General features: G+C 46.9%; 8 protein-coding genes and 1 long non-coding RNA gene across 15 annotated transcripts; 3 read left to right on the plus strand and 6 right to left on the minus strand.

Annotated features, from left to right (window-relative positions):
• Positions 1-21344: 21344 nt before the first annotated feature.
• SPINK8 (serine peptidase inhibitor Kazal type 8 (putative)) lies at positions 21345-37307 on the plus strand. The gene is made up of 5 exons (XM_081528283.1): positions 21345-21411; positions 24546-24592; positions 25350-25471; positions 30151-30193; positions 37296-37307. Exons 1-5 carry the CDS (start codon positions 21345-21347, stop codon positions 37305-37307), a joined length of 291 nt encoding a protein of 96 aa, XP_081384409.1.
• Positions 37308-41887: 4580 nt separating this feature from the next.
• Positions 41888-48618, plus strand: NME6 (NME/NM23 nucleoside diphosphate kinase 6). Of its 7 annotated transcripts, none has more exons than XM_081525752.1 (7): positions 41888-41992; positions 43669-43841; positions 44415-44511; positions 46183-46285; positions 47246-47285; positions 47663-47823; positions 48086-48618. In XM_081525752.1, exons 2-7 carry the CDS (start codon positions 43783-43785, stop codon positions 48250-48252), a joined length of 627 nt encoding a protein of 208 aa, XP_081381878.1. In that variant the 5' UTR covers positions 41888-41992; positions 43669-43782; the 3' UTR covers positions 48253-48618. The 7 variants fall into 7 exon arrangements, with proteins under 7 accessions (XP_081381878.1, XP_081381879.1, XP_081381883.1 ...); XM_081525753.1 differs by having other exon boundaries at positions 41888-41924; positions 43673-43841; XM_081525757.1 differs by lacking the exon at positions 43669-43841 and having other exon boundaries at positions 41888-42595.
• A 12025-nt stretch (positions 48619-60643) lies between these two features.
• On the minus strand, positions 60644-62603 carry LOC145520106 (cathelicidin-7-like). Its single transcript, XM_081525760.1, has 4 exons — positions 62391-62603; positions 61658-61765; positions 61436-61507; positions 60644-60834 (listed from the first exon to the last, which is right to left on the minus strand). The coding sequence occupies exons 1-4, from the start codon at positions 62589-62591 to the stop codon at positions 60718-60720; spliced, it is 498 nt and encodes a 165-aa protein (XP_081381886.1). The 5' UTR covers positions 62592-62603; the 3' UTR covers positions 60644-60717.
• A 2863-nt stretch (positions 62604-65466) lies between these two features.
• On the minus strand, positions 65467-66885 carry LOC145520420 (cathelicidin-1). Its single transcript, XM_081526704.1, has 4 exons — positions 66682-66885; positions 66461-66568; positions 66240-66311; positions 65467-65659 (listed from the first exon to the last, which is right to left on the minus strand). Exons 1-4 carry the CDS (start codon positions 66877-66879, stop codon positions 65570-65572), a joined length of 468 nt encoding a protein of 155 aa, XP_081382830.1. The 5' UTR covers positions 66880-66885; the 3' UTR covers positions 65467-65569.
• Positions 66886-69865: 2980 nt separating this feature from the next.
• On the minus strand, positions 69866-71178 carry LOC145520107 (cathelicidin-1). Its single transcript, XM_081525761.1, has 4 exons — positions 70981-71178; positions 70761-70868; positions 70540-70611; positions 69866-69955 (listed from the first exon to the last, which is right to left on the minus strand). The coding sequence occupies exons 1-4, from the start codon at positions 71176-71178 to the stop codon at positions 69866-69868; spliced, it is 468 nt and encodes a 155-aa protein (XP_081381887.1).
• Positions 71179-80337: 9159 nt separating this feature from the next.
• LOC145520108 (uncharacterized) lies at positions 80338-85897 on the plus strand. Its single transcript, XR_014064216.1, has 3 exons — positions 80338-81249; positions 81348-81898; positions 85380-85897. It is a non-coding gene; the product is annotated as an uncharacterized LOC145520108 (long non-coding RNA).
• On the minus strand, positions 85251-87400 carry LOC145520104 (cathelicidin-3-like). The gene is made up of 4 exons (XM_081525759.1): positions 87203-87400; positions 86466-86573; positions 86225-86296; positions 85251-85629 (listed from the first exon to the last, which is right to left on the minus strand). Exons 1-4 carry the CDS (start codon positions 87398-87400, stop codon positions 85477-85479), a joined length of 531 nt encoding a protein of 176 aa, XP_081381885.1. The 3' UTR covers positions 85251-85476.
• Positions 87401-95383: 7983 nt separating this feature from the next.
• LOC145521860 (cathelicidin-2-like) lies at positions 95384-96726 on the minus strand. The gene is made up of 4 exons (XM_081530864.1): positions 96529-96726; positions 96308-96415; positions 96093-96164; positions 95384-95500 (listed from the first exon to the last, which is right to left on the minus strand). The coding sequence occupies exons 1-4, from the start codon at positions 96724-96726 to the stop codon at positions 95384-95386; spliced, it is 495 nt and encodes a 164-aa protein (XP_081386990.1).
• Positions 96727-105131: 8405 nt separating this feature from the next.
• On the minus strand, positions 105132-106998 carry LOC145521861 (cathelicidin-4-like). Its single transcript, XM_081530865.1, has 5 exons — positions 106801-106998; positions 106580-106687; positions 106365-106436; positions 105604-105773; positions 105132-105141 (listed from the first exon to the last, which is right to left on the minus strand). Exons 1-5 carry the CDS (start codon positions 106996-106998, stop codon positions 105132-105134), a joined length of 558 nt encoding a protein of 185 aa, XP_081386991.1.
• Positions 106999-116100: the final 9102 nt, after the last annotated feature.

Raw genomic sequence — 116100 nt, forward strand, 5'->3', positions numbered from 1 at the left:
CACTCACCAAAACTAGAGAAAAGCTGTGCAGCAACTAGGACCCAGCACAGCCAAAAATAAATATTTTTAAAAAACTGAATGAAAATGAATATATCTGTGGTAGGCTGATACTCCCCCACCCCCCACAAAGACAGCCATGTCCTAATCCCTAGAACCTCTAGTGTTGCCTTATTTGGAAAAAGGGATCTTTGTACATGTGATTAATTAAGAATTTTGAGATAAGTATAGTATCCTGGATCATGCAGATGGGCCCTTGTATTAGTTTCTTGGGCTGCTGTAACAAATTACCACAAGTTGCATAGCTTAAACAACAAAAATTTGCCTCACAGTTCTAGAGGCTAGACATCTTAAATAAATCAGTTGTGTTTTTTGCATGAATAATGAACAATCTGAAAAGGAAATAAAACAACTCAATTTACTAAAGGCCTATTTATAGCAGTGCCTTTACCCAGGATATCATGTCTAGCTACTAAGAAAAAAATTACAAGACATACCAAAACGCAAACCCCCACAATTTGGAGAGAGAGAGCAGGCATCAGAACCACTGTCAGATATGGCAGGGATGTTGGAATTATCAGACCAGGAATTCAATACAACTATGATTAATATGCTAACGGCACCAACAGACAAAGTAGATTACATGCAAGAACACATAGGCAATGTAAGCAAAGAGGTGGATATTCCGAGAAAGAAATGAAGATAAATGATAGAGATCAAAAATACTGTAACATAAATGAAGACTACCTCAGTAGATTTGACCTGGCAGAGGAAAGACTCTCTGAGCTTGAAGATATCTCAATAGAAACCTCCAAAACTGAAAAGCAAGCAGAAAAGAGATTAGGGGAGGAAAAAAAAAAGAATAGAATATCCAAGAACTGCGGGACAACTACAAAGGGTGCATTATATGTGCAACGTGAATAACAGAAGGAGAAAAAAGAAAGAAACAGAAGAAATATTTGAAGCAATAATGACTGAGAATTTCTCCCAAGTTAATCTCAGACACCAAATCACAGATTCAGGAAACTCAGAGAACACCAACCAGGATGAATGGCAAACAAGAAAAAAAAAAAAAAAAACTAAATGTAGGCATATCATTTCAAGCTACAGAAAAGTCAAAGATTAAAAAATATCCTGAAGAAGTAAGGAAAAAAAGCTTACCTACTGCAGAGCAACGATAAGAATTATATCCAGTTTCTCAGAAATCACACAAATAAAAAGAAAATGGAGTGAAATATTTTAAATGCTGAGAGAAAAAAAAACCCACTAACCTGGAATTTTGCATCCTCCAAAACTGTTCTTCAAAAATGAACAAATACACATTTTTCTTAGACAAAAATGAGGGAATTTGTTGCCAGTAGACTTGTCTTGCCAGAAATGTCAAAATAAGTTCTTCGGAGAGAAAGAAAATGATATAAGTCAGAATCTACATAAAGAAAGGAAGAAATCAGAGAAGGAATAAGTGAAATTTGATTTTCCTCGTTCTTAATTCATGTAACAGATAACAGCCTGTCCAAACTAACAGTAGCAACAGTGCATCTAATTATTGTAACTTATGTATAAGTGAAATGAATGACAGCAATGATACTAGGGAGGGGGAGGAATTGGGAACATTAGGTTACTACATGTACTTGTAGTACCCATGGAGTAATATACTGTTATTTGAAAGTAGTTGTAAATGTATACTGCAAACACTAGGATGACCAATAAAAGAAAAAGAAATATAATTGATGGTGGAGACCTTTGACAAAACGTGGCCCAGTGGAGAAGGGAATGGCAAACCACTTCAGTATTCTTGCCTTGAGAACCCCATGAACAGTATGAAAAGGCAAAAAGATAGGACACTGAAAGATGAACTCCCCAGGCTGGTAGGTGCCCAATATGCTACTGGAGATCAGTGGAGAAATAACTCCAGCAAGAATGAAGAGACGGAGCCAAAGCAAAACAACACCCAGTTGTGGATGTGACTGGTGATGGAAGTAAAGTCCGATGCTGTAAAGAGCAATATTGCATAGGAACCTGGAATGTTAGGTCCATGAATCAAGGCAAATTGGAAGTGGCCAAACAGGAGATGGCAAGAGTGAACACTGACATTTTAGGAATCAGTGAAATAAAATAAACTGGAATGCGTGAATTTAACTCAAATGACCATTATATCTACTACTGTGGGCAGGAATCCCTTAGAAGAAATGGAGTAGCCCTCATAGTCAACAAAAGAGTCCGAAATGCAGCACTTGGATGCAATCTCAAAAACGACAGAATGATCTCTGTTCATTTCCAAGGCAAACCATTCAATATCACAGTAATCCAAGTCTACGCCCCAACCAGTAATGCTGAAGAAGCTGAAGTTGAACGGTTCTATGAAGACCTACGAGAACTTCTAGAACTAACACCCAAAAAAGATGCCCTTTTCATTATAGGGGACTGGAATGCAAAAGTAGGAAGTCAAGAGATACCTGGAGTAACATGCCAGTTTGGCCTTGGAGTACAAAATGAAGCAGGGCAAAGGCCAACAGAGTTTTGCTAAGAGAATGCACTGGTATAGCAAATACACCCTCCAACAACATAAGAGAAGACTACACGTGGACATCACCAGATGGCCCACACCGAAATCAGATTGATTATATTCTTTGCAGCCAAAGATGGAGAAGCTCTATACAGTCAGCAAAAACAAGACCAGGAGCTGACTGTGGCTCAGATCATAAACTCCTTATTGCCAAATTCAGACTTAAATTGAAGAAAGTAGGGAAAACCATAGACCGTACAGGTATGACCTAAATCAAATCCCTTATGATTATACAGTGGAAGTGACAAATACACGCAAGGCATTAGATCTGACAGAGTGCCTGAAGAACTATGGACGGAGGTTTGTGACATTGTACAGGAGGCAGTGATCAAGATCATCCCCAAGAAAAAGAAATGCAAAAAGGCAAAATGGTTGTCTGAGGAGGCCCTACAAATAGCTGAGAAAAGAAGAGAAGCTAAAGGCAAGGGAGAAAAGGAACGATATACCCATCTGAATGCAGAGTTCCAAAGAATAGCAAGGAGAGATAAGAAAGCCCTCCTCAGTGATCAATGCAAAGAAATAGAGGGAAATAATGGAATGGGAAAGACTAGAGATCTCTTCAAGAAAATCAGAGATACCAAGGAACATTTCATGCAAAGATGGGTACAATAAAGGACAGAATTGGTATGGACCTAACAGAAGCAGAAGATATTCAGAAGAGGTGGAAAGAATACACAGAAGAACTATACAAAAAAGACCTTCATTACCCAGATAACCAGGATGGTGTGATCACTCACTTAGAGCCAGACATCTTAGAATGCGAAGTCAAGTGGGCTTTAGGAAGCATCACTGCGAGCAAAGCTAGTGGAGCTGATGCAATTCCAGTTGAGCTATCTCAAATCCTAGAAGATGATGTTGTGAAAGTGCTGCACTCAATATACCAGCACATTTGGAAAACTCAGCAGTGGCCACAGGACTGGAAAAGGTCAGTTTTCATTCCAATCTCAAAGAAAGGCAATGCCAAATAATGTTCAAACTACTACACAATTGCACTCATCTCACACACTTCCAAAGTAATGCTCAAAATTCTCCAAGCCAGGCTTCAACAGTACGTCAACTGTGAACTTCCAGATGTTCAAGCTGGTTTTAGAAAAGGCAGAGGAACCAGAGATCAAATTGCCAACATCTGTTGGATCATTGAAAAAGCAAGAGAGTTCCAGAAAAACATCTATTTCTGCTTTATTGACTATGCCAAAGCCTTTGACTGTGTGGATCACAACAAACTGTGGAAAATTCTAAAAGAGATGGGAATACCAGACCACCTTACCTGCCTCCTGAGAAACCTGTATGCAGGTCAAGAAGAAACAGTTAGAACTGGACATGGAGCAACAGTTTAGTTCCAAATCGGGAAAGGAGTCCATCAAAGCTGTATATTGTCACCCTGCTTATATGCAGATTACATTATGCAAAATGCCAGGCTGGATGAAGCACAAGCTGGAATCCAGATTGCCGGGAGAAATATCAATAACCTCAGATATGCAGATGACACCACCCTTATGGCAGAAAGCAAAGAAGAACTAAAGAGCCTCTTGATGAAAGTGAAAGAGGAGAGTGAAAAAGCTGGCTTCAAACTCAACATTCAGAAAACTAAGATCATGGCATCTAGTCTCATCACTTCATTGCAAATAGATGGGGAAACAATGGAAACAGTGAGAGACTTTATTTTGGGGGGCTCCCAAATCACTGCAGATGGTGACTGCAGCCATGAAATTAGAAGACGCTTGCTCCTTGGAAGAAAAGCTATGACCAACCTAGAGAGCATATTAAAAAGCAGAGAGATTACTTTGCCAACAAAGGTCCATCAAGTCAAAGCTATGCTTTTTCCAGTAGTCATGTATGGATGTGAGAGTTGGACCACAAAGAAAGCTGAGCGCTGAAGAATTGATGCTTTTGAACTGTGGTGTTGGAGAAGACTCTTAAGAGTCCCTTGGACTGCAAGGAGATCCAACCTGTCCATCCTAAAGGAAATCAGTCCTGAATATTCATTGGAAGGACTGATGCTGAAGCTGAAACTCCAATACTTTGGCCACCTGATGCGAAGAACTGACTCATTTGCAAAGACCCTGATGCTGAGAAAGATTTAAGGCAGGAGGAAATGGGGATGACAGAGGATGAGATGGTTGGATGGCATTACCCATTTGATGGACATGAGTTTGAGTAAACTCCAGGAGTTGGTGATGGAGAGGGAAGCCTGGTATGCTGCAGTCCATGGGGTTGCAAAGGGTAAGAAAGAAAACAGAATTATATATAGTGCCCACTTAAAACCACAAAAAGCCAAAAAAGGGTGAAAGACAAAAATAAGAATAAACAAGAGCAACAAATAATAAGTAAAAACACAGGAGATATTAATCTAACTATTCCAAAAATCACTTTAAACATCAACCATCTACTGTACTTCAGAAAAAAGTATAAGACATTGATAAAAGAAATCAAAGATGACACCAACAGATGGAAAGCCATACCATGTTCTTGGATTGGAAGAATCAGCATCGTCAAAATGACTATCCCATGCAAGGCAATCAACAGATTCAATGCAATTCCTATCAAATTACCAATGGCATTTTTCACAGAACTAGAATGAAAAATCTTAAAATCTGTGTGGAGACACAAAATACCCCATATAGCCAAAGCAATCTTGAGAAAGAAAAAAGGAGTTGGAGGAACCTATGGTCAATTAATCTATGATGAAGGAGCCAAGACTATACAATGGAAGAAAGACAACCTCTTCAGTTAAAAGTGTTGGCATAAATGGACAGCTACATATTAAGAAATGATATTAGAACATCTTTAACACCATACACAAAATAAACTCAAAATAGATTAAAGAAGTAAAAGTAAAACTTGATATTATAAAAATCTTAAGTTTAGAAGAAAACATAGGCAGAACCCTCTCTGACATAAATCACAGCAAGATCTTTTTCAATTCATCTCTCAGAGTAATGGAAATAAAAACAAAGATAAACAAATTGGACCTAATTAAACTCAAAAGCTTTTGCACAAAAAAGGAAACTACAAACAAAACAAAAAGACAACCTGAAGAATCAGAGAAAATATTTGCAAATGATGAGACCAACAAGAGATTAGTCTCCAAAATTTACAAACAGCTCATGTGGACTAATATCATCATAACAAAAAACCCAATCAAAAAATGGGCAGAAGACCTAAATAGACATTTCTCAAAAAAAAAAAAAAAAAGACATACAAATGGCCAAAAGGCACATGAAAAGATGTCCAACATCACTAATTATTAGAGAAATACAAATCAAAACTACAGTGAGATATCACCTCACTCCAGTCAGAATGGCCATCATCAAAAAATCCACAGACAATAAATGGTGGAGAGGGTGTGGAGAGAAGGGAACCTTCCTACACTATTGGTGGGAATGTAAATTGGTACAACCACTGTGGAGAACAGTATGGAGGTTCCTTAAACTAAAAACAGAGCTATCATATGATCGTACAATCCCACTCTTGGGCATATATCCAGAGAAAAACATGGTCCAGAAGGATATATGCACTCCAATGTTTACAGCAGCTCTGTTTACAGTAGCCATGGCATGGAAGCAACTTAAGTGTCCACTGACAGAGGAATGAATAAAGAAGAGGTGGTACATATATACCATGGAATTTTACTCAATCATTAAAAAGAATAAAATACTTCCATTTGCAGAAACATGGATGGACCTAGAGATTGTCACACTGAGTGAAGTCAGTGAGACAAAGACAAATATTGTGTGATATCACTTATATGTAGAATCTAAAAAATGATACAAATGAACTTATTTACAAAGTAGAAACAGACTTACAGACTTAGAGAATGAATTTATGGTTGCCAGGGCAAAGTGTCGGGGGAAGGACAGTTAGGGAGTTTGGGACTGACATGTTATGTCAATTCCAAACACTGCTATGTTTAAAATGGATAAACAACAAGGACCTATTGTATAGCACATGGAACCCTACTCAATGTTATGTGCCAGCCTGAATGGGAGAGGGGCTTGTGAGAGAATGGATACGTGTATGTGTATAGCTGAGTCCCTTTGCTGCTCACCTGAAACTACCACAACATTATTAACCTGCTATACCCCAACACAAAATAAAAAGTTTAAAGTTTGAAAAATAAACCAAAATGGACAACCAACAAAGGACCTACTGTATAGCACAGGGAACTCTGGTCGATATCATGTAACAACCTAGGTAGGAAAAGAATTTTAAAAAGAATGGATACATGTATGTGTATAACTGAGTCTCTTTGCTGTATACCTAAAACTAACAGAACATCGTCAATTAACTATCAGTTCAGTTCAGTCGCTCAGTCATGTCCAACTATTTGCGACCCCATGAATCGCAGCGCGCCAGGCCTCCCTGTCCATCACCAACTACCAGAGTCTACCCAAACCCACGTCCATCGAGTCGGTGATGCCATCCAGCCATCTCATCCTCTATTGCTCCCTTCTCCTCCTGCCCCCAATCTTACCCAGCATTAGGGTCTTTTCCAATGAGTCAACTCTTTGCATCAGGTGGCCAAAGTATTGGAGTTTCAGCTTCAACATCAGTCCTTCCAATGAACACCCAGGACTGATCTCTTTTAGGATGGATTGATTGGATCTCCTTGCAGTCCAAGGGACTCTCAAGAGTCTTCTCCAACACCACAGTTCAAAAGCATCAATTCTTCGGCACTCAGTTTTCTTCACCGTCCAACTCTCACATCCATATATGACTACTGGAAAAACCATAGCTTTGACTAGACAGACTTTTGTTGGCAGAGTAACGTCTCTGCTTTTCAATATGCTATCTAGGTTGGTCATAACCTTCCTTCCAAGGAGTAAGCGTCTTTTAATTTTATGGCTGCAATCACCATCAGCAGTGGTTTTGGAGCCCCCCAAAATAAAGTCTGACACTGTTTCCACTGTTTCCCCATCTATTTCCCATGAAGTGATGGAACCAGATGCCATGATCTTAGTTTTCTGAACGTTGAGCTTTAAGCCAACTTTTTCACTCTCCTCTTTCACTTTCATCAAGAGGCTCTTTAGTTCTTCTTCACTTTCTGCCATAAGGGTGGTGTCATCTGCATATCTGAGGTTATTGATATTTCTCCCAGCAATCTTGATTCCAGCTTGTGTTTCTTCCAGCCCAGCGTTTCTCATGATGTACTCTGCATATAAGTTAAATAAGCAGGGTGACGATATACAGCCTTGACATACGCCTTTTCCTATTTGGAACGAGTCTGTTGTTCCATGTCCAGTTCTAACTGTTGCTTCCTGACCTGCATACAGGTTTCTCAACAGACAGGTCAGATGGTCTGGTATTCCCATCTCTTGAAGAATTTTCCAGTTTATTGTGATCCACACGGTCAAAGGCTTTGGCATAGTCAATAAAGCAGAAATAGATGTTTTTCTGGAACTCTCTTGCTTTTTCCATGATCCATTGGATGTTGGCAATTTGATCTCTGGTTCCTCTGCCTTTTCTAAAACCAGCTTGAACACCTGGAAGTTCACAGTTCATGTATTGTTGAAGCCTGGCTTGGAGAATTTTGAGCATTACTTTACTAGCGTGTGAGATGAGTGCAATTGTGCAGTAGTTTGAGCATTCTTTGGCATTGCCTTTCTTTGGGAGTGGAATGAAAACTGACCTTTTCCAGTCCTGTGGCCACTGCTGAGTTTTCCAGATTTGCTGACATATTGAGTGCAGCACTTTCATAGCATCATCAATTAACTATACTCCAATATAAAATAAAAAGTTTAAAAAAATCAATCTAAATGTGCCAATTAAAGAGAGAGATTGTCAGAGTGGGTCAAAAACAAGATCCAACTAAATGTTGTCTATAAGAAATCACTTTAAATATAAAGACACATATAGGTTAAAAATAAATGGATAGAGAAAGATGTGCCATATTAACACTAATTGAAAGACAGCAAGAAGCACTATATTAATTTCAGACAGAGCAGACTTCAGAGTAGGGAAAGTTATCAGGGATAAAGGGGAATATGATAAGAAAAAGGGTCAATTCACCAGAAAGACATAACGACCCCTAATGTGTTTGCACCTAACAGAGCTTCACTTTTGCTGAGTGTCTACAGTGCTCAAATTGCTCTAAAATTAAAATTAAAAATAGGAAAGAATCACAGTGAGGTATCACTATACACCCACAAAAATGGCTAAAATGAATATGACTGAGAACATCAAATATTGAGGAGCAGTTCCCAGGTGGCGCTAGTGATAAACAACCCACCTGCCAATGCAGGTGACATAAGAGATGTGGGTTTGATCCCTGGTTCGGTAAGATCCCCTGGAGGTGGGCATAATAACATACTCCAGAATTCTTGCCTGGAGAATCCCATGGACAGAGGAGTCTGGCAGGTTACAGTCCATAGGGTCGTACAGAGTCAGACACGACTGAAGCAACTTAGCATGCATGAGAACATCAAATATTGAGGTGCAGTTTGAATATCCAGCTATGTAGTACACAGCAGCATTGGTAGACAACATCTTGCTTCTAAGGGATCAATTTAGAGTTTTTCCTATGGATTCTAAGCATTAGCACATGGATGTACAAGAATAGATGTTTCTTAATTGCTTATGTATGTGAGACTCTGAAGTGTGGCCATCACGGCCCTGAGTCCTTACCTGGAAGACCACACCACAGGAAAACAAGTAAATAAGAATATTTACTATGGGGAGAACAAGATGGCGGAGGAGTAAGTGGACGTGGAGTACCTCTCTCTCCACGGATACATCAGGAATATACCTTCAGACACAGAAGTGCATGCAGAACACCAGCTGAGAGCAGACAGGAGTACCTGACCAGTAGAAAAGAATATATAGAACCATGCAAAACTCAAGATCAAGCCCCGAGCCTTTGGAGTGGGAGCATTGACTCCAAGACCCTAGACTACCAGAGAACTAACCCTAGGGAGTATCAAATAGTGAGAACTCACACAAACGAAACCATCTGAATACAAGACCCAGCATCACCCAACCAACAGTAGCACCCTGTGCAGGATGCCTCATGTAAACAACAAACAAAACAAAAATACAAACCCAATCATCAGCAGACAGGAGTACCACCTCACTCGGCCTTGCTCATCAGAGGAAAAACAAACAAACAAACAAACAAACAAAAACTCAGCACAAATCTCACCTTATACAAAGCTTACACAAACCACTGGACCAACCTTAGGAGGGCAGAAACCGAAAGGAAGAAAGAATTCAACTTTCTTCAAGGAAAGAATTCAACTTTCCTTGAAGCCTGGGAAAAGGAGACCTCAAACACAATAAGTTAAAAAAAATAATGAAAAGGCAGAGTAATACTACACAAATGAAGGAACAAACTAGAAACACGAAAGTCCAAATAAATGAAGAGGAAATAGGCAAACTACCTGAAAAGGAATTCAGAATAATGATAGTAAAGATGATCAAAAACCTTGAAAAAAAATGGAGAAAATGCAAGAATCAATTAACAAAGACCTAGAAGAATTAAAGAATAAACATGCAGAGACAAACAACACATTTACTGAAATTAAAAATACTCTAGAAGGAATCAATAGCAGAATATCTGAAGCAGAAGAACGAATCAATCAGCTGGAATATAAAATGGTGGAAATAACTTCTGAAGAGCAGAATAAAGTAAAAAGAATGAAAAGAACTGAGGACAGTCTCAGAGACCTCTGGGACAATATCAAATGCACCAACATTCGAATTATAGGCGTCCTAGAAGAAGAAGATAAAAAGAAAGGGTATGAGAAAATTTTTGAAGAGATTATAGTTGAAAATTTCCCCAACATGGAAAAGGAAACAGTCAATCAAGTCCAAGAGGCACAAAGAGTCCCATACAGGATAAACCCAAGGAGAAACACACCAAGAAACATACTAATCAAACTAACAAAGACTAAACACAAAGAAAGAATATTAAAGGCAGCAAGGGAGAAGCAACAAGTAACATACAAGGGAAACCCCATACACTTAACAGCTGATCTTTCAGCAGAAACTCTGCAGGCCAGAAGAGAATGGCAGGACATATTTAAAGTATTGAAAGGAAAAAACCTACAACCAAGATTACTGTACCCGGCAAGGATCTCATTCAAAATTGATGGAGAAATAAAAAGCTTTTCAGACAAGCAAAAGTTAGGAGAATTAGTACCATCACCAGCTTTACAACAAATGTTAAAAGGACTTATATAGTCAAGAAATACAAGAGAAGAAAAAAGATCTACAAAATCAACCCCAAACAATTAAGAAAATGGCAATAGGAACATATATATCAATAATTACTTTAAATGTAAATGGGTTAAATGCTCTAACCAAAAGACACAGACTGGCTGAATGGATACAAAAACAAGACCCATGTATATGCTGTCTACAAGAAACCCACTTCAGACCTAAAGACACATAATAGACTGAAAGTGAGAGGATGGAAAAATATATTCCATGCAAATGGGAAGCAAAAGAAAGCTGGAGTAGCAATCCTCATATCAAACAAAATAGACCCTAAAATAAATATTACAAGAGATAATGATCAAAGGATCAATCCAAGAGGAAGACATAACAACTGTAAATATCTATGCACTCAACATAGGAGCACCTCAATACATAAGACAAACACTAACAGACATAAAAGCAGAAACTGACAGTAACACAATAATAGTAGGAGACTTTAACACCCCACTCACACCAATGGACAGATCATCAAAACAAAAAATTAATAAAGAAACACAAGTGTTTAATGATACATTAGATGAGATGGATCTCATTGATATCTTCAAGACATTCCACCCAAATGCAGAAGAATACACCTTCTTCTCAAGTGCACATGGAACATTCTCCAGGATAAACCACATCTTGGGTCACAAATCAAGTCTCAGTAAATTGAAGAAAATTGAAATCGTATCAAGCATCTTCTCTGACAACAATGCTATGAGACTAGATATCAATTACAAGAAAAAAACTAAGAAACACAAACACATGTAGATTAAACAACATGTTTCTAAATAATCAACAGGTTACTGAATAAATAAAAAGGGAAATAAAAAAATTTCTAGAAACAAATGACAATGAAAACACGACAACTCAAAACCTATGGAATGAAGCAAAAGCAGTTCTAAGAGGGAAGTTTATGCAATACAATCCTACCTCAAGAAACAAGAAAAACATTGAATAGACAACCTAACATTACACCTAAAACAACGGGAAAAATAACAACAAAATAAAAACCCAAAATTAGTAGAAGGAAAGAAATCATAAGGATCTGAGCAGAAATAAATGAAAAAGAAATGAAAGAAACAATAGTAAAGATTAATAAAACTAAAAGCTGGTTCTTTGAGAAGATAAACAAAATTGACAAACCTTTAGCCAGACTCATCAATAAAAAATGAGAGAAGAATCAAATCAACAAAATTAGAAATTAAAAAGAAGAGGTTACAACAGAAAATGCAGAAATACAAAGGATTATAAGAGACTATTATGAACAACTATATGGCAATAAAATAGATAACCTGGAAGAAATGGACAGATTCTTAGAAAAGTTCAATCTTCCAAGACTGAACCAGGAAGAAATAGAAATTATGAACAACCCAACTATAAGCACTGAAATTGAAGCTGTGATCAAAAATCTCCCCAAAAAACAAAAGCCCAGGACCAAATGGCTTCACAGGAGAATTCTATCAAACATTTAGAGAAGAACTAATGTCTATCCTTCTAAAATTCTTTCAAAAAATTGCAGAGGAAGGAACACTTCCAAACTCATTCTACAAGGCCACCATCAATCACCCTGATACCAAAACCAGACAAAGACAACACAAAAAAAGAAAACTACAGGCCAATATCACTGATGAACATAGATGCAAAAATCCTCAACAAAATTTTAGCAAACAGAATTCAGCAACACATCAAAAAGCTCATACACCATGATCAAGTTGGATTTATTCCAGGGATGCAAGGATTCTTCAATATATGCAAATCAATCAATGTCATACATCATATTAACAAATTGAAAGGTAAAAACCATATGATAATCTGAATAGATGCAGAAAAAGCCTTTGACAAAATTCAGCACCCATTTATGATTCAAAATGATCAAAAAATGGGTACAGAAGGAACCTACTTCAACACAGTAAAGGCCATATATGATAAGCCTACAGCAAAAATTATTCTCAATGGTGAAAAACTGAAAGCACTCCCCCTAAGATCAGGAACAAGACAAGGGTGTCCACTTTCACCACTATTATTCAACATAGTTCTGGAAGTCCAAGCTACAGTAATCAGAGAAGAAAAAGAAATAAAAGGAATCCAGATCGGAAAAGAAGTAAAGCTCTCACTGTTTGCAGATGACATGATACTGTACATAGAAAACCCTAAAGATAGTATCAGAAAATTACTAGAGCTAATCAACGAATTAAGCAAAGTTGCAGGATATAAAATCAATACACAGAAATCACTTGCATTTCTATATACTAACAATGAAAAATTAGAGAAATTAAGGAATCAATCCTATTCACCACTGCAACAAAAAGAATTAAATATCTAGGAATAAACCTACCTAAGAAGACAAAAGAACTGTACACAGAAAACTATAAGACATAAATGAAAGAAATCAAAGATGACATAAACAGATGGAGAGATATTCCATGTTCCTGGGTAGGAAGAATCAATATTTTAAAAATGATTATACTACCAAATGCAATCTACAGATTCAATGCAATCCCTATCAAATTACCAATGGCATTTTTCACAGAACTAGAACAAAAAATTTCACAATTCATATGGACACACGAAAGACCCCAAATAGCCAAAGCAGTCCTGAGAAAGAAGAATGGAGCTGGAGGATTCAATCTTCCTAACTTCAGATTATACTACAAAGCTACAGCCATCAAGACAGTATGGTACTGGCACAAAAACAGAAATATAGACCAATGGAACAAGACAGAAAGCCCAGAAATAAACCCATCCACTTATGGGTAACTTATTTTTGACAAAGGAGGCAAGCATATACAATAGGGCAAAGATAGCCTCTTCAATAAATGGTGCTGGGAAAACTGGACAGCTACATGTAAAAGAATGAAGTTAGAACACTTCCTAACGCCATACACAAAGATAAACTCAAAGTGGACTAAAGACTTTAATGTAGGATCAGAAACTATAAAACTCTCAGAGGAAAACATAGGCAGAACACTCGATGACATAAATCAAAGCAAGATCCTCTATGACCCATCTCTGAGAGTAACAGAAATAAAAACAAAGTAAACAAGTGGGACCTGATTAAAATTAAAAGCTTTTGCACAGCAAAGGAAACTATAAGCAAGCTGAAAAGGCAACCTTCAGAATGGGAGAAAATAATAGCAAATGAAACAACTGACAAAGGATTACTTTTCAAAATATACAAGTAGCTCATACAACTCAGTGCCAGAAAAACCAACAATCCAATCAAAAAGTGGGAAAAAGACCTAAACAGACATCTCTCTGAAGTAGACATATATATGGCTGACAAACACATGAAAAGATGTTCAACATCACTCATTATTAGAGAAATGCAAATCAAAATCCAATGAGATATCACCTCACACCAGTCAGAATGGTCATCATCAAAAAGTCTACGAACAATAAATGCTGGAGAGGGTGTGGAGAAAAGGGAACGCTCTTGAACTGTTGGTGGGAATGTCAATTGACACAGCCACTATGGAAGATGGTATGGAGATACCTTTAAAAAATAGGAATAAAACCACCATATGACCCAGCAATCCCACTCCTAGGCATATACCCTGAGGAAACCAAAACTGAAAAAGACACATGTATCCCATTGTTCATTGCAGCACTATTTACAATAGCTAGAACATGGAAGCAACCTAGATGTCCATTGACAGATGAATGGATAAAGAAGTTGTGGTACATATACACAATGGAATATTACTCAGTCATAAAAAGGAACACAGTTGAGTCAGTTCTGATGAGGTGGATGAACCTACAACCTATTACACACAGTGAAGTGAGTCAGAAAGAGAAAGATAAATATCATATTCTAATGCACATATACAGAATCTAGAAAAACAGTACTGAAGAATTTATTTACAGGGCAGCAGTGGAGAAACAGACATAGAGAATAGACTTACGGACATGGGGAGAGGGGAGGAGAGGGTGAGATGTACGGAAAGAGTAACATGGAAACTTATATTATCATATGTAAAATAGGTAGCCAAAGGGAATTTGTCATATGGCTCAGGAAACTCAAACAGGGGCTCTGTATCAACCTAGAGGGGTGGGGTGGGGAGGGAGATGGGAGGGAGCTTCAAAAGGGAGGGGATATATGTATACCTATGGCTGACTCATGTTGAGGTTTGACAGAAAACAACAAAATTCTGTAAAGCAGTTATCCTTCAATAAAAAATAAATTTTTGATTTGCATTTCTCTGATAATGAGTGATGTTGAGCATCTTTTCATGTGTTTGTTAGCCATCTGTATGTCTTCTTTGGAGAAATGTCTGTTTAGTTCTTTGGCCCATTTTTTGATTTATTTTTCTGGAATTGAGCTGTAGGAGCTGCTTGTATCAATTTTTGAGATTAATTGTCAGTTGCTTCATTTGCTATTATTTTTTCCCATTCAGAAGACTGTCTTTTCATCTTGCTTATAGTTTCCTTCGTTGTGCAAAAGCTTTTAAGTTTAATTAGATCCCGTTTGTTTATTTTTGCTTTTATTTTCATTACTCTGGGAGGTGGGTCATAGAGGATCTTGCTGTGATTTATGTCAGAGAGTATTTTGCCTATGTTTTCCTGTAGGAGTTTTATAGGTTTTATAGTTTTCTGGTCCTACATTCAGATCTTTAATCCATTTTGAGTTTATTTTTGTGTATGGTGTTAGAAAGTGTTCTAGTTTCATTCTTTTGCCAGTTTTCCCAGCACCACTTGTTAAAGAGATTGTCTTTTCTTCATTGTATATTCTTGCCTCCTTTGTCAAAGATAAGGTGTACACAGGTGCGTGGATTTATCTCTGGGCTTTCTATTTTGTTCCATTGATCTATATTTCCGTCTTTGTGCCAGTACCATACTGTCTTGATGACTGTAGCTTTGTAGTATAGTCTGAAGTCAGGCAGGTTGAGTCCTCCAGTTCCAGTCTTCTTTCTCAAGATTGCTTTGGCTATTCGAGATTTTTTGTATTTCCATACAAATTGTGGAATTATTTGTTCTAGTTCTCTGAAAAATACTGTTGGTAGCTTGATGGGGATTGCATTGAATCTATAGATTGCTTTGGTTAGTATACTCATTTTCACTATGTCAATTCTTCTGACCCATGAACATGGCATATTTCTCCATCTATTTGTGTCATCTTTGATTTCTTTCATCAGTGTTTTATAGTTTCCTATATATAGGTCTTTCATTTCTTTAGGTAGATTTATTCCTAAGTATTTTATTCTTTTTGTTGCAATGTTGAATGGAATTGTTTCCTTAATTTCTCTGTTTTCTCATTGTAAGTGTATAGGAATGTAAGGGATTCCTGTGTGTTAATTTTATATCCTGCAACTTTACTATATTCATTGATTAGAAACAACAACAACAAAAGGAATATTTACTATGATTCACTGAAACCTGGACACCTGGGAGGGAAAATGAGTTTTCATATCTCATGACCTGTGTTTTTCTCATTGGAGTCTCAGTTTTTTCTTGTGTCAAATGAATGGCTTGCATTAGGTAACACTTCAGCCCTTCTTAAGGGTCTGACATTCTTGATTTGCAGTGATCAATATTAGGGAATTTCATGTGGTTGTTTAATTAAAACATTAAATTTTGGTAATAATTTCATGCGTCATGTGAAACTTTATTTTAAAAAATATTTTGTATTTATATACATACCAGCATTTGTTATAACATGCTCATACTACAGTAAGCATTCAAGAATAAAATGTGTGGGAGGTGGGAGGGAGGCTCAAGAGGAAGGGCACATATATATATATCTATGGCCGATGCAATTATCCTTCAATTAAAAATAAATTTTAAAAAAAGTTTCCTTAAGCTCTCTTTACTCTGTCCTTTTTACTTTTTGTTTTTTTGCAATTTAATAAGTTAAGTAATTCTTGACTCATCATTCATATGAAAAACCAGCCATGCAGCACTGATAAAACTGTCTGAAAACTGAGCCCCAGGCAAGTACTGTCCATCCTTACTGGCTTCTACCTACTTGCTTGCTTAATTGGGTGAGAAATACAAGGAATCTGTGATTAGAACCCATCTTAAAAGCTTGGTTTTGAAGAATACACAAGTATTCAATTAGCATAAGTAAAATATGCGGGGATTAGGGTAAGTCTGGAGGAAAATTTAAACACGTTTCAGAAAGATAAGAACTAGGACATATCTCATCCACTATTATCATGATTTGCCTATAGGTCACTAAAATTCTGGTGTTCCAATTTCAAACCTCAGAAAAGGTGCCTAGAATGGTAGTAAAATAGTATCAACTCCTTTAAGGAGCTTACCATCTGACCCAGTGGTGGGAATAAACACTAAACAAATCAATGAATGCATTCCCAATCAAATTTTCAGTGGATGTCACTGAAATAAAGATAAATAAAGTGAGACAAGGGATTGAAATAATGGAAGATACCATGTGATGAGGCAGGAAGGGTTGCACCAAAGAGGTTATCTCAGCAGAAGGGACTTCTTATTTCCTAAGGCGATAGTGCTAGATATAGGAGCCAAGAGCTATTGTGAGGACCTTTCTGGCTGTCAAGGCTGACTTCCTCACTATGCACCTCCTAGACTTTAAGAAGCAATTTTTCTCTTCCCTCCACTTCTTCTAGACTATTGGGAAGTGGACTTTGAATCCCGATTTCTAGCAAGAGCTGACTGCCACCCTTCATTCATTTATGTTAGACTCGGAGGGTACTGTAAAACAAACAAACAAAAAAATGCTGCCCTCTCTTGTAGTTTTACACTGATTAAGTCATTAGCCAGGGCAGTTGCTAACCTACAGTATATCCTGAAAGGAATTCAGGATGAAGCATTCTGTGTTTTAGATATAAGGGCCCCTAAATAGTTAAGCACATTAAAAAGGAGAGACATTACTTTGCCAACAAAGGTCCATCTAGTCAAAGCTATGGTTTTCCCAGTAGTCATAAATGGATGTGAGAGTAGGACCATAAAGAAAGGTGAGCACCGAAGAATTGATGCTTTTGAACTGTGATGTTGGAGAAGTCTCTTGAGAGTCCCTTGGACAGCAAGGAGATCCAACCAGTCCATCCTAAAGGAAATCAGTCCTGAACATTCATTGGAAGGACTGATGTTGAGGCTGAAACTCCAATACTTTGGCCACCTGATGTGAAGAAATAACTCATTGGAAAAAACCCTGATGCTGGGAAAGACTGAAGGCAGGAGGAAAAGGGGATGACAGAGGAGCAGATGGTTGGATGGCATCACCGCCTCAATGGACATGAGTTTGAGCAGGCTCCAGGAGCTGGTGAGGGACAGGGAAGCCTGGTGTGCTGCAGTCCATGGGGCTGCAGAGTTGGACATGACTGAGCAGCTGAACTGAACTGAAATAGTTAAGATGCATCTAAGGAAGAATTCAATGACCCTAGATTCTAGAAAAGTACTGAAATCATTAACTTGAGATATGTTACGTGATTAGCAGTAAACTTTTTATGATTGACTGCATGCATTTCTCAGCCCTGAAATTCATACATACAACTGGCCCCTCTTCTATCACTTCAGGGGAGTTCTTCTGAGCTATCTGAGAGACTGTCTCCCAGGCTTAGTCCTCATTTAGGTTCCAGCATAAAACTAAAACATTCTAAATTAAATGTTTTGATAAAGTGAATACATAGATTTGACTATTGATAAAATAATCAACAGTATGTGCAGATGTAGCAATTTATATTATTGTGCAAATATGTGAAGCTGTCCTAAATATAACTGCAATACAGATAAATGTGTGAGAATTCAAAAATTGGATTTGACATACCTCTAAAACAGTTTGGCAGAAACAGCTATATTTTAGAGTGCAGTGGATAGTACACACCACCCTCAGGAAACTGAGACAACAACTCAAGAGATTTAGGTATATAGAATTTGGAGCTGGAAGAAATAGATTTGAATTGTGTCTACACTTCCTAACTTTAAAGTTTTGTCAACCTAAAGAAAAATGCACAACCTAACAGCTGTGAGTTTACGTTTTATTCATGGACCTTACTGAGGACTAGAGCCTGGGAGACAGCCTCTCTAGCTCTGAGTGGACTGCTCTGAAGAAACAGAGAAAGAAGTTAACTTATATATGATTTTTAAGCAATTATTTATTTATATATTTTTTTGTGGCTTTGCTGGGTCTTTATTGTTGCATGGACTTTCTCTACTTGTAGAGAGCTGGTGCTACATTCTAGTTGCAGTGCTCAGGCTTCTCACTGTGGTGACTTCTCTTGTTGCAGCACAGGGGCTCTAGGGTACGTGGGCTTCAGTAATGGAGGCAGGTGGACTCAGTAGTTGTGGCTCCCAGACTCTAGAGCACAGGCTCAATACCTGATGCATGGATTTAGTTGCTCCACAGCATGTGGGACCTTCCCGGAACAGGGATCGAACCCATGTTCCCTGCATTGGCAGGTGGATTCTTTACCACTGAGCCACCAGGGAAGTCCCTACATATGAATTTTGGCTAGAAAATATATGCAGTCCAGCATACATCTTGGTTATAGATTACTTCTATTCACAAACAATAAATAACTCAAGCTAATTATTTTTTTAGTGCTTTTCTATGTATGGAAAGAGACAAGACTGTGGGTTCACTAAAATTCTTCTTAAGATCTATATCTAACTATCTAAGGGGTCTGCTTGTCCAAAGCACAGAGTTCCTCATCCTTTTTCATCCTGAATTCCTCAGAGTGCACTGTTGTCAGTGGCTAACTTCATACTTGTAGAACTGGATGGTGAGCAACATTCATTGTTTCACAGATCACTCTTTTCTGCTGCTAGGCACTGCAACCTTAAAAAGACATTTATACCCCTCCAGCCAACACACACACACACATACACACGCACCCACACACGTACCCTTATTTCATTATCAACGGGCTTGAAATAAAGAACATTTTGTCCAGCAAGTTTCTTTGAGCAACTGTGGAAGTACAGCAGGTAAGGTGGACTTAATAATTTGCAAACTTTTGAGTAGGAAAAGAGTTACATTATTTACTATTTGTTTTTATTCAGGGAAGGCCTTGGGCAGAAGCTACCTAGATATATAATTCCATGGAAAATGTATAAAAACCTATAGATAAAGTCAACTGGCTTGTACTGTAGTATTTTCAATAATGCCAGTAAGCTGCTGCTAAATATGCTATGGTTTTCACTTCAATAACGTTATAGGTTACTAAGTATTAACACTAAAGTCATCATATAATGGAAGATTAAGGATATGAGAGTGAGTATTCAGTGTTTTGAACCTTCCCATTTCTTACTATCTGTTGACACACATGTCACTGCACTTTCCAGTGACTGCCATTCTTACCCCAGAAATAAATCTCAACTTTAAAACAAGTCATTGAGAAAGTCTTGGTGCTCATGCTTTACCAAAGGATCCCCTGCAGATATTCTTTACTACCTATTTTTCTGGCATCTTTTTTAAGATTTTTTCCCATTTGTGTGTGTGTGTGTGTGTGTGTGTGTGTGTGTGTGTGTGTGTGTGTGGCTCAGCAGTTGCAGCTCACAGGCTCTAGATCTCGGGCTCAGTAGTTGTGGCGCATGGGCTTTAGTTGCTCTGTGGCATGTGTGATCTTCCCAGACCAGGGATCAAACCAGTGCCGTTAGCATTGCAAGGTGGACTCTCATGCACTGTGCCACCAGGGAAGTCCTGACATATTCTAAAATTCTATGTTTTTAAGGTAGCCAGGTGACACATTTATTCTGAATCTTCGAATCCAAACCCTTGTACACATAAATCTACTACATTATTGTTTTAGGTAAAAAGGTAAAAATAAAGAAATACAAAGTTGGAGGACTTATATACAAAAGAGTGTTGTCTGCCATCTGCTTGATCTACAAGGACTGACTCATTAGCCACTGCAGTCATTGATCTTCACACACCCTGAAAGCAGTTCAGGGTGAAGATCAGAAATGAGGCACTCTGTGTTCTGAGGAAACTGGCAGGACAGGCTTTCAGATAGGTGGATATTTTCAGGAGAAAATTTTATGAACTCAATGTCTGGCACCTTCCCATACTTAGAAAAGCACTAAAATCATTAAGTGAGACATCTCCTCATGGCTAGCACCAACTTCTACCAAGATGTGTGCTGGATTGCACATACTCCTTTGCCAAAATCACATGCATGCTGACTTACCCCCTTACCACTTCAGACAGTTCTTCAGAGCTATTGGAGAGGCTCTCTGCCAGATTATAGTCCTCAGTAAGCCCACAAATAAAACTGAAACTCACACTTTTATGTTATGTGTTTTTATTTCAGTTGACATTATCATAGAGCCATAATAATTAAAATAGTATGGTTTGAGCTCTTGTATAGACAAATAGATAAATGGAACAGAAGAGAGTCCAGGAATAGACCCACACATATATATATTCCCTTCTAAAATTCTATTTTTGAGATCATTCTTTTTCTCATGACCAATTACTCTACGGAAATGAACTAGCCCATGTAATTGCATCAGACACAATTCATTCCAAATAACCCAAGGAAAGAAAAAACATTAAATATTTAGACTTCATTTCCTGGTTAATAATGGATCTCTGAGAATTTGTACGTTGTGTGAAATTTTTTCTGTCTTACTGTCAAAATCTCCTTATTTCCACAGTTCTTCTGCCACCATGAAGGGGGTCTTCTCCAGTGCCATTCTTGTCCTGGTCATCTCCACGTGGGCTGCCTTCGCAGTTGGTGAGTTCCGCATCCTTACTTTGCCCACATTTTCTGCTGTATACTCAAGATCATGGCAAAGTTAGAAGTAAAGTAGAAATGCTGTCCTGTTTTATTTAAGTCTAATTCTTCAGAGTCACGCAGACGCTGAACCCCCAGAAAGGATTCACACAGTGCTATTGGTATCAAAACTGGTGGTTGAAAACAAAGCTGTATTGGTATAAGGAAATGACACTAGACAGCAAATCCACGGGAACAAAGGAAGAGAACCAGAAATGGTGAATAAAACATTAATACTACAAACTCACTAAATATATACTCACTGTCCTTTCTTCTCTAAGCTTATTTAAAAGACATGAAACTGCATAAAAAAATAATTATAGCCATTTATTGTTGGGCTTGTGACAAATATAAATGTAATGTGTATAACAACAATGTAATAAAAGGAAGGACAGAGCTATATAGGAGTAACATTTCTATATATCACTTGAATTAAAACAGTATAAATCTGAAGTATATTCTGATAAGATAAATACAGTAAGCCACAGTGCAACTACTGAAAAAAAAAAAAAAAGAAAATTCAGGGATTTCCTTGGTGGTCCAATGGCTAAGACTCCACGGTCCCAATGTAGGGAAATGGGTTTCAATCCTTGGTCAGGAAACTAGATCGCATATATCACTACACAACTAAAGATTGTACATGTGGGGAGGGAGGTGGGTGGGGGGTCCAGGAGGGGGAACACATGTAAACCCATGGCTGATTCATGTCAATGTATGGCAAAAACTATTACAATATTGTAAAGTAATTATCCCCCAACTAAAATAAATAAATTTATTAAAAAAAAAAAAAAGATTGTACATGCTGCAACAAAGATTGAAGATCCTGCATGCCACAAGTAAGACCCGTACAGCCAAAAATAAATTAAAATTTATTAATTAAAAAAAGCCTGCATTATAAATAAAAAAGGAACAAAAGAATAGATCAAGGGTTTCCCCGGTGGTCCAGTAGTTAAGACTCCACATTCCCAACGCAGGGGCATGGGTTCAATCCCTGGTCAGGGAACTAAGATCCTGCATGCCGCACAGGGTGGCAAAAAATAAAATCAGTTGGATTTCATCAAATTAAACATTTTAGTGATGTAAAGGATACCAACAAAGATGTCAGTAAAGTGGAAGACTGCCTAGAGAACGGGAGAAATTATTTGTAAAGCATCTATCAAAAAGAGAGATAATAACAAACATTAACAAAGATGTGAAGAAAAGGGAACTCTCATATAATGCTGGTGGGAATGTAAAATGGTGTGGCTACTTTAGAAAATAATCCAGAAGTTCCTCCAATGGTCGCCATATAACCCAGCAACTCCACTCTTAGGTATAGATCTAAGGGAAATAAAAACACACGACCACAAAAAAACAGGCACATAGGAATTCCCTGGCAGTCTGGTTAGGTGAGGACTCCAAGCTTCCACTGCCAGGGGGCCTGGGTTTGATTTCTAGTCAGGGAACTAAGATCTCATGTGGTGCATGAAAAAAAAAAAAAGAATATTCATAGCAGCATATCAAGTTTCCATACTGTTGTGATTATCACATTTGCCTCACTGCAGCCTTATTCACAACAGCCAAAGAGTGAAAACAATTCAAATGTTCATTAACTGATTAATGGATAAACAAAATATGGTATATACATACAACAGAATATTATTTAATTATAAAAAGGAATGAAGTATTGCTGCATGAGATAACATGGATACACCTTTAAAACACTAAGTGAAAGAGATAGAAAGGAAAGACTACATATTGTATGATTCCATTTGTATGAAGTGTCCAGAACAGACAGAAAGTAGATTAGAGTTGTCTGGGTTGGGGGAAGGGAGTAATGAGAAGAGCCTGCTGATGGGTACAGAGTTTCTTTTGAAGGTGATGAAAATGTTCTAAAAGTGACTGTGTTGATGGTTGCACACCTCTGTGAATATACTAAAAACCACTGAACTGTATACTTTAAATTTTTATTTATTTTTGATTGTGCTGGGTCTTTGTTGCTGCATACAAGCTTTCTCTAGTTGCAGAGAGCCAGCATGCAGGCTTCTCAACGTGGTGGCTTCTCTTGTCACAGAGCACAGGCTCTAGGTACGCCACCTTCAGTAGTTGCAACTCATGGGCTCTAGAGTGCGGGCTCAGTAGTTGTGGCACACGGGCTTTGTTCCTCTGCAGCATGTGGAATCTTCGCAGGCCAGGGATGGAACCCATGTCCACTCCTTTGGCAGGCAGATTGTTAACCACTGGACCACCAGGGAAGTGCCCAACTATACACTTTAAATAGGTGAATTCTATGGTATATGACTGACATCTAATAAAGATACATATATTGTAGATAGAGTTGACAATATATTACACATATTTTATATTATCAGATCACTATAATTATATAACTACATAAAATTAATATAATTATATAAAACTATATAAGTATTATATAATGTGTATGTGTGTGTAATTGCAAAGACCGTTTTGGATCAAGAATATGTAACCCAGCATCTTTTAAGGTATCTTAATATAACTACCAGAGAAGGCAATGGCACCCTACTCCAGTACTCTTGCCTGGAAAATCCCACGGACAGAGGGGCCTGGTGGGCTGCAGTCCAGGGGGTTGCTAAAAGTTGGACACAACTGAGCGACTTCACTTTCACTTTTCCCTTTCATGCATTGGAAAAGGAAATGGCAACCCACTCCAGTGTTCTTGCCTGGAGAATCCCAGGGACGGGGGAGCCTGGTGGGCTGCCATCTATGGGGTCGCACAGAGTCGGACACGACTGAAGCGACTTAGTAGCAGCAGCAGCAGCAGCAGCAGCAATATAACTACTTCATGTAACTTAGAGTGTGTTTTCTAAAAAGAACAGAGAAGGATTGTAGAAGTTGTTATTTACCTGTGAAGGGGAAAGAATTAAGATCTCTACAAAGAGGGGACAGAAGTTTCCTGATTCTTCACTCCCTTGAAGCCCCCTTTAGAGGGCAGCATGCAACAAAAAGGAACCTCTGCCTCTCCTGATGGGATCTGATGCTTCCTGGGTGCCAACCAGGTCTCCTTCATCCTCACTTTTACCCCTAAGGGCAGAAGACAGAGTGGCAACTCTTTTGAATATGCTTTTGTCTTCCAGACTTTCCTCTTCCTATGGACAGAGGGAATGACCTAGTAAAGACAACGGTAAGCTCTGCTTCCTTGCTTCCCAAGCTCAGGAATGAAGAGTAAAAACAGTTTCCCTGATGGTCTCAGCTCATTTTTCTGAGAGGCAGGGGCCAGAGAGAACGTGTGTGGGGATAATCCCACAACAACAGCTAAGTCAGTAACTATATGTAGTGCCTTTTATATGTTCCTGGGTATAAACCCCAATCAGTTCATACAACTCTCTTGTGGGACAGAAGGCAAGTATTTTGCACCATTAAATAAATGAGAAAGTTGTGGCTCAAATTCAGGTCCGTCCTATGCTGAGGTCGACATTCTTTCAACTGAGATATGCTAATACATACATCTTGCCTCCCACAGGTCAAGTGAGGTTCTCCTTCTCTCTGTCCCCTTCCTCCTAAATCGTAACTCTCCTGTAATAAGTCTGAGCCTACTGCTCTCTGAAGCACTATATACAAGTCAACCAGAAATGTTCATAAGCATATTCTAATCTCTGAAACCTAACAATCACATTTTGTAATTAGTGAGGCAGGGAATTTCATCCTAAAAAGGAATTTATAGCCCAGACTGGGGAGTCTACAGATTACATGGGTTATGTTATGTTATATACATACTGTTGGTGGTGAGCACCAGGGGTCAAATACTGAGATTTCTGAAGCCTGCTCTCCAAACTCCTGGTCTATTGCTCCGTATTCCATCCTTCTCCCCTGCTCCTAGCGATCAAGGCTAGAGGACCCAGAGAAAGGGCTCTGATGAAGTGTCTGTATCTCACCTTCAGGCTGAGTGCACTAAGAATATAAAGAAGTGCTGGATTTTAGCCTACTTCAGGCCAACAGACTCCATATGTGGCAGTGACCACATTACCTACAGCGGGGAATGCCACCTCTGCTACAGAATTCTGTAAGTCTTAATTTGTTTTTACTCTCCTTTCTCTCAAGAGGCTAAAAGTGGCCAGGGTAGGAATGGCCTCCTTGGAACACTTCCAACTGACTAGATCTTCCTTCCAGAGACTGCTCCACTATTGCTCCTCCATTTCTTCTATCCCTCCCTATGCTCCCCAGTGTGATCCCATTCAGACAGAAACAAACCCCACTGAAGTGACTGTGCTATGTCTGGCCTGGACAAAGATCAAGTGGAACAAACTCAGTAGCACAAGTAGCCACAGCAGTCAGGTCTTGTGACCACAGATGAACATTATCCTTAAGCTCCCTCAGGCCAAAGAACAAAAGCCTGATGAAGAAGAGGAGGTAGCTGGGCAAAGTAAGGCAAGTATTTTGCACCATTAAATAAATGAGGAAGTTGTGGCTCAAATTCAGGTCGGTCCTATGCTGAGGTGGACATTCTTTCAACTGAGATATGCTAATACATACATCTTGCCTCTCACAGATCAAGTGAGGTTCTCCTTCTCTCTGTCCCCTTCCTTCTAAATCTCTGTCTTCTAAGTCCAACATATGACCTTTCTGAGTCCTTGACTGCTTTTTAATCCTGTGTATGTGCTGTACTTCCTTGGTTCTTTGTGTCGTCATTTTTTGTTGTTGTTGAAAACTGGAGGAGTATAATATCGCAACCCTGGAAATCAGATTCTCTCCTCTCTCCAAGGTTTGTTACTATTGTTGTTTGTTAGTTTAATGACTTCTGGAATAATTCTATGAAGCTTGCATGTTTTGGTCATGTATAGTCACTACACAGGTCCCATTTAATTGTCTTAGGGGTCTCCTAAAGATTGAACAGAAATTGTCTTAAATGGCTAAAACTGATAAATATACCACTTTTTTCTTTTTAAAAATTATTTACTTATTTATTTATTTTTGGCTGTGCTGGGTCTTCGTTGCTGTGCAGGCTTGTCTCTAGTTGCGGCAAGTCGCGGCTCCTCTCTAGTTGTGGTGCGCAGGCTTTTCATTTCGGTGGCTTCTCTAGTTGCAGAGCACAGGCTCTAGGGTGCACAGGCTTCAGCAGTTGCAGTTCTTGGGCTCTAGAGCACAGGATTATTAGTTGTGGCACACAGGCTTAGTTGCTCTGTGACATAATGAGATCTTCCCCGACCAAGGATCAAACCTGTATCTCCTACATTGACAGGTGCATTCTTTGCCACTGAGCCACCAGGGAAGACTTCTTCCAGTCTCTGCCAACAAAAATTTTATGTGTGAGACAGGGGTTCACCTCATTCTTTTGTATACAATTATCTAGTTGCCCCAGCACCATTTTTTGAAGAGACTATTCTTTTCCCATTGAATAGTCTTGGCACTCTTGCTAAAAATCAGTTGGCCATAGATGTTGGGTTTATTTCTGGATTCTCATTTCTATTCCATTATTCTATGTCTAACCTAATGCTGGTACCACAACACTGATTATCTTTGTAGTCAGTTTTGAGATCAGGAATGTGGGGTCCTCCCAACTTTTTTTCCCCCTCAAAATGGTTCTGGTTACTCAGGTCTTTTGCAATTCCATATAAATTTGAAGGTAGTCTTCTCCACTTCTGAAAAAACAGATGTCACTGGGATTTTGATAAGGATTACACTGAACCTGTCAGTTGCTTTGGGTAGTATAAACATTTTAACAATATTAATTTTTCGAATCCATGAGGATAGGAGAGCTTTCCATTTATTTAGGCCTTCTTTCATTTCTTTCAGCAATGTTTTGTAGCATCCAGTGTACAGTTTTTAACCTTATGGGTTAAATTTATTTTCAGGTATTTTATTTTTTGAATGATATTGTAAATGCAACATCTAAATTAATTTTATTTTCAGATTATTCTTTGTTGGTTTATAGAAACACAGTTGATTTTCCTGTGTTCTTATATTCTGAAATACTGCTCAATTTATTACCTTTAATAATTTTTACAGGAATTCTTTTGAGATTTTCTATACATACAACCATGTCATCTTCAAATAGAAAGTTTTACTTCTTCCTTTTCAGTTTGGATGGCTTTTTCCCCCAGCTTTATTGAAGTATAATTGAAAATAATATAAAATTTTGGATTTCTCTTTTTTTTCCTTTCCTAATGCTCTGGTTCAAACTTTCACTATTGAGTACAATGTTAGATGTTGGATTTTCATAAAATGTTCTTTGTTATATTGAGGAGTTTCTCTTTAATTCCTAGTTTTCTGAGTAATTTTATTATGAAAGGGTGTTGGATTTTGTCAGAGGTTGTGGGTTTTTTCAGATTTTTGGTTTTATAATTAAATATAATTTTCATTGAATGAGTCTTTAAATTCTATAGTGTGTAACAGGCTTTAAGCTTCACACACATGATTTCATATCCTCCCATAACAGTTTTTTCCCCTCCTTACCCCTACATTGCCCTTCACCCCTTCCCTCTACCCACTGATAACCACTAGTTTGTTCTATCTGTGACAGTTTTTTTGTTTGTTTGTTTCATTCACTAGTTTGTTGTAATTTTTTAGATTCCACATATAAGTGATACCATACAGTATTTGTCTTTCTCTCTCTGACTTATTTCACTTGGCATAATGCTCTCCAAGTCCATCCATGGTGTTGCAAATGGCAAAATTTCATTCTTTTTTTTTTTTTTTTGTGGCTGAGTAGCTTTTCATTGTATATGTATACCACAGCTTCTTTATCCATTCATCTGCTGATAAAACTCTTAGGTTGCTTCCATGTCTTAGCAATTGTAGATAATGCTGCTATGAACACTGGGGTACATGTATCCTTTCAAATTATTGTTTTTTGTTTTTTTTTAATTACACTGAGGAATGGAAATGCTGGGTCATATGGTTCTGTTTTCAATTTTTTTAAGAGACCCCCATACTATTTTAAACAGTGGCTGCACCAATTTACATTCCCAGCAACAGTGCCCAAGGGTTCCCTTTTCTCCCCATCCTTGTCAATATCTGTTATTTGGATTCTTTTTGATGATAGCCATTCTGACAGATGTCAGGTGATATCTCACCATGGTTTTGAACTGCATATCCATGTTAATTACTGATGCTGAAATGATGTGTTTTTTTTTTTAACATGAATGTGATGAGCATGTGACTCTTTTGCTTCATTCTTTTAATATGGTTTTAGTATACTGGCTTATATTTTTAGGTTGAACCACCCTGCATTCGTGGGATAAACCCAACTTGGTCATGATGTATAGACTTTTTAATATGCTATTATATTCAGTTTGCCAGTATTTCAGTTCAGTTCAGTTGCTCAGTCATGTCTGACTCTTTGTGACCCCAGGGATTGCAGCACGCCAGGCTTCCCTGTACATCATCAACTCCCAGAGCTTACTCAAACTCATGTCCATCAGGTCGGTAATGCCATCCAACCATCTCATCCTCTGTCATCCCCTTCTCCTCTTGCCTTCAATATTTCCCAGCATCAGGGTCTTTTCTAATGAGTCAGTTCCTCACATCCGGTGGCCAAAGTGTTGGAGTTTCAGCTTCCGTTCTTCCAACAAATATTCAGGACTGATTTCCTTTAGGATGGACTGGTTTGATCTCCTTGCAGTTCAAGGGACTCTCAATAGTTTTCTCCAATACCATAGTTCAAAAGCATCAATTCTTCGGTGCTCAGCTTTCTTTATAGTCCAACTCTCACATCCATACAAGACTACTGGAAAAACCATAGCTTTGACTAGACGGGCCTTTGTGGGCAAAGTAATGCCTCTGCTTTTTAGTATGCTGTCTAGGCTGGTCATAGCTTTTCTTCCAAGGAGCAAGCGTCTTTTAATTTCATAGCTGCAGTCACCGTCTGCAGTGATTCTGGAGCGCCCCAAAATAAAGTCTGTCACTGTTTTGTTTCCCCATCTATTTGCCATGAAGGGATGGGACCAGATGCCATGATCTTAGTTTTCTGAATTTTGAGTCTTAAGCCAGCTAAATAATGTTGCTAGTATATAGCTGACAGTTTCTGCATCTATATTCAGACGGGATATTAGTCTGTAGTTTTCTTTTTTTGTGATGTCTGTCTTTGCTATTAAGGTAATTCTAGCTTCACAGAATCAATCACGAATCTTCTTCTACTATTTGGAAGAGTTTGAAAAGAAATGATATCAAATCTTTAAATATTTGATAGAATTCTCTAAAGAAGCCATTTGGTCCTGAGTTTCTCTTTTTTAGGAGGCTTTTAATAACTGATTCAGTCTCTTCACTTGATATATATCCTGTTGATATTTTCTATTTCTTCTTGAGTCAGTTTAGGTAATGTGTGTTTATAGGAATTTGTCCATTTCATCTAGGTTTTCTAATCAGCTGATGTACAGCTGTTCATAGCCTTCCCTTGTAACCATTTTTATTTCTCTAAGGTCAGTAGTAATGTCTTTACCTTTCATCAAATGGATAACTTAACTTTACTGCACATTTGCTTCCTAATACTCTTCATTTCTACTTAAATATTCAAGATTACTTTGAATTTTCTATATTTGATTTCAGACTGAATATGTTTTATACACTCAACCTCTTTGACAAATAAACATATAGTAGATTATTTAAAATCACTTATTAAATAAGAAATCACTATTAGCTAAATGTCTCCTTGAACTTAGCTAAAGATTATCACATCAAATTTAGACATAATTTGTGATATACCATAGAGTAAAAGTAATCATTTTGAAATATAATTTCTTACAGATATGAAAAACATAACATAATTAAACTGCATGATGGACCATGTGTAAGTAAAATCACTTTTATTTTTCATTTTGGGGAGTGAACCAGATAGAGTTAAGAGTTCCTTGTTCTAGAGACTTTAAAGATTTGTTATGAAAAATTTCAAACATACATAAAATTAGAAATAATAATACCACGAACCCTGCATGCTTATCTTGTAGTGCAGTGTTTGTCACATTTCATTCCTCTATTCTTTTTTTTCTTTGCTGAAGTATTAACACAAGTCTGACATCATGTAATTTCACTCTTACATACTCCACAGTGCATCTCTGAGAAGTGTTACATTTCCTTACACACCCACAATGCCATTATTCAGTTCAGTTCAGTCGCTCAGTCGTGTCCAGCTCTTTGCGACCCCATGAATTGCAGCACTCCTGGCCTCTCTGTCCATCACCAACTCCCGGAGTCTATCCAAACCCACATCCATCAAGTCAGTGATGCCATCCAACCATCTCATCCTCTGTCTCCCCTTCTCCTCCTGCCCCCAATCCTTCCCAGCATTAGGGTCTTTTCCAATGAGTCAACTCTTCGCACGAGGTGGCCAAAGTATTGGAGTTTCAGCTTCAACATCAGTCCTTCCAATGAACACCCAGGATTGATCTCTTTTAGGATGGAGTGATTGGATCTCCTTGCAGTCCAAGGGACTCTCAAGAGTCTTCTCCAACACCACAGTTCAAAAGCATCAATTCTGCAGCGCTCAGCTTTCTTCACCGTCCAACTCTCACAGCCATACATGACCACTGGAAAAACCATAGCCTTGACTAGACAGACCTTTGTTGGCAAAGTAATGTTTCTGCTTTTAAATATGCTATCTAGGTTGGCCATAACCTTCCTTCCAAGGAGTAAGCGTCTTTTAATTTCACGGCTGCAATCACCATCTGCAGTGCTTTTGAAGCCCCCCAAAATAAAGTCTGACACTGTTTCCCCTGTTTCCCCATCTATTTCCCATGAAGTGATGGGACCAGATGCCATGATATTAGTTTTCTGAACATTGAGCTTTAAGCCAACTTTTTCACTCTCCTCTTTCACCTTCATCAAGAGGCTCTTTAGTTCTTCTTCACTTTCTGCCAGAAGGGTGGTGTCATCTGCATATCTGAGGTTATTGATATTTCTCCCGGCAATCTTGATTCCAGCTTGTGTTTCTTCCAGCCCAGCGTTTCTCATGATGTACTCTGCATATAAGTTAAATAAGCAGGGTGACAATATACAGCCTTGACGTACTCCTTTTCCTATTTGGAACTGGTCTGTTGTTCCATGTCCAGTTCTAACTGTTGCTTCCTGACCTGCATACAGGTTTCTCAAGAGACAGGTCAGATGGTCTGGTATTCCCATCTCTTTCAGAATTTTCCACAGTTGATTGTGATCCACACAGTCAAAGGCTTTGGCATAGTTAATAAAGAAGAAATAGGTGTTTTTCTGGAACTCTCTTGCTTTTTCGATGATCCATCGGATGTTGGCAATTTGATCTCTGGTTCCTCTGCCTTTTCTAAAACCAGCTTGAACATCTGGAAGATCATAGTTCATGTATTGCTGAAGCCTGGCTTGGAGAATTTTGAGCACTACTTTACTAGCATGTGCTGCTACTGCTAAGTCGCTTCAGTCGTGTCCGACTCTGTGCGACCCCATAGACGGCAGCCCACCAGGCTCTGCCATCCCTAGGATTCTCCAGGCAAGAATACTGGAGTGGGTTGCCATTTCCTTCTCCAGTGCATGAAAGGGAAAAGTGAAAGTAAAGTCGCTCAGTCATGTCCGACTCTTAGCGACCCCATGGACCGTAGCCTACCAGGCTCCTCCATCCATGGGATTTTCCAGGCAAGAGTACTGGAGTGGGGTGCCATTGCCTTCTCCGACTAGCATGTGAGATGAGTGCAATTGTGCGGTAGTTTGAGCATTCTTTGGCATTGCCTTTCTTTGGGATTGGAACGAAAACTGACCTTTTCCAGTGCTGTGGCCACTGCTGAGTTTTCCAAATTTGCTGGCATATTGAGTGCAGCACTTTCACAGCATCACCTTTGAGGATTTGAAATAGCTCAACTGGAATTCCATCACCTCCACTAGCTTTGTTCGCAGTGATGCTTCCTAAGGCCCACCTGACTTCACATTCCAGGATGTCTGGCTCTAGGTGAGTGATCACACCATCGTGAGTATCTGGGTCATGAAGATCTTTTTTGTACAGTTCTTCTGTGTATTCTTGCCACCTCTTCTTAATATCTTCTGCTTCTGTTAGGTCCATACCATTTCTGTCCTTTATTGAGCCTATGTTTGCATGAAATGTTCCTTTGGTATCTTTAATTTTCTTGAAGAGATCTCTAGTCTTTCCCAATCTGTTGTTTTCCTCTATTTCTTTGCACTGATCACTGAGGAAGGCTTTCTTATCTCTCCTTGCTATTCTTTGGAACACTGCATTCAGATGGGAATATCTTTCCTTTTCTCCTTTGCTTTTCGCTTCTCGTCTCTTCCCAGCTATCTGTAAGGCCTCCTCAGACAGCCATTTTGCTTTTTTGCATTTCTTTTCCATGGGGGTGGTCTTGATCCCTGTCTCCTGTACAATGTCACGAACCTCTGTCCATAGTTCATCAGGTACTCTGTCTATCAGATCTAGTCCCTTAAATCTATTTGTCACTTCTACTGTTTACTCTTAAGGGATTTGATCTAGGTCATACCTGAATGGACCAGTGGTTTTCCCTACTTTCTTCAATTTAAGTCTGATTTTGGCAATAAGGAGTTCATGATCTGAGCCACAGTCTGCTCCCGGTCTTGTTTTTGCTGACTGTATAGAGCTTCTCCATCTTTGGCTGCAAAGAATATAATCAATCTGATTTCGGTGTTGACCATCTGGTGATGTCCACGTGTAAAGTCTTCTCTTGTGTTGTTGGAAGAGGGTGTTTGCTATGACCAGTGCATTCTCTTGGCAAAACTCTATTAGCCTTTGCCCTGCTTCATTCTGTACTCCAAGGCCAAATTTGCCTGTTACGCCAGGTGTTTTCTGACTTCCTACTTTTGCATTCCTGCTACTGCTGCTAAGTCACCTCAGTCGTGTCTGACTCTGTGTGACCCCATAGACGGCAGCCCACCAGGCTCCCTCGTCCCTGGGATTCTCCAGGCAGGAACACTGGAGTGGGTTGCCATTTCCTTCTCCAATGCGTGAAAGTGAAAAGTGAAAGTGAAGTCACTCAGTCGTGTCCGACTCTTAGCTACCCCATGGACTGCAGCCTACCAGGCTCCTCCATCCATGGGATTTTCCAGGCAAGAGTACTGGAGTGGGATGCCATTGCCTTCTCCACTTTTGCATTCCAGTCCCCTATAATGAAAAGGACATCTTTTTGGGGTGTTAGTTCTAGAAGGTCTTGTAGGTCTTCATAGAACCGTTCAACTTCAGCTTCTTTGGCGTTACTGGTCGGGGCATAGACTTGGATTACTGTGATATTGAATGGTTTGCCTTGGAAATGAACAGAGATCATTTTGTCGTTTTTGAGATTGCATCCAAGTACTGCCTTTCGGACTCTTTTGTTGACCATGATGGCTACTCCATTTCTTCTAAGGGATTCTTGCTCACAGTAGTAGATATAATGCTCACTTGAGTTAAATTCACCCATTCCAGTCCATCTTAGTTCACTGATTCCTAGAATATCGACGTTCACTCTTGCCATCTCCTGTTTGACCACTTTCAACTTGTCTTGATTCATGGACCTAACATTCCAGGTTCCTATGCAATATTGCTCTTTACAGCATCGGACTTTGCTTCTATCACCAGTCACATCCACAGCTGGGTATCGTTTTTGCTTTGGCTCCATCCCATCATTCTTTCTGGAGTTATTTCTCCACTGATCTCCAGTAGCATATTGGGCACTTACTGACCTGGGGAGTTCATCACCTAAGTATTTCCTTGTCATCTTCCTTTGAACATACTTCCTGTTCAAAATTCCCCAGCCATCTCTCAGAATAACACCTTCTTAGGGAAGAAATGTATTTTGGGCTGATAATTCGGCAGCAAAGAACATTTATTCCATCCTTTCTCTTCTCTGCCACGCCCAACTTTGGGGATATTGACAAAAAGTACTAATTGGAACATAAAAGGTTATTCTGAGAGTAAACAGATAAAAGGTACTAATTGGAACATAAAAGTTTATTCTAAGAGTAAACAGATCAGGCTTTGATATTGTGTCTTTGACTCTGGGCTCATACAGTACAAGCAAGAACTCAGCTAATGCCACAGAGATTATTATAGCTTTATGAGGCATGGCAACAGGACTGGAACAAATTATCTTAGAAGAGAATATGAAGGACTTCTCTGGTGGTCCAGTAGTTAAGGATCCGCCCACCAATGCAGTGGACACAGGTTTGATCTCTGGTTTGGGAAGATTCCACATGCTGTAAGAAAGCCCTTGTGCTACAACTACTGAGCCCATGCACCACAACTACTGAAGCCCCAGAACCCTAGAACCAATGCCCTGCAACGAGAAGCCATGGCAATGAGAAGACCACGCACTGCAACTAGAGTAGCCCCAACATGCTACAACTAGAGAATGTGCAATGAAGACCCAGTGCAGTCAAAATAATAATTAATTAATTAATTAATAAAAGAGAAAATGAAGAGTGTGGAAGGGAATGCAGGTTAAAAAGACATAATTTTGTACTACTTTAATGACAGCCTCTTCTGACAAGCTCAATTCACAAGGCTCATCTGATTTACAGATCAGCATACATATTATTTGGCAAGGACCTAGCAGAAGAGATTAAGAAGAGGTGGCAAGAATACACAGAAGAACTGTACAAAACAGGTCTTCACGACCCAGATAACCAGGATGGTGTGGTCACTCACCTAGAGCCAGACATCATTGAGTGTGAAGTCAAGTGGGCCTTAGGAAGCACTACTGTGAACAAAGCTAGTGGAGGGATGGAATTCCAGCTGAGCTATTGCAAATCCTAAAAGATGATGCTGTGAAAGGGCTGCACTCAATATGCCAGCAAATTTGGAAAACTCAGCAATGGCCACAGGACTGGAAAAGATCAGTTTTCATTCAAATACCAAAGAAAGGCAATGCCAAAGAATGTTCAGACTACCATACAATTGTGCTCACTTCACATGCTAGCAAGGTAACACTCAAAACTGAACTGGTTCAAAAAAAGATTGGACTAGTTCAAAACTGGGAAAGGAGTATGTCAAGGCTCTATATTGTCATCCTGCTTATTTAACTTATATGCAGAGTACATCATGCGAAATGCCAGGCTGGAATCAAGACTGCTGGGAGAAATATGCAGAAGTACCACCCTAATGGCAGAGAGCAAAGAGGAACAAAAAAGTCTCTTAAAGAAGGTGAAAGAGGAGTGTGAAAAAGCTGGCTTAAAATTCAACATTCAAAAAACTAAGATCATGGCATCTGGTCCCATCACTTCATTGCAAATAGATGAGGAAAAACTGAAGACAGTGACAGACTTTATTTCCTTGGGCTCCAAAATTACTGTGGATGGTGATTGCAGCCATGAAATTAAAAGAAGCTTGTTCCTTGGAAGAAGAGCTATGACAAACCTAGACAGCGTATTAAAAAGCAGAGACATCACTTTTCCGACAAATGTCGTATAGTCAAAGCTATGGTTTTTGCAGTAGTCATGTACAGATGTGAGAGTTGGACCACAAAGAAGGCTGAGCATTGAAGAATTGATGCTTTCAAAGTGTGGTGCTGGAGAAGACTCTTGAGAGTCCCCTGGATAGCAAGGAGATCAAACCAGTCAATTCTAAAGGAAATCAACCCTGAATATTCACTGGAATGACTGATGCTGAAGCAGAAGCTCCAATCCTTTGGCCACCTGATGCGAAGAGCCGACTCACTGAAAAAAATCCTGATGCTGGGAAACACAGGGGCAGGAGAAGGGGATGACAGAGGATGAGATGGTTGGATGGCATCACTGACTCAATAGACATGAGTATGAGCAAATTCCAGGAGATGGTGAAGGACAGGGAAGACTAACATGCTGCAGTTCATGGGGTCACAAAGAATCAGATACGAGTTAGCGACTGAACAACAATAATACATATTATTCACCAGGAAAGATCTAGTGGACCTAAATGTTCTCTAGTTCCACTAAAGAAAAATCCTAAAGATTCTCAGGCATTTCCATTATTTGGGGTAACTACAGAGATGTCACATGTTCTCTACTCTCTCAGATTGCTTTTGACCTAGGCCAATTCAAAGATCATCCTGCTGAATCCCCTCCCCTTGTATCTGGACCACAGCCCTTGTTAGGGGCTTCCCAGGTGGTGCAATGGTAAAGAATCCACCTGCCAATACAGGAGCCCCAGTTTTGATCTCTGGGTAAGGAAAATCCCTTGGAGAAGGAAATCGCAGCCCATCCTAGGGTTCTTGCCCAGAAAATCCCAGGGACAGAGGAGCCTGGCAGGCTACAGTCCATGGGGTCACATGAGTCGGACACAACTTAGTGACTAAACAATACTTAGCAATATGATGGATCTCAAAACACTACACCAAGAGAAAAAGCAAGGGACAGAAAAATACAATTAACATATCACTATGTAAGTTAAAAATAAACAAACACAATTATATATTTTGCACAAAGACATGTAAACAAAATGATACATATCGAATGCATTAAAATAGCTTGCTATGCTATAAGGAGAAAGGGAATGAATGAATGAATAGTGGCCCCTCCCCACAGTCTTTCAACAAAGCAAAACAGAAACCGTTTTCTTTTTCCCAGTTTGTCTTTATTTACTTTTAAATTTTGATTGGAGTATAGTTGATTTACAATGCTGTTAGTGTTTGTTGTACAGCAAGGTGAATCAGTTAAATCTAGATATATATCCACTCCTTTTTTAGACTATTCTCCCATTCAGGCCATTACACAGTATTGAGCAGAGTTCTCTGTGCTATAGAGTAGGTCTTTATTAGTTATCAATTTTATATACAGTAGTGTTATATGTCAATCCCAAACTCCCAATTTATCCCTCTCCCCCTCAAACTTTGTTCTTGACAAGATCATAAAGAATATGGTAGCTACCACAGCAGGACTAACAGTTATCACTGTCAACCATGTGTCCTGCACCGTCATATGCTTTGCCTATACCCCCTCTCTTGTGCTCCCCACAGCCCCCACCATGAGGAAGATGTTGCTATTAGCTGCATTTCATATTCAAAGATGCATAAGTTGACAGAGGGATGTAACTTACCCAAGGCAACAGAGCTAGGAACTGGCAGGGCTAAGTCTTGAACCCCTGGAGGGTCAGTTCTAGACTCTATTCTTTCTATGCCTCAAATAACCATCTATATACCTCTGACCAGACTCTGATTCACATCAACTCCATTGTATCTACCCTCCACCTTTTCTGCCCCATGGAATTTCCTATAGGCTCTTCTGGGGTCCGAAGACTTATATAAGAATTCATATCCATAGCTCTCCTCTTCTTCAGCCACTTCCACTCTGTACTTTTGTTCTTCCTCAAGGAAATTAGAATGTCTCTGCTGCTGCTGCTTAGTTGCCCAGTCATGTTCAACTCTTTGCGGCTCCATGGACTGTAGCCCACTAGGCTCCTCTGTCCATGGGGATTCTCCAGGCAAGAATACTGGAGTGTGTTGCCATGCCCTCCCCCAGATCTTCCCAATCCAGGTCTCCCACATGGCAGATGGATTCTTTACCATCTGAGCCACTTTGGTCTGCCTTAATTCATAGGGTAATTGCTCTACATTCCTCTTGCTAGACTATGTGTATAGTAAACAGTATGGTAGTTTTTCTCTTAATTTTCCCAAATTTGAATTTCTCTAAGCATATATTTCTCTTGCAGGAAAACTCCTGAACTTACCATTACAGAACTTACTGAATTCCCAGATGATCAAGTGAATCACAATGACTGCCTTTATATACCCTTTAGAGGAATATGCTGGTGCTTGAGGAAACCAATAGCTACAATTAAACTCATTGATCTTCAGTAAATGATTATTTTTTTCTGTGCATTTGTTGTGTTTGGTTTTTAGATCTCACATGTGAAATCATGCAGTATTTGTCTTTCTCTGACTTATTTAGTGTAATGTCCTCAAGTTCCATCCATGTTGTTGCAAATTGCAGGATTCCCTTCTATTTTCATGGCTGATTTATTCATATATGTGTGTGTGTATAATCTCAAAACCTTTTTATTCATTCATTCATCAGTGGACACTCAGGTTGTTTCCATGTCTTGGCTATTGTAACTAACGCTCCATGAACATGGGGATGCAGGTACCTCTTCAATATAGTGTTTTTATTTCCTTTGCATATATTCCCAGAAGAATTGCTAGATCATATGATAGTTGTAGTAATTATCTGAGGAATCTTTACAGTTTTCTACAGTGGCTATAACCAATTCACAATCCCACGAACAGCGCACAAAGGTTCCCTTTTCTCTACAACCTTGCCAGTGTTTATCATCTCTTATCTTTTCAATAATAGCTATTCTTAACAGGTGTGACACAATATCTCATTGTTTTGGTTTACATTTCCCTATGATTAGCGATGTACCTGTTGACCATTCAAACATTTTCTTTGGGAAAATGTCTGTTTGGGTCCTCTGTCCATTTTACAATTGGATTGTTTCATTTTCACTAATGAGTTGGGGGGGGGAGCTGAGTTCACACAGGGTTTCTCTTCTGTTCAGCTCGGTTGTTAGCTGGTCTGCTAGGGCTTCTCTTGGAGTCCAGATAATTGTGAGAGGGAGACAATGGTAGCAGTGATGGCTAACTTATCTCCTGGTCATGATGGTTATTGTGTTGCTAAGGTTTCTCTTGCTGTGTTCTTGGGAAAGGGCCACCCATCTCGTGTCTGAGAGTTTTGCAACTAAGGACTATTGTTCTCCATCTTGGGAAGGTTGGGATGATGTGCTGAGTGAGGCTGCTGTGTTGGGACATAGAGGTAGGTGTGGTCACAGTGACTGGGACTTTCATCGCCCATCTTCTGAGACTTGGAGGTTTGTTCAGGTTTGCTGTCATCCATCATATCCAGTATTTAGGGAAGCTTTCCTGGATTACTAGGGTTCCTCCTGTCTCATGTTCAGTGTCTGGTGGATTAATTTACTGGCATTCACTCACGGTGCCCTCTGACTTGTGCATAGTTTGAGCTGCTCCCACTCTGCTTGTCTGTGGCTCATAATTGGATGAAGTACTGGCTTGTCATTCATGGAGTCAGGGTTGGGAGTTGAGGGTTCCAGAATCAGAGGTTAGAATTTACGGGTTGGTATTGAAGGATTAGAGGTTGGAATTAGGAGATAAGAAGATAAATGTAGTGGCTCAGAATCTAGAAACGAAGTCTAGGATGAAAGGGTTACGAGTTTAGCAGCGAGGGCTTGGGCTGGTGTTGCAAATTAGTATCAGAAGTATAAAGGTTAGAATGGTGGTCAGAGATCAAAAGTGTTCAAGTCAAGGGTAAGATATTTGAACGGTGGTTAGGGACTGGGGCGGGGTTAGATGTTAGGGCTGCACCATGGGCCTAAGAAACCTAAGTGTAAGGATCAAGAGTCAGAGTTACAAGGTCAGCTTCAGAAGAGGAGGAGTCAGGACCGGGAGAGCTAGGGTTACATTACAAGTCCAAAAAGTTAGATCACTGTCACCGATACGGTTAAGAGTTTAGGAAGTAGAACTGAGGGTAACAAGTTAGGGACTAGGGTTGGGATTTGTTACAGTCAGGGAGGCAGGGTGAGGGTAACTCCCTCTTTTTCCTTGCTGTGAGCAGATTCTCCAAGCAGAGAGAAGACATCAGGTTCTACAGTCACATAAGCGCCAAATTCCAGGAGAGAACATGTCAAGGTTTCATGCCAACTCTTTCACTGCACACCCCTTTTGACCAGGGCAACACCAGGCCCTGAGTTTCAGTGAATCAGCAAGGGAGGAATATGCCAGTCTCCCTCTCCTGCAGGCACTACCCTGTATCTGCAAGTCCTGCTCTTAGGGTCCCCTTCACTTGGCTCAGAGAAATCACCTTTCCACCTCAGAAGCATTCTGCACTCTTACTAATTTTGTTCAGTAGATTTCTAGTCATACACACACACACACACACACACACACACACACACACATCCACACATACAGAGAGGAAGGAAGTGATATGGCTGCTAGCTAGATTCTGATCTCTTCTTTAGTAAGGCCAGAAGAAAGGGTGGGCTAAAGCAACAAAGAAAGGGGCAAATACTCAGAAGAAAAATAGAGAAGGGTAATGGGAAAGAGAATGATGAGAAAGGGTGTTGCTTTAGATAGTAAGTCTGGCCAGGCCTCTCTGAGGAGGTGACACGAGGCCAAGGAATGAATCAAGTAAATACTGGGGAGACAAGCTTTCAGGCAGCGAGAACCTCCTGTGGAGGCTTTGAGGTGGGAACAGGTGGTGGAATGGTAGGAGTGATGGTAGGAGTGAGGGGACAGTGGTCTGGAAATGCACGCAGGTCGGCAAAGGCCAAGTCACATAGTTCTTTAAGGTCCATGGTGAAGAGTTTGGATTTTTTTTCTTAGTAGAGCAGGAAAACACGGCAGTGATTTAGGCAAAGGAGTGATGTGAATACCTTGTACATTAAAAGGATGATTCCACGTGCCACGGAGCAGCCACAGCTACTGAGCCTGTACTCAGTGGCTCAGTGTATTCAGTGGCTCAAGAGATACAGGTTTGATCCCTGGGTCAGGAACATCTCCTGAAGAATGAAATGGCAATCCACGCCAGTATTTTTGCCTGGGAAATCCCATAGACATAGAACACCTCAAAAAAGACTTGGCAGGGGCTGCCACTACTACTGTATATTAACAATGCAAGAAGGCAGTATCTTAAATACCACTATCTAGACACAAGGCTAGACAAAGGTAGATGTCCTTCTGGATAGAATGAACATTAAGTCATAATTAACCTCTTGGGACTTCCCTGGTGGCACAGTGGATGGGAGTCTGCCTGCCAATGCAGGAGACATGGGTTCAATCCCTGGCCCAGGAGGATTCCACGTGCCACGGAGCAACCACAACTACTGAGCCCGCTTGCCTAGAGCCTATGCTCTGCAACAAGAGATGCCACTGCAATGAGAAGCCTGCACAACACAACGAAGAGTAGCCCTTGCCTGCTACAACTAGAGAAAACCTGCACAAAGCAAAAAAAATAAAGATAAATAAAAAATTAGCCTCATAATGGGTGATTCACCCAACTGAATTCAGACTCACAACTGGTATAGAACTACTTCAATCCCACCAAAGCCGAATCAAGACACAAGTTCTTTGTCTCCCGCGTCCCTCCGACAGACAAATACTGGGCACCAACGAAGTGCCAGGAGCTACCCTAGACGAAGAATAAAAGAGAGGGAGCCGGGCAAAGCCCACTCCGGCTGCCCCACTGGCGGCCCCGCTCACTGCCTGGCTGCCACCCTGAAACGCCCATTCTGTCCTCTCCGAGGTCCTCTCTGAGCCACTTGCCCTCGCGGCGCCACCGGCCTGGTCCGCCCTCCCACCTGACGGCGCCCGAGCCCAGCCCACCTCCTGTCCAAGACGGCTACGTCATCTCTTCCTTCCCGGAGCAAGCGCTAGAAAGACACCTGGTCCACCGGGAGGCGGGACCTTCTGTTGCAGGACATTCCGGATTGGTTGGCACAGCACCTCACCCGCTTCCGGCTGCCCGGCAAGGACCCCGAAGAGGGCTGCCCGGTCGATTGCCTAAAGGACCCCGCTTGGACCGAAAGGCTAGCTATCGCAGTGCCTGCTGGCCGGGCCCCGCGGCGTGAGGACCAGGTGACTCGTATCCGAACTTCACCCGGGGCTTCCAAATAGCCCAGACTCTGGAGTGGGTTTAGGCCTCGGTACAAAGGGCCGAACCCGGAGGGCTGCAGGGCGGGAGAAATGGAAGAGCAGGGTGGGGATGAGGGCGGCGTCTAGAACTGAGGCTGTGAGCTTGGGGGACTGGAGGGCGGGGCTTCAGGTTTTGGAGGCAGAAAGCCGAGGTGATGACCAGCGTGGGAGGACGGAGAGCGTGGCTGGCACCCTCCACGAAGCGGAGAAATAGGAGCCTCTGTTATGGAGGCAAAGGCCCAGGGAACTAATAAAACTTATAAGTCTCTAAAGGAGCGACTTTTATGTTGAGCAAGTTTCCCGACCTGTTCCTCAGTTGCAAACCAGTATCCAAGACAAGCATGACTTGGCTGGCATTAGAAAAGGAACCATGCCCTCCCCTGGATAGCCCCTAGCATTCTGGCCTTGGAATAGCTGAATCACTCATTCACTGACTGATTCAACAAATACTGTTGAGCGCCATGTGTGTGCTAGGCACTCTGCAGTACAGAGGATACAGTGGTGAGCCAAACAGATTTGTGCTTTCATGGAGCTGACCTTCTAGTGGGGAAGAGATAAGTGAAGAAGACGTGTAAGGAGCCGTGAGAGTGGGGAAGCAAACTAAGATCTAGTGGGTGAGTAGGAGGTAACCAGAGGGAACACGTTCTGGACTATGAAAACTCTGGCTGTCAGGCCAGAAAGTCTTGGAGCTGCAAGGCCCATGAGGATGGAGCAAAAGCAAGTTAAGGTGTATGGAGTTCTAGATGAGGGATCAGATCACGCAAAGCCTAGTAGGACGTGATAAGGCTTTCAGGTTTTATTATAAAAGCAGTGTACACTTTGAAGGGTTAAGGAGGGAAATGGAATGATCAGATTTACATTTTTAGTTCAATAGCTATTGTGTGGAGAACAGATTATAGAGGGTAGCAAGAGAAGAAACTGGAAGATGATTAAAGAGGCTGTTGCATAAGTCCAGGGAGGGTTGATGATGTTTTAGACATCATTTGGCTAGGGTGGTGGCAGCTGAGAAGGAGAGAATTGTATGGATTGAAAGGGCACTGGTGAGGCAAAATTGCCAGAACTTAGTGATATCATGGATATGGAGGAGGAGGAAGGTGAGGTGGCAAAGATATCTCTCCCTAAATATATGGCAAGATTCTGCTCACTTTTGGGTTACTCACCACCTGGGATGTTAGGGAAACTGGGTTGGCTGATCTTGTACTGGCTAGGCTGCGGTTAGCTTTGTGGATCGACTGGAGCATCAGCCTGAATGCTATAGAAAGGGCATGAGTAGGAAAGACCTTGGCAGTGTTTCTCTGTTTGGGCCAGACCCTAGCACTGCCTTTAATGTGCCACTTTCGGGCTAAGAGAAATAACATGGGTGTCCAGACTCTGTCTCTGTGTGTGTTCATGCAAACCTTCTCTATTGACTGGCAAATTCAGAGGTTCCACCCAGATAATCTTTGAGAACTAGTCCTTAGACCTGCAGAGATGATCAGTTTCTTACATGTAAATATAAGTTCAAAGTTGGAACAGATCTCAAGTTTTCTTAGTCCAGTTTAAAATACTTTTATGTTTTTTATAGCATTTCCACAATTATTTATTGAGCTCATACACCATGATTAGACTGTAGATATACAAAGATAAATAGACTAAGACTATATAGGTTCATTTAGTCAATAAAATTGATTAAGCATCTTTGTGCCAGGCAGTTTCAGCTACTTCAGATATAAAATGAGTACAACTTGTCTTTGACCTTCGAGTTGCATATCTGCAAGCCTTGCCATGGTGAAGGACAGGGAAGCCTGGCGTGCTGCAGTCCATGGGGTCACAAAGAGTCAGACACAGCTTAACAACGGAACAACAAGCCTTTCCATTGAGGTCAGCAAGTGTATTGAAGGGTTTGATTTGGCCAGGATAGATCCTGACTTATCTGTAACATTAGATAAGAAATCGTATGTATCCAACAGACTTTAGGCAGGGGGGTTGGGGAGTGGATGAGAGGGGGATGGTATCCTGGCAACATTCCAATTCTTATCCAACCAGTCTTGCAATTCTAGAATTGATGGGAGAGTGCTGTGTGCTTGTGGCTAGACTCTATAGGAATGTAAATTGTAAATCCTCTGTAAAACACAAAAGATAGGAAGGGAAGGGAGTACTGGCAGAGACAGGTAATATTTAAACTTGAACTTCTCCTGAATGGGTCACTCCTTTGCAGGGTTACAGTTGCATTAACAAGATTATGTCCCCCAGTGGGCAACTTGAAGGCCCCTGTACTATTCCTTTCCCTCAATCCCATGATCCCAATGGGCAGTTAAATACTAAGTAAATGTCACGTGCTTTATTAATGTCAGAAGTGAGAGCCTTAGTTGACTTAAAAGAGTGCGTGGCTCCAGAGTAAGAAGGGTGGGGACTGCAATACTGATGAGTCTCTAATCTGGCTCTCTGGTGCAGGAGGGAGATGACCTCGATCTTGCGGAGCCCGCAGGCTCTCCAGCTCACTCTGGCCCTAATCAAGCCTGATGCAGTTGCTCACCCCCTGATTCTGGAGGTAAGAACACGTCCTAAGCCTCTACTGTATGCCCTGGGCATTGCTTCTGTTTCAGGTGCCACAGGGCCATTTGTGAAGACTGACAACACAGTCCTGTGCTAAATGGTGTGGAGGCAAAGCTAGACGTTGTGGACTCTGACCCCAAGGAGACTAAAAATCTCTTGGAGAACTGAGGCAGATATAAAATATAAGAGGGACTTCCCTGGTAGTCCAGTGGTTAAGAATCTGCCTTGAAATGCGGGAGACATAGGTTTGATCCCTGATCAGAGGACTAAGATCCCACTAAGATTGGGGAACTAAGATGGGGCAGCTAAGCCTACGTGCCACAACTACTGAAGGCCACGGGCCACAACAAATGATTCTGCATGAAGCAATGAAGATCCTGCAACTTAGACCCCAGGCTGTGTGCTGTGCTCAGTCACTCAGTCGTGTCTGACTCTTTGCAGCGCCATGGACTGTAACCCTCCAGGCTCCTCTGTCCATGGGAATTCTCCAGACAAGAATACTGGAATGGGTTTCTATGCCCTCATCCAGGGGATCTTCCCAACCCAGGAATGGAATCCAAGTCTCCCACCTTGCAGACAGATTCTTTAAACCCATGCAGCCAAAGAAACAAATAAATAAAATATTTAAAAAAAATTAAAGAAAGGATCTAATACAGTAAGAAGAACCAAACCTGAAGACAGTGTATGTATACTAATTGTCTATTGTGTATGTGCTCAGTCGTGTCCGGCTCTTTGCAACTCCATGGATTATACTGTGCCAGGCTCCTCTGTCCATGGAATTTTCCAGGCAAGAATACTAGAGTGGGTTGCCGTTTCATCCTCCAGGGGATCTTCCTGACCCAGGGATCAAACCCTCATCTCCTGTGTCTCCTGCAGTGCAGGCAAATTCTGTACCACAGTGCCACCTGGGAAGCCCTAGTTCTCTATTGCTGCATAACAAATTACCACACACTTAGCAGCAATGGCACCCCACTCCAGTACTCTTGCCTGGAAAATCCCATGGACAGAGGAGCCTGGTAGGCTGCAGTTCATGGGGTTGCTGAGAGTCGGACATGACTGAGCGACTTCACTTTCACTTTTCCCTTTCATGCATTGGAGAAGGAAATGGCAACCCACTCCAGTGTTCTTGCCTGGAGAATCCCAGGGACGGGGGAGCCTGGTGGGCTGCCGTCTATGGGGTCACACAGGGTCGGACACGACTGAAGCGACTTAGCAGCAGTAGCAGTAGTAGCAGCTTAAAACAGCTTTCATTACCTGACAGTTCTAGAATGTAGAGGTCCAGTAGCTTTGGCTGAGGGCTAGGTTCTCTCTTAGGGTTTTACAAAGCCGAAGTCCAGGTATCAACTGACTGGGCCCTTATCTCAAGGGTGTGGGGAAGAATCCATTTTGAAGCCCATTCGGAATGGCAGAATTTTATTTCTGTGACTATAGGACTGAGGTCCCCATGTCCTTGCTGGCCTTCAGGTGGGGACTACCATTTTTAGCGACTACTCAACATTCCTCGTTACATGACTCACTCCCATCTTCAAGATAGCAACAGGGTGTCTCTTTTCTTCAAGTCTTAGGCTCTAAAGGGTCCCCAGGGTTCTTTTGGTTAGCCTGGGTCTCCTATTCACACAAATGCTCCCTTTCACTGATTTTTATCTTTGGGGTGGCGTTTGTCCAGGCTGTTCATCAGCAGATTCTGAGCAACAAGTTCCTTATTGTGCGAATGAGAGAACTTCTGTGGAGAAAGGAAGACTGCCAGAAGTTTTACCGAGAGCATGAAGGTAGGAGCCAACAGTCCTCTGAGTGGGAGGCTTCTCTGTCCCTTGAAAGATTTTATTTGGACACCTAAGTCAGGTTCTCACTGACTTCAGTTCAGTCATTCAGTGTGTCTAACTCTTTGTGACCCCGTGGACTGCAGCATGCCAGGCTTCCCTGTCCATCACCAACTCCCGGAGCTTGCTCAAACTCGTGTCCATCGAGTCGGTGATGCCATCCAACCATCTCATCCTCTGTCGTCCCCTTCTCCTGCCTTCAGTCCTGGCATCAGGGTCTTTTCCAATGAGTCAGTTCTTCGCATCAGGTGGCCAAAGTATTGGAGTTTCAGCATCAGTCCTTCCAATGAATATTCAGGAATGATTTCCTTTAGGATTGACTGGTCTGATCTCCTTGCAGTCCAAGGGACTTTCAGGAGTCTTCTCCCAACACCACAGTTCAAAAGCATCAATTCTTCGGCGCTCAGCTTTCTTTATAGTCCAACTCTCACATCCATACATGACTACTGTATTTACAAACTGTAAAATTCAGCCAGTCTTCTAAAGAGTGGATTGATAACACAAACTTGTCATGATTATCAGTGTTTTGAAAATATTTTCTAGGAGGGTCCTACCTCATGGTATCAACAAGAAATTTAGTTTTATATCCTGATAATATCACCAGCGAACAATTTACTCTGTCAAGTACTCTTACGAGTCCAAAGGCTCATGATTTCATTTAATTTCCCAGCAACCCCATGAGGTAGGTATTATGTCCCCAGCACACAGATTAGGAAACTAAGTTAGGGAAGTTATTGATTTACCCGAAACTATACAGGTGGTAAGTTGGAGAGCCTGGGTTCAGACCCAGATAAGTCAGACTCCCTGTTCCTTTCTCTAAACCAGTGATTATTCCCTCCAATAGGGAGGCAGGAGTATAAAAAGTTCTCTTGGCACCGGTGTCTTAATGGAGGTCCTCTCTCCTTGCAGGGCGCTTTTTCTATCAGCGGCTGGTGGAGTTCATGGCCAGGTATTTCTCATTTTGGTTCCAACGTCTTCATCCGCTGAGACTTATTTCCCCTGGCCCCCAAGTAGATTTGTTCATTTTATTTGCCACTCTTTAAAGTTGTAAGCAATGTCGAGGTTCTGAAGAAGCATGGGCTTGGGCCGAGACTGACCCTGTGGCCACCTGTTCTGAGGTGCTTGCTGACCCAGGGGCTGTAGAAGAGTATTATTGATGCTTCCTAACAACTCTGCTGTCTCGGTGGCCTTTCTTCTTCATCCGCGGCCTTCTGTCACCTCTTTGAAGCGGTACTCAGCTAGAAAGGCAAGGAGACTCTCAGGATGGCCAGTGTGCACTCCTGAACCCAAAGCCAGACTCCTGACACGTGCTCCCTTGGTTCACAGTGGGCCGATCCGAGCCTACATCCTCGCCCACAAGGACGCCATCCAGCTCTGGAGGACCGTGATGGGACCCACCAGAGTGTTCCGAGCACGCTACGTGGCCCCAGATTCAATTCGTGGGAGTTTCGGTCTCACTGACACCCGTAACACAACCCACGGCTCAGGTGAGGCTGCCTCCTGTGTCCACAGTATTAATAAGGGAATTTGGTTCAGGACGGTGGGCAGGCTGGATGGTGGGCTTGAAAGGCAGGTCCCCAGTGAGCTTTCCTCCCAGTTGGCCCTTTGTGGTGACCTCGGCAGATGTGGCCCAGGACTTAGGGGCGGGAGAAGTACAGGCTCTGGTTTCTGAACCCAATTATGACTGCTGCTTGCCTCTACCCTGCACTTCCTGTGAGAACCCCTGCTTTTTTTTTCCTCCCCTTACAGACTCTGTGGTTTCAGCCAGTAGAGAGATTGCAGCCTTCTTCCCCGATTTCAGTGAACAGCGCTGGTACGAAGAGGAGGAGCCCCAGTTGCGCTGTGGCCCTGTACACTACAGTCCTGAGGGTGGCATCCACTTTGCTGCTCCTACAGGAGGCCCAGGGCCAGCCTGACACAGGCCTGTCAGTTTGTGAAGACTGGCGGCATTGCCCAACCTTCTTTCACAGACCTCCGGTCCCAGAGCATTCTTCTAGGACCAGAGAGGCCTGGGGCTCCTTGCGCCATCTCTGCTGGACACCGCCACCTGCGTGAGGGCCTAAGCTCCTCACTGCCACCTCTCCTAGAATCTCACTGTCTACCTCTTCTCTGGAATGTTCATGGGTGGTTCAGAGGAATGATGGCTCCTCTTTTTTCTGAGAACTGTTCATCATTTTCAAGGAGAAGCTTGCCCAGCTGACTTGCCTGAAAAATGCAGTGACTCTGTATTAGCCACGTTTGGTCTGTTTTCCTTAATAAAAGTCAGTATGCTACTGAATAAAGGCTGGGAACACTACTTGAGATGCTATCTCTCTCTCCTTAACTGGAGTAATCAAACCTGTCCTAAGTCAAGTTTCTGGGCTATGCTAAGTGAAGAGAGAATTGTGTCAAAATCTCCCAGGAGGTTCATGCAGCGTGCAGCTTCTGTAGGGCACGAAGGCACCTGGCATAGGCCTGCATCCTGGAAGAAGAGGCATCTTTGGTTTGAGCAAAAGTATGTCTGCCCAGTAGTGGCATATTATGACTCACTTTTTTTTTCCCTGATTTGCACAGAGCCACTAAAGGTAGCCATGTCTCTGCTGTAGCTGAGGATGACAGTTCCCTACTGCTATGACAAACGACCTCAAGATTCCATGGCTTAAAACAATAATGACTTGAACTTGTTTATATGTTTGTGGATCGGCTGGGTGATTCTGCTGGGCTCAGCTGGACTCACATGGCTACGTTCAGCAGTTGGGTCCAGCGTGGTGTTTCCTCCTGAGCTGCTGCTTTGCATGGTTATTTCAGGGTTCCAAGAAAGCAGGCTTCCATTCGTGAGCTTATCGAGCTTCCGCTTGGGTCATGTTTGCTGATACCCCACTGACAAAGGCAAGTCACGTGGCCAAACCCAGAGTCCATGTGGGAAGCAACTGCACAGGGCACAGATTTAGGGAGGTGTGAATCATGAGGGAGCATTACCATGACAAGCTACAAACTGAAAGTGAAGTGGCTTGAATTTATATATAGAACTTATGAAAACAAATATTTGCACAAGCCAAGAAAAGAGAAAAAAGCCAGAGAAGGAAGGCTGAAGCCTTGCCGACATACTTGCACTCATCAGGCTCCTCTCCTGAGTGTGTCCTCTGGTGTGTGTTGAGGATTGTCTTGTGACTAGGACCCCACCCACACTCCCTGTGAACAAAAGGCTTCTCACCTGAATGTGTCCTGAGGTGTAATTTCACCCTGAAGTCTTGGCCACAGTTCCTGCATATGTAAGGTTTATGCCCTCTGTGAATCCTCTGGTGCTTAATGAGGTCTGATTTTCACTAATACCTCACCCACACAGCATGCACACAAAGGGCTTCTCCCTTGTGTGTGTCCTCTGATGCAGTGTGACTTGAGGCTAAAAGCACACATAAACCTTCTCCCCTGAGTGTGTACACTGGTGGTTGTAAGGGGTGACTTATCTAAAAAGCCTGACCCACACTCCCTACGTATATAAGGCTTTCCTCCGTGTGTCCTTTGATGTCTGATGAATGTGACTTCCGACTAAAGCTTCACCTACACTCTGCACACAGAAGATCTTCCCTCCCCGTGACAGCCTGCATCTGAAGAGGTTTGACTTCTGGCTAAAATCCAGTCCATACTCTCCAAACCTGACTGCTCCAGATCCTGAGATTTCTACCCTCCCAGGAACGTTGTCTGTTTCCCCAGAGCTTACCCTCTGGGTTAGACTGAGCTGCACCTTCAACACTTAGTTGCCTCCCTGAGAGTTTACTGGTGGTCCTGGGGTGGGCTAGAGAAAACCACTGAAGTCCTGCTCTCATTGGAACTTTAAAACAAAGGGGTAGAGACCCTCACTCTCTGATGTTCTGCTTTGCCCACCACCACCCTTCCCCCCAGTGTTTTTTATCAGAATGTTGCTGCTGCTGCTGCTGCTGCTCAACTGGGCAAGGATCTCCTGGTTGGTGTTGATTTCCTGCACATGAATCTGGAAATAGGATGACTGCAGAGATCACGCTGGCTGAGAATCTGCTGACTGCCAGAGAGAGAGAGGCCAGGGATGGATTTCTGGCTTTGAAACTGAAGAAAGAGTTTTCAGTCAAAGTAGTCACAGGAAGGGTTAGCTAGGCTTTTCCTCCTTGTCTTATAATGTCTTATAGCCCATTCATCATTGATAGCCATTAATGTCTGTCTCTCCAAGATAAGTTTCACCAGACCTATATTTCCATTCAACCCCTTTTAACTTTTTATTTGGAAATAATTTCAAACATACAGAAAAGTTACAAGAATAAGGACAGTACACAGAATAGCTCTGTACCCTTTACCCAAACTACCTATTGCTAAAATTTGTATGTTATTTATGTGTGTGTACATATATATGTAAATGTATTTTTTTCTTTGAATCAATGCATACATCAATGCTCTTTACCTATAAATACTTCAGTGTGTGTCTGACAAAAATACGGATATTCTTTTTCATAACCACAATACAGTTATCAACTCCTGTAAATTTAACATTTATATAATACTTTAACAACTATCAGGGCTTTCATGATAGCTCAGTTGGTAAAGAATCCACCTGCAATGCAAGAGACCCTGGTTCAATTCCTGGGTCAGGAAGATCCCCTGGAGAAGGGATAGGCTACCCACGCCAGTATTCTTGGGCTTCCCTTGTGGCCCAGTTGGTAAAGAATCCACCTGCAATGTGGGAGACCTGGGTTCAATCCCTGGGTTGGGAAGATCCCCTGAAGAAGGGAAAGGTTATCCACTCCAGTATTCTGGCCTAGAGAATTCCATGGACTATATAGTCCATGGGGTCACAAAGAGTCAGACATGACTGAGTGACTTTCACTTAACTATGGTATGCCAATTTTGTCAGCTGATCCAATAATGTCCTTTATAACATTTTCCCTACAGTACAGGATTGTCTACAATCATATAATTAGTTATGTTTCCTTAGTTTCCGTTAGTGTCTCTTTCTTGAGATTGGCATTTCTGAAGAACAGAGTTCTTTTTTCAGAGAATCTTTCTTATGTTTAGAATATGTAAGGAATGTTCCTGACATTTTCCTATGATTAGATTCAGATTATATACCACAGTCAATTTTTTAAAAAAGATTTATGTATTTTATTTTTAGGCTGTGGTGGGTCTTTGTTGCTGCACACGGGCTTTCTCTAGTGGTCGCAAGCAGGGGCAACTCTTCATTACAGTGTGGTGGGCTTCTCACTGTGGTGGCTTCTCTTGTTGCAGACCATGGCCTCTAGCCATTCAGGCTTCAGTAGTTGCAGTGCATGGGCTCCGCAGTTGCAGCTTGCGGGCTCTAGAACACAGGCTCAGTAGGTATGACACACAGGCTTAGCTGCTCTGCCACATGTGGGATCTTCCTGGACCCGGGATTGAACCAGTGTCCCTTGCATTACAAGGCAGATTCTTAATCACTGGACCACCCTTTAGTCAATTTTTACTTATTACATCTTTTATTTGAATCAAGCCAAAAAAAAAAAAAACCCACAGTAGAACCTATTATTCTCTATATTATCCCAATAAGGAATCTTCCAAGTAAACATCAGAGGCATCATCAGCTTTGTAAGAATCTGCACTTATACTAAAATTATCTTCTAGGCCATAACCAGTTACACTGACACATAAGCTACAACGATTTGTTTCCAAGAGAGAACAATCTTCATGACCATTATGGGAAAGTTCTTTGTGACTTTTTCTATGAAAAGAAAGGGTGGATTGACATAAGAGTCAGTCTGGATGTCTCTAATACAGAAGACAGTGGAGAATAGTGGCTAACCAGAGCACATGTGAAACCGCATTTGAACTTCCCCAGTCATTATCTGTCCAACTTCACTGACTCTCTTAGGACAAAATGAAGGATGGCTAAGACATGTTGCTCTAGAGGGTCTACTGAGCCCAATCAAGTCAGGACCCGCACTGATCCAAAGGAAGTACTCTCTGGAGCCATGAGAGTTCTGTTCTGGGATCATGACTAGAAGAATGGGTTGGGAACAGGTGACTAAAGCTAATTCCAATCTCTTCCTTCTTTATTGCACATTTCTAAGAAATAGAACTGTTCTCTTTATTAAAGAATGTAAACGTATCCAGGACTTCCCTTGTGGTCCAGTGGTAAAGAATGCACTTGACAATGCAGGGGACACGGGTCTGATCCTTGGTGGGAAGATTCCACATGCTGTGAGGCAACTAAGCCCATGTGCCACAACCACTGAGCTCGTACTCCAGAGCCTGGGAGCTACAACTACTGAAGCCCTAACCCTAACCCGTGTGCCTGTGCTCCACAATAAGAAAAACCACCTCGATGAGAAGTCCGTGCACCACAACTAGAGAGTAGCCCCCGCTCACTGCAACTAGAGAAAGCCCATGCAGCAATGAAGGCCTAGTGCAACCAAAAATAAATAAATAAATATATATCCATAATGTTCAGAGTAAAAGCCAACCCCTGAGAGTGGCCCCCCAGGTTCTACATTCTTTCATAACCTATTGGCTTTCTGACTCCATCTGTACTCTACCATTTGTTCACTCCAGTCTGAGCTACATTGACCTCTGTCCTGATGCTGTGTACTCAGTGGTTCCTATGTCTGGAACACCCTTCTCCCAGATATACTACTGGTATATCCCAAGAACACAGAACTGGACTTAACACTTAATAGTTAAATACTTTTGAGTGAATGAGTGATAGAAGCAGTGTTAATTAAGAAAGAACTTGAAAGGTTAGACAAAAGACAAACACATGTCATGTTCTCAACAGTGTTAGAATCAAAGGCTCCTTCTCATAGTCTGTTTTATAACATCTCATTTACTGTCTTGAAATGAGATTCATATTGAATAAAATGTCCCCATACACAGAATTTTTTAAAAATAGTGCCCTAACCCAAAATATAAAAGAGAAATAAAGGAAAGTAATTCACAATAAAATATTATGCTTTTCAATATGAATTTCTTGGAACACTACATTAGGAGACACAGTGAAATAATCAGATGCTATAGCTATAGGCAGATCACAGTTACAAACAGAGACAGACATGGACATGCCTTATTGATGACATGTGTACATTCTATTGATGACAGACCTGTACAGGTGTGCTATATGGGTGGTAACTCAAATACTACAGCCAGCAATGCCACTGGTGATGTAATTTTTTCTTTTTCTTTTTTTCCAGCTATGCCAAGCAGTGTGGGAGATCTTAGTTCCCAATCAGGGACTGAGTAAAGGCCATGGCAGTAAAAGTACTGAGCCCTAAGCACTGGACCACCAGGGAATTTCCATGCCTTTCATATTGATGAATACTTCTTGATAAAGTTCAAAACTATTTTCCCCTTGATTTACAATCTACTATGTGAAAACTACTTTACAGTATTATCTAAAGTAGATTTATATTCTAGATTCAGAGCATTATAAATAGATCCATGGCCTGGAGAGAAAAAATAGAAGAGGGATGAAGAATTGATACAGGCTTAAGAAACATTTTTTAAAAAAGGAATGTGTGGATCTTGTCGAGATCCTGATTCAAATTCGCAAAAGACTTTGAGATGATCAGGTAAATTTGAACACAGACCAAGTATTAGATAATACTGAGGCACTACTGATAACGTTAGTTCTAAAATGTCTTGTAGGTCTTTATAGAACCGTTCAACTTCAGCTTCTTCAGCATTACTGGTTGGGGCATAGACTTGGATTACCATGATATTGAATGGTTTGCCTTGGAAACGAACAGAGATCATTCTGTCATTTTTGAGATTGCATCCAAGTGCTGCATTTCAGACTCTTCTGTTGACCATGATGGCTACTCCATTTCTTCTAAGGGATTCCTGCCCACAGTAGTAGATATAATGGTCATCTGAGTTAAATTCACCCATTCCAGTCCATCTCAGTTCGCTGATTCCTAGAATGTCGACGTTCACTCTTGCCATCTCCTGTTTGACCACTTCCAATTTGCCTTGATTCATGGATCTAACATTTCAGGTTCCTATGCAATATTGCTCTTTACAGCATCGGACCTTGGTTCTATCAACAGTCACATCCACAACTGGGTGGTGTTTTTGCTTTGGCTCCATCCCTTCATTCTTTCTGGAGTTATTTCTCCACTGATCTCCAGTAGCATATTGGGCACCTACCGACCTGGGGAGTTCATCTTTCAGTGTCCTATCTTTTTGCCTTTTCATACTGTTCACGGGGTTCTCAAGGCAAGAATACTGAAGTGGCTTGCCATTCCCTTCTCCAGTGGACCACATTCTGTCAGACCTCTCCACCATGACCCGTCCGTCTTGGGTGGCCCCATATGGCATGACTTACTTTCATTGAGTTAGACAAGCTGTGGTCCATGTGATCAGATTGGCTAGTTGTCTGTGATTGTGGTTTCAGTCTGTCTGCCCTCTGATGCCCTCTCTCAGCGCCTATCATCTTACTTGGGTTTCTCTTACCTTGGACGTGGGGTATCTCTTCACTAGTAAAGTAATGCTCAAAATTCTCCAAGCCAGGCTTAAGCAATAAGTGAACTGTGAACTTCCAGATGTTCAAGCTGGTTTCAGAAAAGGCAGAGGAACCAGAGATCAAATTGCCAACATTCGCTGGATCATCAAAAAAGCAAGAGAGTTCTAGAAAAACATCTATTTCTGCTTTATTGACTATGCCAAAGCCTTTGACTGTGTGGATCACAATAAACTGTGGAAAATTCTGAAAGAGATGGGAATACCAGACCACCTGACCTGCCTCTTGAGAAACCTGTATGCAGGTCAGGAAGCAACAGTTAGAACTGGACATAGAAGAACAGACTGGTTCCAAATAGGAAAAGGAGTACGTCAACGCTGTATATTATCACCCTGCTTATTTAACTTATATGCAGAGTACATCATGAGAAACGCTGGGCTGGATGAAGCACAAGCTGGAATCCAGATTGCTGGGAGAAATATCAATAACCTCAGATATGCAGATGACACCACCCTTATTTCCAGTAGTCATGTATGGATGTGAGAGTTGGACTGTGAAGAAAGCTGAGCGCCGAAGAATTGATGCTTTTGAACTGTGGTGTTGGAGAAGACTCTTGAGAGTCCCTTGGACTGCAAGGAGATCTAACCAGTCCATCCTAAAGGAGATCAGTCCTGGGTGTTCATTGGAAGGACTGATGTTGAAGCTGAAACTCCAACACTTTGGCCACCTCATGTGAAGAGTTGACTCATTGGAAAAGACCATGATGCTGGGAAGGATTGGGGGCAGGAGGAGAAGGGGACGACAGAGAATGAGATGGCTGGATGGTAACACCGACTCAATGGACATGAGCTTGGGTAAACTCCGGGTGTTGGTGATGGACAGGGAGGCATGGTGTGCTGCGATTCATGGGGTCGCAAAGAGTCAGACATGGCTGAGTGACTGAACTGACTGAAGAAGAACTAAAGAGACTCTTGATGAAAGTGAAAGAGGAGAATGAAAAAGTTGGCTTAAAGCTCAACATTCAGAAAACTAAGATCATGGCATCCGGTCCCATCACTTCATGACAAATAGATGGGGAAACAGTGGAAACAGTGGCTGACTTTATTTTGGGGGGCTCCAAAATCACTGCCGATGGTGATTGCAGCCATGAAATTAAAAGACGCTTACTCCTTGGAAGGAAAGTTATGACCAACCTAGACAGCATATTAAAAAGCAGAAACATTACTTCGTCAACAAAGGTCCGTCTAGTCAAGGCTATGGTTTTTCCAGTAGTCATGTATGGATGTGAGAGTTGGAGTATAAAAAAAGCTGAGCGCCGAAGAATTGATGCTTTTGAATTGTGGTGTTGGAGAAGACTCTTGAGAGTCCCTTGGACTGCAAGGAGATCCAACCAGTCCATCCTAAAGGAAATCAGTCCTGGGTGTTCATTGAAAGGACTGATGTTGAAGCTGAAGCTCCAACATTTTGGCCACCTGATGCAAAGAGATGACTCATTTGAAAAGACCCTGATGTTGGGAAGGATTGAAGGCAGGAGGAGAAGGGGACGACAGAGGATGAAATGGTTAGATGGCATCACCGACTCAATGGACGTGAGTCTGGGTAAACTCTGGGAGTTGGTGATGGACAGGGAGGCCTGGCGTGCTGCAGTTCATGGGGTCACAAAGAGTCGGACACAACTGAGCTACTGAACTGACTGACTGACTGATAATGTGGTTATATATATATATTTAAAGTCCTTATTTGTTAGTTACATTATGATATATTTAGGAGTATTATGTCACATTATTTGGGATTTAAGTAATTCAGCAATAAAAGAAAAAACATATAGAGAAAAGGAAGGATGAATTAAGTGTAGCAAAACAGTATGAAGTCTGAAATGGATCCAATATGATCCAAAGTTTCCATCTAAAAGATTAATTTATTAATAATTTGAGGGAATGTACTTCTCAGAATCAATGAAATGTGTGAGCATAGTGACAGAGAAGACCACCAGGTGAAACAAGATAACAACAAGACCAAATTGGACTGGCTAGCTGAAAGCAAATTTAAACGGGTGAGTCTTCACTGAGACAGATGGAGAAACTAGGTGAAAAGCCAAATGGAGTGAAGTGGGGACAATTCTAACTGATGAAAGCAGTTCAAAACAAATACAAGCAGAAAAAAATAGAAGAAATCAGAATTACTTAATTCATAGCTATGCCAAATAGAGAAAAACCTTGAAGAAGCTTTTTACAGAAATTGACGTGCAACTCCAAAAATAGCAGTCTTAAGAACTCAGGAATATCCAGAATAATTCTGTATCTACCAATGGAGGCAAACAATCAGTTTCAAGTTTTCAATAAATAAACAAAAATATGATTTATGACATCAAATAAATTTGTTGTTGTTTAGTCGCTAAGTCCGACTCTTTTGTGACCCTGTAGACTGTAGAACTTATAAACCACAAAGCTGGTGACTTCCCTGGTGGTCCAGTGGTTAAGAGTCTGCCTTGCAATGCTGGGGACTTGGGTTCAATCCCTGGTCAGGGAGCTAAGATCTCACCTCCCATGGAGCAACTAAGCCCGCGTGCCCCAGCAAAAACCCAGTGCAGCCAAAGTAAAATAATAATAGTAAAAAGAATCAGTTAAAAAATACACAGAACTGACAGATTTAATTACACTTTAAGATTTTTTAACTTGTAGGACTCAGAGGGGCCTCTTTTAATATTTTGCTCTCCTCCTTGCTCTCTGCACTCCAATCACACTGGCCTCCTTACTTTCCTATCTCGGGGTCTCAGCACTGGTTGTTTCCCTGCCCGGAAGAGTCTCCCACCACACCCACATATATACCTTCCTTACCTCTTTCAAGCTTCTGCTCACACACAGGTCTTCACAGAAGTCTACCTTGATCGCCCAACTCTGACTCTACACTCTGGCACTCTGGATCCCCCTTATTCTGCTCTACTTATATATTTGTACATATTATACTTAGTATAATTTCCCCCCTCCCTCATGACCCAGGTCAATCATAGGTTGGTCATATCTACAATTTTTACTGCAGAGGAAGAAGGATGAATGGCTGGCTGGATGGGTGGGTGGAATGAAGGACAACCTAATTGTAGTATGTGGCATATATGGCATTTCAAGTCAATGAGGAAACAATGCCTCTTTAATAATTGGTGGGCACAAACTACTAACTACATGGCAGTTCAGCATATAGTAAAATTGCAAACGTGGCTTCTAAAACCATTAGAATCTTCACCTTGGTAGAAAAGAAAACGTGAGTCCCAGCAGGCATTTGGTTGTGACAGATGCATCCTCCTGCAATCTCACATTCTCAAGTCACCATCAGGTCCTTAGTTTTCTCTCTACAGCACAACCCAACCCAGGAAGACTCCTGGTGGCTAGGGAAAAGCGGCTGAAAAAGCCATTCTGCAGGAACCTCCAACAGAAACATTAAATGTGGCAGATACAGACCCCTCAGACAAGACAGGGTAAGAATGCCCTCCAGACACATCAGCTTCTCTAGGAAGTGTCCCCAAGAGCCCAGGAAGGCTCTGTCTGATGCAGAAATATCCCTTCTCCTAGGGCAGCGCTATCCAAGAGCAGTATAGGAGCTACAGTGCCAACCATATATGTAATTTAAAATTTCCTGGACTTCCCTGGTGGTCCCAGGTGTAAGACTCCGTGCTTCCACTGCAGGGGACATGGGTTCCATCCCTGGTCGGGGAACTAAGATTCCGGACTCACGCATGCCACACGGCACCATCAGGGGAAAAAAAAAATTCCATAGCAGCCATCTCAAATAGTTTTTTAAGAGGTGAAATGAATTTTATGGGCTTCCCCGGTAGCTCAGACGGTAAAAAATCTGCCTGCAATGCGGGAGACCCGGGTTCGATCCCTGGGTTGGAAAGATCCACTGAAGAATGGAATGGCAACCCACTCCAGCATTTTTGCCTGGAGAAATTCCGTGGACAGAGAAGCCTGGGGGACTACAGTCCATGGGTCCCAAACAGTCGGATAACACTGAGTGACTAACTTCACTTCTTCAACCCAACGTATCTAAGATATTATCATTTCAACACATATGCAATGTTAAAAGGTTCTCAATAGCTTAGATTCCTCCCCCCCCCCCGTTATCTCTTTGAAATCAGATGTGTTTTGCACACCTACAGCACATTTCAACAGACATTAAAAAGACGGTTAAAGCGAAATGTAGTCTCAGCAAAATAATAACTTTGTGTCGGGAGCTTTCCCGGTGGCTCAGCTGTAAAGAACCTGCCTCCATTGCAGGAGTCACAGGTTTGACCCCTGAGTAGGGAAGATTCCCTGGAGAAGGAAATGGTAACCCACTCCAGTACTCTTGCTGGGAGATCTCATGGAGAGAGGAGCTTGATGGGGTACAAGTCCATGGGGTCGCAAGAGTGGGACGCGACTTAGCGACTGAACAACAACCTTGTGTCTGATGAAAAACATGTTCTAGACTTCTTCATTATTCAGTTAGATATTAATTAACAGGACATAAGAATGTAGTTCTTCGGTAGCACTCGCCACAATTCAAGCACTCAATTTTCGCCGGCATCAGGAGTGGACAGCGCGGACAGGACCCCCGCGGCGGAAGGCGAGGCCGGGGACTCTGGGGAGGTAGCTATAAACCACAAGAACAGGGTACTAGACAACGAGGGAGGGAACGTTGCCCCCACCCACAAGGAAGGCAAGCAGTTGGGAGGGGTGGTCGCATCCTCAGCGGGCATCTCCACAACTCCCTAGGGAACCAGCCCCGGGACACCCAAGCCCACGCCAGGCCTGCGCCTGAGGTCCGAACGCCCGGGGATGGGGTGCGGCGGGGGGCGGTCGCTCTCTTCCTGCCCTAGCACTTGGCCAGCCGGTCCACCTCACAGTCCGCGGGCAAGCCCAGGAACTGCTCCCGCGAGGTCCACATCTGCTACCGGCTGGGCGACGCGGCAGCAGCAAAGTTACTGGCAGTTGCGTCCAGCGGCTAAAAGATAGCGCAGCCCTCCCCTAGCAAGGAACATCGCAAAGGCAAGGAAGTGCGTCACGGGGCAGCGCGCAGCCTGCCGGGAAGCGTAGTTTGGGGCCAGAATGCGGCTCTAGTGAAACGGGTCAAGATTGTCCCAGCGCGTTGACCTGCTCAGTTCTCCTCTAGCACGTTTTTTGTTTTTACCACCAGTACCCATAAGCAAAACATAGTGTTGATTCCACGTTTTTAGACATTACATAAGTAGCCTTATAACATATTTACTAGCTCATTTTGCACAGTTTTTTTTTTTTTATGATACACGGTAATTCATTCATTTGTGTTCACTGCTGTTTGGTATCTATTGTAGAAACAGACCAATACTCCAATTGGATATTATCATATATGTCTCCTTGCACACCCATGGAGAGTTTCTCTAAGTAGTGGTCCACAGACTTTTTACTGTAATAATCCTTTCACATTCTTTAAATATTTTTTCCAGTTTCATTTGAGATATAATTGACATACAGCACTACAAATTTCAGGTGTACAGCATAACGAATTGACTTACTTATATTGTGAAATGAGTACCACAGTAAGTTTCCTTAACGTCCATAATCTCATAGAGATACAAAAAACAAATGAAGTCTTCTCCTTGTGATGAGAACACTTAGGCTCTACTCTCTTAACAACTTTCAAATATACCATACATCCGTGTTAGCTATGGTCGTCATTACATCCCTGTACCTGCATACCCTCCTGAAAGGAGGACTGCCTCACCCATCCGGGAGTTAATAGGAGTGATCTCTGTCTGTCTCTCTCTCTCTCTCTCACACACACATACACGTTCAGAGGACTTTCAGAGTTAAGGACCTGGTCCTGGTAAGACTGAGAGGGAAGAGAAGTGAATTTGAATGTTGAGGAAGTTGTCTTCAGAATTTATTTTTCAGAATTCAGAAGTCTGAGCCAGGATAACCTGATCCTTAGGACTTCACGCCGTGATGATATCTTTGATTGCCTCACCAATTCTCTTTACTTTTTTGAGGATTTTCTGCCCACCTCTCCGGAGTGAGTCCCTCAGCCGTCGGAATAGCCCCACACTCTGAATCTGTGAAGCAGGAGGAAATAGTTGTTTTGGGGGATTGGCTCAGCATTAAAACCAGACCCCTTGCCACTTGAACACTCCAATTCCTGGGCCACATCAGGAAGCTTGGAGCACCAGTTTACCTCCCATATGATGTTTGGAGCCTGTGGTTAAATCGCCATACCACAGACAGATAAGCAAACCAAGGTCCCTTAGATGACAGGGGGCTTCCCAGGGTCAGAAGCCCATCCCAACAAAGCTGGAAGGGAACCAGGGTTGAGAGCTCATGACTCGAGTCAATGCCTCTCAAACTTCAGCATCGACAGAAACCCCTGGAGGCTTTGTGAAAATACAAAAGGCTACCCCCCATCCAGGTATCTGATTCAGGAGGTCTGAGTGGGGCTGAGAATTTGCCTCTACGTCAGTTCCCAGTTGGGGACCCCAGTAGGGAACCATGGCTCTAAGGGACGCAGAACCAGGACCGAAGACCGGGGGCTTGGGGGAAGGAGGGGCCAGGGTAGGAGGACCTTTCTCTGCCCTGGATGGGGCAGCGGGTCATTGGTCCAAAGGAAGTTCCACAACCCACCCCTCAAGCAGATCTCGCAGTACAGAAGGGGCCACTTACATCATTACAAGTGATGTCGAAGTCACCCCTGATCTGGTACAGGGTGACTGTCCCCACACACTGTTTCACCAGCTGGAAAAGAAGGCTTGAAGTCAAACTAGAAACCCCAGGCAATATTTCTCAGCCACACCCCACCTCACCCCAGGGTGCAATTCTTTCCCAGAAGTCCCCTGTTCAGCTCCCTGAGAGGCATTTTCCTGCTCCTTCAGCCACCAGGCTCACCCCATTCTCCTTGAAGTCACACTGCTCCGGGGACTGCTGGCTCGTCCTGGGGCACACGGTCTCCTTTATGCTGAAGCTCGCAGGCTTTCGAGCTCCCCGGTCCTCCACCTGGACAATGATCAAAGTGGGGAGACTGGGCTCAGGCTCAAGTTTCCTTCTCTGATCTGTCTCCCTGCCCCCTACCCAGACGGCAGCCTCTCCAGCCCCCTGTGCGTCTGGCCCTGGGCTTGGTGCTGGGAGCACAGCGGAGGGGACAGACCCCGTCCCCGGCCTCACGGGCACACAGAGAGCAGGAGCGGACCTCACACCCGCGCTGATGGCAGCGCCTCCCCTCAGAGGGGCTGAGGGAGTCAGCGCCGCCTGCAGGGAGAGCCCTTGTCGCTGGAACCTCCAGGCTGACAGAGTCTTCCCTGGTAGGGAGACACCGAGGTGCAGAGGGGACTTCAGCAGGGAAGTCACCTCACAGAACCAGTGACCCCCTCTGTCCCTGGAGCTCCCAGAAGTCCAGGGAGCCAGATGTGCAGGGAGCCTGATCCCACGGAAGAGATGCTAAGGCAAGAAGCCTGGGGCTGAAAGATGACCCAGGTCTGGGAAGGTTTCCTAGAAGAGGTGGGAGCCCACCTAAAGGGAGAACTGTTCTTCCTGACAGGAGGTACAGCCTGAGTGAAGGGGCGACGGTGTGGCTGAGGACGTCAGGAGACAGATCCCCTTCCCTGACCCCTCCCCAACTCACCTCCTTCTCGGGAGGCGGGTCTAGCTCCAGGAGGCGGTAGAGATTAGCTTCTGAGGACCGTTCATTGAACTGATCCACAGCGCGAAGCACGGCTTTCCTGTAGCTGAAGGGCCAGGCGCTGGCCGAGGGCACCACTAGTCCCAGCAGCAGTAGCCACAGTGACCACCGTACCAGGAAGAGACTGGCCCTCTGGGTCTCCATGGTCCCTAAACTGCCTCCTCCCAGCCTGAGGGACCCTCCTTTTATGCTCAGCCTGAGCCTGATGCAAAGGCTCAACCAGAAGTCTTCCTGACCTGCCCCATCCCTGCCCTCCTCCCAGGGTATGAGACTGACTTGCCTCAGCCCCTGCTGTTGCTTCATGGGATTTCTGGGCGGTGGGCAGGGAGGCCCCTGTGCAAGGTGAAGAAATGGTTTCTCCATCTCCCTGACAATGTCTTGGCCTCTACTGCAGTCAATGGGAAGTGTCACAGGCAGGCTTGCTCAAGAGGATTGAGTACTCCAGGAAACGGAGAGGCCAGGCACTATCTACATCTCCTTGGCTTTCCCTCTATGGTCTCTCAGGATTCAGGGTTAAGAAGTGTATTGTGCACTCGACCTTCAGCTCTCAGTAGCACCTAGAGCCCAGTAGTGCGTCATACAATGATGTTTGAAAGTACTACTCACAACTTAAGACTTATACACACAGCTAGTCCCTAGGCAGACACAAAGCCCACACCATCTTTTTCTCTGTGCCCAGGCCTCAGACACTGAGTTCCATTTCTCCCCTCTCCTGGTTTCCTCTTCATTCCTTTTCTCAGTCTAATAATGTCTTGTCCTCAGACCCCACTAAACATGGCCTATTGTCCTGGCCCCTCCCCAACCGAGCCTGAGGAAGTGTTACCTACACCACCTCCAACAATTCTTTGCTGGCTTACATTCAAGCCCATCACAGGCTGACCACCTCTCTCTAGATCCAGAGGCCACACTCAAGCCTTGTCTTATCTCCACACATTCTGGGGATACTCTGTCCTCCTGAAATTGTCCCTGACCATATCTCCCCTGTACCTGCCCTCCTGGGTCCCCTCCTCCTCCCTGAGTGCTCCTGCTGAGTCTCCTCCAAGGACTCTCCTCTTAGGAGACAGGGCTTGCTCAGGTGCATGCAGGCTGCTTCACCTCCCAGTCCTCAAATGTTCCTGGGACAGCCCTTCTGAAGCAAACAGTCCTCATGCACAACATCACTGCTCTGTGTCTCTGAGTTCAAGACTCCCATGAATGCCCTGGTTGTCTGCCCTGGGCTGTTGGCTGGGTGCTGCCGCAGGAGCCCTGAGCTGGAAGCCTGGGAGCCCCTCCTGCTCCTTCTTGCTTCTGAGGACACTCCTCTGACTTCCCACCACCCCTGCCCTGGGCCTACCCCTGTCTTCTCTCCTCTCAGTGCAGCCACAACGTGTAGACTCCACCTTCCCTGAAAGCCAGGTTCTCCCTGACCGCTGTCCACCCTCCATGTTATTTTCTAGAGCGCCGACACACCACCCATTTGACCATGTCACCCCCTGCCTCCCGAGCCCACACCACCCCCACCTAGCATCAGGGCCTAAACGGTTGCTGTTCTTAGTTGTCATCAGCCCACACTTGTGGGCCTCTGGTTTCAGGCTGCCCTGTCCACCCCAACCCCTCAGGCCCTTCGGAGCCTCCAGCTTGTCTCCCATCTCTGCCCCTGATCCCTCTGCTTGCCCTGCTCTTTCTCCTTGAGAAGGCTTCAGGGATCTTCAGGCACAGAAAGCACCTCCTCCTCTTCTCTGACACAGTCTTCAGGACATCCCTTCTAATTTGACCCCCAAGTGACTCCGTGTTCAGTCATCTGGTTGAGTCACCAAGCAGAGTGGCCAGCGCTGGGATGTGGAGGGAGTGTAACTGGGAGAGGTAATAAGCTAAAGTTAGAGGGGCCCAGAGGCCATGAGGCAAATTCGAATCCAGTATCCCTTGGGATGGCCACAAGACTGCAGGCTGGGGGTAGCTCTGGCCTCTGTGTGCCTCTGGGATTCGGGACAATTGTCTGGGACAGCACAGAAGATGGCAGCTGGGCGGAGGGTGGTGGTCACACACTCAGCCTTGGAGAAGGAAGGAGACATGGGCTTCTATGCACCTGGTTTGCTTGTCCAGGTTTGACCCTAGACTGTGGTCAAGTGGCCTCTTGGACAAGCTGTATCCTTTTCCCACATCAAAGGTGGAAAGGGACATGACTGCAATAGAACATAATTAGCAATACACGTAGTGACTGGTATCTGCTAACCCTGAAATCCCTCTCTGTGCTTTCCCGCCTCTGGGCCTTTCACTCTTACACTCTTCAGACTGAAGTCCTCTTCCCCCATCCTTCCCTGATCCTTAGGAGGGTCCCACATCCGGGTTCTCAGTCTGCACTGCCTGTGATGTGAAGGGTGAACCTTCCATGCCTCCAGCATCCGGCTTTCCTGGTTTAGTCTTCACTGGCGGTCGGAACTGAGGCCTGCTCAGAAAAGACATCACAGTCCTCATCCCAGGGTGTTTCCGCCCGCCTCCACATCTGGTCCTTGAGAAATCCACATGCACCTTTTCCCCAGAAAACTCAGGTATGAGCTCTGATCTTACATCGCACCTTCCTCTGCTCCTCCCAGCCAGCATCATGTCCATGAGACCCATGGGCATTGCACGTGCAGGCTTAGCTCTGAGACTCAACTGCGTCTCTCTGAGTGCTTCACAAGGTGAGAAGCATGGCCCTTTGTGGACTGTCAGCTCCATGTGAGCAGCATTTCCACCAGCACTGCACACACAGAAGGTCTCCTAGGTCCTACTGGGTGTTGGTTAAGGAGGGCAGGGGCGGGTGAAGGGCTCTGGAGGGATGCGAGGATGGAGATGCTGACCTGGAGCTCCTGGGGCTGCTGAATTCCCCGTGCCCTCCTGAATGGAACAGGGGCCTCACGCTTCGCTGTGTTCACAGGAGTAATCACACACACACACACACACACACACACTCATAAAAAAACACGAGATATGGAATAGTTAAAGATTCTTTCTTGTTAACTGTGAGGAGAAGAGAAAATGAAATGAGGCCTGGAGGATATTCATATCACAAGAATTTATTTTTTAGATTCAATAGCCTGAGGCAGAGCAAGAAAACCCTTAGGACTCTCTTCTGGCTTAGGACGGAAATCTTCAAGAGCTGATTATCTGCAAATCCTCATCACTATGATGCGACACAATCGGGCTGCTTGTGGAGGCGCCCATGGTTGCTTTGTAATCCGGATGCTCTTGTGCTGTGAAACAGAAAAGAAAACAGGTTGCTTGTTGGCTCTGCATCACCATCAACCCACGATCCTTCCCTGCCTGAACCTGCCTTTTCCAGGGTCACACCAGACTCCTCGGGGCACCAGTTTACCTCTGGCTGTGATATTTGGAGCATGAGGGTGAATCCCCACACTCACAGATAGATGAAGAAACAGGGAAGACAAGGGCTTCCCAGACTCACAAGCCCATCCCAGCAAAGCTGGAAGGGAGCAGGGGTTGAGGGCTCATTACTCTCAAAACTTTAGCACAGTCAGAATCCTGGGACGTCTTGGGAAAAGACAAATGGCTGGACCCTGCCCCAGAGTCCAATTCAGGTGGTCTGAGTGGGGCTGAGAAGGTGCCTTTCTGACAAGTTCTCTGTGTGGGGACCCCAGAAGAGAACCACTGCTCTAAGGGACACACAACCAGGACTGGAGACCTGGGTCTCAGGGAGGAATGGGGCAGTGTAGGAGGGCCTGCTGCGTAGGAGGACCAACGACCTGCTGCCCCATCAGAAGTTCCACAACCCACCCCCACAGCAGTTCCCACAGTACAGAAGGGGCCACTTACATTAGTACAGGTGATGTCGAAGTTACCCCTGACCTGGTCCAGGGTGAGTGTCCCCTCACACCGTTTCAGCAGCTGGAAGGGGAGGCTCAAGGTCAAAGTGGAACCACCCACTCCCAGGCCATAACCTCCCAGCCTCACACCAGGGGCTGAGAATCTTGCTCGAAGCCCCCTGTTCAGCAATCTGGGAAGCATCCTCCTGTGCCCCCAGCCTCCAGGCTCACCCCATTCTGCTTGAAGTCACACTGCTCCGGGGGCTGCTGGGTGGTCCTGGGGCACACGGTCTCCTTCACCCTGAAGCTCACACGCTTCGGGCTGTCCGGGTCTTCATCCTGGCAAAGGATTAGAGGGGGGAGACTGGGCTCGGTCTCAGCCTTCCTTCTCTGATCTGTGTCCCTGTGCCCCCACCTAGAGGGTGCCTTCCCCAGCCCCCTCCCCGACTCACATCCTGAGGAGGCTGGTCCAGCTCCAGAAGACGGTAAATATTAGGTTCCGAGGATTGCTGATTGAGCTGATCCACAGCCTGAAGCACGGCCTCTCTGTAGCTGAGGGCCTGGGCGCTGGCTGAGGGCAGCGCTAGTCCCAGCAGCAGGAGCCACAGTGACCACCGTCCCAGGGAGAAGCTGGCCCTCTGGGTCTCCATGGTCCCCAATCTGCCTCCTCCCAGCCCAAGGGACCCTCCTTTTATGCTCAGCCTGAGCCTGCTGCAAAGACTCAACCTGACCCACCCCATCCCTGCCCTCCTCCCAGGGTGTCAAGTGGACTTGCCTCAGCCCCTGCTGTTGCTTCATGGGATTTCTGGGCAGTGGGGTGGGAGGCCCCTGTGCAAGGTGAAGAAATGCTTTCTCCATCTCCCTGACCATATCTCGGTCTCTCCTGGGCTCCATGGGAAGTGTCACAGGCAGAGTTGCTCAAAGGGATTGAGTCCTCCAGGAGAGGGAGGGACCAGGCAGTGTCTACATCCCCTCTGACTCCACACCATGGTTTCCTCAGGATTCAGGGTAAAGGAGGCTATTCAGCACTCAGCCCCCAACTCTTGGCACTTCCTGGAACCCAGTAGAGAGTCACTTAACATTTGGTGTGAGGATGACAGTACCACATCTCAAGATGTACACACCAGCCAGTCCCTAGGTAGACACAGGCCCGCTCCATCCTTTTCTCTGTGCCCAGGCCTCAGACAGTGAGCTCCACTTGTCCCCTCTCCCGGATTCCTCTGCATTGCTTTTCTCAGTTTAAAAATGTCCTGGCCTTAGACCCCACTAAACATGGCCTATTGTCCTGGCCCTACTCCAGCAGAGCCTGAGGAAAGGTTCTCTATACTACCTCCAACAATTCTTTGCAGGCTTACATTCAAGCCCATCGCAGGCTGACCAGCCCTCCCTAGATCCAGAGGCCACACTCAGGCCTTGTCTTATCTCCACAGGTTCTGTGGACACTCTGTCCTGAAATTGCCCCTGACCAATTCTCTCCTGTCCCTGCTCTGCTGGGTCCCCTCCTCCTCCCTGAAGGTCCTGCTGAGTCTCCTCCAAGGACTCTCCTCTTAGGAGGCAGGGCTGGCCAGATGCATCTGGGCTGCTTCACCTCCCGACCTCACACGTTCCTGGAGACGGCCCTTCTCAAGACACCAGTGCCCATCACACACATACTGGACTGTGTCTCTGAGTTCAAGACTCCCATGAACGCCCTGGTTGTCCGCCCTGGGCTGTTGGCTGGGTGCTGCCGCAGGAGCCCTGAGCTGGAAGCCTGGGAGCCCCTCCTGCTCCGACTTCCTCCTGAGGACACTCCCCTGACCACCCACCACTCCTGCCCTGGGCCTACCCCCGTCTTCTCTCCTCTCAGCTCAGCCACAACGTGTAAACACCACCTTCCCCGAAAACCACGTTCTCCCTGACCACTGTCCACACTCCACGCTATTTTCTAGGGCTCCAACACACCACCTGTTTGACTGTATCACCCCCTGCCTCCCGAGCCTACAATCCCCCGCCCTGGTATCAGGGCCTAGATGGTTGCTGTTCTTAGTTTTCCTCATCCCAGACTTGAGGGCCTCGGGTGTCATGCTGCCCTGTTCACCCAAATCCCTCAGGCCACTCAGAGCCTCCTGCTCCTCCCCCATCTCTGCCCCTGATCCATCTGCTTACCCTGCTTTTCCTCCTTGGGAAGCCTTCAGGGATCTTCAGGCACAGAAGGCACCTCCTCCTCTTTTCTGACATAGGACATCAGTCTTCTGGACATCCCTTCTAATTTGACCCCCAAGTGACTCTGTGTCCAGTCATCTGGACGAGTCACCAAGCAGAGTGGCCAGCGCTGGGGTGTGGAGGGAGTGCAAGTGGGACAGGTAATAAGCCAAAATATGAAAGGGGCCCAGAGGCTATGAAGCAAATTCTAATCCAGTTTCCCTTGGGATGGCCACAAGACTGCAGGCTGGGGGTAGCTCTTGGACTCTGTGGGCCTCTGGGACTCGGGACAATTGTCTGGGACACCACAGAAGTTGGCAGCTGGATGGAGGGTGGTGGTTACACACTCAGCCTTGGAGAGCAACAAGAGGTGGGCTTCTGTGCACCCTGGTTTCCTTGTCCAGGTTTGACCCTGGACTGTGGTCAAGTTGTATCCTTTTCCCAAATCAAAGGCTGAAAGCGACTTGATTACAATACAACATAATTAGCAATACACGTAAAGACTGGTATCTACTAACCCTGAAATCCTCTCTGTGCTTTCCTGCCTCTGGGCCTTTCACACTTACACTCTTCAGACTGAAGCCCTCTTCCCCCATCCTTCCCTGATCCTTAAGAGGGTCCACTTCCGGGCCCTCAGGCAGCACTTCCTGTGATGCGAAGGGTGAAAGCATCCGGCTTTCCTGGTTTAGTCCTCACAGCCTGTCAGAACTGAGGTCTGCTCAGGAAAGACATCATAGTCCTCATCCCAGGGTGTTTCCCCCCTCCTGCACACCTGGTCCTTGAGAAATCTGCATGTGCCTTTTCTCCAGCAAACTCAGGTATGAGCCCTGGTCCTGCATCGCCCCCTTCTCTGCTCCTCCCAGCCAATGTCGTGTCCATGAGACTCATGGGCATTGCACCTGCAGGCTTAGCCCTGAGACTCGACTGCGTCTCTCTGAGTGCTTCACAAGGTGAGAAGTTGACCCATCATAGACTGTCAGCTCCATGTGAGCAGGAGCAACATTCCCACCAGCACTGCACACAGCAGGATTCCTTAGGTCCCCTGGGTGTTGAGGAAGAGGGTAGGGGCGGGTGAAAGGCTCGGGAAGGACCCGAAGATGGAGACAGTGTCCTGGGCCTCCGGGGGCTGCTGCCTCCCCTGTGCCCTCCTGGAAGGAACAGGGGCCTCACGCTTTGCTGTGTTCACAGGAGTGATCACACACACACATACACTCATGAACACACCCAGAGACACATACACACACACACACACACACACACACGGGTACACACACACGAGACATGGAATAGTTAAAGACTCTTTCTTGGTAACTGTGAGGAGGGGAGATAATAAAATTGAAGCCTGGAGGATATTCATATCACAAGAATTTATTTTTCAGATTCAATAGCCTGAGGCAGAGCAAGAAAACCCTTAGGACTCTCTTCTGGCTTAGGACGGAAATCTTCAAGAGCTGATTATCTGCAAATCCTCATCACTATGATGCGACACAATCGGGCTGCTTGTGGAGGCGCCCATGGTTGCTTTGTAATCCGGATGCTCTTGTGCTGTGAAACAGAAAAGAAAACAGGTTGCTTGTTGGCACTGCATCACCATCAACCCACGATCCTTCCCTGCCTGAACCTGCCTTTTCCAGGGTCACACCAGACTCCTCGGGGCACCAGTTCACCTCTGGCTGTGATATTTGGAGCATGAGGGTGAATCCCCACACTCACAGATAGATGAAGAAACAGGGAAGACAAGGGCTTCCCAGACTCACAAGCCCATCCCAGCAAAGCTGGAAGGGAGCAGGGGTTGAGGGCTCATTACTCTCAAAACTTTAGCACAGTCAGAATCCTGGGACGTCTTGGGAAAAGACAAATGGCTGGACCCTGCCCCAGAGTCCAATTCAGGTGGTCTGAGTGGGGCTGAGAAGGTGCCTTTCTGACAAGTTCTCTGTGTGGGGACCCCAGAAGAGAACCACTGCTCTAAGGGACACACAACCAGGACTGGAGACCTGGGTCTCGGGGAGGAATGGGGCAGTGTAGGAGGGCCTTCCTCTGCCCTGGATGGGGCAGCAGGTCATTGGTCCAAAGGAAGTTCCACAACCCACCCCCACAGCAGTTCCCACAGTACAGAAGGGGCCACTTACATTAGTACAGGTGATGTCGAAGTTACCCCTGACCTGGTCCAGGGTGAGTGTCCCCTCACACCGTTTCAGCAGCTGGAAGGGGAGGCTCAAGGTCAAGGTGGAACCACCCACTCCCAGGCCATAACCTCCCAGCCTCATACCAGGGGCTGAGAATCTTGCTCGAAGCCCCCTGTTCAGCAATCTGGGAAGCATCCTCCTGTGCCCCCAGCCCCCAGGCTCACCCCATTCTGCTTGAAGTCACACTGCTCCGGGGGCTGCTGGGTGGTCCTGGGGCACACGGTCTCCTTCACCCTGAAGCTCACACGCTTCGGGCTGTCCGGGTCTTCATCCTGGCAAAGGATTAGAGGGGGGAGACTGGGCTCGGTCTCAGTCTTCCTTCTCTGATCTGTGTCCCGGCGCCCCACCTAGAGGGTGCTTTCCCCAGCCCCCTCCCCGACTCACATCCTGAGGAGGCTGGTCCAGCTCCAGAAGACGGTAAATATTAGGTTCCGAGGATTGCTGATTGAGCTGATCCACAGCCTGAAGCACGGCCTCTCTGTAGCTGAGGGCCTGGGCGCTGGCCGAGGGCAGCGCTAGTCCCAGCAGCAGGAGCCACAGTGACCACCGTCCCAGGGAGAAGCTGGCCCTCTGGGTCTCCATGGTCCCCAATCTGCCTCCTCCCAGCCCAAGGGACCCTCCTTTTATGCTCAGCCTGGGCCTGCTGCAAAGACTCAACCTGACCCACCCCATCCCTGCCCTCCTCCCAGGGTGTCAGGTGGACTTGCCTCAGCCCCTGCTGTTGCTTCATGGGATTTCTGGGCAGTGGGGTGGGAGGCCCCTGTGCAAGGTGAAGAAATGCTTTCTCCATCTCCCTGACCATATCTCGGTCTCTCCTGGGCTCCATGGGAAGTGTCACAGGCAGAGTTGCTCAAAGGCGTTGAGTCCTCCAGGAGAGGGAGGGACCAGGCAGTGTCTACATCCCCTCTGACTCCACACCATGGTTTCCTCAGGATTCAGGGTAAAGGAGGCTATTCAGCGCTCAGCCTCCAACTCTTGGCACTTCCTGGAACCCAGTAGAGAGTCACTTAACATTTGGTGAGGGGATGACAGTACCACTCACAACTAAAGACATGCACACCCAGCCGGTCTCTAGGCAGACACAAAGCCTACACCATCCTCTCTGCATCCAGCCCTCAGACAGTGAGCTCCATTTGTCCCCTCTCCTGGATTCTTCTGCATTACTTTTCTCAGTCTAAAAATGTCCTGTCCCCAGAACCCACCATACCCGGACTATTGCTATGGCTGCTTCTCATCTGGGCCTGAGAAAGGCTCATCTGCACTCCAAACACGCTTCTTTGCTCTGTTTCACACTCAGGCCATCACAGGCTGGACAGCCCTCCCTAAGTACAGGGGCCTCACTCAAGCCTTATGTTTATCTTCACAGGCTGTAGAGTCCATCTGTCCTCCAAAAGGTGATTCTCTCCTGTCGCTGCCCTCCTGGGTCCCCTCCTCCTCCATGGGTTCTCTTGCTGATTCTCCTTCAGGAAGTCTCCTCTTAGGGGGCAGGGCTGACTCAGGTGCATCTGGGCTGCTTTTCTTCCCAGTCCTCACATGTTCCAGGGGCTGTCCCTGCCCTTTTCAAGACACCAGTTCTCATGTACACATGTCACTGCTCTGTCTCTGGGTTCAAGACTCCTGTGATCACCCTGGTTTTCCGCACTGGACTGTTGGCTGGGTACTGCTGCAGGAGCCCTGAGATGGAAGCCTGGGAGCCCCACCTGCTCCTTCTTCTTCCTGAGGACACTCCCCTGACTTCCCACCACCCCTTCCCTGGTCCTACCCCATCTTCTCTCCTCTAACAGAGAGCCAGAGTGCCCAAAGTCCTCCTCTGTGTTCCTGGCTCTCCCCTGACCACTGTCCGCCCTCCATATCATTGTCTACGGGGCTCCTGAAAATCACTGATTTGGGCATTTCACCCATTTCCTTGAGCCAGGGGCATTAGGGTCTGGATGGTTGGATCTCTTTATTGTCCTCACTCCCCACCCTACAGGCCTTAGGTATCAGGTCCAAGGCCATCCCAATCACTCAGGCCCATCGGATCCTCCTGCTTATCTCCCATCTCTGCCCCTGATCCTTCTGCTTGCCCTGGCCTTCCTCCTGGGAAAGGCTTCCCTGTCATCTAAGCAGACTCAGCATCTCCTCTTCTTGGCTCTCACAGCCCTCAGAAAGTTTCTTCTTATTTGACTCCATGTCTAGTCCTGTGGGTGAGACACCAGGATTGAGGGTTGGTGCTGGGTGGTAGAGAGAGCACAGATGGGAGATATAAGCAGCTAAAGTGTTAGAGGGGCTCAGAGACCATAAAGCTAATTCTAATACGGCTTCCCTTGGGATGGCCATGTGACTGGAGGCCAGGGGTAGCTCTTGGCCTCTGTTGACCTGTGGGACTCTGGGCAATTGGCTGGGGCCCCTCGGAAAGTGGCAGCTGGATGGATGGTGCTGGTTACACATCAGCCTTGGAGAGAGAAGGAGAGGTGGGCCTCTGTGCAACCTGGTTTCACAGCCCAGGTCTTGCCCCAGTGGCCTCTTGGTCAAGCTGTATCCTTTTCCCAAGTCAAAGAAGGAAAAGGAGATGATTACAATAGAAAATAACTAGCAATACACAGGGTTACTGGCTATTAGGTAAGCCTGAAACCCTCCCTGTGCTTTCTTGCCTCTGGGCCTTTGCATTGGCTCACACTTCAGACTGAAGTCCCCTCCCCCATCCTCCCTAATTCTGTGTAGGGTCCTCAGCGAGGTCCTTGATGGCCCCTCCCATGGTGAGGAGCATGTCTTCCATGCCCTGAGCAACCAGCTTTTCTGGTTTAGTCCTCACAGCCTGTTAGGGCTGAGGTCTTCTTGGGAAAGACAGCACAGCCCTTGTCCCCAGTCAGCTTGTTCCCGACTCCGCATCTGATCCTTGAGAAACCCGCATGCACCTTTCACCCCAACAAACTCAGGTAGGTGCCCTGGTCCCCCATCGCCCCCTCCTTTGCTCCTCCCAGCCATCCTTCCTGTCCTTGAGACTCTGGGGCAAGGAGAACCAGAATCCAGTCCCAAACAGTGCCCCCAGACCTCTGGGAACACCCACCAGCTCTCTGTGTAGGTCAGTTGATGAGGCAAATGAGACCCACAGGTAAACCATTCAATCACGAGGAAATGGCAGACTCAGCAGGGTGGCCCAAACCCTCCCTCAGGGAGGTGCTCTACCCTGAGACGAGCTTAAACCTCACCCACAAAAGCCCTGGAACTGGCATTGCACCCCTGCTTTAGGACTTACTGAGGAGGGAGCTTTTAATTTCATGGCTGCAGTCACCATCAGCAGTGATTCTGGAGCCCAAAAAAATAAAGTCTGACACTGTTTCCACTGTTTCCCCATCTATTTCCCATGAAGTGATGGGACCAGATGCCATGATCTTAGTTTTCTGAACGTTGAGCTTTAAGCCAACTTTTTCACTCTCCTCTTTCACCTTCATCAAGAGGCTCTTTAGTTCTTCTTCACTCTCTGCCATAAGGGTGGTGTCATCTGCATATCTGAGGTTATTGATATTTCTCCCGGCAATCTTGATTCCAGCTTGTGTTTCTTCCAGCCCAGCATTTCTCATGATGTACTCTGCATATAAGTTAAATAAGCAGGGTGACAATATACAGCCTTGACGTACTCCTTTTCCTATTTGGAACCAGTCTGTTGTTCCATGTCCAGTTCTAACTGTTGCTTCCTGACCTGCATACAGGTCTCTCAAGAGACAGGTCAGATGGTCTGGTATTCCCACCTCTTTCAGAATTTTCCACAGTTGATTGTGATCCACACAGTCAAAGGCTTTGGCATAGTCAATAAAGCAGAAATAGATGTTTTTCTGGAACTCTCTTGCTTTTTTGATGATCCAACGGATATTGGCAATTTGATCTCTGGTTCCTCTGCCTTTTCTAAAACCAGCTTGAACATCTGGAAGTTCACGGTTCACGTATTGCTGAAGACTGGCTTGGAGAATTTTGAGCATTACTTTACTAGCATGTGAGATGAGTGCAATTGTGAGGTAGTTTGAGCATTCTTTGGCATTGTCTTTCTTTGGGAATGGAACGAAAACTGACCTCTTCCAGTCCTGTGGCCACTGCTGAGTTTTCCAAATTTGCTGGCATATTGAGTGCAGCACTTTCACAGCATCACCTTTGAGGATTTGAAATAGCTCAACTGGAATTCCATCACCTCCACTAGCTTTGTTCGTAGTGATGCTTTCTAAGGCCCACTTGACTTCACATTCCAGGATGTCTGGCTCTAGGTGAGTGATCACACCATCGTGATTATCTGGGTCGTGAAGATCTTTTTTGTACAGTTCTTCTGTGTATTCTTGCCACCTCTTCTTAATATCTTCTGCCTCTGTTAGGTCCATACCATTTCTGTCCTTTATCGAGCCTATCTTTGCAATGGATGTGAGAGTTGGACGGTGAAGAAAGCTGAGCGCCGAAGAATTGATGCTTTTGAACTGTGGTGTTGGAGAAGACTCTCGAGAGTCCCTTGGACTGCAAGGAGATCCAATCAATCCATCCTAAAAGAGATCAATCCTGGGTGTTCATTGGAAGGTCTGATGTTGAAGCTGAAACTCCAATACTTTGGCCACCTCATGCGAAGGATTGACTCATTGGAAAAGACCCTAATACTGGGTAGGATTGGGGGCGGGAGGAGAAGGGGACGACAGAGGATGAGATGGTTGGATGGCATCACCGACTCGATGCACATGGGTTTGGGTAGACTCTGGGAGTTGGTGATGGACAGAGAGGCCTGGCGTGCTGCGATTCATGGGGTCGCAAAGAGTCGGACACAACTGAGTGACTGAACTGAACTGAACTGAACTGTACTGAACTGAGGAGGGGGCTAGGATTTCATGTCCCTTCACAGGCAGTCACTTACACAGGCCAAGCATAGAGGAGACATAATATCCGAGGCACCTCCTGGGGAGGGGGAGGCTGTGAAGGCAGCTGTGAAGGCGGACCTGTGAGTCATTACCATCTACCTCCCACAGTCCCATCAGCTGGGGGTCCTCAGGGCAGCCTCCCAGTGACAGGATCTGAGCAGGACACTAACAATGTCTACTGCCCAGCGCCCCACCCAGAGACCAGCATCCCTCTGGCCCCCCCCAAACCAAAGGGGTCAAAACTGAACTGTCATCTCCCCCCACACACTTCTCATACCTACACCCGGACGCCGAGCCGCCCGGGACCGTGCTCTCACAACCCACGCCTGTGTGGTCCAGCCTGTCAGGGAACCAACCTGCCTCTCTGTGTCTTCAGTACCTCATCCCAGGCAGCCCCACACTCTCTCAGCCTGTAGAGAGGCTCTTCCCTCCTCTCGTGGCCACTGCCCTGGCCTGATGCACAAAGCCATTAATGGAAGGGTCTGATATCTGTTCTCTTGGGAGTAAGAGGTCCAGGGATGAACAGCAGACACTCAGAAGCCAATCCCTTTAGAAGGCACTGAGAAGGCCTGCAGACCTCCCTGCCAGGGACCACTTCAGCTCCCTGCTCTAGGATTCACATGGAACCAATGTAAGCATCTACTCCTTTCTGCTATCAGTGGTCACCTACGCATGCTGAGAGCCTCCTCCACAGCAAGGAACATCTGGTCAATGCCAATGTAGGATATGAAAGGACAAGACTGGCCTCAGGCTATAGGTGGGTGGCCATGGAAGCAGGATGGGCAATCATGTGGAACAATTGAAAACAGATGTGACCTGCACAGATGCCACATCATCCTGATGAGTAGTCCCTCTCTCCGGTGGGGCTAGGATATGCCAGCGGTTATGGGCCTAATGTGGAGGATTTGTCCATTTCCATAGTGTAAATATTCCACCATGGCTGATTTCAAGCTACCAAGAGTGTAACAGCCAGTTCAAAAAAAAAAAAAAACACACAACTGACCATTTGACACTTGGCTCTACCAAGCCTGGATCCTTGGGCACAGACACAACACAGCTCTGAGTTTCCTTTGTAGGGTTTCCTCCCACAGCATATGACAATGTAGAGAAGAGGCACAAAGTTCCTCTAACCTGTCTGCAATCAACCCACCTGCTCACCAAGAGGAGACAAGCCAGACAGGTAACAAAGTAAATGTTCTGTGAGATCTTACCCTCTGTCCCTCTCAGACAGGGGAATATGTCTTGGTTCACATTGGCCCAGAAGGAGACTGAAGGCAAGCATTTAGTGGAAGGAGTTTGTTTGCGAGGTAATTCCAGGAAAAGCCAGCATAAGTGTAGACAGAGGAGTCAGGGCAGGACTTGAGTGAGAAGAATACTAAAGTGGATGACAGGAGCTCAACCCAGCTGGGGACCTCAGGCAGAGGTGTGATACATCTGGAGGTGGGCCCCCGAGGGAGTGAGGAAGAGGAGATGTTTCTACAACAAGTTCCCCTAATGGTTAGTTGAATCTGCTCCCTGATAAAAACTCCCTAGTGCTTCCTGAATGCCTCAGAGCAAAGGTCAACTAGAGAATGGCGAATGGGCAGGACATGGACAGTGTCAAAACACACAGGCGAATAGACATGGGACCTCTGTGTCACTCTGTCTCTCACACCCTCTTGGAGAAATCTTCACCCCGATGAGCAGGATACTTCTTTTTAATGGTGCAAATTTTTATACTGTGTGATCGTTAAGCACAAACCCACCACTGACATCTGAGACCCAGTGGAAGAAACAGTATTGAGTCTAAATGCCACAGAAAAAGCCAGGAAGGGTGGGCTATTTCAGAATTAACATTGTGGAGGGCAAGAGGTATGTCCTGGGCATTGCACCTGCAGGCTTATCCTTGAGACTGAACTGTGTCTCTGTGAGTGTTTAACAAGGTGGGAAGCCTGGCCCCTCGAGGACTGTCAGCTCCACGTGAGCTGGAGCAGCAGCCCCACCAGCACTGCACACACATCAGGTCTCCGTACGTCCTACTGGGTGCTGGAGGAGGAGGGCAGGGGCAGGTGAAGGGCTCAGGAAGGACCTGAGAGTGGAGACGCTGTCCTGCAGCTCCTGGGGCTGCTGCCTCCCCCATGTCCTCCTGGAAGGAACAGGGGCCTCACACTTCTCTGTGTTCACAGGAGTGATCTCACACACACACATAGACACACACACACATAGGCACACACACACAGACACGCACACACATAGACACATACACATAAGTGGGGGGCCTCCCAGAGTTAGGGATACGGTCTTGATAAGTGGGAGAAGGGAGACAGGTGAAATTAAAGCCTGGAGGAAGCTGTTTTCACAAGAATTTATTTTCACTGTCCAGAAGCCTGAGCCGAACAAATCAGACCCTTAGGACTCTTCCCCAGGCTCAGGATCCACAGTCCTTCTACTTCAACCTAGGATTCTAGTTAACAAAGGCAAGAATGGTCGTATTCGTCCCCATCGCCAGCGTCTCCTGACACTCTGGAGCTGTGAAACAAGAAGACACAGGCTTCTTTTGGGACTGACTCAAGGTTAACACTTGACACTCCCCACACACACACCTCGACTTTCCCCGGCTGCCCAAGGAGCCTTGGGACCCCAGGTCACGCGCTGGCTGTGACCCTTGGAGCATGTGGTTGAATCTCCACACCACAGACAGAGAGGAAACTGAGGCCCACAAATGATAAGGGGCTTCCCAGGGTCACAAGCACATTCCAGCAAAGCTGGAAGAGAGCAGAGGCTGAAAACCCATGACTGCAGTCAGTGTGTCACAAACTGAGCTCAGTCACGATTCCCTGGAGGGCTTGTGAAAATTCAAATGGCTGGGCCCCACCCCTGGGTCAGGTTCAGGAAGTCTGAGTGGGACCTGAGAATCCATCTTACATCAGTTCTCAGATGGGAACCTCATTAGAGAACCACTGCTCTAAGGGAGGCAGCCCCAGGGCTGCAGACCTGGAACTTAGGGAAGGAGGGGCCGGGGGAGGAGGGCCTCTCTCTGCCCTGCATGGGGCAGCGGGTCATTGGTACAAAGGATGTTCCACACACTACCTTCCCTAGAAACCCCCTAGTCCAGAAAGGATCACTCATCTCATTACAGTTTAGGTCAAATTGGTCATTGGATGGGTCCAGGGTGACTGTCCCCACACACTGTTTCACCAGCTGGAAGGAGAGGCTCAAGGTCAAACTGGAATCCCCTTGGCCATAACCTGCCAGCTTCATCCCAGGGACAGGAAACCTTCCCAGAAGCCCCCTGTTCAGCTCCCTGGGAAACACTGACCCCAACCCCCAGCCTCACCCTTTTCTCCTTGAAGTCACACTGCTCCAGGGACTGCTAAGTTGTCCTGGGGCACACAGTCTCCTTCACCGTGAAGCTCACAGGCTTTTGAGTGCCCAGATCTTCATCCTGGTGATGGATTAAAGTGGGGGGGAACCTGGGTTCGGGCTCATTCTTCCTTCTCTGATCTGTCTCCCTGCCCCTTACCTAGACAGCCCCCTCCCCAACTCATGTCCCTGGGAGGTGGGTCTAGCTCCAGGAGGTGGTAGAGATTAGCTTCTGAGGACCACTCATTGAGCTGATCCACAGCATGAAGCACAGCCTCCCTGTAGCAGAGGGCCTGGGCACTGGCCAAGGGCGTCACTAATCCCAGCAGCAATAGCCACAGTGACCACCGCCCCAGTGAGAGTCTGGCCCTCTGGGTCTCCATGGTCCCCAGTCTGCCTCCTCCCAGCCCGAGGGACCCTCCTTTTATGTTTGGCCTTGGCCCTGATGCAAAGGCTCAACCAGGAGTCTTCCTGACCCGTCCCATCCCTGTCCTCCTCCCAGGGTATGAGGTGGACTTGTCTCAGCCCCTGCTGTTGCTTCATGGGATTTCTGGGCAGTGGGCAGGGAGGTCCTGTGCAAGGTGAAGAAATGGTTTCTCCATCTCCCTGACAACTTCTTGGTCTCTCTGGACACCCTAGGGAGTGTCACTGGCAGGTTTGCTCAAAATGGTTGAGTCCTTAGGAGAGGGAGGGAGTCAGAAATCTGTCTTACACCTGCACACTTGACAACAGTTTAAAGGACTTTGCATGCGTGCGTGCTAAGTCACTTCAGCATGTCCAACTCTTTGTGACCCCCTGGATTGTAGCCCACCAGGCTCCTCTGTCCATGGGATTCTCCAGGCAAGAATACTGGAGTGGGTTGCCATGCCCTTCTCCAGGGGATCTTCCCCATCCAGGGATCAAACCCATATGTCTTACATCTCCTAAACTGGCAGGCTTTACCACTAGCTTCACATGGGAAGCCCTTAAAGGAGTATGCTGCTGCTGCTGCTGCTGCTGCTAAGTCGCTTCAGTCGTGTCCGACTCTGTGCGACCCCATAGACGGCAGCCCACCAGGCTCCGCCATCCCTGGGATTCTCCAATGCATGAAAGGGAAAAGTGAAAGTCAAGTCGCTCAGTCGTGTCTGACTCTTAGCGACCCCATGGGCTGTAGCCTACCAGGCTCCTCTGTCCATGGGATTTTCCAGGCAAGAGTACTGGAGTGGGGTGTTAAAGGAGCATATTCAATAATAAATCTCCAGCTCAAGGTTCTTGGCCAGTAGGCACTCAATAACTTTCATGAATGATTGACAGTATCATCATGTCTAGAGCCTAACTTCCCCCCAAGCCAGTACCGAGGCAGGCGTCAAGGCCACACCATCCTGTGCTCTGGGCTCAGTTTTCAGCCAGTCAAGAGATTGGCTCCATCTGTCCCCTCTTCTGGATTCTTCTGATTACTTTCTCAGTCATATATTTCCTATGGCCAAATGCCTGGGCTGTTACCCTGGTACCTCCCCAACTAGGTATGAGGAAGTGTCATCTGTATTATGACCACAGTTCTTTGTTCTCTCTCACAGTGAAGGCAACCACAGGATGGACAGTCCTCACTAAATACTTAGGTTAGGTTAAAGCCTTTTCTTTACCCAGTTTCTAGGGAGCATGTTCCCAGCTCTTCCCTGACCACTGTCCGCCCTCCACAGAATTGTCTAGGGATCCTGCAAACCACTGATTTGACCATTTCACCTGCTGCCTTGAGTCAGGGGCAACAGGTCTTGGAGCTTGATGCTTGGTGTTGTCCAGTCCCCCTGCCTGCAGGCCTCGGGTGTCAGGCTCCCCTGTCCTTCCCAAACACTCAGGCACCTCTGAGCCACCTGCTCATCTCCCATCTCTTCCCCTGATCCCTCTGCTTGCCCTGACCTTCTTCCTTAGGGAGCCCTCACTGATGTCCAAGGAGATTCAGCACCTCCTCATCTTGGATCCCACAGCCTTCAGGAAGTCTCTTCTGATTTGACCTCAAGTGAATTCCTGTCCTGTGCCCTGGTAGGGACACCATGCTGGGGTGGCCAGTGTGCAGGGTTTTGAGAACACAGCTGGCTGAGAGGATAATGGACCAAAGCAATAGATGGGTTACAGGCCAAGAAGGAAATTCTTGTACAAGTTTCAGGAGGAATGATCATGTAGTTGTGAGTTCTGGGGTTGCTATTGGTCTCAGTTTTCCTATGGGACCCTTGGGGACTTGGCCAGGGCCCCTCAGAAGGTGGCAGCTGGATGGATAGCGCTGGTTACACATCAGCCTTGGAGAAGGAAGGAGAGGTGGGCCTCTGTGCAACCTGGTTTCACAGTCCAGGTATTGCCCCAGTGGCCTCTTGGTCAAACTGTATCCTTTTCCCAACTCAAATGAGGAAAAGGAGATGTTCACTGTAGAAATGAATTGGCAATACACATGATTACTTGCTACTAGGTAAGCCTGAAACCCTCCCTGTGCCTTCTTGCCTCTGAAACTTTATATTTGTTCGCACTTCAGACTGAAGTCCCTTTCCCATCTTTGCAAACCCTCAGGGTCTCAGGGTGAGCCTCCTGGGAGACCACGACATTTGAGCAGGAAGTGAGTTGAGCCCATCCAGACATTAACTTCTGGGAGGATGCAGGAAGACAGGGCCCTTCACACGAGGCCCACACACTCCTCCCTCTTCCCGGGTGCCTCTGTGTCCCCTCCCCACTGACTGGCTTCTCCTAGCGGAGGTGTTCCATCTGCCCACGGGTGCACTGGGAAGGTAGAAATAGCCCTTCCAGCAGCTCCTCCCAGGTTTTGACATCTGGTATGTGCTTTGGGAAGTGAAGACAGATGCTACTCAGTTTTATCACCAACAGCAGACTCCAGCTGTGTGTTCAGGTACCAACTCTCCTACCTGCAGTTCTCATCGCCTCAGCAGCACAGACAGGATGGGGCAGCACATTACATGGGAGGCATCAATACTCTGGCAGAAACGTCTACTGATTTGAAGCTACCAAGGGCTTAAAATGAAAGTGAAAGTCGTTCAGTCGTGTCTGACTCTTTGCAACACTATGAACTGTACCGTCCATGGAATTCTCCAGGCAAGAATACTGGAGTGAGTAGCCTTTCCCTTCTTCAAGGGATCTTCCCAACCCAGGGATTGAAACCAGATCAACCATGTTGCAGGTGGATTCTTTACCAGCTGAGTCACAAGAGAACCCAAAGAATACTAGAGTGGGTAACATATCCCTTCTCCAGAGGATCTTCCCGACCCAGGAATCAAACCGGGATCTCCTGCATTGCAGGAAGATTCTTTACCAGTTGAGCTTCCAGGGAAGCCACCAAGAGCTTAACAAGCAGCTAAAAAAACTCCTGACCATTGAACAATTGGCTCTGGCAAGCCTGTATTACTGACACAAACACAACAGAGCCCTCCGTTTCCCTATAGGGTTTACTCCCACAGTGAGGAATGATGTAGAGTGAGACGCATGAGGTTCCTTTCAGTTTAGTCAGTTCAGTTGCTCAGTCATGTCCAACTCTTTGCAACCCCATGGACTGCAGCACGCCAGGCTTTTCTGTCCATCAGCAACTCCCGAAGCTTGCTCAAACTCATGTCCATTGAGTCGGTGATGACATCCAACCATCTCATCCTCTGACGTTCTCCTCCTGCCTTCCATCTTTCCAAGCATCAAGGTCTTTTCCAATGACTCAGTTCTTTGTGTCAGGTGGCCAAAGTATTTGAGCTTCAGCTTCAGCATCAGTCCTTCCAATGAATATGCAGGACTGATTTTCTTTAGGATTGACTGGTAGGATCTCCTTGCAGTCCAAGGAACTCTCAAGAGTCCTCTTCAACACCACAGTTTAAAAGCATCAATTCTTTTGGGCTCAGCTTTCTTTATGGTCCAATCACAAATTCATACATAACTACTGGAAAAAGCATAGCTTTGACTAGACGGACCTTTGTCAGCAAAGTAATGTCTCTGCTTTTTAATATGCTGTCTAGGTTTGTCATAGCATATTTTCCAAGGAGCAAGCATCTTTTAATTTCATGGCTGCAATCACCATCAGCAGTGATTTTGGAGCCCAAGAAAATAAATTCTGTCACCACTTCCATTATTTCCCCAATTATTTGCCAGGAAGTGATAGGACTGGATGCCATGATCTCAGTTTTTTAAATGCTGAGTTTTAAGCCAGCTTTTTCACTCTCCTCTTTCACTCTCCTCTCCACTTTCATCAAGAGGCTCTTTAGTTCTGCTTCGCTTTCTGCCGTAAGAGCGGTGTCATCTGCATAGCTGAGGTTATTGATAGTTTTCCCAGCAATCTTGATTTCAGCTTGTGCTTCATCCAGCATTGAATCCAGCATTTCTCATGATGTACTATTCATATAAGTTAAATAAGCAGGGTGACAATATACAGCCTTGACATACTCCTTTTTCTATTTGGAACCAGTCTGTTGTTCCATGTCCAGTTCTAACTGTTGCTTCCTGACCTGCATACAGGTTTCTCAAGAGACAGGTCAGGTGGTCTGGTATTCCCATCTCTTTAAGAATTTTCCACAGTTTGTTGTGGTCCACACAGTCAAAGGCTTTGGCATAATCAATAAAGCAGAAATAAACGTTTTTCTGGAACTCTCCTGCTTTTTCTATGATCCAACAGATGTTGACAATTTGATCTCTGGTTCCTCTGCCTTTTCTAAATCCAGCTTGAACATCTGGAAGTTCTCGGTTCACATACTGTTGAAGCCTCACTTGGAGAATTTTGAGCATTACTTTACTAGTGTGTGAGATGAGTGCGATTGTGTGGTAGTTTGAACATTATTTGGCATTGCCTGTCTTTGGGATTGGAATGAAAACTGACCTTTCCAGTCCTCTGGCCACTGCTGAGTTTTCCAAATTTGCTGACGTATTGAGTGCAGCACTTTCACAGCATCATCTTTTAGGATTTGAAATAGCTCAACTGGAATTCCATCACCTCCACTAGCTTTGTTCATAGTGATGTTCCCTAAGGCCCACTTGACTTCGCATTCCAAGATGTCTGGTGCTAGGTGAGTGATCACACCATCCTGGTTATCTGGGTCATAAAGATCTTTTTTGTATAGTTCTGTGTATTCTTGCCACCTCTTCTTAATGTCTTCTGCTTGTTAGGTCCATACAATTTCTGTCCTTTATGGTGCCCATCTTTGCATGAAATGTTCCCTTGGTATCTCTAATTTTCTTGAAGAGATCTCTAGTCTTTCCCATTCTATTGTTTTCCTCTAACCTTCCTGATTCAGCCCCACCTGTTCACCAAGAGGAAACAAGCCTGACAGGTAACAGAGTACATGCTCTGTGAGATCCTGCCCTCTCTCCCTCTCAGAGAAAGGAATCTGTCTTGGTTTAGGTTGACCCAGAAGCAGACCTAAGACAAGCATTTAGCGGAAGTAGTTTGTTTGGGAGGCAATTCCAGAAAGCTCGAGCTGAATCAGAAGAGTACATTCAATGAAGAGGTCACTGAAGTGCATGGCTGAGACTAAAGCCAGCTTGGGACCTCACACAGAGGTGTGACATATCTGGGAGTGGGACACACAAGGAGGGAGAAAGAGGAGATGTTTTTCCATCGAGTTCCCCCAATGGTTAGTTGAAGCTGCTCCTTGGATTCAAACTCCCCAGGGCTTCCATCTACCCCCAGAGCAAAGGTCAGCTAGAGAATGGGGAGTGGACAGGACATGGGCAGTGTCTGAACACTGAGGCAAACAGTGATGTGACCTGTGTGTCACTCTGTGTGTCTCACACACTCATGGAGAAATCTGCAACCCCAATGAGCAGGATGCTTGTGTTCAATGGTGCAAATTTTTATACCATGTGATCCATAAGCACAAACCCACCAGTGAAATCTGGGACCAGGTAAAGAAACAGAGATGTGTCTCAAGACAACAAGAGAAGGCAAAGAAGGTGGGATTCTCTAGAGTTATGTTTGTCAAGAGCAGGTGGAATGTTCTGGGCATTGAAACTGCAGGCTTAACCCTGAGACTGAACTGGGTCTCTGTGTGTGTTTAACAAGGTGGGAAGCCTGGCCCCTCGTTGACTGTCAGCTCCATGCGAGCAGGAGCAGCAGCCCCACCAGCACCACACACCCAGCAGGTCTCCGTACGTCCTACTGGGTGTTGGAGGAGGAGGGCAGGGGCGGGTGAAGGGCTCGGGAGGGACCCGAGGGTGGAGAAGCTGTCCTGGAGCTCCTGGGGATGCTGGCTTCCCCCATGTCCTCCTGGAAGGAACAGGGGCCTCACACTTCTCTGTGTTCACAGGAGTGATCTCACACACACACATAGATACACACATGCACATAGACACACACTCAGACACACACACATGCACACACACACACACACACACATGCAAAAGAGGCCTCTCGGACTTAAGGACTCTGTCTCAGTAAGTGTTAAGAGGTGAGAAAATTGAAATTGAAGGTGGGGGAAAGTTGTTTTCGTAAGAATGTATTTTTCACCGTCCAGAAGTCTAACCCAAACAAATCAGACCCTTAGGACCCTTCTGTGGACTCAGGATTCATCAAAATTCTTTAATGGGTGTGATGTCAACCAATCCTTCACTGTTTTCTAGGAAATCCTGGAATGGGAGATGTCAACAGGAATGGACGTGGACTTGGCGTTGGTCTTGGCCGTAGTGCTAACCTTGACTTTGGCCTTCCCAATGATTATCACAATGGCCTTGGAATTGGCCTTGGCCATGGCCGTGGGAATGGCAATGGCCTTGGAACTGGCCTTGGCCATGGCCGTGGGAATGGCAATGGCCTTGGCCTTGGCCTTGGCAAACGTGGGCGCCGGAGACGAAGACGCCTGACACTCTGAAGCTGTAAACCATGACAAAACAGATTTGTTGTGAGACTGTGCAAGGGTCAGTCAGACAAGATCCCTCACTTCACACCTGAACAGCCCTCTAACTGGGACACCACGAGTGTTGGACCTTGTTCACCCTCTGGCTGTTATCTTTGAAGCATATGATTGAACCCCTAAATACAGAGACCTGTGGAGAAACTGAGGTCCACAGACAACATGGGGCTTCGCAGGGTCACAAGCCCATCCTAGCAAAACTGGATTAGAGCAGGGTATGAGAGATCATTACTGAGTCGGTTCCTCTCAACTTCCCCCCAGTCAGAATCCCCTGCAGGCCTTGTGAAAATACAATGCCTGGACCCCACCCCAGAGTCTGATTCAGGAGCTCTCAGACATAAGAATCTGTCTCATGTCAGTTCCCAGGTGGGGACCGCATTAGAGAACCACTGCTCTAAGGGATGCAGAGCCAGGGCTGGAGACCTGGGGCTCGGGGGAGGGAGGGGCCGGGGTAGGAGGGCCTTTCTCTGCCCTGGATGGGGCAGTGGGTCATTGGTCCAAAGCATTCCACACACTACCCCCTAGAATCCTCCAAGTCTAGAAGGGGCCACTCACCACATTACAGTTTAGGTCAAATTGGTCATCGGACGGGTCCAGGCTGACTGTCCCCACACACTGTTTCACCAGCTGGAAGGGGAGTTTCCAAGTCAAACTGGAACCCCTGGGCCATAACCTCCCAGGCTCACCCTACCTCACACCTCAGGGGCTGGAAATCTTCCCTGAAAGCCCCTGATCAGCTCCCTGACAAGCATTTATCCCAGAAGCATTTACCTCAGCCTCCAGCCCCTTGGCTCACCCCATTCTCCTTGAAGTCACACTGCTCCGGGGACTGCTGGCTCGTCCTGGGACACACGGTCTCCTTCACTCTGAAGCTCACAGGCTTCGGGATATTTGGGTTCCCATCCTGATCCAGGAATAAGTGGGGAGACTGGGCTCAGGTTCACGTTTCCTTCTCTGATCCGTCTCCCTGCCCCCCACCCAGACGGCAGCCTCTCCAGCCCCCTGTGCGTCTGGCCCTGGGCTTGGTGCTGGGAGCACAACGGAGGGGACAGACCCCGTCCCCAGCCTCACGGGCACACAGAAAGCAGGAGCGGACCTCACACCAGCGCTGATGGCAGCGCCTCCCCCTCAGAGGGGCTGAGGGAGTCAGCGCTGCCTGCAGGGAGAGCCCTTGTCGCTGGAACCTCCAGGCTGACAGAGTCCTCCCTGGCAGGGAGACACTGAGGTGCAGAGGGGACTTCAGCAGGGAAGTCACCTCACAGAACCAGTGACCCCCTCCGTCCCTGGAACTCCCAGAAGTCCAGGGAGCCTGAGCCAGGTGTGCAGGGCGCCTGTTCCCACAGCAGAGATGCTAAGGCAGGAAGCCTGGTGCTGGCAGGGGACCCAGGTCTGGGAAGGTTTCCTGGAAGAGATGGGAGCCCACCTAGAGGGGAAAGTGCCTTCCTGACAGGAGGTACAGCCTGAGTGAGGGAATGACAGCGTGACCAAGGCTGGGGGGAGAGAGCCCCCTCCCCACCCTATCCCCCAACTCACATCCTTGGGAGGCGGGTCTAGCTCCAGGAGACGGTAGAGATTAGCTTCTGAGGACCGCTCATTGAACTGACCCACAGCGCGAAGCACGGCCTCCCTGTAGCTGAGGGCCTGGGCGCTGGCCGAGGGCAGCGCTAGTCCCAGCAGCAGTAGCCACAGTGACCACCGTCCCAGGGAGAGGCTGGCCCTCTGGGTCTCCATGATCCCCAGTCTGCCTCCTCCCACCCGAGGGACGCTTCTTTTATGCTCAGCCTGGGCCTGATGCAAAGGCTCAACCAGGAACCTTCCCCATCCCTGCCCTCCTCCCAGGGTGTGAGCTGGTCTTGCCAGAGTCCTTGCTGTTGCCTCATGGGATTGCTGGGTGGTGGGCAAGGAGGCCCCTGTGCAAGGTGAGGAAATAGTTTCTCCATTTCCCTTGATACCTTGGCCTCTCCTGGGGCACATGGAAGTGTCACAGGAAGGCTCGCTCAGGTGGGTTGTGCCCTCCAAGACAGAAGGAGTAGACAGTGTCTACATCCCCTCTCACCTCCCTCCACTCCTGCCCAGCTCCTCTCCCTGTCTCCTTTCCTCTCAGTGAAGCCACAAGCCCCAGAGTTCAACTTCTTTGTGTTCCAGGGTCTTCCCTAACTACTGTCCACCCTCCACACCACTGTCTAGGGCTCCTGCCAGACACTGATGTAGCCACTGGCCAGCTGCCTTGAGACAGGGGCACCAGGGTCTGGATATTGATCCTCATCACCATCCACAACCCAGCCCTGCAGTTCTCAGGTGTCAGGGTGCCCCGTGCACCCCAACCACAAGCCACTCAGAGCCTCCTGCTCTCCTCCCATCTCTGCACCTGATGCCTCTGTTTGACCTGCCTTCCAACTTGAGAAGCCTTCCCTGACCTGCAACCACACAAGGAAACTCCTCCTCTTGGCTCGCAGAGACTTCAGGACATCCCTTCTGACTTGACCTCAGTGACTCCCTGCCCAGTGCTCTGGTTGAACACTGGTGAGGAGGGGGCACGGGAAGCAGGGGCCACTGGGAGGGCAAGAGAGCACAGCTGGGAGAAACAGTGTGCCCAAGGGACAGAGGAGTCCTGAGACCATGAAGCCCATTCTAATCCATCACCAGCAGGGAAGCACCTTGTTCCCATGAGGCCCGGGGTAGCTTGTGGATTCAGTTGCCCTGGGGGACCCTTGGGGGTTTGGCCAGGCCGCCTTGGAAAGTGGCAGCCTGGATGGATGGTGCTGGTTGCCCACTCAGTCTTGGAGAAGGAAAGAAAGTTGGGCTTTATGAAACCTGGTTACACAGCCCAGATATTGCCCCAGAGGCATCTTGGTCAAACTGTATCCTTTTCCCAAGTCAAAGGAGGAAAGGGAGATGATTACAATAGAAAATAACTAGCAATACCCATGGTTACTGGGTGGCTGGTAACCCTGACACCACCCTGTGCTTTCCTGCCTCTGCGCCTTTGCCTTTGCTCAGACTTCAGACTGAAATCCCCTCGTCCATTCTCTCTGGATGAGGTGTTGTGTCCTCTGCCTGGTTCAGGCTGTGCCTCATGTGATGCTAAGTGTGAGCCTTCCATGCCTCCAGGATCCTGGTTTAGTCCTCACAGCCTGTCAGAACAGAGCTCTTCTCAGGAAAGACACCACAGCCTTGTCCCCAACCAGGTTGCCCCCAACTCCACATCCGGTCTCTGGGAAATCCACATACACTTTTCACCCCAACAAACTCAGGTAGGAGCCCTGATCCTGCATCACCCGCTCCTTTTCTCCTCCCAGCCACCCTTCCAATCCCTGAGACTCTGGGGCAAGTGGAATGGAAACTCAGCTCTAAACAGTGTCCCAGATCTCTGGGAACACCCACCACCTCTCTGTGTAGATCAGTTGTCGAGGAAAATGAGACCCACAGGCAAATCTTTCAATCAAGGACAACCCACACACACACTAGGAAATGGCAGACCCAGCGGGGGACCCAATCCCTCCACTGACCCAGCATGCTGTCCACCACTCGGGGACCAGTGGAGGGCAATTCAGCCCTCCCTCCTGCCCTCTGCAGAGAACAGGGAAGCTTCCAATGAGCTGTGAGGGTGGACTTGGGTGAGGGCTGAGCATCAGGACCCTCTCTCTGCTCAGGGTCTACTTCCTCCTTCCCACTGACCACTTCAGGTGAAGCAAGGAGACGGAGAGGCTAAATTCTCCTGGAAACTCCTCAGCCAGGCTGGAATTTCCCAGGCATGGGGTTTGATGAAGCAGACCAGCTGGCAGGAGGGCAGCGCCATCCCACCCCGAGGTACTGGGGGGGACATAAAACCAACAGAGGCTGCACCAGCCACACTGTAGCCAGAGTACTTGGAGGGCATCAGGGTGACTGCTCAGAGTCAGCCTTGAGCCCAGTCATTTCAAGGGCCTCACCCGAGCCAAGCTCAGGCTCCAGATCTCACCACCACCAGGCACAGCAAACATCCTACCAGCTCTTCTCCGCAGGATTTGGGGCTGTGTGACAAGGTGAGCTGGGCCCGGGTAGGGGCTGAATGGGAAGGTGCCTGAGCTTTGCAGAAGAGAACCAGGCCCAGGGCCAGCCCCAGGCAGTGAACAGACTATGGGGCATGGGTACCATTCCTGTGGGTGGGTTTTTACTGGGGACATGGGTGCAGAGAGTGCAGCTGGAGGCCCAGGCCAGACCTGTCAGCAGAGAGACTGAGGGGGTGTTCTCTCCCGAGACAGGACCCTGGATGCCTTGGGTACACCAGGAAAGCAAATCCTCCCTCATTCTTCTACCAGGACAAAGACTTGCAAACCCTCAGGATCTCAGGGTCAGCCTCCTGGAGACCACTACCTTCAAGCAGAAAGTGAGCTGAGTCCATCCACGTCAACTTCTGGGAGGATGGAGGAAGATAGGGCCTTTCACACGAAGCCCACACACTCCTCCCCCTTTCCTGGGGGCCTCTGTGTTCCCTCCCCACTGACTGGCTTGTCCTAGTGGATGTCTTCTATCTGTCCATGAGTGCCCTGGGAAGGTAGAAACACTCCTCCAGCAACTCCTCCCACGTTTTGCCATCTACTATGCACTTTGGAAAGACAGAAGGGACCAACTCCTGGGGAGAATGATGGACTGGAAATCAGAATGTAATCTCCTCTGATTCTATTTCTCATGAATCCACCTTTCTCCTGATCCCAGGTCCAGCCTCAATAGGTCCAGGTGGCACTTGCTTTTCTTATTTCCAAAAAACAATTTGGAAGCCAGCAAAAATTAAACCAGAAAAAAAGAAAGAAAAAGAAAGGACTTCCCTAGTGATGCAGTGGTAAAGAATCCATCCGTCAATGCAGGAGACGTGGTTTCGATCACTGGTCCAGGGAGATCTCACATGCCGTAGGACAACTACGCCTGTGGGCCCCAACTCCTGATCCTGTGCTCTAGAGCCTACGACCCACGACTACTGAGCCCACATGCTGCAACTAGTGAAGCCTGCATGCTTAGAGCCTGTGCTCTGCAACAAGAGGAGCCACCGCAATGAGGAGTCTGCATACCACAGCTAGCGTTTAGTCCCCGTTCGCTGCAACTAGACAAAGCTGTAGCCCTTCACTGCAAAGCAGTGAGAGACCCGGCACAGCCAAGATAAATAAATAATTAAATTTTTTTAAAGGAAAAACAGAACAAAGTAATTTGGAGATTTTAAAAGCACTTTTTGGACTGCTCACCACAAGCAAAGAACCACTGATCATGTCTCTGGCAACAAACTGCCTCCCGAGCGGGAACCTCTTTTCAGATACTGACCTTGATTAAAAACAACACACAAGGGAGGAGTCTGGGAAGGAGGGATTGTGGATTGGATGGGGATGGAGACTGGGAGGACCGATGAGTGGCAGGGATGGTATGGGTTAGAACTGTGTTCGGTGAGAGCCATGCTGTGTTGGTGTGAAACCCAAGCTCTGCAGTGGGCACAGCACAGATCCCCCCTACTGTCCCTGAAGCTGCTGAAGCAGGGGGCTCCCTCCACGGCTCCTTGCCTCCACGGTCACCTGTGTGCCCATGGGTGAGCTCATCGAAGTGAGTTTTCCTCCAGTGGCACCAGTTTCCTTCCAGTGAGTGAGGTGCCTGGGGTCCATCCTATCACCATTGCAACAAGCCTAACATGAATCTCTGGGATGGTCATGGTGAAGACACTGTGAACGGAGAGTGGGGCCCCTTGTGTCCTGCCCCCCCACTAGTCTCCCACAGCCATGTTGTCTATGGAACCTGGAGACCTGAGTCCAAGAATGGGACCTGTGTGTGTGGTCCTTCAGGGTACAAAGGGCTCCAGTGAATCCACCTCCTCTAAGCTCACAGCACTCTTCTGTAAAAAATATAATTAATACTGCTGTGTGTGATATACGGGCTTCCCAGGTGGCTCAGTAGTAAAGAATCCTCCTGACAAGTAGAAGATTCGGGTTTGATCCCTGAGTCAGAAAGATCCCCTGGAGGAGGAAATGGCAACCCACTCCAGTATCCCTACCTGGAGAATCCCATGGACAGAGGAACCTCGTGGACTACAGTCCTTGGGGTCCTGAAAGAGTCAGACATGACATAGCAACTAAACAGCAGCAGCAGCGTTGGCGACCTGAGAGTTTTTTTTCTTTTTTTCTTTTTGGTACACTGGGTCTTCACTGCTGAGCACAGGCTTTCTCTAGTTGTGGTGAGTGGGGACCACTCTCTAGTGGTGTGCAGGCTTCTGATCTCAGTGGCTTTTCTGTTGCAGACCACAGGCTCTAGGGCAGGCGGCTCAATGGTTGTGGTGCACAGACTTAGCTGCTCTGCGGCATGTGGAGTCTTCCCAGACCAGAAATCGAACCGGTGTCCCCTGCATTGGCAAGCACATTGTTAACCACTGGACCGCCAGGGAGGTCCTCACAGCACTCTTGTCAGGAGGCAGGGCAGGGCTTACCACCATCAGACCAGGGAGGAAACAGAGGCCCTGGGTGGGTTGGGGGTTTGGCCTTGGGAGCGAGGTCTTGGCCGGTGCTGATGGCAGCACTCAGCGTGCCAGCTCTTGAGGAAGTTTTTCCCGGTCCAATATGGGGCCTCCTACTTCTCTCTCAGATGAACCCCAGGCCGCCTCTGCCTGGCCCCCATCACCACCCTGGTCAGCCCCGCATTCCTCCTGCAGCCCACTGCTTTAAGAGGCCTGGAGACTCAGCTTGTTGACTTGCAACACGATGAGCATTTACAGGCTGCTCCGGGGTCCCTTTCTGCGCTGTGCCAACTCCCACTCTCTTTCTTCCCTTCCTGAGCTGTCGCCTGTCTTCCGGACGCTCAAGACTATGGGTGAAGACAACACATAAAAGTTGGATAAGTATGTGCTGTGGCCAGTACAGCAGGTAGGGATCGAAAGTGGGTCAACGCACAGTTTGGAAAAAAGAAATTACAGACAGAATTAAAGTTTTAAAGATGGGACCGGGGGACTCAAGACCTCGAGAATCAAGAATCCCGCTGACCGATTCCATATCGCTTTTATTGAGCTCTTGGTAGGCAGAAAGTATCTGGTTTTTAAGATAACCTAAGTTTCCCATGTTCCCAGTCACATCCCCAGTTAATGTTTTTCTTTGGAAATTCTATGTTATTTTCTGTACAAAGGGCTCTAGATGGCTGGAAGCAAAGATCCTCGCAGGAACATCAGAGAAACCATCAGTGCATGGGCAAGTGACGTTCTAACTTGTGCTGATCCGACGTTCCTAAGTTCTCACCTTTCACTTTCCCACTGCTCATGCAGGACTCACTGACCTTGGCTAATCAGCCCAGGTACTCTGGTTATTTTTAACTATATTTCTCATTGTGTTCTCAAGGCCTCAAAAAGACATCTGGATGTTTTCCCACAAGGATGGAGTAAAACCAGTTGCTCTGAGAATGACTTCCAGGGTCTCCTTTAAGAGCTGTGGGAAGTGTGGAGACACCACTGGCCAGGGCCAGCTACATAACTTGCAAGATGAAAATACATGTCCCTTGAATCAAAAATTATTAAGAAATTCAAGCTCTCAGAAGTCAGAGAGATTAGGAGAAAGAGAAGGCTTCCACTGGCCATTGCTGCCTTTGAAGATGGAGAAAGGTGAACAAAGTCCTGGTAAGAGCCTCTAGGAACTGAGACCAACCCCAGCCAACAGTATGCAAGGGATTCATAGTCTCGCTCCTACAAGCACAAAGGACCAAATTCTGCCATCAATCTGAATGAGCTAGAAAGCAGTTCTCCCCTAGAGGCTATTGAAAGGAATCCAGCCTTATCAGCATCTTGACTGGCCTTGTGAACACAAAGCAGAGACACCCATCATAGCTCCTAGCATCTGACCTACAGAGCTGAGCCACCAGGGTGAAATTTATCTTCACTTGCCTAAGAGGAAATGCATGTTGGCTCAAGGAAACCTCTCAGAGCAATGATGACATCATAGAATGGAGTGAGGTCGGGAAGAGGAGCAGTCCCAAACTCAACCATAAAGACAGTGGGGAAGGACGGCTCCTGTCACAAGATGCTGCTCAGTTTCATCGGCAACAGTGGACTCCAGCTATAGGTTCTAGTACCACCTCTCTTTCCTGCAGTCTTCACTGCCTCAGCAGCACAGACAGGAGGGGGCGGCACGGAGCTTGGGAGTCATCAACCTGTCAGCAGGAATGGCCACCAACTTCAAGCTACCAAGAGTTTAACAACCAGCTCAAAAAAAAAAAGATCCTGACCATTTAACCTGTAGCTCTGGCAAGCCTGAATCCTCAGGCACAGACACAGCACAGCCCCGAGTTTCCCTGTAGCATTCATCCCAGAATGCTGGAAGAAGTAGAGTGATGTAGGGTGAGAAGCATGAGGTTCCTCTAACCTGCCTGAAATCAGCCCCACCTGCTCACCAAGAGGAGCCAAGTCTGACAGGTAGCAGAGTAAATGCTCTGTGAGATCCTGCCCTCTGTCCCTCTCAGAGAAGGCAATCTGTGTCTTGGTTCAGGTTGGCTCCGATGCAGACCTAAGACAAGCATTTAGTGGAAGTATCGTGTTGGCCAAAAAGTTGTTCGGGATTTTGGGTAAGATATTACTTTTTGGCTAACCCAATATTTTGTTTGGGAGATGATTCCAGAAAGCGCCAGCAGGAGTGTAGAGAGGGGAGACAGGGCAGGACCTGAGTCAAAGAGGATGTGTTTCAATGAAGAGGTTACAAAAATGGGAGACAGGGGCTCAACCCAGCTGTGGACATCAGGGAGTGGTGTGACATGTCTGGAAACCAGCCACCAAGTCTTGAGGAAGAAGAGGTGTTTTTCCACCAAGTCCCCGCAATGGTTGATGGAAGTTGCTTCCTGGATCCAACAGCCCCCCAGCCCCAAACCAGTGCTTCCAGTCTGCCCCAGAGCAAAGATCAGCTAGGGAATAAGGAGTGGGTGGGGTGTGGACAGTGTCTGAAACACCCAGGCAAACAATGATGTGACCTGTGTGTCACTCTGTGTGTGTCTCTCACCCTCATGCAGAGCTCTTCACCCCAAAGAGCAGGATGCTTGTATTTAATGGTGCATATTTTTGTGTCATGTGATCCCTAAACCCAAGCCCATCGCTGAAATCTGGGACCCAGCTAAAGAAATGGTAGCGTGTCTCAAAACCACAGGAAAAGCCAGGAGGGGCAGACTATTCCAGAATTAAGATCGTCAAGGGCAAGAGGAACGTTTAGGGCATTGTATTTGCATGCTCAGCCCTAAGACTGAACTGTGTGTCTGTGAGTGTTTAACAAGGTGGGAAGCCTGGCCCCTCGTGGACTGTCAGCTCCACGTGAGCAGGAGCAGCAGCCCCACCAGCACCGCACACACAGCAGGTCTCCTACTGGGTGCTGGAGGAGGAGGGCAGAGGCGGGTGAAGGGCTCGGGAGGGACCCGAGGGTGGAGATGCTGTCCTGGAGCTCCTGGGGCTACTGCCTCTCCCCCCACCCCCGTACCCTCCTGGAAGGAACAGGGGCCTCACACTTCTCTCTGTTCATAGGAGTGATCACACACACATACACACACACATACAAACACACTCTGAAAGGTCATGGTAAGTTGGAAGAGGGGAGACAATTGAAACTGAAAGCTAGACGAAGCTGTTTTCATAAGATTTTATTTTTTGGATGCTGACTCAGGGCAAAAGATATCCAAAGAAGTCTTCTCTGGCCTTCTGATTCAACAGAAGCACTTATCAGGGAATTGTCTGCCTATTGTTCACCGTCTGCCAGGAAATCTTGGCCAACGAAATTTTGGCCAACGAAATTTTGGCCAACGAAATGGCAACGGTCTTACGGGTAGACCGAACGGTGGAGGAATTCTGACACTCTGAAGCTGTGAACCAATAAAAAACAGGTTTCTTGTGAGAACTGGGTGAAGGTCAAGACAAGGCCCCTCCCTCCAGATCTGCCAGCCCCTAACTAGTGGACTCCAGGAACCTCGGGGACCCAGGTCACCCTCTGGCTGCGACCTTTGGAGCATATGGTTAAATCTGCATACCACAGACGGAGATGAAACTGAGGCCCACAGATGATAAGGGGCTTCCCAGGGTCACAAACCCATCCCAGCAAAGCAAGGCCTGAAGATCATTACTGAGTCAGTGCCTCTCAAGCTTCTGCACAGTCAGAGCCCTCTGCAGGCCTTGTGAAAGTACAAATGGCTGGACCTCACCCCAGAGTTGGATTCAGCTGGTGTGAGTGGTGCTGAGAATCTGCCTTCCTGTCAGTTCCCGTGTCGGGACCCCATTAGAGAACCACTGCTTTAAGGGATGCACAGCCAGGGCTGGAGACCTGGGGCTCAGGGAGGGTGGGCCCGGGTGGGAGGGCCTTTCTCTGCCCTCGATGGGGCAGCGGGTCATTGGTCCAAAGGATGTTTCACATACTTACTCCCTGACCAGAAACCCCACAGTCCAGAAGGGGCCACTCACCTCATTACAGTTTATGTCAAATTGGTCATTGGATGGGTCCAGGGTGACTGTCCCCACACACTGTTTCACCAGCTGGAAGGGGAGGTTCAAGGTCAAACTGGAACCCCTGTGGCCATAACCTCCCGGCCTCCTCCCAGGGTTGGAAATCTTCCCCAACCCCACTGTCCAACCCCTGGGAAGCATCTGCCATTCCCCTCCCCCACTCCCATCCTCACCCCATTCTCCTTGAAGTCACACTGCTCCGGGGGCTGCTGGGTCGTCCTGGGGCACACGGTCTCCTTCACCGTGAAGCTCACAGGCTTTCTGGGGCCTGGGCCTACCTCCTGGTCATGGGTCAAAGTAGGGGAAACTGAGTTTGGGCTCATTCTTCTTCCTCTGATCTGTCTCCTTGCCCCCCAACTAGCTGGCCCCCTCCCCAGATTCCTTCATAACTCACATCATTGGATGTAGGGTCAAGCTCCAGGAGGCGGTAGAGATTAGCTTCTGAGGACCTCTCGTTGAACTGACCCACAGCACGAAGCACAGCCTCCCTGAGGCTGAGGGCCGGGGCACTGGCCGAGGGCAGCGCTAGTCCCAGCAGCAGTAGCCACAGTGACCAGCGCCCCAGGGAGAGGCTGGCTCCCTGGGTCTCCATGGTCCCCAGTCCTCATCCTCCCAGCCTGAGGGACCCTCCTTTTATGCTCAGCCAGAGCCTGATGCAATCGCTCAACCAGGAGTCTTCCTCACCCGCCCCAACTCTGCCCTCCTCCCAGCGTGTGAGAAGGACTTGCTTCAGCCCCTGCTGTGGCCTCACAGGACTGCTAGGCAGTGGGCAGGGAGGACCCTGAGCAAGGTGAAGAAATGATTTCTCCATCTTCTGACAGCATTTTGGCCTCTCCTGGACCCCATGGGAAGTGTCACAGGCAGGCTTGCTCAACAGGGTTGTGTCCTCCAGGAGAGGGAGGGGCCAGGCACTGTCTACATCCCCTCTGACTCTACACCATGGGCCCCTCAGCATCCAGAGTAAAGGAGTGGGTCACGTCTCAATCGCCAGCTCTTGGCCCTGTCTGGCACCTAATAGGCACTCAGTTAACACTTGAAGAATGGTAAGACCATCAACTCCTGCTGTAGACTTACATTTCCAACCCATCCCTAGGCAGACATCAATCCTGCACCATCCTGTCCTCTGGGCTGAGACCTCTGCCAGTCAGGGCTTGGCTCCCTTGGTGCCCTCTCCTAGATTCATCACCACTATTTTCTCAGTGAAAAAGTTCTCCTTCACAGCAACCCCCCCCCAAGACATGGCCTGTTCCATTGGTCCCTCCTGAACTAAGCATGGGAAGGGTCATCTGCATTGTGACCCCAATTCAGTGCCCTCTCTACACTCAAGGCCACTGCAGGCTGCCCAGTCCTCACTGGATCCATATTCACATTCAAGCCGTGTCTTCATCTCCACAGGCTCTGGGGACCCTCTGTCCTCCTGAACTTGCCCCTGACCAATTCTCCCGTGTCCCTCTTCTCCTGGGTCCCCGCCCCCTCCCTGGGGGCTCCTGTTGAGTCTCCTCCAAGGACTCTCCTCTTAGGGGGCAGGGCTGGCTCAGGTGCATGCCGGCTGCTTCTATCCCCAGTCCTCACACGTTCCTGGGAGCAACCCTTCTCAAGACACCAGTTCTGAACATGAATCACTGCTCTGTCTCTGGGTTTAAGACTCTCATGAACGCCCTGGTTGTCTGCCCTGGGCTGTTGGCTGGGTGCTGCCGCAGGAGCCCTGAGCTGGAAGCCTGGGAGCCCCACCTGCTCCTTCTTCCTCCTGAGGACACTCCCCTGACCTCCCACCACCCCTGCCCTGGGCCTACCCCTGTCTTTTCTCCTCTCAGTGAAGCCACAACCTCCAGACTCCATGTTTCCTGATTTTCAGGCTCTACCCAGACCACTGTCCACTCTTCACACCATTTCTAGATGCGAAGGCAGAATACTGATTTGACCATTTCACCCTCTGCCTTCAGAGCACACAGACTCCCGCCTGACAGCAGAGTCTGGATCTTGACACTCCTCATTGTCCACACCCTGGCCCTGCAGGTCAGGTCTCAAGCTGCCTTGACCACTCCAACCACAAGGCATCTCAGAGCCTCCTGCTTGTCCCCCATCTCTGCAGCTGGTGCCTCTGCTTGCCCTGACATGCCACCTTGCAAAGCTTTCCCTGACCTTAACCAAAAGTGGTACCTCTTCCTCTTGTCTCCCAAAGCCTTCAGGACATCCTTTCTTCTTTTTTGCTTTTTTAGTAAAATGTGATTTTTATTTATTTAGTTAGTTAGTTTTGGCTGTACCGTGTCTTCATTGCTGCCCACCAGCTAGTCTGGTTGCATAGAGCAAAGGCTACTCTCTAGTTGGGGTACACAGGCTTCTCATTGCAGTGGCTTCTCTTGTTGCAGAGCACAGGCTCTAGAGTGTGAGGTCTCAGTAGCTGTGGCCCAAGGGCTTACTTGCTTGGTGTGGGATCTTCCTGGACCAGGGATCCAACCTGCATCTCCTGCATTGGCAGGCGGATTCTTACCCACGGGACCACCAGGGAAGTCCAGGACATCTCTTCTGATTTGACCTCCAGGACTCCCTGCCCAGTGCTCTGGTTGAACACCAGGTGGGGAGGGGGACACTGGGAGGAAAAGAGAGCACAGCTGGGGGAAATACTGTGCCCAAGGGACAGAGGAGTGCTGAAGCCAAGAAGAACATTCCAATCCGTCAATACCAGGGAAGCACCATGGGCCCATGAGGCCCGGGGAGGTTGTGGACTCAGTTGCCCTGTGGGACCCTTGAGGTCTTGGTCAGGGCACCTTGGAAGGCGGCAGCCTGGATGGGAGATGCTGGTTGACCACTCAGCCTTGGAGAAGGAAAGAGAAGTGAGTTTTGTGCAACCTCGTTACACCGCCCAGATATTGCCCCAGTGGCCTTTTGGTCAAGGTGTATCCTTTCCCCAAGTCAAATAATTAGCAACACACATGGTTACTGGGTGTTTGGTAACCTGGAAATCTCCCTGTGCTTTCCTGGTGGTGGTGGTCTATTCGCTAACTCACGTTCGACTCTTTGCGACCCCGTGAACTGTAGCCCGCCAGGCTCCTCTGTCCATGGGATTTCCCAGGCAAGAATACTGAAGTGGGTAGCCATGTCCTCCTCTAGGGGAACATCTCAACCCAGGGATCGAACCTGCATCTCCTGGGTCTCCTGCACTGCAGGCAGATTCTTTACCGTTTAGTCACCAGGGAAGCCCTCCCCTGTGCTTTCTTGCCTCTGCGCTCTTGCCTTTTTTCACACTTCAAACTAAAGTCTCCTTCCCCATCCTCCCTGGATCCTGTTAGGGGCCTCTGCCAGGTCCTCAGTCTGCATCTCCTGTGATGAGGAGCGAGCCTTCCATGTCTCCAGCATCTCCCTTTTCTAATTTAGTCCTCACAACTGTCTTGTCCTAGTGGAGTGTTATGTCTGCTTATAGGTGCCCTGGGAAGGGGGAGGCTTCACCCAGCCCAGGCCAGCTAGTACGCCCTTTGGAAATTAAAGAGAGAAGGCACCAACTCCTAGTAAGAGTGACAGACCAACTGGGGATCAAAACACCATCTCACTGACTCCATTTTTTCCAGCTTGGAATCTGTCACAGGTCCCCGGTCCAACTCAATAGTTACAGGGAAGCACTTGACTTTATTTTTTTTGGAAAGATATTCAGGAGATTGTAAAGCACCTTCCTGCCTAATCACCACCTGTAGAAAACCACCAATTCCGTCTCCAGCAACAACCTCCCTCCATAAGGATTTAAATCAACAGAAAAGGAAAGAGCTTGGGGAGCTGGAATTGCAGGTTACAGCGAGGTGGAGAGTGGGAGGGCTGATGGGTGGCAGGGACCAGGGAAGGGAGGGCTGGGGCTGCTGGCAGCTATGCTGTGTAGGTGTGACACCCTGGCTGTGAATAGGAAACAAGACTGACACCCTTGCCATCCCTTAAGTTGGGAACTTTCTCCATTTTGCTGGGAGTTCCTGCCATGATGGTCACTAGTGTGCCCTTGGGCAATCTCTGAAAGAGCTTTCTTCCAAGTGATTTGCCAATGATGAAAACACTGAGTGGGATCCCTGGGGTCCATCCTGTCACCAACACAACAACCCTGACACTAATCCCTGGGAGATTCATGGTAACAACACTTCGAGGGGAGCCTGAGGCCCCTTTTGTCCTGCCTCCCCCACTCGCAGCCTGCGCATGACCACATTGCCTATGGAGTCTGAAGACCTGAGTCCAACGATGTGACCTGTGTGTGTGGTCCTTCGGGGTACAACAGGCTCCTCTGTACCCACCTCCTCTGAGTTCACAGCATTCTTGTCAGGAGAGCAGGGTAGGGCTCACCACCAGTCTCATTAAGCCAAGAAGGAAACAGGCCCAGGGTGGGGTGAGGTGCGGCCTTGGGAGAGAGGTCTTGGCCAAATCAGGGTTGATAGAAGGACCCAGAGTTCTTGTCCAGTGTGGAGTCCCCCTGGTCCAGTCTAGGGCCTCCATCTTTCTTAGACTATCTCCCTACCCCTTTCTCTGACCCCACTACCCGCCACTCTGGCGACCCCTGTATCTCTCGTGAATCTCAGAACTTTAAGAAGTTCTGGAGACTCTTCTTTTTGACCAGCAGTGCTCTAGACACTGAAGGGCTGAACTGGGGGCCTGTTCTGCCCTGGTCTACCTCCCACTCTTTCCACTGCTTCCAGGGTTATCCCTTGCCCTCTGGCTGCCGAGGTTGCTGGGGTAGGGGGGAAGACCCTGGGGAGAACTGGGGCAAGGGTAGAGGGAAGTAGGTTGCTCTCAGAATGGTTTCGGGGGCCTCCTTCCTGTATTATTTCAAGTATGGAGTCACCACTGGCTAGCACTGGCTCCATCACTTGCAAAATAAAAATGTGGGGCCCCTCGTTCAAAATCATGAGAATTTCAAGACCTCAAGAATCAGTCATTAGCAAGTACCCACGTATGGGGGCCTATGTGACTACACTGGTGACACACTCTTGATACCAGCCTTGCCCCCTGCCCACTAAACACTCTTTATCACCACAAGAGAGAGTTTAGACTATCTGGGTGTTGTAGGTAAGTCCAGGCCAGACTTTCACATACTTAGTAGCAGCAAGATCAGCAAGAGTTGTTGTTCTTGTGATGTCAGAATCTGACAAGTCTTTAAGCTTAAAACAGCTACCATATTCTGGGCAACACATGTAAAAGAGTTCAAAATTTCATGATGAGACTTATGAAAATCTTATCAGTATCTAGAAGGTCAACCTTGTTATGTCATGTTTAGTGGAGGCTGTCTACTCATGGAGGTGGCAGTTGTTGGAAAGGTAACAAGAGCCCTTAGATTAAGACTCTTCAGGACTTCCGTGGTGGTCTAGTGGTAAAGAATTTGCCTGTCAATACAGGGGACATGGGTTTGATCCCTGATCTGGGAAGATTCCACATGCTGTGGGGCAACTAAGCTTCCATGCCAGCCCACCATAAGCCTGTATGCTACTGAGCCCACCTTCTAGAGCTCATACTCTGCAACAAGAGAAGCCACCGAGATGAGAAGCCTGTGCACTGCAATGAAGAGTAACTCCCATTCGCCGCAACTAGAGAATGCCCAAGCACAGCAATGAAGACTCAGCACAGTCATAAATAAATAAATAATTTTTAGAAAAAGACTCTTTATTGGCTGTTGATCAGGTAGAGTCTGGGTGAAAGTGACCAGATGCCCTGCAGACAAACGCTGAGAGAGCAATGAATGGTGAGTCTTCCCACCCTAGACTCTGTGAATTGGAGGCCTTCTATTCCCATCACCAGGGTAGTTACTTTCTTCACAACCAAGTGATCTGAAGGCCCAGTCCCTCAGCAATCACTATTCCTGTCCCCAGCCCTCCCCTTGTCCTAGACCATGTGCCCAGACTCCTCCCTACGTGCTCAGCAGCTTCATCCTTTTATGCCGTGACCCATCATAGAACAGCTCTCTATGCCCTGAAACACCAGTAGGATCGCCTTAGGAGTTTCCACCTCATATTCATGATCAACGTCATCAATATCCTTCCAGCAGCAGAGCTGGCAGTGCAATGAGCACTAGGGTAGAGTCACCCCCCACGTGGGTCTTCTTTGTAGATGGCAAATTCTGATACTAGGAGCTGCCAGAGGTGCCTGGGAAAAAGACAAGTGGGGTGAGAAAGATTACTCATGTGGTTTGAGAGTCTTCCATCAGTATGGGCCTCTTCCCTCATTTACGAGCCTCAAAATTAAGCATTCTACTTAACTAGAAGGTAGCCTCCCAGGGAATCAGCTCGTTTAGAATTCAAGTTGCCTTCCCTAAGTGTGTGCTCCACTGGGAGGTGAGCCTTGGGTGTATAGTCATCCTTTCGATGTTTCTTCTCAGAGTCCATTTCATCTTCCAATGGTACTGACTACTCGGAGATGAGATTGGGGGCATTGAAGGTCCAGGGAGCCTTCTGGGTAGCTGTTCACACCCAGCTTCTTACTAAAAGGCAATGTTGTTGCAGATCGGATGTGTTCTGTGAATCCAGATATGAAACATAGACCATCTGAGAGTCTTTGAATATCATATACCACGTATGCTGTGCGGACAGAGATGGCATCCCTGTTATTGCCCTGGAATTCCTTTTGTCACTCAGTCGTGAAGCTGGCAGTCAGCCACTTTGGCCAGGCTTTCTTGGCCTCATGTGCTGGCATCGCTAGGCTTTGTCAATATTTTGAGGTCTGATGGTGGATTTAAATGGATCACCATGTCCCATGTGATGGTGTATTCACATGCCTAGAGATCCTACCTAGCCAGCACAGGTTTAATTCATTTGAGATTCCATTAACACAGCCCGTGAATGGTCATTTTTCTTGCATATCAATGTGAGTCATAAAAGAGGTGGTGAGCGCAGAGCATTCTATTGCAACAAGGTTTGATACCCCCAAGGATGGAGGCTTGACCATCCAGTTGCATAGGCAGACACTGGGCCACACTGCCAGTCTCTGGCGTACTGCCCGTGAGACAGTGAGAAATGCAACCAGGTAAATTTGGGAAGGTTTCTTGACCGAGGGGCCTTGTTCAGGCACAGGTGTCAAAAGATGTTTTTGAGGCTGAGCAGCAGTGGCGGCACAGCCCACGCATCCTCCTTTAAATTAGCACATCCACCCATGAAGGACCAGGCATCTTCAGGACCCTGGTGGACCAAAGCCCCCAGGGAGCTCTGACACAGACCCCACGTCTGAGAGAGCTGCATCTGGAATATGATCGCCCACCTTTGCCTCTAGATGTTTCCCTCCAAGTGCCCTGTTTTCCTGTTTTCCAGGAAAGAGTCATTTTGTTGAGATTTTCATTTTTCACCCTTCCTGTGATAGGGGTGTTCCTCTTTGAGGCTCTGAACATCAGACAGAGTCACACACCACTGAGCGACTGAACTCAACTGAACTGAGTTGAAAAATATAGCATGAGATACATTTTTGAGGATGAATGAGTCCACACAGTTAAAAGTGCCTAGGGGCCATGAAAGTGACAATGTAGCTCTCTGCCTCCCCTGACAGCGTCCTACCCTGCTCCAGCTGGGGATGACAAAGAGGCAGAGTGGTGCACGGGAGAACAGGGGGCTGCATGTTACATCTTACAACTTCATTCATGAAAGGATGAATACAGTCAAGATCCACAAGGTCTTTGCCTAGTAACAGCCTAGTTTCTCTCCTTGACACAGCATGGGTCTGGGGGATGGAGAAGCCACTTCTGGCCCATGCTCATTGGCCCTCCTCTTCCTGACCTCTTGATCTCCTCCACTCTGTCTTTGATTTCAGTGCCCCCAACCAAGGAAGCTGTCCCCTGCCCCGAACTGAGTGACCTTCACATGCGCACAGACACCGAGAAACACTCCAGGGAGGAGTCATCTCCCGGGGCCTCTTGACCTCCCGTCCCCTCTCACTACATTGTGAAACCTTCAGTGCCCCTTGGCTTTCAGCATTGCCCCCAGGACCCTCGCTCCTGCACCACCACCCTGGACCCCTCAGGCCCTTCTCTCTTGTCTCCACATCAGGCCCCACACCTGACGCATATGAAACGAGTGGACGGACTCTGCACGACTCCACTGCCATCACAGGCCATGTTCCCTCAAGTGAGAAGCGTGAGGTTCCTCTAACCTGCCTGAAACCAGCCCCACCTGCTCACCAAGAGGAGCCAAGCCTGACAGGTAGCAGAGCAAATGCTCTGTGAGATCCTGCCCTCTGTCCCTCTAGAGAAGGCAATCTGTGTCTTGGTGCAGGTAGACCCAGCAGGAGACCTAAGACAAGCCTTTGGTGGAAGGAGTTTGTTTGCGAGGAGATTCCAGAAAGAGCCGGCAGAAGTGTGGACAGGGGAGACAGGGCAGGACATGAGTCAAAAGAGGAGGGGTCAATGAAGAGGTCACTGATGGGGGCAGTTGGGGCTAAATCCCGGTGGGGACCTCACACAGGGTTATACATATCTGGGAGGGGGCCACCCCAAGAGTGGGGAAGAGGAGGTGTTTTTCCACCAATTCCCTCCAATGGTTGGTTGAAGCTGCTACCAGAATACAAACTTCCTAGTGCTTCCAGTCTGCCCCAGTGCAAAGGGGCATGGCGAGAGCTAGAGCATGGGGAGTGGGCAGGACATAGACAATGTCTGAACACCCGGGGAAAGAGGGATGTGACCTGTGTGTCACCCTGTGCGTCTCACACAGTATTCAGCTCATCACCCCGATGAGCAGAATGCTTCTTTTTAATGAGAAGTTTTATATCATTGGATTCCATCACACAGAACCACCACTAAAATGTGGGAGCCAACTAGAAAAACAGTGATGTGTCTGAATGCCACAGGAAAGTCAGGAGGCGTAGGCTTTCCAGAGTTAAGATTGTCATGGGGAAGAGGAATGTTCTGGGCATGGTACATGCAGGCTTATCCCTGAAACTGAACTGTGTCTCCGTGAGTGTTTAACAAGGTGGGAAGCCTGGCACCTCGTGGACTGTCAGCTCCACGTGAGCAGGAGCAGCAGCCCCACCAGCACTGCACACACAGCAGGTCTCCTACTGGGTGCTGGAGGAGGAGGGCAGAGGCGGGTGAAGGGCTCGGGAGGGACCCGAGGGTGGAGACGCTGTCCTGGAGCTCCTGGGGCTGCTGCCTCTCCCCCCACCCCCATACCCTCCTGGAAGGAACAGGGGCCTCACACTTCTCTCTGTTCACAGGAGTGATCACACACACACACACACACACACACACACACATACACACACACATACAAACACACTCTGAAAGGTCATGGTAAGTTGGAAGACGGGAGACAATTGAAATTGAAAGCTAGACGAAGCTGTTTTCACAAGATTTCATTTTCTGGATGCTGACTCAGGGCAAAAGGGATCCCAAGAAGTCTTCTCTGGCCTTCTGATTCAACAGAAGCCCTTATCAGGGAGTTAGCTGCCTATTGTTCACCGTCTGCCAGGAAATCTTGGCCCAGGAAGTGGGAACGGTCTTATGGGTGGACCGAATGGTGGACCGAACGGTGGACCGAACGGTGGACGGAATGGTGGACCAAATGGTGGACCGAACGGTGGACCGAACGGTGGACGGAATGGTGGACCGAACGGTGGACCGAATGGTGGACCGAACGGTGGACCGAATGGTGGACCAAATGGTGGACCGAACGGTGGAGGAATTCTGACACTCTGAAGCTGTGAACCAATAAAAACAGGTTTCTTGTGAGAACTGGGTAAAGGTCAAGACAAGGCCCCTCCCTCCAGATCTGCCAGCCCCTAACTAGTGGACTCCAGGAACCTCGGGGACCCAGGTCACCCTCTGGCTGCGACCTTTGGAGCATATGGTTAAATCTGCATACCGCAGACGGAGATGAAACTGAGGCCCACAGATGATAAGGGGCTTCCCAGGGTCACAAACCCATCCCAGCAAAGCAAGGCCTGAAGATCATTATTGAGTCAGTGCCTCTCAAGCTTCTGCACAGTCAGAGCCCTCTGCAGGCCTTGTGAAAATACAAATGGCTGGACCTCACCCCAGAGTTGGATTCAGCTGGTGTGAGTGGTGCTGAGAATCTGCCTTCCTGTCAGTTCCCGCGTCGGGACCCCATTAGAGAACCACTGCTTTAAGGGATGCACAGCCCGGGCTGGAGACTTGGGGCTCAGGGAGGGTGGGCCCAGGTGGGAGGGCCTTTCTCTGCCCTCGATGGGGCAGCGGGTCATTGGTCCAAAGGATGTTTCACATACTTACTCCCTGACCAGAAACCCCACAGTCCAGAAGGGGCCACTCACCTCATTACAGTTTATGTCAAATTGGTCATTGGATGGGTCCAGGGTGACTGTCCCCACACACTGTTTCGCCAGCTGGAAGGGGAGGTTCAAGGTCAAACTGGAACCCCTGTGGCCATAACCTCCCGGCCTCCTCCCAGGGTTGGAAATCTTCCCCAACCCCACTGTCCAACCCCTGGGAAGCATCTGCCATTCCCCTCCCCCACTCCCATCCTCACCCCATTCTCCTTGAAGTCACACTGCTCCGGGGGCTGCTGGGTCGTCCTGGGGCACACGGTCTCCTTCACCGTGAAGCTCACAGGCTTTCTGGGGCCTGGGCCTACCTCCTGGTCATGGGTCAAAGTAGGGGAAACTGAGTTTGGGCTCATTCTTCTTCCTCTGATCTGTCTCCTTGCCCCCCAACTAGCTGGCCCCCTCCCCAGATTCCTTCATAACTCACATCATTGGATGTAGGGTCAAGCTCCAGGAGGCGGTAGAGATTAGCTTCTGAGGACCTCTCGTTGAACTGACCCACAGCACGAAGCACAGCCTCCCTGAGGCTGAGGGCCGGGGCACTGGCCGAGGGCAGCGCTAGTCCCAGCAGCAGTAGCCACAGTGACCAGCGCCCCAGGGAGAGGCTGGCTCCCTGGGTCTCCATGGTCCCCAGTCCTCATCCTCCCAGCCTGAGGGACCCTCCTTTTATGCTCAGCCAGAGCCTGATGCAATCGCTCAACCAGGAGTCTTCCTCACCCGCCCCAACTCTGCCCTCCTCCCAGCGTGTGAGAAGGACTTGCTTCAGCCCCTGCTGTGGCCTCACAGGACTGCTAGGCAGTGGGCAGGGAGGACCCTGAGCAAGGTGAAGAAATGATTTCTCCATCTTCTGACAGCATTTTGGCCTCTCCTGGACCCCATGGGAAGTGTCACAGGCAGGCTTGCCCAAGAGGGTTGTGTCCTCCAGGAGAGGGAGGGGCCAGGCACTGTCTACATCCCCTCTGACTCTACACCATGGGCCCCTCAGCATCCAGAGTAAAGGAGTGGGTCACGTCTCAATCGCCAGCTCTTGGCCCTGTCTGGCACCTAATAGGCACTCAGTTAACACTTGAAGAATGGTAAGACCATCAACTCCTGCTGTAGACTTACATTTCCAACCCATCCCTAGGCAGACATCAATCCCGCACCATCCTGTCCTCTGGGCTGAGACCTCTGCCAGTCAGGGCTTGGCTCCCTTGGTGCCCTCTCCTAGATTCATCACCACTATTTTCTCAGTGAAAAAGTTCTCCTTCACAGCAACCCCCTCTACTCCAAAACATGGCCTGTTCCATTGGTCCCTCCTGAACTAAGCATGGGAAGGGTCATCTGCATTGTGACCCCAATTCAGTGCCCTCTCTACACTCAAGGCCACTGCAGGCTGCCCAGTCCTCACTGGATCCATATTCACATTCAAGCCGTGTCTTCATCTCCACAGGCTCTGGGGACCCTCTGTCCTCCTGAACTTGCCCCTGACCAATTCTCCCATGTCCCTCTTCTCCTGGGTCCCCGCCCCCTCCCTGGGGGCTCCTGTTGAGTCTTCTCCAAGGACTCTCCTCTTAGGGGGCAGGGCTGGCTCAGGTGAATGTGGGCTGCTTCTCCCCCAAGTCCTCACACATTCCTGGGAGCAGCCCTTCTCAAGACCCCAGTTCTGAACACGCATCACTGCTCTGTCTCTGGGTTCAAGACTCCCATGAATGCCCTGATTGTCCGCCCTGGGCTGTTGGCTGGGTGCTGCCGCAGGAGCCCTGAGCTGGAAGCCTGGGAGCCCCACCTGCTCCTTCTTCCTCCTGAGGACACTGCCCTCACCTCCCACCACCCCTGCCCTGGGCCTACCCCATCTTCTCTCCTCTCAGTGAAGCCACAAACTCCAGACTCCACCTTCCCTGATTTCCTGGCTCTCTCTTGACCACTGTCCACTCTCCACATCATCTTCTGGGAGTTCCAGCACACCAGCAGTTTGACCTTTTCAAACCCTATCTTCAGCCACCCACACTCCCCGCACCAGGCATCAGGGCCAAGGCTGCTGTTTTCAGTTTCCTCACTTCCAGCCCCACGGGCCTCAGGTGTCAGGCTGCCCCTTACATCTCAACCACTCAGGCCCCTCTGAGCCTCCTCCTCTCCTCCCATCTCTGCCTCTGATCCCTCTGTGTGCCCTGACCTCCACCTTGGGAAGCCTCCCCTGACCTCCAGCTAGACTCAGCACCTCCTCCTCTTCACCTACACGGCCTGCAGAACATCCCTTCTGATTGGACCACAGTATCTCCCTGTCCAGTGCTCTGACTGAGAAAGCAGGCTGGAGAGGCCAGTGCTGGGAGAACACAGCTGGGAAAGATAATGAACCAAAATGATAAAGATGTCTGAAAGCGATGAAGCAAATTCTCATCCGTCTCTCCTTTGACCTGGTCATGTGACTGTGAGCCCTGTTATAGTTCCTGGATTTGGTTGCCTTATGGGACTCTTGGGGACTTGGCCAAAGCCCCTCAGTGGGTCAGATAGTGCTGCTTACACATCAACCTTGGAGAAGGAAGGAGAGGTGGGCCTCTGTGCAACCTGGTTTCACAGTCCAGGTATTGCCCCAGCAACCTCTTGGTCAAACTAAATCCTTTTTCCAACTCAACAGAGGAAAAGGAATGTCCACAGTAGAAACAATTGGTAGTACACATGGTTGCTGGTTATTAGGTAAGCGTGAAACCCTCCCTGTGCTTTTCTGCCTCTGGATTTGGGCATTTGCTCACATGTCAAACTGAATTTCCCTCCCCCATTTTCCCTGGATCCCTTGGAGGGTCCACGTCTGGGTCCTCAGGCTGCACCTCCTGTGTTGGTGGTGAACCTTCCCTTCCTCTAGCAACCAGCTTTCCTGCTTAGGGCTCACTGCCTGTCAGAGCTGAGGTCTTCTCAGAAAAGACACCACACCCTCATCCCCAGGCAGGTTGTCCCCGACTCCACGTCCGGTCCTTGAGAAATCCGCATGCACCCTTCCCCCCAGCTCACTCAGGAATGAGCCGGGATCCTGCATGGCCCCCTCCTTTGCTCCTCTCACCCTTCCTTCCTGTTCAGACCCTCCATGGGAAAGAGAACTGAACCCCAGGCTGCCGTGCCCCCGATGGTGGGGACACCCACCAGCTCTCCGACCAGCTGATGAGTAAATGAGACCCACAAGCAGTATCATTCCAAGAAGGACCCCCACGTGCTGCAAACAAGAGGCAGGTCAAGCCCTCTGGAGCCCAACTTCCAGGAGGATGGGGTAAGAGAGGGCACTTCACACAGATACGCACACCCCTCCACCCACGGTGGTACTACCAGGTCCCTGGTACCTGGGTGATCCCTTCCTACATCCTCGGTTTTCCTTGTTCCTTCCGTTTGCACATAGATGTCCTGGGAAGGCAGAAACTGCCCCTTCAGATGCTCCAGTCAGGTACACTTTGTAAAGTGACTAGAGCAGGGAACAACCCCTGAGCAGAAGGACAGATTGCTGATCAGAACACAATTTCCCCAACCCCACCACCCACATAAGCCCAACAGACTCGGGTGGTGATGTCTACGTCGCCAGGGAAGACCTACATTTCTTATTTCCAAAAAGAATTTAGTAGATTTTAAAGGCACCTTTCTGGCCTCTGATTACCAGCTGAGAACCACTAATCATGTCTCCAGTAAAACAAAACTGCCTCTCTAGATGTTTCTTTCCTATCTGAAATTACCTTCTTGATCAAAGTAAAGTGAAAGTAGCTCAGTCATGTCCAACTCTTTGCGATCCCATGGACTGGAGCCCACCAGGCTCCTCTGTCCATGGAATTCTCCAGACAAGACTACTGGAGTGGTTTGCCATTCCCTTCTCCAGGGGATCTTCCCAACCCATGGATCGAACCCAGGTCTCCCACATTTCAGGCAGATTCTTTACTGTCTGGGCCACCAGGGAAGCCCCATCTTGTTTAAACCAACAGACAAAGAAAGAGCCTAGGAAGCTAGGATTACAGGTAGGTGGTGGGGGTGGAGACTGGGAGGGCTGATGGGTGACAGGAACTATGGTTGGTGGAGCTGGGCTGGTGGGAGCCATGCTGTGATGGTGTGAAACCCAAGCTATGAGGAGGACATCAGTGGGATCCCCCCTGCTATCCCTGAAACAGATGACCCTCTCCATTCTCCTGGGAGATCCTGCCATGATGGTCACCTGTGTGCCCTTGGGCAACCTCGTTGAAAGAGTTTTCTTCCAAGTAATTTGCCAGTGGCAGCAGCACTGACTGAGGACCCCAGGCTCCATCCTGTCACCAAAGAAACAACCTTAACACGAATCCTTAGGATGGTCATGGTGACAACGCTGGGAGGGGAGCCTGGGGCCTCTTGTGTCCTGCCCCTACCTCACAGCCTCCCATGGCTGTGTTGTCTATGGAGCCTGAACACATAAGTCCAAGGATGTGACCTGGGTGTGTGGTCCTGCAGGGTACAATGGTCTCCCACTCATCCGCCCACTCTGAGCTCACAGCACTCTTGTCAGGAGGCAGGGCACGGCTCACCACCAGTCTCACTAGACCAGGGAGGAAATTGAGGCCCAGGGTGGGGTGGGGTGTGGCCTTGGGAGGGAGGTCTTGCCCACGTCAGGGTGGATGGCGGCACCCAGAGCTCTGGGTCCTGTGTGAGTTTCCTGGGGCCCACTAGGGCCTCCCTCTCTCAGATTGGCTTCCTGGTTCCCTGTACGACCCCAGCAACCACCATCCTGACCTGCCCAGCCTCTCTCCTGCAGCCCGGTGCTTTGAAGACACAGTTCAAAAGCTGAACATCAGTTCAAAAGCACTCTGTGCAGAGAAGGGCTGGTGGCGGACCGCTTCTGACTTGTGTTGCCACTCTCTTCCTTCCCTTCCTGGGCTCTCCCCTGCCCTCTGACTGCTCAAGGCTGCGGGTAAGGACTCGGGGACTTTCTGGGCAGGTTCACAGGGAAATAAGTTTTCTCTGAATGACTTCCACAGATTCCTTCATGTGTTTTGGGAGGTGTAGAGTCACCACTGGCCAGAACCAGCTATACAACTAGCAAATTGAAATTGCAGAATCCCAGGTCCAAAAGGTATATAGAATTTCAAGACCTCAAGGATATATAGAGCATTAAACCAAGTACCCAGCCCTCCTGAGCCCAGGGTCCTGTGTGACCTTCCTGGTGAGACACCCATGATGCTGGCCCTGTCCCCGGCCCCCAAAACACAGTCAGGGCAAGAAAGACATCAAGTACCTGCTTCTGGAGTTCCTCAGATAGTAGAGGTTTTAATTCCCTGGGAAATACAACAGGCACTTATCATTTTGATTTACTGGTTCTCTAAAGTCTTCTCTAAGAAGTAAAGAAGGGGACTTCCCCCAGAGTCAAGTAGTTAGGAATCTGCTTGCCAGTGCAGGAGACACAAGTTCAATGCCTGGTCAGGGAAGTTCCCATATGCCAAGGGGCAACTAAGCCCATGCAACACAACTACTGAGTCTGTGCTCTAGAGCCGGGGAGCCACAACTACTGAAGCCCCGGTGCCCTAGAGCCTGTGATCCACAGCAAGAGAAACGACTCCACGCACCGCAACTAGACAGTAGCCCCCACTTCCCGCACCTAGAGAAAGCCAGCAAACAGCAACAAAGACCCAGTGCAGCCAAAATCAAAAAGAAAAACCTCTTCCTGTGTAAAATACATAAAGTGATTTCTGTTAAAAAAAAAAAAAGAGAGAGAGAGAAAGAGGGAGTGAGAAAGAAATAAAGTAGGGCTCTGAACACACTCATACAGGAGAAGAGCAGTGTCTTTGCAACTCCCATTGTCCAGAAGGGCAACCAGGCCCCAGGAGAGCAAGAGAGAAGGGAGCTTAGCAAGGCCAGGGAGTGCCCGTGGCAAGCCTAGGGCTGGACTCCCAGATCAGCGCTCTTTCCACTCTCCACAGCATCTCCAGCCGTCCAACCCTGGGGGCATCTGGAGCTCATGAGTGGGCCCCTGTCTTCCTGTCCAGCCCAGCACCCCCCACCCCACCAGGCTGCGCGAGCCCAGGAGATCCCGCACAACAAGCTGCTTCCTGGGCTGGGACAGCCTCTCCTCCTGTCCAGTGGCACAGCCCACACATCCACCTTTAACTTAGCTGATCCATCCATGAAGGGCTAGGCATTGTCAGGACCTTGGTGGACCAAAGCCCCCCCGGGAGCTCTGACACAGACCCCACGTCTGAGAGAGCCGCATCTAGAACGTGACCAGCTGTGTTTCCCTCCAGACATTTCCCTCCAAATGCCCCATTTTTCTGTTTTCGGGGAAAGAGCCATTTTGTTGAGATTTTCATTTTTCACCCTTCCTGTGATAGGAGTGTTGCTCTTTGAGGCTCTGAACACCCACTGATGCCCAGTAACAAGCCGGTGATGCCTCTTGAATGGGCTGCAATGTCAGGCGGGTGCTGTGCCTGTGTCCACAGGAGGACCGTTGCCTGCTGTCGGTTTCCTTCTGCCCCGGGCTCCAGGCTGTGTAGTTCTCAGTCCCCCACACGTGTCACTGGAAAGGCTCTTAGGACAGATTGGCCTGGGCGAGTAGCAGTCTGTACAACGCACAAATTGCTTTCTTGAAGCTCTTCTGCGTCCTCAGATCTCTAGCTGATGTGCAGTGAGCGCCTTCCTCGTCCACCCTTGTCTTCTAAACTGCTTTACTGCCACCATGTGGCCGAACGGGAGAAGATCCCCTGGAGAAGGAAATGGCAACCCACTCCAGCATTCTGGCCTGGAGAATCTCGTGGACAGAGGAGCCTGGCAGGCTACAGTCCATGGGGTCGCAAAGAGTCGGACGCGACTGAAGCAACCTGGCACGCGTGTGGCCGAGCCGAGCAGGAGAGCCTGGAGGGCTCCCACTGGGCATTTGTACCAATGCCACTGTCCTAATTGGGCTTTCCCCAATGTCAGCACCCCTCACAGTAAGGAGTAATTCTCATCTGAAAACCTCTATTCCCACAGTCATCCATCAAGATAAGCTACCTGGCTGTGGGGAATGTCCACCACATGAAACAACACAGATTAATTAAAAGACATGGTAGGGCCAGTGTTGGCTGAAGTGGCATATATATATATATAATATATTAATTGGAGGATAATTACTTTACAATATTGTGATGGTTTTTGCCAGACATCAATATGAATTGGCCGTAGGTATACATGTGTCCCCTCCATCCTGAACCTCCCCTCCCACCTCCATTCCCACCCTATCCCTCCAGATTGTCACAGAGCATTGACTTTGGGTGCCCTGCATCATACATTTTTGTTAACTGCATTCTGGTTGGATTAAGTCACTATTTTCTTTTTTTTTTTTTGTCACATGGAATGGCTGCAGAACTTCCCCAACCTAGCATCAAACCAGTGTCCACTGCATTCGAAGGGCAGAGTGTTAACCATTGTACCATCAGGGAAATCCTGAAAGGGCACCTTTGCGCCCTGAAAAAGACATCCTATAGTACCATCTCAGCCTGAAGAGGAGTCATCAGGGATGTCATCAGGACTATGTGGGGCCACAGCCCCATGGAGTGTGGCTTTGTTTACTACAAAGAAAAAAAGGGACTCAGCTTTTAAAGGGAATTTCATGTTCAGCACAGGGGTAGTCCTGGTACCAGGAGCATGAAAGTCTTTACGTTATCAGTTCAGTTCAGTCGCTCAGGCATGTCCGGCTCTTTGCAACCCGATGGACTGCAGCACACCAGGCTTCCCTGTCCATCGACTCCCAGAGCCAGCTCAAACTCATGTCCATCGAGTAGGTGATGCCACCCAACCATCTCATCCTCTGTCACCCCCTTTTCCTTCTGCCTTCAATCTTCTTCTCCTCCTGCCTTCACTTTATAAAAGGGAGCAATTTCACACTGATGCTTGAGGGATTCAGTTTTGTGGAATGCCCTCATGGTTTCAAGAAACTTCACTCAGCGAAAAAGCCTTGTGGGTGTTGTTGTTATTGTTCAGTCATGCCTGCACTATTGATAACACAGAAGGCAGAGCCATTAGATGGAAACCTTTGGCTTCCCAACCAACAAACATCACCTACACATGAAAACACTGGACAATGTTGTCAGCATATTGTGGCAAGTCCCTTCCACTGTATGTTGATATATTGTTGAATACAGATGCATTGATGACAGATGAATTCTGTCTGTAAACCCTACCATAATCACATAAAAGTATTTTAAACAGAAGTACAAATAGTAGGCCGAAAGTGGACATAAAACAGAATCATAAAAAAAAATCCAAAGGGGAATTCTCTGGCCGTCCAGTGGTTAGGACTTGGTGCTCTCAATGCCAGAGTCTTGGGTTCTGTCCTTGTTTGGAGAACTAAGATCCTGCAAGCCATGATATTAAAAAAAAAATCTAAAGAAGACAGAAAAGGAAGGGAGAATAAGGTACTATCTGAATGAATAAAAGAGCTTTGAGATATGAGATTAAACTCCAGATGTGTCAATGATTACATAATACAAGTGGTCCTCTGTTACCCAGGGTTTCTAGTTTCTGTATCTGATGTTTTCCCCTCTCACTGCCCCACCCAGGGTTAGTAGATGCCTGGAGACCACACACTCTCTCCTTCAGCCTGCCTCTCACATGCAAACTGACCAGCACCCCCATCCCACCCTTTCTATCGCTGAGTCTCTAAATCTCTGTCCTAGTAACCCCAGGGCCAGGTACCAACAAACTGGGGAGCCCCCACACGCACACCAGCCCACTGAAATTACTCAAGCTAATCCATCCTCAGCCTGGTCAGCCTCACGCTCCCGCCTCGCCCATTCCTTCCCTGAGAACATCACACGGGCTGTGACTGCCCTCTCCTGTGGGCCAGCGCGACCTGCTCCTCCTCCCCCGGGGACTGTGAGTAACAGACTCGCTGCGCACCAGCCACGGGCTCCCCACCTGGTGATCGGACCACAGGTGAATAAAGCCCAAACCCTGGGGACATAGAAAATGCTGGGAGACAGAGACACGGGGAGAGTGGGAGAGAGAGGGAGGGAACAAGAAAGGGAGAAACAAACACTTTAGGCAAATGGTAGGTGACCCTGGAAGTAGAGAATTTGAAAGTTTATGCACTATTTTTGCATGCCTGCCTTGAGCTCAGAACTGAGAGTTACTTCTAATCCTACCACGCCAGTCACTGTGCTTTTTCCTAAGCAATTTTCTCCCCAGAACACCTTCTTTCCCTCCTGCTTGGCTTAGGTCCCCTCCAATGCAGGAGAACTGACAAATCAAGCTTGTCATGGAGAGATGCTCAATGGCATTCATGAAACAGTCTGTCACTTGTCTTCTCAGGGGTGAGAGGTCAAAAGGTCAAGCAGCAGACTCTCTCACCAATCACTGTTGAAGGCACTGACAAGGCCTGCATGCCTCCCTGCCCAGGACCAGTTCTGTCTCCTTCTCAAGGGTTGAGATGGAAAAATTGTTTGCATCATTTCCTTTCTGCTATCAGAGGTCACATATGCAAGCTGAATGCCTCCTCCATGCCGTGGGACATCTGGTCAACACTGATATAAAACATGAAAGGGCAAGATAGGCCTGAGGCTGCAGGTGGGTTGCCATGGAAGCAGGATGGGCAATCATGGGAAGGAGTTGAAAACACACGTGACCCGCACAGATGCCGTGTCATCCTGATGAGTGGTCCCCCTCTCCGTTTTGGTGGGAACGTGCCAACTGTGACAGGCCTGATATGAAGCGTTTGCCAATTTCCATGATGCAAATATTTCTACCAAGGCTGATTTCAAGAGTATAACAACCAGCT

Source organism: Giraffa tippelskirchi, chromosome 9 (genome assembly GCF_054371585.1).
Source record: "Giraffa tippelskirchi isolate mGirTip1 chromosome 9, T2T-mGirTip1v1.2.pri, whole genome shotgun sequence".
Taxonomy (NCBI): domain Eukaryota; kingdom Metazoa; phylum Chordata; class Mammalia; order Artiodactyla; family Giraffidae; genus Giraffa; species Giraffa tippelskirchi.

Coding starts and splice junctions, on each gene's coding strand:
- SPINK8 (XM_081528283.1), top strand. CDS start 21,345: ATGAAGGGGGTCTTCTCCAGTGCCATTCTTGTCCTGGTCATCTCCACG. Junction 21,412..24,545: donor GTGGGCTGCCTTCGCAGTTG/GTGAGTTCCGCA, acceptor TTTGTCTTCCAG/ACTTTCCTCTTCCTATGGAC. Junction 24,593..25,349: donor ATGACCTAGTAAAGACAACG/GTAAGCTCTGCT, acceptor TCTCACCTTCAG/GCTGAGTGCACTAAGAATAT.
- NME6 (XM_081525752.1), top strand. CDS start 43,783: ATGGGGTCACAAAGAGTCAGACACAGCTTAACAACGGAACAACAAGCC. Junction 43,842..44,414: donor CAACAAGCCTTTCCATTGAG/GTCAGCAAGTGT, acceptor TCTCTGGTGCAG/GAGGGAGATGACCTCGATCT. Junction 44,512..46,182: donor CTCACCCCCTGATTCTGGAG/GTAAGAACACGT, acceptor GCGTTTGTCCAG/GCTGTTCATCAGCAGATTCT.
- LOC145520106 (XM_081525760.1), bottom strand. CDS start 62,591: ATGGAGACCCAGAGGGCCAGTCTCTTCCTGGTACGGTGGTCACTGTGG. Junction 61,766..62,390: donor ACCCGCCTCCCGAGAAGGAG/GTGAGTTGGGGA, acceptor ATCATTGTCCAG/GTGGAGGACCGGGGAGCTCG. Junction 60,835..61,435: donor TCGACATCACTTGTAATGAT/GTAAGTGGCCCC, acceptor CCTGCTTCACAG/ATTCAGAGTGTGGGGCTATT.
- LOC145520420 (XM_081526704.1), bottom strand. CDS start 66,879: ATGGAGACCCAGAGGGCCAGCTTCTCCCTGGGACGGTGGTCACTGTGG. Junction 66,312..66,460: donor GTGACTTCAAGCAGAATGGG/GTGAGCCTGGAG, acceptor CTCCCCTTCCAG/CTGCTGAAACGGTGTGAGGG. Junction 65,660..66,239: donor TCGACATCACCTGTACTAAT/GTAAGTGGCCCC, acceptor TCTGTTTCACAG/CACAAGAGCATCCGGATTAC.
- LOC145520107 (XM_081525761.1), bottom strand. CDS start 71,178: ATGGAGACCCAGAGGGCCAGCTTCTCCCTGGGACGGTGGTCACTGTGG. Junction 70,869..70,980: donor TGGACCAGCCTCCTCAGGAT/GTGAGTCGGGGA, acceptor ATCCTTTGCCAG/GATGAAGACCCGGACAGCCC. Junction 70,612..70,760: donor GTGACTTCAAGCAGAATGGG/GTGAGCCTGGGG, acceptor CTCCCCTTCCAG/CTGCTGAAACGGTGTGAGGG.
- LOC145520104 (XM_081525759.1), bottom strand. CDS start 87,400: ATGGAGACCCAGAGGGCCAGCCTCTCCCTGGGACGGTGGTCACTGTGG. Junction 86,574..87,202: donor TAGACCCGCCTCCCAAGGAT/GTGAGTTGGGGG, acceptor TTCCTGGATCAG/GATGGGAACCCAAATATCCC. Junction 86,297..86,465: donor GTGACTTCAAGGAGAATGGG/GTGAGCCAAGGG, acceptor CTCCCCTTCCAG/CTGGTGAAACAGTGTGTGGG.
- LOC145521860 (XM_081530864.1), bottom strand. CDS start 96,726: ATGGAGACCCAGGGAGCCAGCCTCTCCCTGGGGCGCTGGTCACTGTGG. Junction 96,165..96,307: donor GTGACTTCAAGGAGAATGGG/GTGAGGATGGGA, acceptor CTCCCCTTCCAG/CTGGTGAAACAGTGTGTGGG. Junction 95,501..96,092: donor TTGACATAAACTGTAATGAG/GTGAGTGGCCCC, acceptor ATTGGTTCACAG/CTTCAGAGTGTCAGAATTCC.
- LOC145521861 (XM_081530865.1), bottom strand. CDS start 106,998: ATGGAGACCCAGGGAGCCAGCCTCTCCCTGGGGCGCTGGTCACTGTGG. Junction 106,437..106,579: donor GTGACTTCAAGGAGAATGGG/GTGAGGATGGGA, acceptor CTCCCCTTCCAG/CTGGCGAAACAGTGTGTGGG. Junction 105,774..106,364: donor TTGACATAAACTGTAATGAG/GTGAGTGGCCCC, acceptor ATTGGTTCACAG/CTTCAGAGTGTCAGAATTCC.